This window comes from Crocodylus siamensis, chromosome 4 (genome assembly GCF_052110815.1).
Source record: "Crocodylus siamensis isolate JL-2025a chromosome 4, ASM5211081v1, whole genome shotgun sequence".
Classification (NCBI taxonomy): Eukaryota; Metazoa; Chordata; order Crocodylia; family Crocodylidae; genus Crocodylus; species Crocodylus siamensis.
This window is the reverse complement of record NC_143398.1, coordinates 96,404,691-96,536,139: the sequence shown is the minus strand read 5'-3', so window position 1 is coordinate 96,536,139 and position 131,449 is coordinate 96,404,691. Positions and strand designations below refer to the sequence as shown.

General features: G+C 48.3%; 4 protein-coding genes across 12 annotated transcripts; 1 reads left to right on the top strand and 3 right to left on the bottom strand.

Annotated features, from left to right (window-relative positions):
* Nucleotides 1–22,359: 22,359 nt before the first annotated feature.
* On the bottom strand, nucleotides 22,360–38,737 carry BAIAP2L2 (BAR/IMD domain containing adaptor protein 2 like 2). 2 transcript variants are annotated; one of them, XM_090043047.1, is made up of 14 exons: nucleotides 38,530–38,737; nucleotides 36,586–36,661; nucleotides 36,275–36,361; nucleotides 33,774–33,835; nucleotides 33,078–33,149; nucleotides 31,845–31,961; nucleotides 31,256–31,402; nucleotides 30,501–30,653; nucleotides 30,013–30,154; nucleotides 28,794–29,016; nucleotides 27,119–27,190; nucleotides 26,596–26,758; nucleotides 24,520–24,560; nucleotides 22,360–23,109 (listed from the first exon to the last, which is right to left on the bottom strand). In XM_090043047.1, the coding sequence occupies exons 1-14, from the start codon at nucleotides 38,566–38,568 to the stop codon at nucleotides 23,037–23,039; spliced, it is 1,467 nt and encodes a 488-aa protein (XP_089899173.1). In that variant the 5' UTR covers nucleotides 38,569–38,737; the 3' UTR covers nucleotides 22,360–23,036. The 2 variants fall into 2 exon arrangements, with proteins under 2 accessions (XP_089899173.1, XP_089899174.1); XM_090043048.1 differs by having other exon boundaries at nucleotides 30,013–30,151.
* Nucleotides 38,738–41,991: 3,254 nt separating this feature from the next.
* Nucleotides 41,992–68,237, bottom strand: PLA2G6 (phospholipase A2 group VI). Of its 5 annotated transcripts, none has more exons than XM_090043042.1 (17): nucleotides 68,121–68,237; nucleotides 62,920–63,159; nucleotides 62,300–62,515; nucleotides 60,645–60,825; nucleotides 57,008–57,195; nucleotides 55,540–55,636; nucleotides 53,831–54,013; nucleotides 53,346–53,454; nucleotides 52,694–52,864; nucleotides 50,245–50,335; nucleotides 47,879–48,042; nucleotides 47,307–47,457; nucleotides 46,974–47,110; nucleotides 46,054–46,208; nucleotides 45,296–45,463; nucleotides 43,591–43,664; nucleotides 41,992–43,374 (listed from the first exon to the last, which is right to left on the bottom strand). In XM_090043042.1, exons 2-17 carry the CDS (start codon nucleotides 63,126–63,128, stop codon nucleotides 43,230–43,232), a joined length of 2,439 nt encoding a protein of 812 aa, XP_089899168.1. In that variant the 5' UTR covers nucleotides 63,129–63,159; nucleotides 68,121–68,237; the 3' UTR covers nucleotides 41,992–43,229. The 5 variants fall into 5 exon arrangements, with proteins under 5 accessions (XP_089899168.1, XP_089899166.1, XP_089899167.1 ...); XM_090043040.1 differs by lacking the exon at nucleotides 68,121–68,237 and adding an exon at nucleotides 67,286–68,114; XM_090043041.1 differs by lacking the exon at nucleotides 68,121–68,237 and adding an exon at nucleotides 63,782–67,428.
* A 3,723-nt stretch (nucleotides 68,238–71,960) lies between these two features.
* On the top strand, nucleotides 71,961–81,854 carry MAFF (MAF bZIP transcription factor F). Of its 2 annotated transcripts, XM_090043045.1 has the most exons (3): nucleotides 71,962–72,192; nucleotides 77,880–77,949; nucleotides 78,725–81,854. In XM_090043045.1, exons 2-3 carry the CDS (start codon nucleotides 77,914–77,916, stop codon nucleotides 79,136–79,138), a joined length of 450 nt encoding a protein of 149 aa, XP_089899171.1. In that variant the 5' UTR covers nucleotides 71,962–72,192; nucleotides 77,880–77,913; the 3' UTR covers nucleotides 79,139–81,854. The 2 variants fall into 2 exon arrangements, with proteins under 2 accessions (XP_089899172.1, XP_089899171.1); XM_090043046.1 differs by lacking the exon at nucleotides 77,880–77,949 and having other exon boundaries at nucleotides 71,961–72,192.
* Nucleotides 81,855–86,142: 4,288 nt separating this feature from the next.
* Nucleotides 86,143–126,496, bottom strand: TMEM184B (transmembrane protein 184B). Of its 3 annotated transcripts, none has more exons than XM_090043036.1 (9): nucleotides 126,354–126,491; nucleotides 109,572–109,829; nucleotides 103,900–104,065; nucleotides 99,639–99,729; nucleotides 98,967–99,042; nucleotides 93,330–93,421; nucleotides 92,816–92,985; nucleotides 91,888–92,082; nucleotides 86,143–89,759 (listed from the first exon to the last, which is right to left on the bottom strand). In XM_090043036.1, exons 2-9 carry the CDS (start codon nucleotides 109,770–109,772, stop codon nucleotides 89,518–89,520), a joined length of 1,233 nt encoding a protein of 410 aa, XP_089899162.1. In that variant the 5' UTR covers nucleotides 109,773–109,829; nucleotides 126,354–126,491; the 3' UTR covers nucleotides 86,143–89,517. The 3 variants fall into 3 exon arrangements, with proteins under 3 accessions (XP_089899162.1, XP_089899163.1, XP_089899164.1); XM_090043037.1 differs by lacking the exon at nucleotides 126,354–126,491 and adding an exon at nucleotides 119,011–119,123; XM_090043038.1 differs by lacking the exon at nucleotides 109,572–109,829 and having other exon boundaries at nucleotides 126,354–126,496.
* Between the last annotated feature and the right edge of the window lie 4,953 nt (nucleotides 126,497–131,449).

The following is a 131,449-nucleotide window of genomic DNA, read 5'->3' as shown; positions in this document are numbered from 1 at the left end:
AGAAAGTTGAGAGGCGACCTTGTGGCTGCCTATAATTTCATCATGGGGGCACAGAAAGGAATCGGTGAGGCTCTACTCACCAAGGTGCCCCTGGGGTTCACAAGAAATAATGGCCATAAGCTAGCAGAGAGCAGATTTAGACTGGACATTAGGAGGGACTTCTTCACAGTTAGAGTGGCCAAGGTCTGGAATGGGCTCCCAAGGGAGGTGGTGCTCTCCCCTACCCTGGGGGTCTTCAAGGGGAGGTTGGATAGGCATCTGGCTGAGGTCATGTGAACCCAGCACTCTTTCCTGTCTATGCAGGGGGTCGGACTCGATGATCTATTGAGGTCCCCTCCGACCCTAACATCTATAAATCTATGAAAGCCCACGATGGCAGTGGCTGCCTGGGCCAGCTCAAGTGCTAGCCTTGAAGAATAGGGAAAATCTGAGGCTGTGTTGATGATTGAGGATAGAAAGGCTCATGGAGCCATGTTAAGGGTTCAGCTATGTCAGGTTCATGAGTACAGGGTTAGGCCAGGTGGATGCTAATGTCCTACAGCTAAGGAAAGAGTATGTGGAGCTGATATTGCCACCGCTGTCCTCAAGAGACCTGCCTACCTGTGCCCTGAACTAGACTGGAGCCCTGCCCTCACCAGCCATCCACTCAACCCATTACCTTCCTCATTCCCCTTCACTAACACTTAAACCGCCTCAGGCTCCTCCAGCAGCCTCAGGCATAGCCACTAACAGAAGGCTGCTCAGCCTTTGTGGATACGAGAGCCCAGAGCAGGGAGGAAGGGAAGACACAGGAACAGCGCACCGTGAGAAGGTGAAGTAGACGTGGTGACATCCAACCGAATGATAGAGCTGGAGGGGAAATACAACAGGGTAAGGCAATGCCAGTCAGCAGGGACACAAGGCAAGAGAAGGGAGCCTTGCTAAGTGGAGGATGGAAACTGAGCTGAAATACCAGCAGTGGAAGTAAAGCACCATAAGGCAAAGCTATGACACACCAAAGGGCAAGTAAACAAGAGGCAGGAAGAGAAACAAGCCAGGACCAGGTAACATATGCAGGGTATCAAACTTTCAGTAAGATAGACCAGATGCAGCATAAAGCAGGAGAAAGGGACAACTGAGAAGGGCAGGGCGGGGGGGCTGTGGGGGAGGAGAAAGGGACCACAAGGAGAAGGATTCCAGACCAAGGGAGAAGAGACCAAGTGAGGAAGTGCAGTCAGCCCCCAGGACAACACAGGAGGACAGGAAAGGCTGGAAAAGGGCAAGACAGATCAATGGGACAAGGTACCAGGTTGAGAAAGAATGCTGGACTGGGTGGTGGGGAGGTGGAGAGGTGAGATTAGTGTCTGGGACAACAGAACAAGTGGAAGATATAAGGTACAACTGAGAGAGCTAACAAGTAGAATTCTCCCACCTGCCCCATGCCCACCCAGCCACCAAGCTTATCTGGCTCCCTTATCTCAGGTGTCCAAAACCAGACCAGAGCACCCACTGCCTCAGGGCCTGAGCAGCACCCACACTTCCCAAGCTCCTAGCACCACAGCCAGCTGACCAAGCCACACATTCCTTCCAAAGTCCCTAAACTGCAGGCAGCTCCGCCACAGCACCGAACTCCCACTCACCCAGGAGGCTGCATCCAAACTATTAAGGGCCCTTAAGAAGACCAAGACCATAACGATCACAGTCAACAATCACCCAAGCTTCAAGGATGCTGCCAAACAACCAGAGGAGATCACCCACCCCACAACCCAGCACTAAATATCCTAGCATCTGGTAAAGATACTTGGGATCACAAAAACACATGCACTGCCTATTTAGCCTGTAAGATGCATCTCTCCCCTGCCTTCTGTCTGACTTGAGACTAGCACAGCTGCCTAACTCTCTCTATTAGAGATCCCACACACCCATTACCCCCACCCTTAGGCTACATCCCAACAACAACGCAGAACAGGTGCGTCCAGCCTAAACTCATAAAATGCACCCAAGTTATTTGCCCCACCCCAACCCTACATCCTACAAAAAATTAGAATTTTGCACTTGTTCAAAGCTCTGTGATGAACCCAACCCATCCTCACCCTCCCATGGCCACCCAAGCAAGCAGAAACCCCACAGGCAACTAGCTAAACCAACACAAGCCACTCCACATAATCATTTTTACCCACCAGCCACAACTTCCTTGCCTTCCTGAACACCACACCAAGTACTAGTTTGGGGATTGCCTGCACTCCAATGGTGCATCCCAGCAAGACATGACTACAATTCCCCACCTCAGACCCCAAGCTTCATCTCACCCAGACCCAACTGCTGCCCAGCCACCACCACCCAAGGCAGCCCTCACGCAATGTCATGCCGCAAAGCCAAAATCCAACCAGAGACACCTACACGCCTGCCCAAAACCCTGAAGAAGGAGAGTCATAGTCTGAAAACAGATTTCTTAAAAGACCTTGCTATTAACAGAACAATGCTCAAAGAGGGCTGGAAAGGCTAAACTATGCTTCTTTAAAAAGTGTGGGGCAAGTGGGGAAAAAATTATACAGCTATAAAGCAAAACAAAAGAGAAACCACCAAGCACCTGAGGCACCTAACTGACCAACTACACCTTAAAAGAAACCCTGAACAGTTCACAGCCACCATCACCACTAAACACACCCAGGGGAGTAACCAGCTAAGCCCAGTCAGTGGGGAAGCCATACTCACCCCAAATAGCCATGCAAAGGCCCATCCCAAACTTGCTGCCACACTGCTGCAAAGGAGCACTACTGAGATGCAATGCTGGGGACCACTTCTCTGGCTGCTGGGGACCACTGGAAAGCGCTGCTTCAGCTGACCACTGGGAAGCTCTGCTCCATGTGCTGCCACTCCTCTGCCAGTCCCCTGCAGGGGACTGCAAAGCCTCAGCTCTCAGATTCTCACCTGCTTCAGAGGAGTCACAGCCCAAACAATTAACTGCACCAAAACGCACTAGGGTTCCCCTCTCAAGCCCAAACCTCCACCCCTGCTAAGTCACCAGCCCCTAGCCCATCTGCCCAAGTATGAACTAGCCACCAAACTGATCAGCTGTCTCCCATACTGCCTGTCAAACATAACCCAATAAGCTAGCAGACATTCCAGTCAAATGCCACCTGACTCTCAAGCATCAAACCAGCCCCAGAACCAAGACTTCTCCCCCAGCCATGGCACAGGAGGCACCAGGTTCATTCCCATCCAAAGCTAGACCCAGTCATGGAACCAAACCGATTCCTTATAACCTCAGCCTGTGGCTGCTGTGCCACCACCCCTTCCAGGCAACCATCCAATCCCTGTCCCTTCCCCTTGCCACAGCACTAAGCTAAACACAAACCAGTCACCCCCAAATTTGGCAAAGTCTGAGGTTACAACAATGTGAAGCCAGGGCGGCAAACAACCCGCAAACTAAGCTGGATTTCTTACATGTCCTGAACACCGGGCTGAAACCGAACTATAGCAACCCCAGCCCCGAGCATCTGAACAACAACCACAAGCCTGAGCTGCCTCCACCCACCCCAAGCCACCAGACTTCTGCCAATAGATAGGGCCTCCAGTCCAACTTCACTGTGCAAATCCTCAGGCTGGGGGCAACTCTTCCACAGCACCAACCTCACACTCGGACTTACAAAGGCACCACACCCAGCTCCCAAGGAGCTCTCAGCTAACCAAGGCTGAAGAAAGATTTGACAAACCAAAAGAAGAAGAGACCAGGAAGCATAGGAAGGCATGACAAGGGGTGGAAGAAAGAAATTAGCTAGCAAGGAAAAGGGCAAAACTGACAAAAAGTGGGGAGTCAGGTTATGAAGCAAGGCAAAGGGGGATAAAACACCCCAAACTAGTCTGTATATCAGGTAACTGTGAGAGAGTGCTTATGCTAAGCAAGGCCTAGCATTAAAAAAAAATGCACTAAAACTCCCAGAATGCTTCAAGGAGGTTGAGGAGTCAGCGATTGACATTCTGGTAATCACTTTCTGACCCTTAGATGAAAATACTGAACTTCTGACCTTTAAACAAATGATAAAAATAGCAGACATGCCGCTTACATTGTTAAGAATAGGAAACTGCATGGCTAAACCGCAATGACAAAAAAACAACCGCATATTATGTCAGTTTTGACATTTTAACCCTGCAAAAACCAGCAAAACATATAGATGAATAATGTATTTAGGTTATAGAAAATTAGCATAAGAAATATAAAGGTCATTAAGAATTAACATAAGAAGCGTAACGATTATAATACAAAGCATATCACCTGATATTATAATATAGATAAGTTAACTAAATAACCAATAGAAGTAAGAACTAGAAATGCATATGTATAAGTGTTATCATATATAACTAATAGTAAAGTTATGTTAGATGCCTCACTTCCACCGTGGGGACAGTTTTGTATCTTTTGCCTAAAAAAAGATAAGGGACTCCTTTTAAACAAGCTGTTGACCAGTTCTGAGACTACTGAATCAGGCAGCCGCACCTAGCCTCCGGGTTAGAGAGCAAGGGCTTGATTTGGGAACCTTGTGAACCAACAGACCTCCTTTAGTTTATGACTTTGTGAAACAATAAAAGTTTTAAATTGAACAGGTCTGAGCCTGTGCTTAATTCAGTCCTATATAATTCAGCATCAAGCTCCCACAGTAACCAAGCCAGGGAGATGAGAAGCCATAAACTGCACCTAATCAAGTGACACCCAGCAAGATAGAGCCCTTCCCCTAATCTAGTCCTATAGAAAGGAGAAAGAGGATATGGGGATCACCAACACCAAGGAAGGAAATGAGTCAAGACAAAGGGATCAAGAGGGTCAAGTGATGCAGGAAGTATGGGAGGGGAAGCAGAGAAATGGGACCAGGCAACAGGGAAAGTGGGTTCATGAGGCAGGAGTGGTAAATAGTGCAACACCAAATAAGAGCTAAAAGGATAGAAAACCTCACTGATGGGGGAGCCTGCTCAGATGCATGGGCTCACATATCCAGGGCCCTTGGGTTTGGGAAGGTGGCAGGCTAAAAGCACTGGGCTGCAGCTGGAAGCACAAGCAGCAGAAGAGGAGACAGGCTGGAGTAGCCACTGGAAGAGAGACTGGATGAGTATCCTTGACACAAAGGAGAAGAGAAGGCAGATAGCAAAGCCCATGAGACCAAGAGGAGGGCAAAACAGAGGCTAAGGAAGCACCTACATCCAATTATGAGTGCTGCATTTTAACAAGGACGTGGTAAAGCTTGAGAGTCCATAAAAGGGCGACCCGTATGATGGTGGAGGCAGAGCACTGGTTGGCTTGGAGGCTGTGAGAGCTGGCTCCAGTGCTGGTGTTGAGGAACGGGCTCAGGCTATGTTAATAGCTGGGGTCAGAAGAGCTCCTCCATGCCAAATTAAGGGCACAGGTAGGTCAGGCTCTTGAAGCTAGTGGGAGGCCAGGTAGATGCTCATGTCCCAACAGCTAAGGGGAAGGGAGTCTAGGCTATCACTTCCACTGCCCTCAAGAGCCCAGCCTGCCTGCACCCTTCAATCAGCCTGGGGAGCCCTGCCCTTCCCTGCCAGCAGCACTGCCTGAAACATCCCTCAGTCTTCAACACTAAGTCTCAAGCCAGCTCAGGCCACTCCAGCCACCTCTAGCACAGCTGCAAGCTGGAGTCTCCCAACAGCCAGGCCATAGGCTCTGGCATGAAGACAATGATAGACCCCAGCTGGATAGCAGGTGGTGGGGGTGGGAAGAGGGTTTCTGACCAAGGAGGAAAACAGGTCAGAGATCCATCTGAATACCAAAAAGGAGTTAGAGAGGTGTAAAGCATGTTGAGGAAGGCCCTAAACATGATGAAGGGGACAGAATAGATAGAAAAGTATTTGCGAGCCAAAGGGAGAGAAATGAAAGGCAGCAGGATCACCTGAAAAACAAGCAGGATGAGTAGTAAGGACTGGAAATGCAGCGAGACACTAGGGGATAAAGAGAAGAGACTGGTAAAGACCCCGTTACATCAAAAGGCAAGACCAGCAACAGCTGCTGAAGCCTCTGTTATGACCAAGCAAAAGAAGAAAGGCTGGAAGAGGACTAAGTGTGCAAGGCCTAGAAATGAGAAATTAGAAAAGCATCTGAGCTACCAAGGCAGAGGGGAGAGAGGCTGAGGAGCACCACAAAGGGCAGCAGAAACTATGGGACCAGCACCTGAAACAAGGTGGAGAAAAGAAGCTGCAGAAGTGGCAGCAACACCACTGGTGAGGGAAGAAAGGTAGAGAAGCAGGGGAGACATCCTGAGGGCAAGAAGAAAGGCCAAAGAAGCATCCGAGGCTTCAAGTTCACCTAACATTTTCCAGCTTCCACACAGTAGGGTTTATGGTAGTTATCCCTCCCAGCACTGTTTACTGAAATTTCAAGGCCTAAATTAACAAGGTTCTCATTTTTTTTTCCCCTGCTCATACCAATACATCTCAACTTTGAAAGGCTTAAAGGCAGCACATTACACTCAAGCCATGCCTCCAAAAACTTACCTGGCATCATCAGCTCTTCTTCAGTACAGAAAAAAAACCCAATTATTATAGTGAAAAGCACTCAGACAGACCAACACCAACATTTCCCTCACCTGGTTCAAGCTGCCACACAAAACCTGGCAAACACATGGGAAGTGGATGTTTCAATGTGCCCAGTGATCCCTGCTTGTAAGCACATGTTCAACTGAAATAGGGTTACAGCAAGAAATTAAAACATTAAAAGACAGACAACCTTAACCCTTACACCCCAAAAGAAACCTGAAACAGTTAACAGTCATCATCACCAGCAAGCACACCCGGGGGAGAGACCACCTAAGCCCAGTTAGTGGGGAAGCAAAACTCACCCCGGGGCTACCATCCAAAAGTCTGTCTCGAATTTGCTGCCGCAATGTTGGGGACCACTAGGAAACTCTGCTCCATGTGCTGCCACTCCTCTGCCAGTCCCCTGTGAAGGACTGTGAAGTATCAGCTCTCAGATCCTGACCTACAAGGGCAATAAGGGTATTCACTTTACTGCCCTTGTAACCTCATGTTCAACCTACCTGAGCAGTAGTGCTGAGCAGAGGGGGCTAATGTCTGAAGAATTCTAGTTGCCTTTCCAGTCCTGAATAACTAAAAGACCACATTTATTTTTCATTATCATGGGTTGTAGTAAAGGCTGGTGAATGGATTTGCAGACACTTTTTTCCCAAATGTGTTCAGCAATTTTGGCAGTAAGGTTAGTGGAGCCTGGACTTGGTAGCTGTCCTGACAGTTTTGCACATCAGCCTTAAAGGACTTCCTTTGACAAAGTTCACCCTATCTTCTGGAACAGCCTCCTTCTACCAGTGCTCCTCAGCAACTTGTTCGGTTTCATACGTAGTTTCCTAACTAGGGCCTGAATCTCTCATCCTTTATTTTTAACTTGCCAAAAATCTGTTGGCAGCAGCTACAAAAGGGTGTAATTGTTGGGCCAGCTCAAGCAGCTGAATAGTACGATGGCAACTAGAGGGCACCACTCATTGTGGAAAGACAGACATGAACTGTAGTGGTTTTAAGACTGCTATAACAATCCCTGCTTTCCTACTGTTTTTATTTTAAATCTTAACTACAAGATTTTTGCTGTCTTACAGAGAACTGCCAAGCTCTGTCTAAAACAGATGATCAATATATGTTTAATTATTCTGTGAAGCTAGTGGGCGTATGGTATTTAGGGAAGATATTATGTAGTACATAAAGCATCTTGTCCTGTAACAGCCCTGATAGTAGGCCAAAGCAACATGATGTTTTTCTTTGGACGAGAGCATTCCTGGGCTTATATTGGTCCCTCTGCAGTTTTCTTTTATATCCACTCAATACTTACATAGGTTTACCCACACTTTCTAAACAATGCACCTCAGATAGTGAATAAGGTAGGTATTACTAAAAAGTAATTGCTTTCCGGTTAAATGTTCAAGGTCTCTGACGCTTGACTGAATAAATCAAGTACCTACCCTTTCCTTTACTGAAGGCCATACACACATGCTTAGGCAATGAATTACTCACACACACCCCCCCATAAATATAATCATGTGCCCGGACGCACTCAGGTAGTAGAACAGCAGTGAGAAGCAGTGTAGTGGTTTTAAGAAAAGCCTCTTTCAGTGCTGGTGTGCATCTCCATTGCATCATTTTGTCAGGAGATGGCATGCTGTTTAGGATGCTTCAGAAAAATCACACTCCTCTAGCAACTGAATGAATGGCATGTGGCTCTTGGATTTTGTTTTTGCATTTGCTTCATTTGGCATATCTGGCCTTTGGCCCTTGTTTCTGGCTAAACACAAGATGCTCTCTACACATGTCTTGCTTTTTATCTCACCCAAGTAGTTTTCTACCTTTCCCTCTTGCGTGTCTGAAGAGCCCTAGTTTAGCATTGCCAGAATTGTTGAGCATCGTTCAGTTAATAGCTAGCTACTGTGAAAACCCCATCTTTTTGGCCTGTAGGGTTACTGCTGTGTTACCCTGTGGTGGCCATGCAACTCCTGCCCCACCCGGGCCCCTAGGTATAGCCTCCCTTCTTGCCTGGCAAGCCTTGATGGAACAATGGTGCAAGGGAAGCTGTCCCAGAGGGAGCCGTGGTCTGTGCTGGCCAGCAGGTCCTTCCCATACTCAGCTAAAACTCACTCCTACCCCTCAAACAGCAAGTTGAGGCCCTCCCAACCCTGTCAGTACCTCAGGGCACCAGTTGCCTTGGGGGCTGTTGTTGGTAGTCTCCTGCCTCTGTAGCTACACCCATGACTCACAAGTATTATTTGAACTTGTCCACTGAGCCCTCTGGTCACACTACAGCTGGCCTGCCATTCCCCTGCCCTTGGCAAGGCTTTCCCTTTTCTCTAAGCCCCTAATCCTAGTACTCAGCAGCTTGCCAAGCCCCTGGTTTGGACAAGACTTTCTTTCCTGGGACCCTTGGCCCCAGTTCAGCTTCTGCCCCCTCTAACAGGCTTCTGCCCTGGCAGCTTTAAGCCTGCTATAGCTTCTGTCTCACTGCTGTAGCCTTAGTCCTCCTGGACTTGGCTTCAGGCCAGCACCCTGCTCCCAGTCTTCCAGGGTCCCTGACCTCAAGCCAGGCTCCTTCAGCTCACTCTCAGCCCTCTGGGTCCCCAGCCACAATCTGGGTGGCTCCCAGTCCTCAACCTGAGGGTCTCCCACCCTAGGCTGGGCGGCCTGACACTGGCATTAGCTTGCTCGGCTTCAACTCAACTCCTTGCACTAGCCTCAGCCTTAGCTTTTTGGGTCCCCAACTCCAAGCTAGGCTTCCTCCAGCAGCTGCCCCTCCACGCACCTCTCCATAGCTTCCACATCTTCCCCATAACCACTGCCCTATGCTCCCATTGACCGGATCAGAACACAGATATAAGAACAACAGCTGTACACCAAAAATCCTCCCCACACTGGCTCATTACATCTCTAAGTCCCCCACCCCTCTCTTCTTGTAGCTTTTGAGGACAGCTGAAGTGCTGGGCAGTCCCTCTCCTGAAATCACTTTGCTGAGAGGCTCCTCTCCCTGGTGCCTACAGGACAAGGCTGGTTGGCTGGTCTCTGGCACTGGCCTTATGTGCCCCAAAGCCCCAACTTCTCCTGTCAGGTGGCTCTCCAGCCATTCACTGAGGTTTCCATTCAGGTCTGACAGCAAGCCTGTCTTCCTCAGTGGGAACTCAGCTCAGCTGCCCACAGTTGTTATGGCTGTGCTGCCTAGAGGTTTGCTCTTGGGGTGCTGATTGCAGTGCAGCTGCCTCTGGTCATAGTGCCTCCCTCAGAGGTGGCTTCTATCCCAGCTGTTACTAGCCTGCATGCCTCCTAGCAGCTAGCCCTTGCTTGGCTGATGGTCCCACTCAGCAAGGTTTGCCTCCTATAGCCTCCTCTTAAACAGTTTCCCTGTTACAGCCTCCCAAAGGATCTTAGTCAGTAACCATTTTACTTCCGTAGCTGTTTCACTGTAAACATTTCCCCCCCCCACCCCAGGATGTAATATCCACAGGCCTAGCACAGGTCCCTGGAATACCCGCTCTCTTAAATGGTGTAATTGGCACTTTAGGAGTGGGAGTCTTAGTCAGTTAGCTGTGGTGTGGAGCTTGAGATGGGTAAGAGACCCTATGCTGTACAGGGTGAAGCCTACAGAGTCGTTGCATGGACCGCCTGGTCTCTGACAGCTTGGGGACTGAGATGCAGGCCAGGTTCAGCATGGGTGGGCAAGAATGGAAAAGAAAGCATGTCAGGAAGGCAGGAAGACAATCAGAGAGCAGGATATAGGAGAAAGCCACATCAAGAAGCTGAAATATTAACCAGAGAGTGTGGTGGAGGAGCAGGCTGGAAGATCAAGCAGGGAGCCCAACTCAGAAACAAGCCAGGTCAGGAAGCCAGGTCTCCTGGCTGGGGCTGGTTTGGGGTTTGTGTGTCAAGGGGAAGTATCAGTGGATATTTATGACCCTTCAGGTCTAGAAGGCTTTGGGTTTTGGAGAGCCTGGAGTTAAGCTACTTTCAAGTGGGGCTACATGTGTACATGGTTTTGGTGTGCTTCACAGATGGTTTGCCTGAAGGGTTGGAGGTATCCAGCCTGGGGATGGTTTCAGGCTTGTGTATCAAGGGGAAGTGTCAGCATTCAGAAGATGGACGGTGTGGAACTTGGTTTATTACGGCAGGCATGGCCTCTGTGTCAAGTATAGGGGTAGGTAGCTGGCCCTGGTGCTACTATGGCCAGGTGAATGCTTACGTCCCTTTAGTTCAAGAAGGGTTTTGGTTTGGGAGTTGGGGGGTGGGGGGAGGTGTTATGCTATCTTGGAGCAGGGCTACGTGAGGAGATGGTTGCGGGGTGCTTCACAGAAGGCTTTGGCTGAGTGGTTGGAGGTGTATTCTAGAAGGCCATTAGGGCCTCTGTGCCACATACAGAGCCTAGCTATCCCTGGTGGTACTAAGGCCATGTGGACGCTTACGTTCCTTCAGTTCTAGACGTTTGTTTTATTTGGGCTAGGATTAAGCTATTTTGGAGTGGGGCTAGGTCAGCAGATGGTTGTGGGGTGCTTCACAGAAGGCTTTGGCTGAGGGGTTGGAGGTGTGTCCCTCCTGAGGTTAGTTTTGGGCTTGTGTGTCAAGGGGAGACATCAGTGTTTAGAAGATGGACTTTGTTGTATTTGGATTATTGGGGCAGGTAGGACATTTGTGCTATGTACAGGGTATAGCTGTTGCTGGTGGTACTAAGGCAAGGTGGATGCTTATGTCCCTTTTAGTTCTAGAAGGGTTTGTATTTCAGGGTGGCTAGAGCCTCCAGTGCGCAGAAGATGGACTGTGGAGGACTTTGGTTACTGGGGGCAGGCAGGTCCTCTGTGTTTCATACTGTGACTGCCTGTAGGTGTGCTGATCATTTTTTGTGGGGGTAGAAAGGTGGCTCTGGCTGAAGGAGTTGGAGGTGTGTTCCTCCTTAGGTTGGTTTCAGGCTTGTGCATCCTGGGGAGGGTCCTGTGAACAGAAAATGGACTGTGGTTACTGGGGTGGGAAGATCCTCTGTCCTACCTGCAGTGGCTGCCTGTTATTGGGGGTTGGTTTTTCCAATCATTTTGGGGGCTTGAAAGCCAGCTTTGTCTGAGGGGTTGGAGGTGTGTCCAGCCTGGGGTTGTTTTGGGGCCTGTGCATCATAGGGAGGGTCCAGCCTGCAGAAGATTGACTATGGGGGACTTTGGTTGCCAGGGGCAGGCAGGTTCTCTGTGCTACCTCTGGTGGCTGCCTGTGACCGGGGGTACGTGTGCCTATCATTTTGGGGGCTTGAAGGTGGCTTTGGCTGAGGGGTTGGAGGTGTCCTGCCTGGGGCTATTTTGTTGCATGTGTCTCATGAGGAGGATCCTGTGAAAGAAATCCGTTCCAGCCTCCTCCTTTTGGTTTGTTTTTTTTCCTTTCTCTTTGTCCTTTCACCTGTCTGTCAACCAGGTTGCTCCAGGTTAGTGCGTACATGACTGACTGCAGGTACGAGGGAGGGAATTTGACCTCCCTATGATTTGAACTTTGACTTCATGACCTGGGGGCAGGGGCTTGAGTCCTGGTCAATGTGTGATGCTTTTCAGATTGGTTGGTTGGCATAAAACAACACCCAGCCTTGATTGGAGCTAGCAGGTGAGGTCAGGAGGCCTATTTAAGAGGTCCGCTCCAGGAAGAAGGGGGCGGACATTTTAAAGACATGCTGAGAAGCATGGACTTGAGAAGCCCTCTTTCATATTCAGGATCCAGAAGTGACTAACTTACCAGAAACCCAACTAGGAATTTAGTTGACTGTAATCTAGTTACATGGCCAAAGACAGACAAGCCACTCAGATTTGCTCAAGCTGGTTTTCTTTCTATATTTTTCTATTGGTATTCCTTCCCCTCCCCATCCCTTGTTGATCAATAAATCTATCTGTTTTAGCAGATCTCACTGTGTGGGCTTAAGAGGGAAGGGACCCACTAAGGTGGGCTCTGCTATTTTACTCTCCTCCCACACGGGATGCTGATGGTGAATGCTTCTGGCTAATAGAAGCTCCCCAATATCACAAGGTCTACAAGACCTGTGTATTCCAGGTGGCACCGGGCCCTGATGGAGACCTGAGTCTGGCATGGCGGGGGGGCAGTGGTTACCCCCAGGCTTGCAGGTGTGCTCCAGAAAGGTGGTCAGCCAGACGTGAGGTGCCCCAAGGGAGGCACTTGGAGCTTGGTAGGCAGTCCAGCACAGAGGCAGGTGGCTCAGCACAGGAGCACCCCCTACTGGCCAGCCACAGATCCAGTGTGCGGAATGTGGACTCTGGGGGCCTTTGGTTACTGGAGACAAGTGGTTGCTCTGTGCCACGTACAGTGGCTGTCTGACTAGGTGTAGGTGTGTCAGTTGTTTTGTGGGGGCTTGAAAGGAGGCTTTGGTAGAGGGGGATTGGAGGTGTGTCCAACCTGGGGTTGATTTGGGGCTTGTACCTCATGGTGAGGGTCCAGTGAGCAGAAGATGGACTGTGGGGTACTTCGGTTACTGGGGGCGGGTGTGCTGAACATTTTGGGGGCTTGAAAGACAGCTTTGGCTGAGGGGTTGGAGGTGCATCTCACCTGGAGCTGTATTATTTCTTGTGTGTCTTGGGGAGGGTCTGGTGCAAAGATGGTCCATGGGTCCTGGGGGCAGCAGGTCTTGCATGCTGGTGACAAAAAGGCTGTTCGTTCAAGCCTAGGTGTGGGCAAGTAATCTTAAGTCTCAATTTGTGGCTCTGTTTGGGTTAAGCTGTTTTTTTTCTCCCCCAAGACATGCCAAGCTAAGATGGGTTCTAGAGCTTATCTGGCCAGTTGCCAGGGCTCCAGCTTGCAAAAATGCAGAGCATGGCATGGCATGCCAAAGGGGTTTCAGCATGCCACAGCAAGTCCTGCATCCTAGGCAGGGCTTCAGTGGGAACCCTTAGAATGTCTGAGGATGGGTGAGTCGGTGAAACCAAAATGCATTATTTTAATTTTTTTGTTTAGCCTTTGATCATGCCACCCACATGATCAAAGGCCAAGAGAGCAAGCCTTATGAGGAGAGGCTGAGGGACATGGGAGCCTGGAGAAGAGAAGGCCTGGGGGAACTTTGTGGCAGCCTATAGGTATATAAGGGGTGTGCACCAGGATTTGGGAAAACAGTTGTTCACCAGGACTTCCCAAGGGATAACAAGGTCTAATGGCCACATGCTTCTGGAAGGCCTACTTAGACTGGACATAAGGGAAAACTTCTTTACAGTCCGAGTGTCCAGGGTCTGAAACAGATTCCCCCCAGAGGTGGTGCAAGCATCTATTCTGGATTCATTCAAAAAACATTTGGAAGCTTATAGTGCTGGGATCATTTGACTCCAGCAGACCTCCTGCCTATGGCAGAGGGGCTGGACTCTATGATCTCGTGAGGTCCCTTCCAGCCCCTAATGTCTATAAAATCTATGCAGTTTTTAGTTCTGGGGCAGCTGAGAGCATTCAGGCCCTAGCAGGTAAGAAGGTGCTGCCTGTGGCCTTGTGAAGCATATCTGAGGTTGAGCATCAGCGTACCCAATTATGCCGAAAAAAGAGGCGCCTCGCCTTGTTATTTGAGATCAAGTTGTTCTTGCCTGGCACCCTTCCTTGCTCTGTTGTCAGGGTATGTTGAGCAACCCACCCATGGGAAGTCTCCCTATAGTTAGCCTCACTCAGACATTATAAAGGCTATCGTTTTATTAATTCAGTCCGTCAAGGGTCTGCTGGAATCCTGGACCTCATGAGACTCTCAATTAATGTATTCGGAGAGAGAGATAAATTAATCAATCAAATAGATAATCTACTAAATGAAATGCTTAATTAATTCATCATATTTCTCATTCAAACAATTTAATTTTGTCAATTCATTACAAGTGTTTACCCATCATCATTCCCACAATCCATTTGGAGCTATTCCACTTTCCTGGCTTCACTTTTGTCACTTAAATCCAGTATAGAGAATCCTACTCTTGCTCAGAGTTAGGAGTCCTTATCCTTATTGCTGAATTTTCCATCTTGTACATAACCCTTGACAGGTCAGTCTTGTGGTGCCATGATCCTGTAGGAGGGGCATCAGTTCACCGAGCTCTGGCCTGAGGCTCCACCAATGATATTGACTGGGGTTTTGTCTTCTGGCATCAGGGTGTTGGAGCTGCCCTGCACTGCCTGATGTCTGGAGATCGCTCCGGGTCTCCAGGCTGGGGAACCGGTGTGGCTGCATACCATGATTCTGCCAGGAACGTGAAAAACATGCATGCTTCTCTCCTTCCCTTCACTTGCCTTTTTATATCTGGTGATGGGCACAGATAGTGATGTCATAAGCCATGCACCCTGAGGCCTCAGCGTGCATGTGCTTATAAACCATGGTGTTCGTGCCACACATCACTCCATCCTCACCAACTGCCCACCTGTCAGTAAGAACCAGCTGTTTCCTGCCATGCTGCGCACTTTATCATACTGTGTTCTTGCCAAGCATCCTGAGTCCACACCCACTACGGGGGTGGCACGTGTAGCAGGCCGCTCGGTGACAATCAGGCTGGCAGATGGACTGGGAGAGTTTGTGGCTGCTCATGGCCTGTTTTTGCTGGGCAAATAGGGCTTTTACATGGCCTATTGATTTCTTTTTTTTTGGAGGGGCAGCAGAGTGCATGGGGGTTGGGAAGGGGGGGTATGTTTCTGGCCCTTGGCAGTTTGAGAGTGAGGAAGGCCATCCTCCCTTTTTCTTGGGCATGAACCTGAGGGCTGAGCTACTAATAAAAAGGCTGGCAGTTTAAGCCTGGGCATGTGCAAGAGATATTAAGTCTCAAATTCTGGCTCTGGCTGGGTTAACCTTTTTTATTTTTGCCCTGAGAGATGTCAAGCTGAGATGTGCTTCAGAGCCCATCTGACCAGTCCCAGGGGTCTGACTTGCAAAGATGCAGGGCTTGGGTTGGCATGGTACGCTGAAACCTTTGAGGGTTTCAGCATGCCACACCCAGCCCAAGGTTTTAAGCCAGGCTTCAGTGGGAGCCAGGGGAATGTCTGAGGATGGGTGAGTGGGTGTGGCCAAAATGCGTTTTTTGAATTATTTAGTTTGGGATCAAATTAGTTCAAGCCCTTTCCGGTAAGAAGGCAGCAGGCCTGTGGGCTTGCAAAGCATCTCTGAGGCTGAGCATCAGGCTGGCAGATGAAATGGCAGAGTTTGTGGCTGATTGTGGCCTCTTTTTTGTGGGTAGATGGCCTCTTCACCTGACCTGTTTTTTGTTTTGTTGTGTTTTGTTTTTATGAAGGGTTTCTTGGGGCACCCAAGGGCTATGAGTTGTTTGTGCAGATTTCTGGCAGGTAGTAATTTGAGACCTCAGTCTGTAGGGAAGCTAGTTAGCAGGTTTGTTCTGTGAGTGAAGGGCCTGAATGTTTGGCTGGTCATATAGGCTAGAGACAGACATTCAAAAAATCCTGAGCCTGAACTGATTCAATATTTGCAGATTAGTCTAACCTCCAAAGCTTGAACCAATTTGGAGATGGATAGAGATTCCCTTTTCATTACAGAAATACAGGCACATGCCTGCAGTGGCTTAGGCTAGAAGCCAGCGGGTGCTACAGCAGCCCTCCCTTCCCTTCTACAGTGCTAAACTGGGGGGTGGTGGGGACACAACATAGCCAGGCCCTGGCAGGATGCTCTGATTATGGAGGGGTTTAAACTCCCATCTTGCCTGCACAGTCCAAGGCTCTTATCCACTCATTGCTCAAGGAGTGGGAATGCTGTCGGACCCCAGCCCTGGGCTAGCACTCTGAGACAAAGGTGGGGGGTGGAGTGCAATGCATGCATCTGTTGGTAATAGTGAGCTTTTCAGTCTCCCTCTCCCTGTCTGCAAACATGACAAGGTGCAAACACCACATTATCATCAGCCCATTAGCAAACCATTGTGTTAATCAGTCCATCAGCAAAACAAAAGCCTCTCATTAGTTCAAGCTCTTCTTAAACAGCTTTTTCCAAGGAAGGAACAGAGAGACATTACCAGTTGCCCTATTGATTAGCTCTGAAAAGTCCTAAGTGGACACTGTTCTGTCTACCTTTGTCCTGTCTTCCTTACACAGACATCTCTTAGCATTAGTTAGCATACTGCACACCCATGTGGGAGATAGGAGGGAGTGGGGAATCCCTGCTTGATCAGGGAGGAAAGCTCCGCAGACCTTGCTGTGCCTGCAGTCTCCCCTGAAGTTCTGGCTATGGGGGAGAGGGGTGGAGCCAGCCTATTCTTTGGAGCAGAGAGCACAGCCTAGGCTAGCCCAGCTGCAAAGCATCTGGGATGCTGGGGGACTCTGGTTTAACTTAAACCAGGAAGGGGTCTGGGACAGACATTGCATAAACCAGTTTGACCCAAAACAGTTAAGTCTGATACTACTTTCAACCAGATTTATCTTAAACCAGTTTCAGCCAGTACACTGAGCTTATTTTCTGTTACAAGTTTAAACCAGTTTCTGGTCACTTAAACCAGTTTGTGTGTAATTGCCTGTCCCTAGGTTGGGAGTTCAAGTCTAGATCTGGGCAAATGGTTTCCAGTTTGATCTTGTGGTCCTCCTTGTGTTTGGAATTTTATCTTTCCTGCCCAAGACATGCCAATTTGAGATGTGCTCCGTGTGGATATCTTTAATAGTGTCAGTTATAAGTTGTTACGTTGTCCCAGCAGATCAGAAGGCTATGAGGGTTTTGTTTCTCTATTAGCTTAATTCCTTGGTCTTTTGAGAACAACGCATGGTACCAGAAGTGAGGTGCAAAGAAAATAAAAATGGAGCATCTCAGAATTCCAGAGGAGTTAAATCTGCCTAGCAATGCAGCAGACTAGTGGAATAAATGTAAACAGAACTTCATATATACGATGGCCCGTGGAGTTACAGAGAAGGAAGATCCACTCAAGATAGCTACTTTTTTTAAATATACGGGGCCCAGAAGCTCAGTCTTATTATACAATTGTCAGAAGCAGAACAGAAAAGCTATGACACAGTAATAAAAAAAGTGAGGACCACTGTATCCTAAACAGAACAAAACCTGTGAATGGTATAATTTCCACATGAGGAAGCAGAAAGAATGTGAGACAATAGAGGAGTTAGTCAAAGACCTCAGACTGCTGAGCCATACATGCATTTTTGGAGAACAGAGTCCATGATCAGAGACCAAATAGTATTAGGTATAAGGAATACAAGCCTCAGGATCAGACTGCTAGAGGATCCTGAACTTAATCTGGAAAAGGCAGTTAGAATGTGGCAAACAGCTGAGATAACAAATGCCAGGCTGCAGAAACTGGAGGAAAACACAGAAGAAGCTGAATTAGACAGGGATTACAAGACTGCAAAAACCTAATGCAACACAAACAATATAGAAAGGTGGACCTCACTATGAAGCTGGCAAGTGGAGGCCAAAGAGAATTGCTTGAAGAAACAATGGTCAGCTGCAGATGCTGTGGGGGTTGCCACAAACCTACGCAATGCCCTGCATTTGGTAAGCACTGCAACAGATGCAAAAGATTCAATCACTTTGCAAGAGTTTATAGAAAGGAGCAGGATGCACCACACAAGAAACAGCAGGTGCATGCTCTATGCAATGAGGAAGACATCCTCATTGGCACAATGCTAGAAGAAATTCATTTTTCTGAGGATTGGGCAGTCACCCTGGACAACAATGGGCTATTGGTAACTTTTAAATTAGATGCATAGACACAGGTCAGTGTAATACCAGAATACATTATTCAAAAAATGAAAACTAAACCTGTGTACTATGAAAATAACAAAGTTAAACTTAGAGCATATAATGGGAACATGACTGCAACCAGAGATGTTTGTGCACTGCATGTTAGACACAAGGGTAACATAGTAAACGTTCAGTTTGTAACAGTCCCAGGAAAGCTAGTGTTATCTATTGGATTGTGACCATGTAAAACTCTAGGTTTGACTAAGAGAATGGACACCACTGAGGGACTAGAAAGCAAGAACATAGAAGAAAAGTTTTATGTGTTTCAAGGCATAGGGAAACTGTCAACTTGAGTACAAGATAGAATTAAGATGACCAAATACTCCCACCATACAGGCTCCAAGAAATGTTCCCCTTGTACTAAGGGAGAAGCTGAGAAAGGTATTAAATAGGTTGGTTAACACAGACATAATAAGAAAAGTAGAGCAACTGCTTGGGTTCATTCACTGGTTGTAATAGAAAAAAAGATGGATCCTTGAAATTGTGTCCAGATCCTAAGCAAATGAACAGGTACATCAAAGTGGAGCATTTTTCCATCCCAACCAGGGAAGAGGTTTTTGGCAATGTGGCAGAAGATAAATATTTCTTCACTTTGGATGCATCTTCTGGGTTTTGGCAAGTTCCCCTAGAAAAGAATAGCACTAGATTATGTACCTTCAGCATGCCCTTTGGAAGTTACTGCTTTTGCTGGCTTTCTTTTGGACTCTGTTCTGCATCTGAAGTATTTTATAGAAAGGTGCAACAAATTTTTGAACATCTTGATGGAACTATGGTTTATATTGATGATGTATTAGTTTGAGGAAATACTATAGACGAACATGACTTGAGGCTAAGAAAGGTATTGGAAAAAGCTCACAGAGCAGGTTAGAAACTGAACAAACAAAAACACAAGTGCAGAGACAGAAAAACAATGTATCTGGGAGAAACGCTGTCTGAGAAAGGGGTGCAAATTGATTCTGCAAGTTTTAAAGCCATTATAAACATGCCAGCCCGTTCAGATAAGGAAGGAGTGCAAAGATTACTGAGAATGATCAAATTTGTAGGGAAATGGCTACCTACAAATTTGATCATTCCCAGTAATCTTTGCAAAAGGAAGCCTCCAAGGCAATATCTTCCAAAGGATGTATTGAAGGTACATAATCTAGCGCTATTCTTTTCTACTATTCTAATTTAGTAGTCTAATCATACCAAACACCTTAGATCACTACAAAAGAATGACCAGTAGATATAGGAACGTGAATATGACGCTGAATTTAAAAGCTTGAAGAAAAAAAAAGAATGAAAGCTCCAGTATTAAAATACAATGATTCCAAAAGATGCATTACATTTCTCAACAGAGGCTTCTAGAAAAGGAATCAGAACAGCTTTGCTTAAAAAACATGGAGATAGCTGGAGACCAGTATCCTATGCATCTAAGTCACAGTGTGTATATGCACAAATTGAGGGAGACAGTTTGGCTCTGGTATATGGCTATAAGAAATTTCATGTATTTATCTATGGGAAGCCTGGAATAGCTGAGCCTGATCATAAACCTCTGGTAACTATAGCAAAGAAAGGGTTTCCAGACATGCCACCCAGATTACAGAGAATTCTCTTTCAATTGCAAATGTATGATCCAGACATACAATACATGCCAGGAAAACATCTACTTATTGCAAATTTGTTGTCCAGAGCATGACACGATGGAAAATGACAGAATTCCAGACTCAGACATAGGAATCAATCTAATTAAATTAACATGTACTATCACAGGTAAAATGTGGGCACTAATTGCAGAAGCTACTGCTCTCATTGCAAAAAGTGATAACAACTATTTGTGCTGGTTGGCCTGGAAAACATATACCTAGCCCCTACTCTCAGTCCAGGGAAGAGCTGTCAGTACTGGATGACATTTTGTTCAAAGGCTCATGACTCATTGTTCCAGCAATGCTAAGGAAAGACATGTTAAACAGAATACATAAGGTTCATCTAGGCATTGAAAAATGCAAAAGGAAAGCAAGGGGTGCTCTATATCGGCCCAATATAAATAATGACATTGTACAAGCCTCCACAGCATCTTCTATGTGCCTAAAGTACAGATCAGTGTAAAGAAAATAGCCCACGATGGTCATTGAGGAGCCCGTAGCTCTGTGCTATAAGTGGGCATTGACTTATACATAATTATTTCCTGCATGAATTAGCGCTGGATTATTCTTCTTACTATCCTGAATTGCATTCAAAAACACAACAGAAAGCCATGTCGTAACTCGCATCAAATCAATTTTTGCTAGACATGGAATTCCACAAATTGTGAGAACAGACACCAGACCTCAATTCAACCATCTTGAGTTTAAGGAGTTTGCAAACTACTGTGGATTCCATCACAACACTTCAAGTCCTGCATATCCACAAGCCAATGGTCTGCTGGAAAATGAAGTACAAATAGTGAAGAAATTGTCGAAAAAACGCTATAGATTCACACACCAATGTTTACCTATCACACTTAAATGATAGCGCAACACCCATGAAATGTGGGTTGTCCCCAGCAAAAATGTTGTTTTACAGGAAACTCAAAACCAGGCTGCCAAATCTTGTAGATGGTGCTCACCAGAATAAAAAGCAAAACATGAAAACTTAAAAAAAAAAAAAAATTAACTGAAACAAAAATGGTACTATGACAGGGATTCTGGGGAGTTACGAAGGGTATACAAAGCAGGCCCTATTTGATTCAGATTCGGCCCGAAACAGGGACAGTGATTTGATTAATTGATTTGGATCACTGTCCCTGATTCAACTTGGCCAAATCCGAAGATTCAATGTCGATTTGGACAATCAGTGATTCGGATGCAGACACAGCTTTAAAAGTTTTTTCTACATACCTTAAGATTGCTTGCTGACCACAAGGGGGCAGAGCCTGGCCTATATAAACAGGAGGCTGAGGCCAAAGTCAGTTCCCCTTTGGCAGCTGAAGCTCTGCGAGCAAGCAGGGCAGGGCAGAGAAGCCGGATGGTCTGAGCTGTGTCTGCCCAATGATACTGGGTGGAGGAAAACCCTGGCAGGGATATGAATGGAGCTATGGATAGCCAGTTGGCTTGGAATTTATAACACAGGAGTGTGAGGTTTTTGTTTTGTGGTTGTTGTATAACACCGGAGGACTGGGCGAAGCTGTAGGGGTTGGAGGAGGCCTCATAGGAGCTCCCCGGTGGGGGAGGGGGGGGGTGGACGGTCCTAGCGGAGAGTGGCGCTGCGTTTTGGGGTGTCCCGGCCCCAGTGTGGGCAGCAATTGGGAGGAGCTCAGTGTGGGCGCACGCAAGAAGCCCCAGTGTGGCATAAGACCCGAGAAGGTGGGTCTGGGGCCAGGTAAGTCTGGGGCCGCCTGGGCCCCGTTGCGAGGAGCCCAGTGGGCGTAAGACCCAGGAAAGGGGGTCTGGGGGCCAGGTAAGGCCAAGGCCGCCTGAGCCCCAATTTGCGGGGAGTGTGAGCAAGGCCCCAGTGCGGGCGGGGAGCACGAGGCACAGGCCCCGGCGCGGGCGACAGTATAAGAGACAGGCCCTGGCGCGGGCTACGAGAGCAGGGAGACAGACCCCAGCAAGGGCTGCGAGGGCCGCGCGGTGAGACAGGCCCTGGTGTGGACAGCGTGAGCCGCAAGGCCCGGTGCAGGGCAACGGTACAGAGGCAAGGCCCCGGTGTGGGTGAGAGCACACGCGACAGGCCCCGTGCGGCAAGGGCCACAAGGGAAGCGAGGGGACACCTGTGAGGGCGAGACAGGCGGGCACGGGGACGAGTCTGAGGACCCGTAAGGGCACGGGCGACGGTGGGACTCACGTGCAGCCCCGAAGGCCAGAGTGCACCGGGTAATTAGACCGAGCCAGGATACATCCAGGCCCCATGCCAAAGAGGTTAGAAAGGCGGCCTCCCTTGAACATATTAACATCAAAGACGTGGCGGGCGAGATAAAGAGGGTGCATTTAAACCGGATTTGGTACAGTAGGTAGGGGCGCTGGGGGGGTCACAGCACCCCTAGAGGTCGTCCTGCCACACCATACCAAAGAGAACTAATTTTAAGCTAGCACAGGTCTGTCTCCATAACATACATCCTGAGAGTCGCATCATCTCACACCTCCTAGAGACAACTGGGAAAGAGAGAAATACAGATTTCCATTTTGTTTTAAAAATGTGTCTTTATTTGCAGCATCAAACCACAGAGCACAGCAGCCCAGCTGGGCTTCCCCTGCCTCCTCTCACTTGAAGCATGGGTCTGCTGAGCCAAATGGTGGTTAAGAAGGGGACAGGGACTATCAGCAAGATGCCCTCTTTAAATACAGCTTGACTGAGGAGGAGGAGCTGAGAGGAGACCAGTACAGTGTGTGTGTTAGGGGGAAGGGAGTGGTAATCACACCTTTCCTGGACTTTCTTGATCAAAATCCATCTCTTCAGTGGCCACACAGCTTTCACTGATGCTCCTTCCAAGTGCAAAAGGTTCTTTTTCATGCCTTGCTCACACTGCCCCCATGCAGAGAAGGCACTCTGAGCTGTGAGAGGCATCCCCCTCCTCCGAGACCCAGGGTTCAAGCACTGATAAACCTCTCCCCCTATACCTCCAGCCCCAGTATCACAGGCTGCTTTCCACTCAACAACAGTGCAACCACCATCACACACAGGTCAACCCAAAAAGAACTCCAACCCCCCCACCAGGGAATCATATTCATTGCTATATTGAAACAGGTGCAGAGGATGGGATAAGGGAGAAGCCCCACGTTTAGAGGTTGGCCTTGCCAAGAGAAACCACGCTCAGTTAGTGCCAGCCTTCTTTCCATCTGCCCCCTTAGAACCTGCTGCTCTCCATGATCCTGCTTCACTAGATGACTGGGGCCGAGCGGTCGTTGGTGACGGTGGGACGCAACTTGACTGTGGCAAATGGGTTGGTGCCTCTGAAAGAAGAAAGGAAGCAGGAAGAATAAAGGCTCTGGAAATATTATCCAGCCACCACAGTGGCAGAGAGCAGGCCCTTTTAGGACTGCTGGATAGCAGTACCCTTTTCCACGGGACTTGCAGTGTCCCTCACGACTAAGAGTGGGACATGCTTCTGGGATGGAGGTGTGTGTTCTCTTCCCAGTGGTATTCAGTGGATGAATCCCAAGTTAATACATCTCTTCCACAAGGCTATTTTGCTATCTCTCCAAGGGAGATTGGAGAGATAGCACCTCCCTCCCCATTAGCCTCTGTATAATTCATAAGAAGAGCAATTGGTCAGTGATGAAGGAGCTGTGCACCTCCAGGGACAGCGGCAAGTGCTTAAGTCAGAGAGGAAGGGAGCACAGCTCCCCTTCCTCTCCCAGGCCTGGGTTGCTAGGGCTTCTCTTTCAATTTGCTTCAGTCACTGGGAAGCAGGATTGAAGGTGCAAGATGCATAACACCAGAGTAACTTGTATCAGGTTTGTAAGCCAACATCCAGTTGAGAGCCACAGTTCTCCTGTAATAGTTGCCCACAATATGGGCTATCCCAGTACTTTGCCACTAGGAGGCAGGGTAGCCAATAATAGTCTGTTTGCAGCCAGCCAGGGAATCCGCTGGGATGAATTTGACTAGGGCTGAGGACACACTACTTGTACACCAGGGTAATTTACACCAGAATACAGTTACTCTTGATTTTGGTTTACATGGGATGGATACATGGAAGAGTCACCCCTCAGACTGGGCTCCTGTAACTGTGCTCTGTGCCCTGAAAAATCTCCAATTGTTCTGCTGCATCCCATCCCTCTGGCTTCTCCCAAAAAGTCTCACCCTATTTCACATTCTCCGAATCAGGTATTAGAGACAGAGAAGATGTAGCAAATCCTCTGGTCAAGCTCCGGGGAACAATGTAGTTTGCTCTCTGTTGTTTGGTCTAATATTAAAAATGCTGCCACCACTTCTTTTGGAGAACAAAAATTGACTGACCAATCATTCTCTTGGTCAGGAGATACTTCAACTTTCCCCTTTCTTTTTTTTTTAAATCCCATCACTCCTTATTGCACTTTCATTTTAACTCATTATACCTTCCCCAACAGGCAGCCATGAACAACTAAACATGTCACCTCCTCAGCCTGAGAGATGTTACTTCCATTCTTCCAAGAGAGAATAGATATGGCTCCAGGGGTCTTGCTAGATCTGTTTCCCCATCTCTCACTCTTTGTTCTGTTATTTTACTTGGGACATGAGTTACAGGAATGATCACGATCACCCTTATTTCTTTGTTTTGAGACACTGGCATCACATTTCCTTTTCTTTATACATGTCCCTAGACCTTTTCAAAGAATAGCATAGCACCCGCACAGCACCAAGCCCTCAGACCAACTCACCGAGGAAAGAGTTCTGGGGGTTGTTCCAATGCAGAGGACTTCTGCAATGAAGAGAGACAACAAAGAGAAAACTAAGAGCAAGTGCATTTTACAAGTTAGACTCACAAAGAGAAGGGGACATGCATGCACACACAAACACACACAGGGTGGAACTGTCAAAAGTGCCTATAAATGGGACTTAAGCTCTTCCAGCAGTGCTTTTGAACCCCTGCACCAATACAGAACTGCATATAACAAATACCTGGGAGTGGAAGGGGGAGGTGAAAAGGGGAAGAGGGCATTGTCACCACACAGGCTTTTCCAGATCTGCCCAAATATCCCCTCTTTTTGTCAGGGGAGAAGGGAATGTTTCTAACTATTGGAGTTTGGTATCTGCAAATCAGTCAGTAATGTTCTCCCTGAGATGAAGGCCCATTGGTCAGTGCAGTAAAGCACCCCGGTTCCTGCAGTCAACAGCACACAAGGCAGTGATGTGGCCTGCAGAAATGTCCAGCCACCTCAGACTCCCCACCCTGAAAGCGTCTGGGTCACCTAGGGTGGCCTTCAGCCTGAGTCCAGAGCAAGGCTCAAGCCCATAGCCAGTTACTGCCTCAACACTCTGCCATCATGCCTCAGGCACCTGTAGAGCACAGCCAAAAAGAAAATACATGGACTCCAAAATCAAATTCAAAAGCCAACACAGACAGAGATGCCCCCTGTGGGGACACCCATGTGATAATGCCAACTCTTAGCGCACAGAACGGTGAAGTCCCTATGTGCGTTAGTTAGGTTCCCATGCACATTGTCCCAAACCAGGCCTCAGTTCACCCCAAGAGGGATCAAGTCCAGGGAGGTGAAAAAAGTTGAGTGGCTACCACACATTTAATCCCCAGCTGAGGCTCCTTGCGGGACCAATGGGCAAAGTGGGATTTGTAGCAGCCGTGCCCCACTAAGATCCCAGCTGTTTTCACACCAGGCATTCTACAGCCAGGAGATGGGAGCCATGCTCCACTTCTGCTGATCCAGGCTGGGTCAGAATTAGAAGCGAGAGGCTCTATACCTCCCAGTCTTCAATTCCAGGAGCTGTCCCATTCCCCCTGCCTGGGGCTGGACTGGAACCCACAGGTGACCTAGAGGAGACAAGCTAAGTTCCCTGATCCCTGAACTAGGCAGGCCTGGAACTTCTCAGGGTGAAATGCTGCAGATTTCTCAGTCCCTGGGACCATCCAATTCCCTCCAGCCTGAGAATGGATTGGCACCAGTGACCTAAAGAGGTGGACTCCATACCCCAATCCCTAGAGACAGATCTGCCTTTGCCCTAACCTCAGGTACTCAAGGGATATGTTTCTCCACTCCCTTCCTTCAGCCTCCTGAGATCACAAGATTGGCGCTGTATTTTTATTTAACTTGGCCTGGCCCACCCCACCCTTCAGAAGAGGGCCCCCAAAAGCACTAGCCACCATGCTTCAATGGAAAAGAAGGATGGCATCTCTGTTAGCTGGTCCCCAGCCCAGCCCAACTCCATCACTCCTGGTCCTACTGTTAGCAGAAAGAGCTGCTGCCCTGGAGCCACCAGAAGTCAGGCTGGGAGGTCATGGAGAAGAGAAGTAGGCTGAAGGGTCCCTGGTGAGTGAGAAAGAGAAGTGAGGGGGACACAGGGCTACTTCTGGCCCGAGGGAGCCTGGGATTGGAGAGAGGAGCTACTGTTAAAGAGAGCAGGGAGGACCTGGAGGAGTACAGCTATGCAAACAGCAGACAATGCCAACCCACAGCAGACAGGACCAGGGGGGGAATTTGTGCCCTGGAGAACTAGAATTAGACCAGGTGGGAGGGGGGTAGTCAGAAGCAGCACTATTAAGCTCCCACCCTGCTGAGTTCCCATGACTTAAACCTGGCCTGCTCATTCCCACTCCACACATCACTAGTCAAACAGTTAGACAGCATTGGTGATGCTGCCCCTTCCCAATAAGCTTCAGCAGAAGAAATGCATCCCTGAAAAGAAGGTCAGCATTTCCTGACAGGCACACCCTAACCCCAAAGGTCACCTCTCATGATCCCAGCTAAGGGGGATGCTGGATTGTCACCATATACACTCACCTTCGAGTCAGAGGAATTGGTTGTCACATTGCTTCGGCAACTGCCTGAGTCTCGAGAAGAGCTTGGTGATTGGGGCTGGGCAGCATTGTGCCAATAATTGCTTGCTGATGGGATGCTGGGCCGGTCCAGGAGATCATCCATGCTGTGGCTGCTTCGTAGTGATCTGAGCAGGAGTGGAAGGTTGACGGGTGAGAGTCCAAGAGGAGGAAGAATGTGGAAAGGGCAGAGCAGAGACCTGGGGAGTACTGCCTTGAGGTCTCTCCAGGGGGAATGTAGAATTGGGAATTCACCTAACCAGAATTGCAGAGGCCTCCAAAAAGGTTTTGCCCATATTTGAGAGCCATCCTGGAAATCTGTGCCCATGGGCACCAGTGGCCTTAGACAGCTTGTTGAGCTTGCACAAGGGCCTGATCCTGACCCCGCAGCTCCCCCCAGGACATGGCGTCAGATGGACATTCACTTGCTTTCACAATTTACAGACATGCACTTCAACAACTGCACAAGTGTGCCGAGCTCCCATTACCTAGTGGTTGGCTCCTCCGAGTGTCTTATTTCCTCCATGGGCTTTACATATGCTTCAGGGAACCAGCCGCACCTAGGACCACACAGACAGAGGGGCTAATGAGCCCTTGCATAAAAAAGGTAAGAAGTGCCATACGGGGTCAGACTAATGGTCCATCTAGCTTAGTACCCCATCTCCAACAGTGGCAGCAGTGAATGCTTTAGAGGGAGAGCATTAACCCAGGTATATCTAAAGCAGCGGTTCTCAACCTCCAGAACTTTTGTGAATTGAGCAGCGCCCCCTTTCAAAAGCTTCTTGCAGAGGGGCCAGGCAAGTACAGCCTTAGCCTGTTCTTATCTGCTTATCTCCACACACTTCCTGCAGCATTTTTCAAAGAATCGCTCAGCACCCCAATATGTCCCAGCACCCTAGTTGAGAATCACTGATCTATCCCCTATTCATTACCCAATAGTGGTATCGACCACTATTGGTTTAGAGATGCCAAAGGGAAAATATCTTCAAACATTTTGTTCAAGAGCTATTAATAGACCTAGCATCCTTGAATTTGTCTAGTCCCTTTTTGAACCTGGCTATTCTCTCTGCCTATAACCCTTCCTGTGGCAAGGAATGCCACAAGATAACAATGTACTACATAAAAAAGTACTTTCTTTTGTTAGGGTTAAACCTGTCTTCCACTAATGTCAGTGGTTGGGTAGCAACACTTTATGCTTCTGAGTTCAATTATGTCCCATGGGACTTACATGGTCAGGATGCTTACTGCAAGAAAGTTAATTTGGCCTCTAACAGACACCACTCACCAAGATCTTGGTCCCACATCTCCAAAAGAGAGCATTTTCTGCCTGGAGATGTTGCTAGCCCCTTGATTCAGCAATGTCTGAGGGAAGGAGACCTTCTATTGACCCACCAGAACCCAGCTTCCTACAGCAGCTGAGTTTTCTTTGGAGTGCTTCTACCCAGAGTAGGAGAGGGCTTGCTTAGCTTTTGGGATCTGCAAGGCTTTGACTCCCAGGAATGCCACAGGTACAATCAGGATAAACACAAAGAGAGAAGGCCCATTCCAGAAAGCAGAGACAGACAGTTATGGGGATTCTGCCAAAGAAAGTCCCTTTGCCAAAGAGACCAAGAAATCTCAAAGAAGTGTCCAAGCAAGAGCTATAAGGCAACCTGGCAGTGTTGGAATTACACTTTGACTCTTAGGGAGGTCTGCGGTGGTGGCAATCAGAAGGAGCTGCCACCACCGCCACCACCATCTGGGCTGCTTAGAAAGGCACGGGGTGGGCCAGGGGCTGACCACCTGCAGGGTGGCTCTCATCTCTTATAGAGGGGCTCAGCCCCCACAAGCTCCACTCTAATTCGAACCCTACCAGGCACCCACATGCACCACCAAACACCCTGCAAATCTTGCCGCACTTTGTCAGTGACCTAGGCACTGTATTCAATACCAAGCCAGTGTTTTATATAGTGGTTTCTATGCATTGCGAAGCTCTGGGCCACAGCAGCTCTTGCTGCCAGCAGGAGTAAGGACCTGGCTAGGTTGAGATTAATGCCTCTCCTTTAGGCTGGGGAGAAGGGGGGGCATTTAATATGTTAAGCACCATTCCTCAGAGCTGGCATGCTCTCTCTGCTAAGGCCCCATTCTAGTACAGCACTGTGTAGAGGTACAGAGCAGACTTACATGGACAATCCCTCCAGCTTGCCATAGAGCCAGCCATTCTGTGCGTCCGGCATCAGCACAGTGATAACATCACCCTTGTTAAACTGTAGTAGGGTCCGGTTGGTGCCAGTAGAGTGGGGCACAATAGCTTGGACTCTCAATCTATTGCCTCCACCTCCGCCTTCCCCTCCAATGGACTCCCCAAAGGAGCTGCAACGAGAGCGCTGCCCTGTGGAAAGCGAGCCTGGCAGAAGCAGACATAGCATGAGAACGAGCAGGGCTGGGAAGCGGGGTCAGCTCTAGGCTTCCTCAATGACAGAGGCCTCATACCATCTGAAGCAGTGGTTCTCAAGGTTTTTGTACCAGGACCCATTTGTAAGCATCAATGGCCAGTCTCGAGCCAGTGTCCCTCACTCCCAACCCACTGCCCCCCTATCCCAGGCCCGCAGTGTATGGGGCAGGGAGGGGGACCCCAAGCACCCCCTTGTAGGCTGGAGCTCTGCCAGTCTGCAAGGGAAAAGCCACAGTTTCCCACATTTCTCTCCTTTAAAGGAGAATCCAGTTTTAAAGTGTGTTGATCCCCCAAGGGATGACAGGTTTGAACGGTTATAAACTCCTGCAAGACTGTTTCAGGCTGGACATAAGGAAGAATTTCTTCACTGTCTGAGCCCCCAAGGTCTGGAATAGCCTGCCACTGGAGGTGGTTCAAGCACCTACATTGAACACCTTCAAGAGAAATCTGGATGCTTATCTTGCTGGGATCCTATGACCCCAGCTGACTTCTTGCCCCTCAGGCAAGGGGCTGGACTCGATGATCTTCCAAGATCCCTTCCAGCCCTAATGTCTACAAAGTCTATATCCATTTGTAAAGTTTGTTCATGCCCCTTTCATATATTTTTGCAACCCACTTTTGGGTTGCAACCCACAGGTTGAGAAATGCTGGCCTACAGTGAGAAGCCTCTATGTCCATTCAGCCCTGCATTTCATTCTCTCCCACATAGGGTTTCTTTAATAGTGCCCTGACCCAGCACTGGATGGTCTGTCCACTCCAGACAGGCTGAGTGAAGAATACAGACTCCATGTTCACTCAGTCCAGGCTCTACTCACACCCCGTCCAAGCCCACTCTCCTTCCCTGGACCATCCGCCCCCTCCCTCATATACAGTGGGTGCCCACGCGCATGTTGGAACAGATGCATGAAGTTCCATGTCCTTCCTAAATCCATCTTGTAGCTGACTTACCAGCAGAAGGACTCCTCTGCAGGGTTCGCTGAGTGAACTCTGGCTGAGGAGAGGATATCATTTCAGAGGACTCCTGGGAGAAAGTGCTTGAATTTTGTCCTGCCAAGGCAGAGCCATAATCTCCTAGAGGTCTCTGGGACTGCTGGGGGGAAACAAGAGTGAGCACAAGTAGTTTACACAGAGGATCTAACACCCAGAGATGCTGATCTCCCCTGAATGAATATATCTGCTCCCACCTCCAACACCTCCATCCACCATATACCATATCTCCTTTCAGCTTGGCTAGCAAGTGTCACTGAGAAAGAGCAATTAGGTATATAAATAGGTAAAAATGAACAGGAGATTCCCACCCCCCCTTCCCCCACAAAAAAAAAAAAAATCTTGCAGAAGGCCTGGGTCTGCCCTTTGTCCTACGATCTCACCCCCAGGATGTGTCATTCCAATCACCCCCTACCACTGCAGCTAATGGTTCTTTGCATTCTCCTCACCATCTCCAGGTGGCTTGGAGTTAGGCGGCCTGACAGGTACCCTGAGCTTGATAAAGCACTGAGGCGACTCTGGGAGTGGCTGCTGACCAGGTTGTGGCTGGCCTCCAGCTGCTCCTTCCACAGAGGCACCTTGTTTTGGATGATGCCCCGAGCCTTAAGAAGAGAAAGTAAGGGGGAGATCAGAGGGGGGGAATCAAGTCTTGGAGCAGAGCAGCAATTAAAGAGAGAGGAGACCAAAACAAGCTACAACCTGTAGCCAACACAGCCCCTATTCTCTCCATCTGGGTGAGGCAGTCCCAGATGGGCTCTCCAGATCCTCTTGCTTCTTCCATGGAGAGGACACCCCAAGGAGAGTCCTGTGGTTCATGGTTGTCTTTGTCAAGGTGTGGACCCTTCTTTCGTGGCTCCCAGTGAAAAGCACCTCCTAGCTATGTGTATTTATGTGTTTCTAAGTGTACCAGTCACCATGGTGTCTACATGCTAGAGGTGATCCACTAGACCCTAACCAAACAGATCCTCACTATTTCCTTGAAGCCACAAACTTAACCAAGATCACTTGTAGACTTTAGTAGGAGACAACCCCCAACAGAGACCCACCGCCCCTCTCTCTAGCTATCAATGGGTGTTTTGAATACCAGGGAAATGTCTATCGTGCCTTGCTCCCCTCCCTCAAGTCCTTGTCTGAATGCCCCAAGCCAAAGTGCTTCTAGGAGGATTCATCCTGCCCCCAACTGCAGGTCATGACCACACCATGCCTTGTTGTAGAACTGGAGGAAGGTGTTGGACAGCAGCTGGTGCTTTTCAGCCAGGAACCGATAGCGGCGCTTCTCCTCCAGCTCAGCAGCCTTTTGGCTCTCAGAGATGAATGCCTGCATCTCCGAGTGCAAGCGCCTCACATTCTCCTGAGGGGCAAAGAAGAAAGAGAGGAAGAAGAGGTATAAAACCAACTCTGCACTTAGCACATTGGAGGGAATGTGTCCAGGCTTTCTCAGCTGGCTTTATGGGCTTGGGCAGGACAGAAAGATTAAAAGAAAGCAAGATCTGGTCCCTAACCTTTATGCCATCTAGCTAAGCCATCTGCCTCAAGCATCTAGCACTAGTGAACTTCACAGGTTAATGATACCTTCTGTGGAAAGGTATTGCCTTCTCCCTGATGTCACCTTGTTGCCTGTTGAATCCCAGGGAGCGCCCCCTTAGTTGAATCCCAGGGAGCACCCCCAAGGAAGGCAGAGGCCATTCAAAAGCCATGTGAAGCTCCAGAGGAGTCACCAGCCTTAGTCTGTGAAGGCCCCACTCCTCTTCCCAGACCCTCACAATTCTCAGTGCCTTCTCTGTCTTCCCCACCTTCATATCCCAGGCACTCTTGTCTCGGGTCCTCTCCAGCTTCCACAGCTCTGACATGCACTTATCCAGGTTGGCTGCCCTGCGCCGGTACTCCAGCTCATACCGCTGACGGCTGTCCTGCAGGAAGCAGAGCACAGAGACAATAAGAAATATTTTCAAATTTGGTCACCTAAGTAGATAATACCTTGACTAATTCTCTGCCACCACCACAGCAGGGCATTGATGGTGCTCTCCTGTCTCCTGCTCTTCTCCTGTGGAACATTGCAGAGGGTTTCAGTAGGCCGTTTTGTGGCTAGGGTCTAACTAGGGCCTTCTGCATCCTTTGCAGGAATGGTTGCCTATAACCACAGGGAACTGAACTCAACTCTATGGGAAGCCTCTTTTAATTCTCTGCTCCTAACGTACTTTGGGGTATAAATCTCACGCAAGTTCAGTGGGGCTAATTCTTAAAAAATATGTAGGTCCATCAGTCCCATTGAAATCAGTGGTAGGCAAGTGCCTAAACACCTCTAAATGTCTGGGGCCAAGTTCCTACTGAAGAATGGGACTGAGGGTCCTAAACCATTTAGAATTATTCAACAACTCTCAGCACACGGGGGACTTGGCCATGTCCACCCACCATATTACTGACAATGTGAGCAGGAAAGCAAAGAGAAATTCCTTCAGTTCCCTTTATCCGGACAGTGACAGAATCCTCTGAGCTTCTCCTTTTGGTTAAGCAACACTATAAACTACTGAGGCTATGAAAGCTGGAGCTGCCTTGAGGGACTCCAAGGAAGGAGAGGGCACAGCGAGGTGGAGGCAGTGAGCAGCCATCTTAAATCTTCTAAGTCCAGAATGTCAGGGCTATGTCCCAAAGAGTCCCTGAACTGGAACTTTTGACCCATATTTGAACATTGGCTGAGTCCTTTGTCTCTACATCTTCCCACGGCACCAGCTGCATCCTCTGAGAGGACATAGAGCGATACTGCCTGGTTCCACGTGAACACAGTTATACTGGTTCTGATTTGGGAGGTAGCTATGGGCAGAGCTTATTAGCTGCCCATAGCACCACATTATAAACTATTTCCAGTTGTGGAGGTCTGCGGAGCCTCAAGGACCATGTCCTGGAATTTGCTCCCCTAATACATGGTTGCTTTAGGTGGGGATGAAGATCAGCCTAGCACTCTTCTTGGGAAGAACAGAAAAACCTGCAAGAGGGTTCAGGAGGGACATGGAAGTGTTGTTACTCACATTGATGAATTGCATATCCAATTTGGTGTTTTTCTCCATGTGCTGCAGCAGGTCTACATGGAACTTCTGGGCCTAGAAAAAGTGCAAAAATCATTAGACACCACTCTGCTTCCCCACATGCCTGGCATTAGCAGCTGGCATTGCCTGGCACTGGCAACTGCTAGTGTGACCTAACAGAGGAGAGTTAGGGAATGCCAGGGAGAAAATTGCAGAGTCTATACTTCATCTAGTTCATGTAATTGTATATGGTTTGGGCAAGGACCATCTCTTGCTATGGGTATGTTCAGCACCAAGCACTGCTAGGTTTTAGTGTTTCATAGTTAGTAAGGTCGGAAGGGACCTGAGTAGATCATCGAGTCCTGTTAGTTTGGATGTTTAGGCACTTCTGTAATACAAGTAGCTAGCAACAGTACAGCTAGGAGCAACAGTCTCCCAGTCACATACCATGGGTAGTATGAAGGCATTACTTACACTTCACAACTGGATGCAGCTTAGATCCCACATGTGCGCACTCGTGCACACAATTCTGCATGGTTCTGTTCAACAGAAACTGGGAAGTACTGAAACAATGGGAGGCCTCTTGCACTCCTCTGGTCCTCTGTTCCTAACAGATTTAGGAGCCATTACAGCCCCATAAAACAAATTCACGTGGTGTAGTTATGTGCCAGTAGATCAGTATAGTAGGAAGCTACTCACCACAACTTCCAAATCGGAGTTCAAGAGCCTCTGGGTGTCAGACATCTGCATCAGAATTTGACCTTCAAAGAAATAGATCAAAGTCTCAGAGCCAGACCTGCCTCCTCCTGTTTATCAAGCTCCATTAACGTTTGAGCAGTGTGGCCATTATTACTGTTACAAACAGTCAACATTATGTCACCCAGCACACTGTTATCTTGGTACAAGAGTTCAGCGGATATTGCTATGCATTATTTTAAGTTCTACCAACTTGTGGGGCAGGGTCCAGGGAGAGGAGAGAAAGATCCAGCCAATCAGCATCATCCCACTGCTTAGAGATGTTTAATTTCTTTCTAGAATTTAAGTGACTGTGGTGAAAAGGCACAAATTATAGACCATGCCAGAAAGCTACTGGGTTAACACTTTATGGGAAACCAAAGTGCCCGTGACCTGCGTAGCAGATTGCAATGACTGGAAAACTAAGAGCTGTGATCCTGGGCAAGCCATTCTGTACTTCCACTGAGCCACAACTCAATGAAACAGAATAGACTCCAAATTCTGCTCAGCCCAAAGACAGCCATCTAGTAACTTGGTGTCATGTTCATCTACATTACACACCATATTTGCAGTGATTCCAGTAGAAAATACATGCCCAGTTCAGAGCATGTCTTGTGTTCTTAGTTTGATATTAAATTTAGTGTAGTTTATGCCTCCCCTGTGTTTTTAGTTTGGGTTGTGCTACCAGTATCAGTATTCAGGAGCTATGAAGGCGGCAGCAAAAGGATTAGGCTGCTACATACAGCAGCAGGACATTTACGTGATACGTTTACTGTTGCCTAATTAGCTCTGCAGTAAACAACTTCACAACTACATGTGCAGCCCTGTTAGGCCACATGAAACTAATAAACTCCACCAAGTTAGTACTTGTAAATACAGGTACTAGCCTGCAGTGGAGTTTTTTTTATGCACAAGAGTGCTTCCATGTTGGGCTGCTTGCTGGCTAGCCCTGTACTAGAGCACCCTTGTGCCCCAGCCAGCCCCTCCACAGCACATTAAGCTGGGTCAGAGCAGCCCTGGGTGGCAGGGATCTGGGGGGGGGGCGGGGTGCAGCCTGGCAGCCCAGGGCTGCTCCAACCCAGCTCAATGTGCTGCACTCCCAGGTTCATGTGCAGATGCACACCCAGGAGCAATAAACTCCAGAGTTTTCCCACTTGCATATGTAGATGTGCGTGGGGTTTGGGAATTTGAGACCTAATGGCTAAGGTAGCTGGGGGGGGAGGGGAGGGGAGATGGGCATGTAAGCAGGAGGCTTTTGCTAAAATGACAAGCACTGAAATAATATTATTTTCAGTGCTCATAATATCAGAGTTAACCCACAGAAGTGAATGGGCCTGCCTGCCTGCTCTCAGAGTGGAAACAGACATTGCTTTTGTGCCATCATAAAAAAAGATTATGGTGGTACAAAGGCTAAGAAACCAGATGGCCATTCCCCTTGCCATGCAACAAATGCCCAGAATTTGTGACCGTGACAAAAGTGGCAATAGTTCTTGCTGCTTTATTGCAGTGGACATGTGTTGTTTTATGACACAAGCATGTGGGCAGCCTGGAGCTGCCCGTCCTCTCCAGCCACTCCAGGCAGGTGCTCTAGCAACTTGAGGGGCCTGATTCTGCACAATATCAGGCGCTGTAAGCCCCAGGAGCAGCTGCTCAGCTTTCTCCTCTTCTGAAGATGTGCCCCAGATTACCTGGGGTGCATCTTTGCAAGCAAGCAAGCCAGCCCCAGCTTTCACCTCTGACAGAAACATGCCCCAAAGAATCTCCTAAAGAACACTTATATAAGCAAGGAACACATAGTTCATTGTGCCACAAGATTGGGCCGTGCCTGATGCAGGACAACAGGCAGTGTCTGTTTTGCACAAGGAAGTGGATCAGCCATGGCAGGACATGCTTGTCACAGCTGATCTGCTTTACTTGGTGACATCTTTTCAGAGGCTTAGAGTGATATTCAAGCTGGCTGCAGACCCAGAAAGATAGCACTGCATGAGTGACCACCAGGTCATGCTTCCAAGGTTTTCTCTACAGCTGTAAGGGCTGGTTTGGAATGAGGGCATAGACCCTTGCGGCAAAATTCTGCAGCTGACACTATAAACTGTGGGGCCTGCTACAGGGCCTTGGTCAGCACTGTGTCTTGCTCAGGGCATAAGGGATAAATTCTGTATCCAAGATAGCAGAGGAAGAGGCGAGTGCTTCGCCAGTGCAGGTTAAGGGCCAAGGGGGTTAGTGTTTTAAGGTCATATGAGAAACCTGCCTCATCCCTTGGGATGAGCAAAAGCTGAGAGTGCCAAATGAACCCACTGTGTAGGGACTGGTGCTCAGTGCTATCATCCAAGATATCCAGGGCCCTTCCCCTGTGCAGTCCTTTATGCCTCTTGCTATTAAGGTAGCACTGGAACAGGCAGGGATCACTTGGAGGGGAAGTCAGAGTTTAAACCAGGCCAGTCAATGAGAAGAGCAACTCTTACCCAAGATCTGTGAAGTGGAGCTCTGGAGGGCCTGCTCCCCAATCTTCTGTATGGCCTTGAAATAGATCTCAGCAGCTTCAGACAATGCTGCAAAAATACAGAAGGATTGTAGGCTACCCTGGTCCTCTCCACCACTCTTCTCTAGCTCTTGCATCTTTACCACCTCCCTTCCTTATCACTTACTCTCCCACTTCCCTCCCCACCTCTTCTTGGGACAGGTGGACCAAATGGGCCTCCCTAGCCAACAGAGGAAGCAGCATGTGGGTACAGACAGGTGGGGGAAAAAAGGGGAGGTGAAAGATGGCACTCACCATGGAAGGCACGTAAGTAGTTGTTGCCAAGGTACACCAGGTTCACCAGAGCAGGATTAAACTGCTCCAGGATGCTCTGCAAGCCATCCAGATGAGGAGAGGCAAGAGAACAGAACAGGTTAATGGCAACCTCCTCCATGCACCAAGGGCCTTGGGCTTGAAAAGGCCAGCACCCTCCTGATAGGGCTCATCTAATAGAGTTGACTGCCACCATTTGGACAGACACAGGAGAAGAAAAACAGCTTCCCCTCATCCAGAATTTTGTGGGTTTTCTTCAGCCACCAGAGGTGAACATCACTTCTCAGCAACCATTTCATAGGCACTCCAGCTCTGTAGTTTAGTAGGAGCCCAGAGGGAAAGAGGTCTTAAGCTAGTTACATGGCAGCTCTAGCTGGTGTACTTATCGAAATGTTTGTTAAACAAAGTACCTTTGTGGCATATGGAAATGCTGCAAAAACCTAAAGAGAAGTGAAGCCCTGAAATGAAAGCAAAGTCCTCCCCAGTCTTCTAGCCATAGGTAGGTATGGCTCTTCTCTACAAAAGGGAGCCCATTTCAGGAAGTGCCTATCTAAAAGATGTGTTTTACTGTCTGATACTGAGCCCACCAGCCAGAAGCAGCACAATTGCTAATCCATCCCATGCTGTTGAGCATAAAACACTAAAGCAGTAGAGACAGGCCACCATGCCGGACAATCCTCTTCAAATTTATCAAGCTCCAGCTTAAAACTAGATAGTCTCCTTGTCCTTTCTCCCCTCCAAAACAGTGCTGGAGCAGCCTCCTAGCAAGAGCGAAGTCTCCATAAAAAGATTGCCTAAGAACACTTGATTCAGTAGAGATTTTTAAACGCTTGTCTAAATTCACTGCAACCCTCTTTCAGGGACATGTATTGCCCCCCTGCCATCCCTTAAAAGAAGCTTTCACTATCAGAAGTTGTTTAGGTATAAACAGGTTCTTGTCTAAGTGCACACATACAGGCAGATGGACATATAAATAATGGGTATGCATGCAGACAGAGTGCGTATGTCAGGCACTCTAAAGCTTGGCAGTGATCAAGGCACAAAGAAAAGGCAGTGGCACATGCAGCCCCAGGCCTTTGGTTATCGTCCTTTGACAACTTCATTTCAGGGCTCCCACTGCCCACCTGACCATAGACATCAGAAAGAAAGAGGGCAGGTCCGTTTGGTAACATTTAACCCACCCTTTCCCAACTCAAGGCAGAGTCTCTCATGCCACCTATTTGCCAGGGCTTCAGTCAGTCCAGTTCTACATACCCCAAAGCAAAGACTTACCACCACCCCCTTGGACACTACTCTGCATTCAGCAGAGCCCCATCATCAGGAAGCAATTTTCAAAATCAGTCAGAGCATTCCTTAGTTTCAGCTTGGCGCTCACCTGCACTGCTTTCCTGAACCAGACAGGTCTTGTGTCACCTTAGCATTTATAATACCATTTAAAATGCTAGTGAGACTGGAAAGACTAAATCTCTCTTGCCTAAACTTTGCAGCCCCCTCAACTATTATAGTTGCTAGTCACCTAATGCCTTCCCTGGTGTCAGTATCTTTCTGGAACTAAGGTGCCCACAGGATATCCTGTCTAGGTTTTCCATAGAAGGAATTAACTGGAAAAGGTCTTGACATAAATATGCCACAATCACAGTACTGATGGGACCTGTATGGAACTAGACCACATTTCCATCAGTCTGCTTTCAAACCAGGTCAGGATTCACAGGGCCTGGCAGCAATGCTGGTTTATACCAGCTGAAGATCCGGTCTATGGACTTTCCACCCACAATTCAATCACGCCATTTCTTTAGTCCCCTGAAGCATGGCATTTCTATGGGCCTTTGACAACCCTTCCCATGGGATGATCCCATTACCTTGTGCTCTCCTAGCGAGCCCCTCCCCCCTCTGTTCCACAGTAAAAACAGGGGTAACAGGGCTCACCTTGTAGATGGAAATTGTAGCTCTGTAAGACTCTTCCATCTCACAAAGCTTCTGTGGGGAGGAGGGGGCTCCCTGGAAATAGAGAGGTTGAGGCAAGGCAATGTTGTCCTCAAACCCTCTTGTGAATCCAATTGCAAGCGTTCAGCTGGCTTGAGCTTGCCTCCCTCCCTGGCAAGGCAGGCGACCAGGAAGATGCATACCCTGTTTAAAAAAGAACAACGTTGCAAGAAGGTTTAATAATTCACCAGTCAGGATGTTAGAACTTGATCCTTGAATGAAACCAGATACTCAGGAGAGAGGAATCCTGTGGCAGCCAGGACAAGCACGTGACCCTCTTCTTTAAATATTAATTGCAGGTTTCATTATTCAGTTCCCTCCAGACTAAGGGTGGGCACTGGGCACTTATTTGGGCTGCAGAGCCACTTGAGGGGTTTGGTGAGTTGTTGAGGGCCGACTGGGCCTCAGCCCTATCCGTCCTTCTCCCCCACCCCATCATGGCTGTATAACACCAGCCTACGCAGCAGGGCAGGGCAGTGGGCTGGGTGGATGCCAATTGATCCTATCCAGCTGGTCCAAGGACTTATGGGGACTGGATCATGGCTCTGCCCTGGGCCCCAGCCCCAGCCAACCAACCCGCTCCTAGATGCCAATTCCTGCCTGCAGCCCTATCCCATCCACCCGACCAAGTGCACCTTGCCCATGGGGGTCTCAGGCCAGTCTCCATGGAGACCCCACCTGCCTTCTCCATCTGGTGCCCCTGGCAGTGGGTGCAGGGTGGATGGACCAGGGCTCCTGGGAAGTGTGGCCTGGTCCAGCAGCAGGAGCAGAGACTGGCAGCAACAGCCAGAGGGCAAAAGCAAGCTGCCACCATGGGGGCTGCGGAGAAGCCAAGTCCAGCCACCGCACTGCCCCCACCCCACTGCCGTGCCATCTGGCCCCACAGGCTACAGCTCACAGCCTGCCAAAGAGCCACATGTGGGGATAAGGCACACGGGGATAGTGCAGCCGTGCCTGGCAGTGCCAAGGAACCTGCTGCAGGCAGACAGAGTTACTTGCCCAACTGGGTTCTGACCACAGTCAGTATTTGCCTACTCCTGCCCCAAATATCACATGCTGGTTGTACCAGCTGATGCCATCTCTGGCAGGACAATCTCACTACAGCTCACCACTACCACCACCACCTGGACGAGCACCTGGCTGGGGTCATCTGACCCCAGCACACTTTCCCCCCCAGGGCAGGGGGTTGGACTCGATGACCTACTGAGGTCCCTTTGGACCCTAACATCTAAGAATTTATGAACCTCATCCACTCCCATTCCTTAGATGAGATAACTTGGTTAATTTGCAGCTCCAGGCACCACTAATAATGGACTTCCTCTACTTCCACTATCCACGCAGGTTAGGATTTGGCCAGTAACCTCTCCACTCCATTCAGGAGGGGGCAAGGCTCCCCTGGAATATTGTGACCAGTTTTGGACACCGCACTTCAAGGACAATATAGACCCACAAGAAATAGCCTGCTGGAGAGCACCAAAAAGATTAGAAGTCTGGGGAACACAATTTATGAGGAAAGGTTGGAAAAACTAGGATTACATTGTCTGGCAAAGAAAAGATGGCCCCACCCCTCAGTCTTCAAATATGTGAAGGGTAGCTATGAAGAGGATGGTGATAAATTCTCTGTGGGCAGGATGGGAAGTAATGATCTTAAATTGCAACAAGGGAAATTTAGTCTGGATGGTAGGAAGAACTTTCTAGCTCAGCAGGTAGCTCAACAGTTCAGCAGGTTACCTAGAGAGGTGGTGGGGTCTCCATTACTGGAAGTTTTTAAGAACAAGTCAAACACAGACTTGAATGAGATGATTTAGGGATGATCCTGCCTTGAGCTAGGGGTTGGATTAGATCAGGGGTGTCCAACCTTTCTGAATGTGGGGCCGGATCATGAACTTTTTACCACCTAGTGGGCTGGTGAGCCATATTCAAAGACCTCACAGGAAGCAGTAGCGCATCAGGAAGTGATGTCATGTGACCTTTGATACCAATGAAGTTGCAGGAAGCGACAATGAAATGGGTCTGGAAGCATGGCTTAAAACCCAAAATAAAAACAATATAAAAGCCACAATGAAATAATACCAAAACACTTGACTAAAATAAACACTTTCACTTCTACTCACTTCTCAGTGAATGAAAGAAGCAGAACGCAGGCTTGCCCTGGGACACCAGGGCGTACAGCACCAGGTAGAGGAAGCCGCGGAGGAGCAGCCAGCTGTTAGAGGAGAAGAAGCAACGCCTCAGGACACTGCCCGGCTCCATTGGAGATGAGGAGCCCAGTCTTCACACGCGGCCACGCACGCGTAGCCCGTCTCCCTCCTCGCCCCCAGCTCCCATGGAAGAGGGGGAAGGCATGAGTGTGACTTTGTGCTTCCTCCTCACGAGCACACGCATGTGTGGCACCCCCACACGGGCTCCTCAGCATCCTACCTGAGGACATAGCCCCGTTAACAGCCAGGCAGCCACATTTCATGTTCATGCACCCGTCCCCACACCGGACCGCGCTGCCCCTTCCCCACCGATGCAGTGCAGCCCACCCCACGACACGGGGCTTAAAAGGAACCGCATGATTGGCACAGAGGGGGCGAGGGGGCACCTCAGCCCAGGCCCAGGGACCCGCCTGGAGCAAGCTCACCCACCCTGGCCTCCATGGCTGCGGTCGGGGGAGCTGAGAGAGGGGGCCCTGCTCCCCCCGGGGAGAGGGGCAGCAATCACCAGGCAGCCAACTGCTTCGTAGTCTGTGTTCGCCAGACACCTGGGCTGGGGGAGGGACGAGGGGTGGGAACAAAAGCAAAGTGTTTACTTTCATTTCCCATTGCAGTACCTCGGGCCTCAGAAAATGGCTTGGCAGGCGCATGATGGCCTGCGGGCCATTTGTTGGACAAGCCAGAATTAGATGGCCTTCTGAGGTCCCTTGCAGCCCTGCTTTTTCTGTGATACTCTCTCCAACAGCTGGGTTTTCCTCCATCTCCAAGGTACTAAAACAGATCTCAGGGTCAACCATGACCTAAAGAGAGGGGAGCTTCTCTTCTCATAACTGTCTTTCGGGTGAAGTATGAAACCAAGGCATGAACCACTCCAAGCCATTTAGATTCTAAAACATTTTGGCAAAACCCTCCATGTACCTGACCCACTTCCAACTAGGTCATTATGCAGCACACGCCCAAATGTTGGATAATATTGTTCAGCAATGCCTGCAAAGTTACAATCATTGCCTTCAACCCCAGAGATGGCTGCACATCAACAGTGAGTGACAGATTGTCCTGGTACCTATAAAGACAAATTCTACTTCACATTTATGCTGGTGTAAACTGGAAAACAGAGGAGTGATGCTCAGTTTCAGTGAGATCTGGCCAAAGCCCTTTGGCATCTTGTGGGAGAGAAGACATCCGAAAAAACACAAAAAACTTATATGAGGATCACACCTCCCTTTATTTCACAATGTCAGGTTTACATAGAAGCCTGTGCTTGCACCAACATTATAACCTGCTGGTTAGTTGTGCAAGGCAGGCAATAAGTGAGACACTTGCATTCCAGAAAGAAAAGTCACAGTTCACAGTTTATCAGGTCATCTCCCACCCGTTCTTACACGTGAATAAATTAAAGTGCTAGCACAAGCTAAAATACAGGCAGATACAGTCATTGCCCTTTAAAAGCAGCCTTGAATTTTCCAACACGGAAAAGCAGCAGCAGCAGCACTGGAATGGAGGAGAAGCCATCTTTTCCCAGGGACCAGACTCCTCAGTATGAAATGATCACTGGAAACAAGGGCATTTTAAATCAGTGAGTCAAAGTAATTGGCCAGTAAATGGTCCCCTTATTTCAACCTTTGTTCTATAGCTCATACAAGTGTCTCGGTCCTTTTCAAGTAACCTTGGAAGAAGGAGAGGGACTTTCCACATCACCTGAAAGCAAAGACCATTGTGGCTGGCCCACTGGCAGGAAAGCACGAATTTGGAAAGCCCTGAAGTCTTACCCCTTCCTGCCTCCCAGGGTGATTCACACCACCTGAGCAGCAACAAGCTAATCTTCCCTGCCCTACTCAGACAGGGCAAGGCAAACCAGCTACACCACATCAAACGATGCCCCCTTCCTGAAAGCTGATGGCCAATTAGAAAAGAAGAGAGTCACAATACTCTGAGTCCAAGTCTATTGCAACGTCTTTGCCCCCCTCCTTCATGTGGACCATGGGGATAGCAACTCTTCTTCCCTCCACAAAATACACTCAGGAGCACACAGACTAGAGTGGAATCCTTGCAGGTCTGTCTTTGCCCTGGTCGTTGCATATTATCTAGAAGGGGCACCAGCAAGGGTGTTTTGAGGCACTGCAGGTAAGGGAGTTCTCAGTGCTACAGTATAAGTCTGCTCAGGCTTTGGGAGATAGGAAGCAGAGCAAGGACAGCAAGGTCTGTCCTTGCTCTGAGACATCAGGGTCAAAGGATCCAGGGAATTCTCGAACCAGGAAGATGCTGACGAGATACCAGAAACTGAAGGGAACCGTGCCTAGCATGGGTGATTCTGATCCCTGAATTCTCAGGGATGTCTCAGGCTGAGGGCCAAAGCCAAACTCCAATCCACCCTTTTGACAGTGTTGGTTGTTTCATAGCCACTTCTGTGGTCACTGTTGCTGGGACTGGGCACTCTCCAGAGAGTCATCGGCTGAGAAGATGCTGGATCAGCTGTTGGAACTGCTCCCACTGCTGGTAGATGTACAGCTGGGTGTCCCAGAGTGCATTCACCAGGATAGCATCATTCACCTCATCCAGCATCACATCCGACTGCAGCTGTGGGTTGAACCTGTGGACACCGAGATGTTACCACCAGGTAGGGACAGCAGCAGAGACACAGTGAGGGGGCAGGCAAGGACAGGGGCACAGATGCAGTGCCGCATGACAAAGTGAGGCATGCCACATTAGGGCCTTGAGGGAGGACAGAGGACCAAACAGATGGTGCTGTGTAAAAAGCGGGGGGGAGGGGATTTGAGGGGGGCAATGAGCCAAGGAAAGCTCTTACCGGAAATAATGGACGTCAGTCATCTCACACCAGGCCCTGGCCCGATCCACGGCTGGCCCATCTGCGTCAGTACACTGTCAGGGAAACAAGCCAGCTGTTAGGTCATGAAAGGCAATCTGCCCATCCACCAATACAGTCAGGCTCCCTTTGTTCCGAGTCCAACCATAAAAGGCCTCAGGGACAGAAAAACCACCACAAACCCATATTAGAAACCTATCAAAATGGTTTAAAAGGGCTTCTCTACAAGCCATGTCACAGATCCCCCGTGGCAGAGCCCAGGCTTCTAATCCACCGTGGGGTGGCAGGCATAAGGACCTGGACTTAGAGTCATAGAATAGTAGGTCTGGAAGGGTCCTCAGGAGGCCATCTAATCCATACCCGTGCTTACAGCAGGATCACTTCTACTCATGTTTGTCCATACATACAGCCATGCTTGACTAACCTATTCCTAAAATACCATAAAGAACCCTGTTGCACAACTACAAGGCACATTGATTCAAAACACCAAGAACACCCTAACCTGCCATGGATAAAGCAGGAGTATGAGGGCAATCAGATGCCCCACTGCTGTGAGCACTGTTAAAATATATCCAAGAGATTCAAAGAGGATTATGGCTCCTCCACCCCACTACAGAAGGTAAAACTTCCTACAGTGCATGTCAATTTGGGGTCAGAGATAAGGTTATTGGTGGAGTTTTAACTCTGAACTTTCTACCTTTTTTATTTTGTTCACAAAACACGTTCTAATGAGCTGCTTTTTGTTAAATGAGCAAGAGAGTGAGCGAGCAAGCAAAAGAGCATCCCCATGACTGTTATGGATATCCATTCTTAGTGAGATTTTTGGTTAGAAATATCCTTAGATGTTAATGCTAATGCCATTGTCATAATTCAATACATGACATTTTTTCAGAAAGCAAACTAACTTCAGTTTCTCCAGGCTTGATGTGTTCAAACCAGACTCCAGTTCTAAAGTGAGAATTTTGCACCTACTACAAATTGAGCTCACAAATTTTATCAATGCAAAAAGTTGAGCCTTGCTTTGAAACTTACAACCAATTACTCAAATATGCCTATCTGATAAAGCACAGGTTTTCCACACTCATGCACAAAATACACACACACACACAATCTCCGCCATGAAACAGTATGTATAAAAATCCTAGGTAGAAAGTACCTTGATAAGAATGTGTTGAGAGAGGCCAGAGATTCCTAGCTGTAGTTTTGCAGAGGCAGATCATAATACAACCATCTAAAAAATGTGTATGTCCAATTCAAGAGGAATTCTTTAGGATGGACCACCTCAACCTTTTCCCCACCACTAACATCTTTTTATTCCTATGTTACTAACTCAGCCCATTGTCTAGAGCATGGGAAAACCTTTTTTTTGTACTCAACTGCTATGGACTTTTTAAAGTTTAAGGGGGTGGGGGGCTGAAACAGGAGATGGTGGCATCCAAGATGGGGAATGATTGAAAACACCTTGATAGGGAAGAGGATCATCCTTATTCAGTTGGTATGTTTGGACAGGGACTCATCCAGGGAGTGCTCTCTCATGCAATCCTCATATCCTTGATTGAATTTAAATTGAAGATTTTTCCTTTTAAAATAGTGAGGCTTAACAAGAGATGCTGCCTCAGGTGCATCTGTTATACAGAGACCATCACTGCCTCATTTCTTCCTACCTACCCCATCCCCCAATACTTACACAGTCCACCACCATCTTGCCCAGCTCTCGGGCCCCAAAGACAGTCTTGGCTAGCTCCCAGGGGTTGGAGGGGCGGAAGACATCCACCGAGCTCACTGGGACCTGTGGAGGCTTCCCCGTCCCAAGAGAAACAACCACTCCCGGTTTCTTCACCTTCTGGCTCTGCCCCTATAGGAGATGGAGAAACAGAGTTTCATTACACAGCTCAAGGGGTTGAAGAGAAGAGAAGGCCCTACCCTGCTTCCACCACAACTCTTCTCCTCCTCCCACCAAAGCATCTCATACTCCATCACAGCCCTCCCCATTTCAGTTCTAAACTGCCCTGGCAGCAAGTGCCTGTTGGATGTCTCATGGCCACCACCGTCCAGTAAACTCTGAAGCAGTATTCCCAGAATGCAGCTGCCAGCGCACCACACAAGACGTGGTGACAAATTAGCACTAATTGACCCTGCTATCTCCTCAGAGAGCAAACAGCCAGAGCCCAAGAAGCAGAAGTCTGGTTTTGCCTCAAGACTTCAGCCTCCAACCACAGCTAGGTTGGAACACCCTGGTAGGGAAGTGCTGGGAAGGGGCAGCTTACTAACTGACTGTGGTGTGGATAAGACACAGGACTCTGGTGTCAGGGAGCTGCCAGTGACAGCACCTTTGACCCACATGGAGTCATTTATGACCCCCACCCTGCTGTAGCATCATGCTGGAGAGGGCTCAAGGTAGAGATGCAGGCTCAGGACTCCAGCCACTCTCTAATTCACTCCCACCTTTCGAATTAATGACTTATTGTACTCATGGATCTCGGTCAAGGCATCCAGGGTGGGATTGTTGGCTAGCAGGCCACCATCTAGAAAACGCCCAATGGGTCGGAAGTATGTCGGAGCAGCACCACTGCAGCGGGCAGCCCGCCACACCAGCTGGTCTGTGAGAACAGGAGAGAGCAAGCTGAACTGAGATGCAGGCTTCCTGCATATACAGGGGTACAAAACACTAAAACACCAAACGGGGAACAGGGAGGTTTGGGACTCCTAGAACTACTCCACTAGTTAGCTCCACCCCCCTTCCTCACCACATCGTGGTCCTTACCAAGATTTACTGAAGAATCTATTTTTTTTTATTTTTTTTTTTAAACAAAAGGTATTGCCCCCCCCATTCAACCTCCTTAGCCAAAATCATCCCCGTTTTAATTCTTTTGCTGTCAGTGGAGTTACTCTAGGGATGAACCTAGAGTATGGCACAGATTCATTCATTAGACAGAGAGGATGGAGATGATTTCCACTAGAACCTATCCACATGGCTAGATGAGAATGTACTTTCCAACTGTCTAGTGGCTCTTCTGCACTACTCTTTGCCTGATGTTGCAAAGAAAGCAACAGAATTTGGGCATCCCCATTTCCTCTGCAAAGCAGCAGAGCACATCCCCAGTTGACTGAGGTACCCTGCTATGGTTTATTAAGGCAGCAGATCAGGAACAGTCATAGAAGGATGGGAGAGAAAGAGCAAACTGAATGAGAAACTCTCTCTCAGACCAAGCTCTGGAGTGCTAATGGGAAATAACCCACTGTCAGGAGGTATTGTTTTGCACAGAAAAAGAGGGAAGGAGGCAAAAGACTTCTGTTCTTTGAGGCAAAGCCCTCTCTTCTGCCAGTCACCTGGACTAATGAAATCTGGTGCTGACACCGTTTACCTTCTGGCTTGGTCAGTGGTTTGAAGGAAGCTGTTGTCTTGTAATTGGGCCCTATTCTAGTCTCTGGGGCCTGGTAGTTCCGGAAGAGGTGGAGCTCAGCTGGCTGCCGGTCACATAGGGTCCCCGTTACCATGACCCTGTCAAAGGTGAAGGGAGGAACCAAGGTGAGTGCTGAAACCAATGCAATTATATGCTGCCAACCTGTGCATCCTTCTCCAAGTCAGGCCCATGACAAGGTTTAACTCTTCACTACAGAGGCTGCCAATGGGAGCAGAGCAAGGTCAAGCAGCCCTCATAAAAATCCCAACCAGCACAGCCCCAGGTAAAACTCACTTGGGTTTCTGGACTTCTGTCATCTTGGTGTGCTCTCCAAACTCCCTCTTCAGGAACTCATTCAGGGGCTCTGACTCATAAGGCCGTGACCCTCGGAACACTTCATCCTTCATGCGGAAGTACAGGCACCGCAGGTAATCCATGGACTTCCCTGGAACACAGCACAGCACCACCAGTCACCACGAGAGTGCCAGGCAGAAGTGCAGATCTGGCCACACTCAGGGGATCAGAGTGCAGATGACCCAAGCCAGCAACAGAGGTGGAAGAACCCCTCCCAGCAGCCTCTGAAGCCAGGCTTGGAGTTACCAAGAAGCCTTGAAGGGAGGGGATCCGTTCAGCACCAACTCCAAAGGCAAGAAGAAAGTGCTGATGGACTAAATTCTAGTACTCGATTGGTGAGACCTGCTGACTGCTTGCCAAATGACTTCCCACACCTCTTCCTAGGAGGCAAACCCCTCTCAGCTAGAAGCAATAAGCCACAGCCAATGGCTCCCATTCACTTTGCTACCTCTTCCATTTCTCCACATGCCAAAGCAGGGTGCTTCAGCCCCGCCAACCAAACCACCACTTACCATGTACGATAGCCAGTGCAAGGATCCCTCCTGTGCTTGTCCCTGCAATCCAGTCAAAGAGGTCCCTGATGGGACGGCCTGTAGCTTTCTCAATAGCAATGAGAAGCTGGATAAGCACCAGGCCTCGGATGCCCCCTCCATCCAGACACAGGACACGGTCGAGACTAGAAGGGAGCAAGGAGACAGGAGCTGGGTTACAAAGCAGAAGATGTTGTATATCAGATGGCAATACTGCTCTCTACTAGTCTGTGGTCAAGCCCCTAACCAAATACCCAACCCTCCCTTAGCCGTCAGAGATTTCCTGCAACCCTCCACAAGTGTCCCAGCTCTCACTCCACTTGCTAAATCCTCCTGTGTCCTAGAATCACCTATCTGGTCTCTCAAACACCTTCAGTTTCTTTTCCATTACTGCCTCTACCATGATCAAATCCCAGACACATGCCGAGCAGTTTTCTGAGCATCTCACCTGGAAATTAGGAGGACACTGCAGGGCCTAAGCAGGATGTAGTAATATTAAGTCAGAAGTCACCAGCTTTCTCCAGACAAAAGACTGCACTGCAGAAAGCCATCTTCCCACCACAGCCACAGCCGCACATTCCTCCCACCATGGGAATACACTGTTGCCACATTAAGTCTATTATCTATTTGAATACTGATCGTTTTAGGAGCAACATCCAGCTAGTGTGTTTGAGACTATGGGGTAGACACATCTCCCAGACTTTTGCAGGCACCAAATTCACAACTTCCCACCCCTTGCCAGGTGCCAAAACATTTGCCTCTCCCTATGACATATCTTCAACATGATGAAACATGTGATGAAACATCTTCACATGATGAAACAAGTGATGACTGCAATGGATGGATCTTCACCTTGTACAAACAGGAGTAGCTCCACCTGTTGTCAACAGTCAGCAACAAAGTACCTGGCAGCATTGTCAGCAACAACCATGCATTCTTATGGGGTACCATGGATCAGACTTGGACAGAGCTGCACTGATGTACATTTAGTGTTGTCATTTAATGTACTAATCCCTCTCCCCTCCACCCCGCATTGCCAGCAGCCCCTTCCCACTTCTTCCCCACATCAATTTCTAATCTGCAGTCCCAGAGGATTACAGAAATGAGAGACCCCACTGCAGAGTTTAAGACCTACATACCAGAGTACTCAGAGCCTTTTTTATGCTCCCCGCACAACACAGAACCTCAAGGAGGCAGAGAACCACAGCTCCTCATGGCTGGCAGGCAGGTACCCCTTCCTCCCCTGTGCCGCTAAGATAGCAGGGGATGCAGTATAACCCCCCACCATGCTAGAAGTCAGGGTCCTCATACTGTGTGGAGCTCTGCTACAAGAAGTCCTCCTGCTGGGAGCCATTTCCTTGGAGGAGGGCTGCAATTCACTACTCCCAGCCTCCCTGAAGCATGTGTTAGCATGGTTAATGAGGCAGGCTAGTTCTCACTATGGATGCAAACCCTCGTATAGGAAGGATGTGGAGTGATGCACACAGCAAGGAGTTACCTAGCTCTGTACCCCAAACTATACTCCCTTCCGACCCCCTGCAAATCACCACCAGTTCCACCGCCCATCCTGCTCTCTGCTGCCCCCACCAGTGTCCTTCACCAGATTCTCAAACTCTGTCCACCTCCCCCTTCTCTCCTCCCTCTGTGGGAGCAACCCTTCATCAGAATCTTTCTACCCAATACTTGCATAGAACCTAGTTTAACACCAAATTTCCCTTTTGAACAGCAAAACACAGACAGCTTTTTGTTTTGCTGTGAAGGATTTTTCAATTGCCTTTCCTAGCCCAGCACCCTGCTGCCTGCCCTCCAGTTGCAGCATCATCTCCCCATCACTTACAGGGAGTCTGCCTACCAGCACCTCCTCCTCCCCTCCATGGCACTTCATGTCATCACCCATGGGCTGGCCCCCCTTCTCCAGCCATTACATGTATGCTGCTGCTAATCAGTGTAGAACTTGGCATGGAGCCGCGCAGACATCAGGGCCAGGGGTAGAACAAGGGAGGAGGTAACTGCAAGGCCCGAGCTGATTTTTCAGCAGCAAGGAGCAGCAGATGCCAGGGGTAGAGCTGGCAGATGTTTAGTTTCACTGAACTAAAGGCAGAGCTAGAGAGGCCAGCAGGTGAAGAAGGAGCAGTCGTGGGAATACAGCTTTCATAGCAAAAGATCTATGTACTGCAAAGGGATGAGAAGTTTGACTCCAGCACCTCAGCAAGGGCAGCACAACAATGCACAGCACAGCACTCTGCCTAGCTCCAAGACTGAGAGTGCTTTGCATTATGAGGGAGGCAAAATGCACTCCCCCTCACTCCTCCCCGATTTGTGTCTCATTAACACAGTTCCTCACTCACTTGCTCTTCCCATCGCTGACTGAGTCCACGACATCCGGCGTTTTCAGCATGTAGCCAAGTGCCGTGGAAATATGGATAACATCTTCAAACCCTGGAGAGGCACAGAGGTGCGTGCATAGAGGAAGAGAGGGTTAGCCCAGTAATGGAAGGAGAGGAGCTTTTGCCCTATTTGGAATACCAGGACTGGAAATATTTCCAGCTGGGGTTTCCTCTTCCCCACTTTCTGCCCTCTCCCCCTACGTCCTCTACATTCTATTGGGCAGAAATCAGAGAGGGGTAGCACCTTAAATACTAACTTGTTTAGAAAGGGGTACATTTTAATAGAGGATGTCCTTTGTCAGATGTCACCCCGCCATGCCTTCTGCCTAATTTCAGATTCACATGGCTAACTGCCTTCCTTCATTCTACCAGTAGCAGGAAAAGGCTTATTGGAGCACAGTTATGTTCCAATGCACAGCTGCTCCCAGAATAACCATCTTCAGTACCTCCATAGCCTGTGCAACAGAGCTTCCATTATCTGCCTTGGAAAACTGCTGCAATGAACCAGGTCCTGCCAGCAGGAAATATTTTATAACAGCCAGCCAAAAATTTGCTCAGTTCTACCTTAGTGATATCTTCTGGCTATTCAAATTGAAATGCTCTGAGACAGAAACTTGAAAAATAGAGTTGGAAGGGATGCCAGGAGGTCATCTAGTCCAACCAGCTGCTCAGAGCAGAATCACCACCATCTTTTCTAAGCTGTCCTGGAGATGTGTTTGTCTAAAGGAGATTCCACACCCTCTTCAAGCCATCTGCTCCAGTGGTCGACCACCCTCTGTGTTATTAAAAATACATCTAATATAGCTAATCCCCAAAAGAGAAGCAGAACATGGCAGAAGGCACAAGGTGAGATGCCTGCAAATGCTTATTCCATTCCCTGCTAGTCCTTACTTAGCCAAATTATATCTAGTTAACAGGTTTTCTTTCAAAAAGCCAGGCCATTAATCATCCTCTCCACCATCTCACTCCCCCAGAGAGCTGGTTAATAAACACCAAAGCCTTCACTGGGAGGACCCAGTGAATGCTTTATTACATCAGCACCAAGATCAAAAGGTCCCTATCCCTCCACCCCCCAAACAAGTCCCCTCAGTAGCCCCAAGGCAACACACCCAGAAGCACTAGTTCTACCCTTCTTTGGGCAGAAGAAATCAAACCCCTGAGAGAAGGGAGCCCGAGAGTTTTCAGATAGATCCAGAGGAGCAGGTTGACAAGCAGAGGAGGAGGAGAAGAAAGAGAAAAAAAGGCAGGTTTCAACAACTACTGCAAGTGTGGGAATGAGGGAAAAACCTAGGTCTAATTTTAAGACTATATACTCTAAGCATGGAGCTGTGGGGGTCAGTGTCTAGCCATTACCCCTCTGTGCAGAGTTCCAGGCCCCACCCTAGGAGCATGAAGCCAAATTTGGCCGAGATGAGGTGCCAGCCTGTGAAACCAAAATAAAAACAGGGGAGGAAGAAAATACATATTACTGCTAGTGTTTGGGAAGAGCCTGAGGATCCTCAGAGGAGTCTGGTAACTGATCTAGTCTCATTGCACAGACTCTGCTGCCTGAGAAAAATAACAGCCCCATCTCAGCAGTATGTCAGAAGCCTAATCCTGGAAAGACTCCCATACACCTATAAAGCACTCATTAGGGAAGAGGGGCACTTAGTCCTGGGCTGTGGGACTCCAGGGTATACAGACATATGCTGCTGTGGACGTAAAAGAGGAATCCATATTTTCAGACGATACCCCAGAGGAATGGTGCCCTGGCACAAAAGGGCTGTTACCCTTCACAGGAAAACCCTGGCAGGCAGTCACTTCCTCCAAGAAGGTGAACAAGAGATAAGCCATTTCTCCTCCAATGCTCTGCCCTTATGCACCACTTCACCCACCACTGAGACCCTAATGCTGGAGCTGGAAAAAAAAAAAATCTATGTCCAGGTTTCCATACATCCTTATGCTTCATCCTTGCACTTTGGAAGCTTTCTGGATCCAGAATTCACATCCACCCAGATCTCCCTCCTTAGCTCACCTGTTCCCCTCCTGCCAGTCACTGAGAGTAATGAGAATGGAGAACTCATAAAACAAAACAAGCTGCGCCCTTCCCTCTCTGCCTCTCCCCTGGGTGGAGAGGGGTATCGTCACATGTGGGAGTATACTCCCAAGTTTTCTCCCAGAGCAATGGGACCAGTCACACCAAGACACCTCTTTCCTGCTTGACACACTGCAGTTGCACCAGTGAAAATTCAAACAAGGACAGATAGACCTGATTCTAGGAAGGTTGAGTTAAAGGCAATGAGAGCTGAAAGAGGACAGGGTCTACCTCACCCTCCAACCACCCTCAACAGACCAGCCTGGGTAGAAGACCTCAGAGAAGACTGAGGATAAAGAAGGGAAGAGCAAGAGGCAGGACTGGGGAGGGCGTTACCTAAGCCGCGGCTCTTGTTCCGTGGGGGAGGTGGTCTTGCCGGGGGGGTGGAAGAGAATGGTGGTGGTGGCAGCTCTGAGGACACCAAGCTGGGGGATTCGGGTTTGGGTGGGTGGCAGCGTTCAGCCCCTACAGTTTGTAGCAGGTCTAAGAGCACCTTCCGGTTAGTACCTTGGGTGGGAGGGGAGTCACACGTACAAGAAAGAGAATCAATCCACAAATCAAGGGGTTGTTCCAAACAGCACCACTGCCTGGGCTGTCAAAGCAGTGTTTGTTTGTGTCTAATAATGACCTACTGGGAAGAGGATGGGGGGGTGGGGGGGAAAAGAGGGCAAGGCAGGGATCACACTTTCGGCCTCCCTCCACAACCAGCCATTAGTCAGGGCGTTGCTGGTGTCCCTGATCCTATATGTCCCAGCCACCTTATGTCACAAGTGCCATCTTCCAAAGCCAACATTTAAAGGGCCAGGTGTGACTGCACCTTGACAAGTCCAGAGGAGCTGCCCTGCCTCACCATGTGTGGGCAGCATCTGACAACCCAGCCTGGAAAAGAGGCATGTGCACCTGTCTTTCCTTAAGGTACATCCCATTCCCTACTTCCCCTCTCCTTCTCAGGGCTTTCTTCCCCTTGCCCCCCTACTGTCTCTCTCACCTTTGCTGGTCCTGGCTGCCACTAGTCCTGGTGTCTCCCCAAAGTCATTGGGGATGTCCACATCTGCTCCGAACACAATAAGGGCCTTGATCATATCCAGCTGGTCATGCTGTAAGATAGGAGGTTCTAGCCATCAGCAACTTTCCCCTTCCCCTCTTGCCACCACTGATGTGCCTGAGCCTCATCACCCTCCTCTTTACTAGCTCCCTTGGGTGCCCCAGCTACCCAAGGGTGCCTCGCTGAATTCAACTCTTTCCCAACACCTGGAACTCCAAGGGTGAGGGCTTATGGTGTAATCATTACCACAGCTGGACACAAAACCCAGCTGGAGGCACGGAAGAGATGAGAAGCACATGCTAACCCCCTTTCACCAAAAGGAGGGGTGGAGCCTCCTCTCTGGTATTTTCATGCCAGGATCCTGCAGAAAATACTCCCTCTAACCCTCATGGATGTGCAGAGCCATCAGCAACTCATGAGAAACTCACCTTCATGGCCAGGTGCAGTGGGGTGTTGCCATCCTGCCCCTTGGTATTTGTGAGGGCCCCATGTGTCACCAGCACCATGGCACAGTCAAAGCGTCCCCGTTTGACCATGATGTGCAAAGCTGTGTCAGCTGTGTTGCTGACGGCATTCACTTCACAGCCACACATCAGCAGCAGTCGGGTCATCTGTACCCCAAAGGTGCAAGCAGGAAGGGAAAACAAGAAAAGGGGAAAGCTTCAGTGTAACAGCCAGGAAGGGCAAAGTACTCCCAGAGGCAGGATACACCAGAAAAAAAATCAGCAATGGAACCATGCTGGAGGTTGCAATGGTGGGAAGAAGTGAGTGGAGACAATCCCCAGCAGTTCAAACTCAGTTACAAATCCCTGAATGGCCATGCTGGGACTTGTGGACTTTTGCAAGATTTCTCTCACATTTGGTACAGAAGCAGCTGTTCACTTTAATGACTAACTGATGCTGGTGAGCATCTCTGTCTCACAATGCTACACTGCCTACAAGCACAGAGCCAGAGCTGAATGAAAAAAAAAAAACAAAAAAAAACCCAGCAACCCAAAAACAAACTCTTGAGAGGACTAGTCTCTGGCAAGAAACTGCCAAGTGGGAGGGAGGAAGGGACAGAGGGGGAAGGAGATTCTATGTGGATATTGCCAAAATCCTCATGCACTCCTCCTGTTCCTCTTCACAATCCAAGCAGATTTAAATCTCAGTAGTTGCATGAGATAACTCCACGGAGGATGCAGAGAGATGTCAGTAAATCAGTAGAAGGCACTCTCCATCTAAAAACAGCTCCAAATCCATGTCCTCACACTGCATCAGGGGACAACGTGCCCTTGCAAAAGCCACATTTTGGTGTGAGGTATAAAATCTACGCCAGGGTAACAGTATCCACCCCAGCCATGGGGCCACTTCCCATTATGGATGATTACAAGGTATCTACCAAAGTTCCCCTATCACTGCCATTAAAGAAGTTGCTCTTCAATTCCCCTTAGGCACTGTTGTGCATTTATGATGGCACAAAAAGTTCTACCCTAGAGGGGGCCTCAGACCAAAAGCAGTACTTTCCACTACTCAGCAAAAGAGGAAAGAAGAACAATCTGGAAACCTAGCAGCCATGGATAAACTAGGGCAGAGGTTCCCAACCACCGGGCTGCAGTCTGCTACTGGGCCACGAAGGGTTGGGTGCCAGGTCATGGCACAAACTTTAACCAGCTCCCAGTGGCGGTGGCTCAGCCCTCACTAGCTTGCTCCTCGGGCACGCGCTGCCCCCAGCCACATCTCTCCTCCTGGCCTGGCTCCGCTGCCAGCCCATGGTATAAGAAAGGTTGGGAAACTCTGAACTAGGATCAGCCCACATGGTCATCTCATGGTTGGGCTTTGGAGCTCTTTTTCCAGAGTGTATGGGTCTGATCTTCAGCTGGCACCATTGGAAGAGAGACTGTTCTACTTGGGAGTCCAAACGTCCAAGGCTTGTATATGCCATTTGCGGCCTGCCTTTCTGGAGCCTTACTAGACGCTGTACTCTAAATGGCTTCCCAGAGACACAGAACCTTGCTGGAAGGGGAACGTTTCTGGCTGGAGGAATTATGAGACAGAACACAAACAAGCAAACGCAGTGCAGTGGGGCTGCTATGCATCTTAATATGCCACCTACCCACTACCAACATGTCCTCCACCTGCTGGAGGACATGCCTACCTCAGCATTTTTGGCCCAGTGGAGTGGAGTTCCTCCATAGCGTGGATCCCTGGACTGCACCTGACTGACATCAGTGTTGAGGATGGCTTGTGCACAACTGTGGGAAGAAACAAAGCTAAAGCACAGACGAAGACAAAGGTCCCACAGCCTGTCAACAATCTGCAATGTTTCTACCACAGTAGCACATGGGGAAACTGGGAGCAAAACAGCCCCCTCACCCATGGAGTTGTGCCACTGAGTAGCACCCAGCAGGCCAGAAGCTGGCCTGTGGGATCAGCATCAGCTGGTGGTGCCCTGCCAGGGACCGTTCAAGGAGGCAGGTGAGCCCTAAACAGAGACAGGCTGGGCCGTGTCTAGCAAGCCACTAACAACCACCCAATAGGCTCCACTCCAAGGAAGGCCACCAAGAGGCACCTGAGCCAGTCCACAACCTCCTGGTATTTGTTCTATCCCAGTGAGACTCATAGGCACTGGGAAGAAAGCCAATGAGTCCATGCCAGTAAACAGTGCTCTGGACACTGATCCATTCTCAGCCAGCCCTGACAAGCTACGTGCCAGGGTACTCAAGGAGCTGGCGAGCATCATAGCCCAGCCCCTGGCACAGATCTTTGAAAACTCCTGGCGCTTTGGTGTAGTACCCAAAGACTGGAAGAAGGCCAATGTGGTGCCCATCTTCAAGAAAGGGAGGAAAGTGGATCCGGCTAACTACAGGCCCATCAGCCTGACTTCTATCCCAGGGAAGAAGTTAGAAAAGTTTATTAAAGAGGCTATCCTTAATGGACTGGCTGATGCCAACAGCCTAAGGGATAGCCAGCACAGGTTTGTTGTGGGTAGGTCTTGCTTGACCAATCTCATTTCCTTCTACAATCAGGTGACCTATCACCTGGACAAGGGAGAAGAGATCGATGTCATATATCTTGACTTCAAAAAAGCCTTCGATCTGGCATCCCATGATAACCTCTTGGTGAAACTGGCCAACTGTGGCCTTGGGTCCACCACAATCTGCTGGCTGGGATATTGGCTCTGTGGTCGGACCCAGAGGGTAGTAACTGATGGAAGTCAATCATCATGGTGTCCTGTGACCAGTGGGGATGATGAGGTTGAACGGTCATAAACTACCATAAGACCGTTTCAGGCTGGACATAAGGAAGTATTTCTTTACTGTCCGAGCCCCCAAGGTCTGGAACAGCCTGCCATCAGGGGTGGTTCAAGCACCTACATTGAACACCTTCAAGAGTAAACTGGATGCTTATCTTGCTGGGATCCTATGACCCCAGCTGACTTCCTGCCCTTTGGGCAGGGTCCTGGACTCTATGATCTTCCAAGGTTCCTTCCTTCCAGCCCTAATGTCTATGAAATCTATGAAAAGACAAGAGGCAGGAGAAAGGACTTACCCCTCACTCCCCACTTCCCCCCCGACGATGGCCTTCCAGTGCTTCTTTCCCCAACAAGATTAATAGACACTCACCCCTTCTGGGAGTACTTCAGAGCAGTGTGAATAGGGAAGCCCAGAGCCCCAGTGATGTTGCAGCTGGCCCGACATTTCAGCAGAGACACAGCCACATCCTCTTTGCCCAGCTGGCAGGCTAGGTGCAGAGGGGACTGCCCTTGGTTGCTCAGGTAGTTCAAGGAAACAGATGACGTTTTGCCCAAGAGCTGAAAAAGACAGAACAATGTGATCTCCTTGTCGGAGTTCCAAAGATGGCTGCTGGGTACAGTACCTAGCTCCTCATGCACGAAATTGCCCAACCCTTCCCCACGCTCCACCCGACAGGGAAGACTAACCCATGGCATGCTCTCCGTTTTCGCCCAGATACTACCATGAGTCAACCAGCTTTGGGTGAGGAGCAAAATATAGGTTCTACTTGGAACAAAAACAGAAACACTTTCAAGATTTTATTTTCCCCTATGATTTCACGCCAAACGGCACTGTCAGTTGGCTGGTTTACCCCTGCAGGAAACCCACCAGCTCTGGGTTTATGCAGAAGCAGCAGGAAGTGAATCTGCCCACTCTTGTAGCAGATTCCCAGAGGGAATAAGATATGGGGGAATTCAAATTTAAAAACTTCTCTTGGTGTAAGCTAGCTCAGTGATTCTCCTACAGCAACCCAGGGACAGGCCTTCTTGTTAAGTTAGCACTACTTTCAGACCTCACTTCTTACAAGCTCTGAGCCTTATTCTCAACACACCCTGTCACAAAGTCAAACCCACTACACTCTGTCCCAGAACACTCCTGGAGCCTTCCCAAGTGCAACATTACTTTTGGAAAACTACCAAGCCCCAAGTTCAAAGAGTAAAAAAGAACTGGTGATGGGCTGAAAAGCTCCCTGCCTGCTGCCCTAGAAATACCAACCCAGGGCACCCTCAGCCACACCACCACTCTCACAGACTACCAGGGACCTGACAGCAACTTTGGGGAAGATGACAAACTAAACCCCAGAACAAGCAATTTGAACCCTAAGAATTCCTACAAACATGTGAAGGAGGCAAAGAAATCCTAGCCTCCCCTCTGCAGAGACCCAGCCTGTTGTGCTGTAAGCCCCACATGCAGGGGCCTCCCAGTCCAAGAGGCCAGATCAAGAATACCTCTCTTCCTTCCATGGATTTGGCCACAAGCTCTAACCCCTGCCCAGACACTAATAAAAGAATAGGGACCAGCTGGCAAAAATAGGGAGTGTCCAGTGCCACCTGTCAGCTGCTAGATTCCTCAGCAGGCTTCAGGTCAGAGCATGGCCCAGAGATGGCATTGCCCATGGACAGCAGATGGTCATCCAGACCAACATGCGAAGTACTACCATCTCCACCCCACTAGGTTGCTCTGGAGATTATAGTGTTTAGCATCAAATACTCCCACACTGTACCCAGAAGAGGACTGGAAACACCTTGAAATAGCTTAGGTCTCTCCTCAGACCAGAGGTAAAAACAGCAGCAGGCTGCTGCCCTTCTACCTTCAGTCTCAGGGCCCTGATTCTTAATATCAGCTTGGGCAAACATACAGCATTCAAAATGTTACTGATCAGCAGGAAGGAATCATGTGAGGAGGGCTCCCCAAGTCAGTGTGGCCAACCCATCACAGGCATCCCAACACAAGGACTTAGAGGACTCATCTATGCCACACTAAGGCTCCTATCACCCAACTTCTGTAGGTAGGCTTAAGGGGGAATTCTGCCAACTCAAACCACCAGCATCATGCACTAGCTGTGGATCCACAGACATGAGAAAACAGGTGTGGCCTAAAACAAGGGAAGAACACATGGAGCCAGAAAGGGAATACCTGGCCCAAGACCAGGCACAGATTTCATAGACATCAGGGCTGGAAGGGACCTTGGGAGATCGAGTCCAGCCCCAAAGGGCAGGAAGTCAGCTGGGGTCATAGGATCCCAGCAAGATAAGCATCCAGTTTACTCCTGAAGGTGTTCAATGCAGGTGCCTGAACCACCTCCAATGGCAGGCTGTTCCAAACCTTGGGGGCTCGGACAGTAAAGAAATTCTTCCTTATGTCCAGCCTGAAACGGTCTTGCAGGAGTTTATGACCATTCGACCTCGTCATCACTTGGGGCGCTCTGGTGAACAAACGTTCCCCTAGATCCTGGTGGTCACCCCTGATAAACTTATAGGTGGCCATCAGATCACCCCTATGCTTTTCCAGGCTAAAGAGTCCCTTGTCTCTCAGCCTATCATCGTACGATCTGTTTTCCTGACCTCTGATCATGCGCGTGGCTCTCCTCTGGATTCTCTCAAGCTTCTCCACATCCTTTTTGAATTGTGGAGCCCAAAACTGGACGCAGTACTCCAGCTGCAGCTTCACCAAGGCCGAGTACAAGGGGAGAATGACGTCCCGGGATTTGCTCGAGAAGCATCTATGGATGCACGCCAGCGTTTTGGTTGCTTTATTAGCCACAGCGTCGCATTGCAGGCTCACGTTCATCTTGTGGTCAATGATGACCCCGAAGTCTCTTTCTTCTGTAGTGCTATCCAATGTAGCACTGCCAAGCCTATAAGGATGCTGCAAGTTTTTCCTCCCAAGGTGGAGAACCTTGCATTTTTCGGTGTTAAACACCATCAGGTTCTCGTCTGCCCATTTGCTGAGCTTGTCCAGGTCAGCCTGGATCACCCGCCTATCTTCTGGCGTGGATGTTTTGCCCCAAAGTTTGGTGTCATCGGCGAACTTGGCCAGTCCACTCCTGACTCCAATGTCCACATCATTAATGAAGATGTTGAACAGTATGGGTCCAAGGACAGAGCCTTGAGGGACCCCATTGGTCACAGGGCACCACGATGAGTGACTGCCATCAATTACAACCCTCTGGGTCCGACCACGAAGCCAATTTCCCAGCCAGCGGATCGTGGTGGACCCAAGGCCACAACTGGCCAGTTTGGCCAAGAGGTGATCATGGGATACCAGATCAAAAGCTTTTTTGAAGTCAAGATATATGACATTGATCTCTTCTCCCTTGTCCAGGTGATAGGTCACCTGGTCATAGAAAGAAATGAGATTGGTCAAACAAGACCTACCCGCAACAAACCCGTGCTGGCTATCCCTTAGGATGTTAGCCTGGGCCAGTCCCTCAAGGATGGCCTCCTTAATAAACTTTTCTAAGATCTTCCCCAGGATAGAAGTCAGGCTAATGGGTCTGTAGTTAGCCGGATCCACTCTCCTCCCTTTCCTGAAGATCGGCACCACATTGGCCTTCTTCCAGTCTTTGGGCAGCCAATAATAAGTTCTACTGTCTTGGTGAGACTATTTAATCAGGCCCATTTATTTTCACGCTGGTGGTACAAAGCATGCTGGACTTCAGAGTCCAAACCAAGAGCTCTGGCTTCACCTAGGAAACAAAATCCTTAAAAATGTAGGGAACACTGGGGCTGAGATCAATCCACAGGATCCACACTATTCCCTCTCTACCCCACCCCTTTCATGTAGCAGTAGAACCAGCTGGCTCACTCTCCTCCAGAAGTGGAAAGCCCTGGTCCTACCTCCTCCAGCACTGGCCTTTCTTCTTTCATCCTGCCCCTCCCCCACCCCACCCCCTCCAAATAAGGGGCTCCTTAGCACTCCCCTCCTCAACCAGCCCCTCTCCCAGGCTGCTTCTCCTCCCACTCACCTCTATTATCTCAGGGCTACCGCCTCGGACAGCATAATGGAAGACCGTCTCCCCATTTTTGTCAGTGATATCCAGCCGGGCATGGCAATCCATCAGCTCCCGTAGGCACTCAATATCTCCCTTCCGGCAGGCCAGATGCAGCGGGGTGCAGTCATCCTCACACTGGGTGCTGTTCAAACAGCTGCAGCACAAGAGGCATAAAACACAGCATGAGCCCAAGGTAGGGGCCCTCTTTCCTGGAATACAGGGACCCTCAATGTACAGTTGCCTCACAGACACCTGCTTCAAAGCCTCGTTAAACAATCGAGTTAGACCCAAGCACTTTGTGAAGGCAAGGCAATAGCAGCAGCAGCGCAAGCGCTGTACAAGACTTTTCTGTCCTTAGCCATCCATGCCCGTGTCCCTCAGACCAGCCTCTTAGCATCTCTGCTATGCCAGCTATGGAGCCACCCATATAGCTCTGCTGACACGCCTCATCACTGACTTGCAGCATCCTCATAGAGAATTGTACCCAGACCCTTCCTACCTCCCTCATGTCTAAGCACCTGTTCAACTCCTTTCAAGTTTTTCTTCTCCTCAAAACAGACATCTCCCCAGATCCTGCTAAAGGGGAATGCAGCATCTCAAACAAAGAGCTTTCCAGCACTTGTGATCCAGGGAGAACATCCCTCCTCCCTTCTAGTTATTTGCATAAGACGCTTGCACAAACTGTGTCACAACCCCATCTGAATGAGTGGACCATCTAGATCAGGGTTGCTCAAACCCCAGCCCTCAGGCCAAATCTGGCTCACAGTGCCAGGCCAAATAGCCCATGGGGATCCCCATAGGTAGCAAAATTTGGTGGCAGGAGAGTGGTGGAAGCTCCATATGGTCAGATCAGACCCTGGCTGGACCACTGCTGTACAACGGGATCAGGGCTGGGCTTGCCCTCCATGCATCTGTACCAAGCTAGGCTGCTCCCCATCCGCATCCCACTATGTGTCTGGATCAGGGCTGGGCCGCTCGGCCTCCACCCACATACTGCACAACCACATCAGGGCCAGGTTGCTCCCCATCCCCACATATACAGATCAGGGCCACTCTACCCTGTGCCCCCACATGCATCAGGATTGGGGCCAGACTGCTGCACCCCCCATCAGAGCTAGGCCACTCCCCGTCTCCCTGGGTGGCTAGATCAGGGTCAGGCTGCACACCCCTCTGTAGCCAGTTCTGGCCTCTGCCGTGCAAATCCTATGCACCAGATTGAGCCCACTGGCCAGATCCAGCCTGTGGACAAACCCAGGTACACCAATTCAGCCCACAGGGTGAAGTGGTTGGGCACCACTAATCTGGGCAGTAACATCCTTACTACAACTACTAGCTAATTGATTTGTTCCTCGAGCTCAAAAGGTGTGGGTTTGGACCTTGATAAATCACATGGGGTATAGTAGGTATACATTCTTCCAGAATGGGCAGGCAGCCATCCCCTTCGCCATTTGACTAAGCAAGATACCTAGGGTACTACCTGCAGATTGATTTAGGGGAGGCTGCCAAAGCAGCCCAACTTTTATTCAGGGCCTGCTTTACAGAGTGAGGCACCTCCTTTTGAACGTGCTGGCCTGGGCTCCCTCTCTTCTCTGGGGAATTAACTCAGAGGAGAGCTCCTCAGCTCTTGCCTTTGGATGTGGTTGTGTTGGAAGCTTTCCCGAAGTCCCATCTCCACTGCCACATGGGCCAGGGACCAGCTGGGGTGGCTGCGGAAACAGTCACTCAGCTGCTGGAGGACCTCCAGCTGCAGAGGCTGCTGGGAGCTCTCATAGAAGGGGCGCAGCTGCCGTGCATACTGCTCAAAGTGCCTGGCAGCTTCCACCTCGTTGTCCAGCTGGAAGATCCTGGAGAAAAGGAAAAGGGAGTAAGAATGCTGCTCATCTCCTTTCCAAGTAGGCCAGGAGACACCACTGCTAGCACCAGGGAGACAGTGATTTCCTACACGCCCCAGTCCCAGAATCTCTCTGCTTGCTCCCTGGGTGAATGAATATTCATGCCAAGGTGTGGAGGAAGTCTCCTACTGATACAAAGGAACTATGTCCATTCCTGCATCAATGACTGTCAGGGCACTTCTCCCCTCTTAGAACAGACCCTCCTATCCACAGTGGCTACCATTTACAGCCAGGCAAGCATTTCTATCCCCTGTTCTCACAGACCTGGGGAATCGGGAGAGGTGGCCATCCACAGGAAATCACCACTCTCTCACCAAGAAAGCAACCCAAAGAGGAATGGCTGCTCTGCCACTCACCGGAAGGCAACCAGCTGATTCTGGGGGTTCACCAGCAGGCAGTCCCAGGAGCGAGCTGCATTGTTCTTGTACAGGGTGACCCTGCCCTCCTCCCTCAGGCGTGTATGAGATGCAAACTCTGCCAAGGGCACCTCCTTTACTCGGTATGGGTTTGAAAACAGGTTGGTGACACTGTTAATAGTACTGACAATTCGACCGAAGAACTGCATCTTTGAGATGAGCTGTCCTGTCCCACTCACCCTGAAAGAAATGACACCACCAAGTTCAACTTGCATCAGCCCCTGCCCTGGTGCCCCCATCATTCAGTGACCTTCAGCCCAGCTTCTCCCTCCCCTAACCCCAACAGGCTGCCCACTGATGCTTCAGAAGCTCCAGCAGATGGGGCTCTTGAGACAAGCAGTACTGTCCTCAGCTTCCCCCCAGACCAGCGTAAAGTGGACAGAAGACCTAAGGGCTATGCATCATGAATCAATAGAACAGACTTCCAGCAGGCCAGATTGCCTGATCCTGAGACTGATGGACACAGTAATTTCCAGAGGCCTCAGTCAGGATCAAGGCCCTACTCCGAGTTGCGCCACACTAAGAAATGATCCCTGTAAGGGACAGTCTAAATATACAGGACAGTTAAAGGGAGACAGGCTGGACTCTTATGCTCATTTTAGAGATGGAAAATTGAGCCTCAAAGAGATTAAGTGATTTGGCCTTGGTCACACAGGATTCCTGGCGCAGGGTGAGAGGTTGGGTCCAGGTCTCAAGTGCCAGCCCAGTGCTTTACACCCAACATGAATTATACAAGGGAGGGAAGCCCTTAGCTACCCCCTCAGCTACCCCATGCTAACCGCAACTATGATTTTTGTCTTACCATCACTTTCTAGCTCACTACCACAGTTAGATAAGTAAAGTACTGTAACACAGGGCTGCTCAACCTGCAGCTACTCCAGGTGCCAGATTTGTGGCCTGGATCCCAATGGACTGGGCACTGTCCATCTAGCCCACCAGGCAAAAAAGGTTGAGCACCATTGCTGTAACAGATGTCTTAAAGGAGGTGGTGGATGCTCCATCACTGGAGGCATTTCAGAGCAAGAGAAACAAACATTTGTTAGGAATCGGTCAGGTAGGGTCAACTTCACCTAAAGCAGGGGTGGGCAATTATTTTGGGTGGAGGGCCACTTACTGAGTTTTGGCAACCCATTGAGGGCCGCACGATAGGCAGCCAGGGGCAGATTAATATTAATTTTCTAAGTTTTTAGGGGCCCTGCAGGCTGCATAGAATGGCCTGGCAGGCCGCATCTGGCCCCCAGGTTGCATTTTGCCAACCCTGAAGTAAAGGCAGAGAGATGGATTAGGTGACAACCCTTACATCCCTGTTTTCCCATGACTCTCACCCTCAACCTCCACACTGAGGCGAAGTCTTGCACAGGTATGCATTTGACCTCACTACCTCAAGCAAAAATCCAAGTATACCTCCCGGGGGAGCAGAGGGGATTTCTCATAACAGCAAAGCATTTGCTGGATCAGGGCCTGACTGTACACACTTTAACATGGATACAGAAACAATTAAGAAGTAGTTTGTTTGCTGTATGCAATGTCAGCCTGGGCTGTGTTGAAGGAAATGGCTTGTGTGGGTGGTGCAGGTTAAGCAGATGATTCTGTCAGTCCAGGTTCTGCTCTGGGATTGCTAAACAAGGGGAAACTGTTTGGGCGTATTAATGCTGTTTAAACTACATGCACTATCATCAAGGAAAGTTATGGCTGTAACAACCATAGCCAAGTTAATTCCAGCGACGAAGGAGGATGTACGCCTGCTGACGTGCTTCACCAACTGTTTGCAGAGAATGTTAAAAGCTGCATGCTGTGCACAGAGAAGGAAGTAAAAGGAAACGGATAAAGTGAAGGTGAAATCATAAATACAGGCTGCATGCAATGTCTGATAAATTAACTAGGGTGTTCCTGGCCTTTTTATAGCAATATCAGAAAAGTATTCTCTCAAGCAGCTGTAACTGGCTTTTAACAAAACTAGGTTTGGGAAGCTAGTCAACTGACTGGTCAAATATGCAGTCCATTGACTGATCAATATTTTTTTGACCAAAGATTATGGCAATTTTACAAAAAACTATATTTTTTGTAGTTTTACTGACAGAAATATGAATTTCTGTTGTTTTTGACAAATTTCTTAATGGAAAATTTATGATCGTGTGTGTTTTATTTGGATCCATTGACAGGTTTTTGCCAATATTTGACCGGTCAAATACCCAACCCTTAACAAGACTCCTTTTTGTTTGGGGGAAATTTAAAGAAGTCTGTATGATGCTGGCCATCAGCTAGAAAGCCAGGCATCCCAAAACATCCCAGAGTCCTGAGGCACGCACAACAGTGCTGTTGACACCATTTACCACCTCTTTCTTGCAGGTCTCCATTCCCTCCACAAACGGCCCAGCTCTTCTCCATACTCCCCTCACACATAGCCCTGCTTCCCCCCACCACGCACCTACAAAGCCGGTTTTGCAGACATCCTTGATCTCCACTACATTCAGCATTGAGTTCTTTCATGGATGAACTAAGCTTCAAGTCCTTCATCTCCCTGAAGCAAAGAGGAGGAAGGAGGGTCTGTGCAGCACTGCAGAGGCCACACATTATCTGGCACATTTCTTTTCTATAGAACTTATTCTTCTCCTTCATAATACTGCTTCCACCCATCTCAGCAGCACCCCTCAGCACTCCTATGGCGCAAACTTCCCCACCATCACACTCTTGCGGCATTCATAACAGTAACTGAAACCCTCCCTGCCCATATGCAACATCCAGCCTAATCACAGATCAGTCTTGAGAAGAGAAAGTTTAGCAATAAAAGGTATGAATCAAGCTCTAGGTAACAGACTTCTTCATCAACAGCCTGCACATGAAGAACAACAGCTGCTACAGAAGCTGCTAGTGCCCAGTAGAGAGCGGTTTTAAGTCTTTCTGGAAACAGAAGAAATTCAGCAAGCACATGGTGTCTAAACACAGGATCAGGTCTATGTAAGTCACTTCTAGCCTGAAGTGAAAGATCTTTAGCCATGACATCCAAAGCAGCAAACAACCCCGAAGGTCTCTACGACAAAGAATTAACCTATAGACCTATCACTATTTGCAACCAACCTTTCCACAGTTTGCAAGCCTTGGGAAAAAATGCTTTTGTTAAAAGATACCCAAGACAAAAATGAGACTGCCCTGCCCCAGAATCTGGGACAGCAGCTTTGGACTACTCCGTTTATAGGGCAGTCTGCACATGGATGCCATCAAAGCCTGTCATTTTGAAAATTTTGCTGGCAGATGTTACATCTGTAAGGGAAGCAACTATCAGTGACAGGCACAAGGAGACTCCAAAAGGACCTTAGAACTAAGATTCCAATCCCATTAAACATATAAACAGAGCATACAGGCTCCTATTGCTTTTGAGTCATTGAAAGACCTGAAATTGGGGCTCCTTGCACTGGAACCTGAAACGAGGAGGGAGCAGCTGAGCAGTTTTGCACATACCCAGTAGGCGCATCTATGTTGCTTCCACAGTGGTCTAGGGAAAGCCATGAAGAAAAGCACCTGCCCACAGACTCCTGCTCCACACCTGCCAAGCCCAGAAGCTGCTGTGCAAGGACTCTCAACAGGCTGAAGACAGAAGTCAAGCGCCGTGAGAGCTCCATCAGAACAGCCTCCCTGCCTCATTTCTGGGTTTGGGGGGTATGGAGCAAGAGCAAGTCAGTAGCTCAGCAGCCCTCTCAAACGCCCTGGAAGTGATACAGACAACAACACCCTGAGCTCCTCAAAAAGGGAGACAGGTCCAGCATAGAGGAAGAGGACAGAGTTTCACAGGCCTCTTTTGTTCACACAAAAGCCACCTGGACCTGAGGAAGCCCTTTTCTCTTGGATTATAGGATCCCATAAAAAGCAAAAAGTGGCTGCTCACAGGCTCCATTTGTCAAACAAGGGATTCTCCAACCCTGAACCCTCCTCAAAGCAGGGAAAACTGAATGCTCATATAAAGAAGTTAAAAACTCAGAAGAAGTGGGAAAAGGCTGCATTTGCTGTTACTCAAACAAGGTGGAGTAAAACATATCAAGAACACCCCAACCCCAATATTAACCCCAGCCCAAAAGGTGACTGAATTCCATGACCACCCCAAGTTGGTGGAAAGCAACATGTGAAGGGATTCAACAAACAGTGGAGGGCTTCTTATCTTTGGTTCTACAACAGCCAATGAACATTGCTTCCGACACCACGCTTTTCACGGGGGGGGCTCCTACTGCTGGTGACACTAGGGGAGCTCAACTGGTGTTTGCCATCACAAGACAGATTAAACATTGTTCCTTGTGCAGACAGGGTCCCAGACCTGCATTTCCTCCAGAGAGAGAGTTCACCAAAGGATTTAGGATCTTGGACAGCTCCATTGTTTTCTCTGCAAAACAAAATGGTCAAAGGGCCCAAAACAGACACTACAGGAACAGAAGCTGGAACAAGGATGAGGTCAGGCATCCTCATCCCCAGTTGGTCAGTCTTTATAAATGGGAGGGAAGCATTATAAACATGTAAGGCAGGTCTTTATAAATGGCAGCAAGCATAACGCTAAGGGAAGGGGAGGGAAAGATCTTTCTTTTATTCCAGATCCACATCACGGAAGAAGAAAAACGCTGAATGTGTCAAAGGGGAGGAGGGGGAGAGCACAAAGGAGAAAATGACCGAAAAAAACCTGGCTTTATAAGCAGCCCTTTATCCCCACCCCTGCAACAGAAATTCAGGAGAAATAAAAAATACCCAGGGAAAGGGGAACAGAAAGCTGGTGTGGCCAAAAAAAGTCCCCATGGAGACACAAAGTCAATGAGGACGCACTGGTGCCTGCAGCCAGCGACTTCCTTCTCCCCAAAGCTGTTCCTGGAACAGCTGGCAGGATTTCCGCACCTCCCCACAGGCCCTCGCTGACCCTTCGCTCAGGTGGCTCCTTCCTCCCTGATGCCCGCATGGACACCCCCTTCGAGCCAGGGTGCCAGGCTGGGGCGGGGGAAGCAGTCCATGCCCAGGGGCAAACACCCACCCACGCCCTACAGGTACCCCCCAGCACGTGCGCGCGGGGCGGGGCGTCAAGCCCGGGCTGCCACGTGGTGGGGCAGGATGACCGAGGGGAGGCGGAGGACACAGACCGCGCAGAGCCCCGCCCCCGCCGCACTCACCTCCTGAGTCACTGACCCAGCACCCGACTTCCGCCAACAAAAGTCCTCCCCAGCCACGTGACCAGCGCCCGCAAGTCACAGCACCCGCTCTTTCACCCCCGCACCACCCTCCCTTTGCGACCAATCACAGGCTCTTTTTTAAGACGCCGAGCCTCCTTCCGCCCCCGCCCTCTCGCTGCGTGTTGCAATTCCGGAGACGTCTGCTAGATCGAGGCGGAAGTTGAGGCTGGACAGTAGGGCGGTAGCCATCTTTGTGAGGGGAGGATGGCTTCCTCCCCCACCCCTTAAAGGGACAGTCACGTGATAACCTTCCCCGGCCAGTCTCAGCCCCTGCTTTGTACCTCGCAGCAACCAAGGGGACCCGGACTGGGCCTGAGCAGCTTACCTGGGTGCAGGGAGTTAAGGCTACTAGGGCCTTTCCTCCAGCCTCCTGTGGGTCCCAGGCCAAGCAATCATGGTTACCCCAGGCAGATGCCAAGGCCTGGGGCAGTGACCCTCAAACGGGGCCCACAGTGCCCTGGAGCCCCACAGCATCCTTTCACAGGTGCCTCTGGCCTCTTTCCATCCGGAGCAGATGCAAGGAGATCAGTGGTGTAATAAATAAGGTGGGTTTTGCAATGGAGCATTGCCTAATTCAAAGAAAGTGCTAGCTGGACCTGGGGTCTAAAGGAACTGATAACCCTTGACTGAGAGCAGTGATTTGCAGCTGGGGAGCCCTGGGATGTTAGCACCACTAGGTGGGCAACCCCAGTTCACAAGGTCCACCCAGACATCCCTGACAGGACCCGGCGTGTCCAGAATGCTCTCCTCGCTGCTGTCTTCCTCATTCAGGGAATCCTAGAAAATGAGAGTTGGAAGGGACCTCGGGGGTAGGTAGTCCAACCACCTGCTCCAAGCAGGACCAGCCCCAACTAGATCATCCCAGCTGAGGCTTTGTCTACCTGGGTCTTAACAACCTCCAAGGCTGAAGCTTCCACCACCACTCTGGGTAACCTGTGCCAGTGCTTTACCACCCTCCTCATGAACAAGTTCTTCCTGCTATCTAACCTGCACTTCCCTTGCTGCATCTTGAGACTGTGGCTGCTTGTTCTGTCATCTGCCACCACTGAGAACAGTCCAGCTCCATCCTCTTTCAAACCCCCCTCAGGTAGCTGAAGGCTGCTATTAAATCCCCTCTCTGTTCTCTCTTATCCAGACTAAATAAGCCCAGTTCCCTCAACCTCTCCTCATAAGACATGCGCCCCAGCCCCCGAACCATTTTCATTGCCCTCCACTGGACTCTTTCCAATTTGTCCACATCCTTTCTGTAGTGGGGGGCCCAAAACTGGACACAGTACTCCAGATGTGGCCTCAGCAGTGCTGAATAGAGTGGAATAATTACTTCCTTTGATCAGCTGGCAACACACCTACTAATGTAGCCCAGGATACCATTAGCCTTCTTGGCAACAAGGGCACACTTGTTGCCTCATATTCAGCTTATTGCCCACTGTAACCCCCAGGTCGTTTTCTGCGGAGTTCTTTGCAACAAAAATAATTCCTCTAGTACTTTTCTGTAGTCAAAAAAAAGAGTGAAAACCAAGAATTGGCATTTTTCAAGGGGGTCTTGAGTTTATCAAGGGGTGCTTTAAATCTAAAAATGTTGAGAACCACTGGCCTAGAGCACATCCTCCACAGGCCTGGCATTTCTAATGTGAAGACCTTGAGAGATGGGGAGCCATCATCACCACACAATAACATGGTGTTCCAAGCAAAGCTTGATGAGCATATGGCAGGGATGCAGGAAAAGCAGAAGGTCCATACCGGGAATTCTCCTCCCTTCCCTGCTCCCCAAGACTGATCCACATGGGACCCCAAAGGAGGCTTGGGTAGTGCATTATCTTGAGGCACAGATACCCCTACTTTGCAGAAGGGCAGCCCTGGAGAGGCCTGGGAAAAGCAAAACAAATTATTCCTCTGCTCTTCAGCAATGGCCTGCCTTTAGAGTTGCTAATGATGTGGTTTTGAACCATTACTGGAGGAGAATTTCCAAAAGATGCAGAGAACCAAAGCAGGATGTTCTGAGGGCTGAAACCAGCTAGCAATACAACGTCTTCTTTTCTGCATTTCCATTTAGAGTTGCAACATAGATGTCCTCCCAGCAAAACATCACAAGACTTCAAATCAATGCACGCCTTCGCTGTCCTCTAAGCTGGGGTTTTTTACAACGGCATCAAGGAGGAAAAATGCTCAGTAAAATTCAGAAGGGGTCATAGGACCTTCTAATCTCACTGCCCCATGACTGACACCCCCTTGAGAGCCCATTAAGAGATTGTCCTCTGGCTGAGGCAGATAGGAACTGCTTTCCATAGACCAGCGGGGGGGCCAACCTTTTTGTACCACAAATAAATCCCCATGCCCCCTTGAGTGGCTTCCATTCCCCTTCCCCTGCCCGATCTGCTGCTCTGCATTCTGCTCCCTACCCCTTCTGCTGCTGTGCTGCCACCCCGCCCCGATCTGCCATATGCCACATGTAGCTGCCCGTGCCACCTGTAACATGTGCCACAGCTTGGCCACCCCTCTTATAGATAATTTGGGGCACAACGCAAGATTTGTTGGGTAATGTTGTTTGTCAAACCAACTCTATAACTCAGGGAAATGCTAGACAAACTCTCAGGTGTAAGATGCCCCTCCCTCCAGTCACAACACATGTTCCCTGGCCCATCACTGCTACACCACCAGAACAATTCCACTACAGTCTAGGGCATGTCATCTCCCCATAGCTGCACACTAGGCCCATACACCCACTCACTTTTTTTGCCACAGCTTATGACTAACCTGCATTAAAAATACTTTCTTTAAAACAGAAGCAGTTCCCCCCCCCCGCTAAGCCACAGCAGTTATTTAAACAAACTGTTCCACAATCACCAGAGGCTTTAGCAATCCTCAGATGCAAGAGGCTACAAAAACCCTCTCCGGGGCCACAACCCATGGATCTCAAAGCACTTCACAGCTGTTCATTCAGGCAGTTTTACAGCGAAAAGCAGCATTGGTGCCATTATTGAGTAGCCAAGACTGGGGGTGGATAGGTAGCCACACAGCAAAGACCAAGCCAGAAGCAGAGCCTTGTCCTCTGTCCTGTCCATCTGTCCGTTCCATGCTTGCTTCTAGGCTAAAACTAAGAACAAAATATCCCCCCCCCCCGAAGGATGCAAAGTAGGATTCATTCTAGGGGTGCCAGGACCTCCTAATGATCTTAGGATCAGCAAATGAGAGTTGGAAGGGATCTCAAGAGGTCATCTAGCCCACTGGTTCTCAACCCTTGTTGTACCAGGACCCATTTGTAAGCACTGATGGCCAGATCTGACCCAGTCAATAGTTTAAGTAGCCCCCTGGCCCTCCTGGTGCCCCTCACTCCCCACCCTGACTCCTGGGGGCATGATGGGGGGGAAGGGGGCCCCAAGCAGCCGCTGGCAGGCTGCAAGGGAAAAGCCACGCTAAGGAGAAAAAAGGTTTTAAGGTTGATCGATGCATTTTTTAAACTTTGCTTGCCACCCTTTCATATATTCTTGCCACGCCCAGGTTGAGAAATGCTGATCTAGCCCCCTTGCTCAAAGCAGGACCATCCCCAACTGGGTCACCGCAGCCAGGGCTTTTGTCTAGCCAGGTCTTAAAAACCTCCCAAACCACAACCTCCCTGGGTCGCCTGTCCCGGTGCTGCACTCCCCTGGTGGGTCCTCCCTACCAGCCAACCTAAGCTTCCCTGCCCGCAGCTCGAGCCCCTTGCACCTGCCCGGTGCCGAGCCGGCCACACGTGCCGGGGAACGACGCAGCTGGCCCTTTAAGATGTATGCCCAGCCCTAAGATGGCAGCTTTTCCCCTCCCTCCCCCCAGCCTGTGCCCTTGGCCGCGATGGGGAGGGGAAAGTATGATGTCACCGCATGACTGCGTTTTTATGAATGAAAAGAATCCTGCGAGTGAGTAATTCCAGGAAACTCGCCTTACAACTCGGCGGCGCAGGCAGCGCCCGGCGTCCCGCGACACCACCCGAGACCCCCGGGCAGCGCGGAGCGGGCGGACCGGCGGCGGCGGCGCGGTAGGCAGCGCGGGCCCGAGGCGGGAGGGCAGCGGGGGCCGCGGGGCGCGTGTGCCCGCCTGGCCCCGGCTCCGGCGGCCTGGTGGCACTGGGGGTGATCTGGGGGACCGGCGCGCGCTCAAAATAGCCCCGAGCGCGTGTGCGCACTGCACCCGCTCGCGCCCCGAGCGGGGGCAGCTGTGACGCCAGGAAATCTCTCAATAACATACAAATTACTCATGGAGCAAATTAACTGTGTGTGTGAAGGGCCGAGCCATAGGCAGAGCCGTGGAAGATTCCCCCCACCCCGGCACACAGTGGAGGGGTAAAAGGTTAGCCCCTATGCTGGCACCCCAGCCTGGCTTTCTTCTGCTTCACCCCCTCGCCTCCCCCCCGGTATTTTGGCTGTGCCGGGACTGCCGGATCCGACCCCCTCCCGTAAGGCAGTGGTTCTCAACCTTTTCTGTACCGGGACCCATTTGTAAACATCAATGGCGGGTGCCCCCAGGGCTGGACACAGGCATGGGCGAACCGGGTGGCTACCCAGGGCCCAGACAGAAAGGGGGCCTGAAAATGGTGATTATTGTTATTGTTATCATCATCCTGATCATTATCTCTGACAAAGTGGGGGAGCAATACTAAAAGTTTGCCCGGGGCCACCAGGAGTCTAGGTGTGGTGCTGAGTGCCCCTCACTCCTGCCCCACTGCCTCCTGCCCGACACACTGGTGTGGGCCCCTCACTCCTGCCCCACCTGCCAGCCTGCAAGGGAAAACCCCCAGTTCCCCACGTTTTTCTCCTTTTAAAGGAGAATCCATTTTCAAAGGTTGTTCACAACCCTTCCATATATTCTTGCAGCCCACTTTTGGGTCATGACCCACAGGTTGAGAAATGCTGCCCTACGGGGTCCTTGGTTTTTCCGTTCTTTTTCTTTACCGCCGGTCACAAAAGGGCTGCCTGGTTTTCTGAAGCACCGGGACAGCTGTAGGGTTTCTGCCCCGAAGTGGCTGTGTTTCTGTGACAAGTGAAAGGATCTTTCTATAAACAGCCAAGGCCTGGGAGCCAGTTTGCAGGAGACTTTGCGATAGGTTGATAAAAGTTGCTAGCTGCAGCGGGAAACATTTGTCAACAGAGGCCATAGAGCTCTCAAGCTTGTTTCCTCTTCTAAGGGAGAACAAAGCAGGGGGGCGGAAGAATGACAATACCAGTATAACACTAGGCGAGCATACGTGCTGCATTTTTAACAGCCACCACAATACCTCCAGTGAAGTGTCAGTCAGAAGTGTGAAGACCTGCGGGCTGTCCCCTTAAATCTGTATCAGGAAGTCCGCAGGGAAAGGTTCTCAGGGGGCAGAAGCACAATGCCAAAGCAAAGAAAGTCACTTTGGGGTTAATAAAGTGCTTTCTTTCATGTTCCCAGTGAGAAGACAGCGACTCAGTGTCACATGACAATTGTTGTATCTTGTCCCACACAAACACTGGCAGGGAGGGTTGCTAGGCTCTGAATCCCGCTTACACAAGCCGTGAAAAACAAGGAAATAGGAGCACTTCAGGCTTTGGATGCCTCCCACCCACACTCCACTCATCAGTTCCCCTTAGCTTGGATACCCCCAGCCACCACCCACGGCGCATACGCTGGCAGCTGCCCTCCTCCACTGTGTCCATTATCCAAGGAGCTCAGACCCACTTCTGCAGTGGGGGAGTGTTTCCCTTTGATATTCCCTTATCACAAATGGAGATTCCTTCTTGAACTGAAAGGAGTTTGTCTTGAGGCCCGGCTTTGCTTACAGCAAAGGTCACTGCCCTACTGTAGAGATGCGACTAGAAGTAGATGCTACTAGCAGTGTTTTTACTGGTGCATGTGGCACCTTCCACCGCAACCCACCCCCTCTTAGAGATGCTTCCAACGGAGGTGGGTAGTGTTTAGCATCAGGTGTTAGAACTGGTTCAAGTCTCTGAAGTCCTCTGTTGGACCACGGCTTACACCATCTCATTAGACACAGAGGGGACAGGCTCTTTGCTGGTATAAAACAGGCATCCTTCTTTTACAGTCCAGCATGCTGAGCTGATTCACACAAGCAGAGAGTCCAGCTGACAGGCATGATATTCAGAGGTGTTGATGGCTGGCAACAACAGGTGAAATTGGTGGGAAGTACAAGTGATGATTGCATTTGAATATAAGGCCCCAGAGCCCTTCCTGGTAGCTATGCCAGAAGGGAAAGGACACCTGCACTAGCCCAGTTCCTTGTTCTAGATCTTAAGCAGGGTTGGAGCTGAGCACTGATCAAACCAGTGCTTCCTGCTGAGTGTCCTGTTTACCAGTCTTACATGGCGAATGGCAGACCATTACTATGATATCTATGTGCCTTTAGCTACCAGGACATCTCTGTTCTCTCCCCATAAAATCATAGAAAATGACATCTGAATTATAACATCTCCACACACCTCCCCAGTGGGAAAGCCAAGTGAGGTTTCTGTCAGATCTGCAGTAATTGAAATCTCAGCCCTTTGTGTGGGTTAAAAATCACATCCCTAATAGCTGCCCTGACTGGAGATAGCTCATATTTATTTTAAACTACAGGGAATGGCAGGGACTGAATGTGCAGCAAGGTGAACATAGTAATGCGTTGACTACACATGTGAGCACCGTGTCAGGGAGTCTAATGCCCATGATGCACCAGATCTCTGGTTCCTTTCCTGAGGGATCTCAGCTTTCATATCAAACCCCTGTTTCTCAAAGGCCTGAAGAGCAGTTCTTTCCCTATCCTCAACAGTAGCTCTAAGAGGGGGCCTTCTTTCTGGTTGGGACATTGGAACAGAGCTTCCTCCCTCTAGCAAACGAGGTAGCCCAGGTGACTGTTCTAGTGAATTTGAAGTGAAGAGGCCTTTCACGTGGGACAGAGGCAGAGAGATCCTAGCCAAGTGTTCCTGTGCTGAGCTGAAATGGCCTTAAGCTAGTGGAAGATCTATTTTTTCCATACAGCAACCATTTTGGTTTTTGTCTTGCTTACTGGCCTCCTGCCCCTGGTCTCTCCCCACATCCAGGTAGTCAGTTATTCCACTTTGTGAGCTCCTGGCTTCACCCACTGCTGTGCCCAAGTCACCCTTTCCATGGTCTCCATCCATTTGCTTCCTGCCACTTGTTGCATCAGATTCCCATTCCTTGCTCTCGTGTCCAAGGCCTGGCACACCCTACCCCATTTCCAAGTCTGCTGTAATTTTCCCTACTCCATTTTTGTTCGGTATTCTTTTCCCCAAACCTCTTACCCTGGAAGCTTGTTGCTATAGCACTAGAACCAGGCTGTTTGATTATAATCATGGTTGCATCCTTTCCTGCCCAGTAATAGTGGGAGAGTTACCAGCCAGGTGGTGTGTGCAGCCTTGGTGACCTGTCCTCTACTTGTGCCAAGTCACGGTGAAATGGCTTTTCTTCCTCCCACACACCTCTTTCCTCTAGCCCCTTGTTTCTGTTCTGTCCCCTATTCCCCACATATTTGATTAATTTGACAATAGGCCCTGGAGCCTTTGCCACTTGGTATTTCCACACCTGTCCTTGGGGCAGAGGTAAGGAAAGGGTGGTGGGTTAGGGAATGAGATAGTTCTCATATAGCCCCCTCAGCTTGAGGTCCTATCACCTTTGGGTACTGAGAATAAGCTTTGTCCAAGCTGGTGGCTCCATGGTTCCACAGTGGTCACACTGTCCCTGGCAGGGGACATAGAGATATATAGGCATGTATGACGGGTACAGGCGTATCTGGGCACACACTAGCTGCAGTCATCTCCGAGGTGGAAGGTGCCTGCTGTTTAACAGAGCACAGGAATGCTTTGTGGGCATTTAGGCTAGGTAGTGAGACTACCACTGCATGTCCCATTGGAAAGCTGACTGGCACTTCTGTCTGAAGGATGGCACGAGCATGTTGGCATGAGGGATCTGTGGCTTAATTTCCAGGGAGTTATTCCCAGCTCAAACCTGCCTTCTCTCATCCCCTGTTACATCAGTGGGAACCACTGGGGCAGTGTCCTACTACTGTACTGCCAGGGCTCTGGCTGTCTGGGTTTTGGAGGTTCAGGGCTAGTGCCTTATGCCCCTCCACCTCTGTGGGGTTGGGCTTCATAAGCTTTGGGCTTCCTTCTAAGCCCCCAGCCCTTAGGCTGGTGCCCAGCTTAGTTGTTCTTGTTGCTAACATCATGCCCAGGCATGTTTCAGCAAAGAAACAGGAGCAAGCAGCTCTTTCTCTTCCTTGCTTCCCTTGCCTAATCCCTGGCTCCCATTCTGAGGGGAGCAGGCAGCATCCACCCACAACTCCTTAAGGGCATATGGCTTAGAAAGAAACTGGATGGGGTTTAGAGGACACGAGGAGTCAGAAAGGGCCATTGGTGGGTGGTGACTGTTCTTTGGCAACATGGCAAATTCTGGATGTATTTGAGTCAAAGCTTATAGGGTTTCATTGTCCAGATGCCTTCGCCCTTTGCCTTCCCCATGCATACACATCTCTTAGGACCCTGGAGCCCCTGTGCCTACAAGTGCATACTGGCTGGGGCAGCCTGTTTTAGACTGTCCCAGTTCTGAAGTGCCACCAAACTCCATTCTCAGCCCCCTGGTGCCTTGGCTTTCAGTGGATCCAGGGCCCCTGCTGACATTTGCAAAATTGCCCTTCCACACCCTCTCAGCCACAAGGAGAATCTTGTAGTGCAGGTCTGTAGTTTCCATCCTCGCTGTGGCTTTGGCTGAAGGAAAGGAAATGCAGCCAGTGTGCACAGTGGATGCCCAGAGGAGAGCAGCATGCAAGGTGGCCTTGTTCTCTTGCCCCACTCCTCCATCCTAGGCAAAGCAACACACATGGTTTTACCACCAGACCCTTCCACGTACAGTAAGGGCTCCTAGCACCAATCTGCCTGGCCCAGAGACCCCAGCTCTTCCCCTCCCGCTTGTCAGCAGGGATTCTGCTGTGTTGACAAAGGTCCAGATCCCAGCCCAGGACCCAGGTTAAGGGGGGCTAAAATCTGTCCCAAGCCTACAGGACGCTGAGTCAGGCAGCACCACAGACAGGAAAGGATCTCTGGCCTGGCATAAGAGATGATCTGGGGAGGATGGAGGGGGGAGTTCGGTCCCTAAAGAGCAGAGACTCCTGTGCTTTCTAGTTTGCCACTCCCTGGTATCCAAACAGCTCTTCCGCACCCTCCCTGCTGAGCTGTGTCCTGTTTGTCTGTGCTGGTTTTACTTTCCCTTTTGCGTCCTTTCCAGGCCCTGCTGTTTCAGGGGCACACCCTCCCGCTGCTGCCCTCCCCTTGATGTTTCCTCTCTGTTAGCAAAGCTTGGCTCTGCTGTGTTTTCCCAGAGCAGCCCAGTCTGGGAAGACCTCAGGGGAGACCCACAGGGATAGGAGAGGTGTGAACTTGCAGTGGGGGCCCAGTTAGGGCTCCAGCTGCCACTGGCCATTTGGAGGGGATGAAGGATGGGAAGGAAATCTGCATTTTGGAGGTGTGTGTGTGGGACCAGTAATTTGGAGCTATGTCCCTGACATCCACATAGCCATGATGATGGGACCAAGAGGTTTGTGCTCCCACCGTGGCAGGCTGAGGTGAGGGATGGTGAGGAGGGATATGGGGAGAACGCTGTCTGCCCCTCACCACCACCGAGGGGCTCTGTAGCATGAAATGAACAAGGGGGGCTCAGAATGACCATGATGTCTCTCTGACCTGGTTGCAGGGTCCACATTTTAGGAGTGTGACTGCCAAAGAACATGGCGGCAGACAGCTTATCAAGCAAAGCCCTGAAGGTAAGAGTGGGTCAGCAAGTGTCTCTGCCTCCCTCCTTTGCCTTATCCCTCCCTTGCTTCCATCTTACTCTGTTGTTTTCCTCTCTCCTCCCTCTGTCCCTCTCCCACTCCTAAAGCTCCAGGCTTGGACAGGACCATCCAAGTCATTAAGTGTTGTCCCCTCCAGTCACAGGTAACCACATAATAGACATTAAGTCCCTAAGGGTCGACAGAAACGCCCACTATGGCCCTGCCTAACAAAGCACCGCCTAATGAATTTAAAATCTCAAGTACAAAATCGAGGCAGCATGCTAGAGAAAGAGAGCAGGGGAGATAAGGGTAACCCTAATGCCTGGGTGCAGTGCAATGGCAGGGAACTGGTACGGTGAAATAGGCCTAGATGATCCTAGGAAATGGACTGTGCTTCATCTGAAAAAAGAAGGCTGAGACCCCCGACAGTCTCTGCTGATCTGACCTAGGGGGAAATTGCCTTCCCAACCCCAGTTCTAGCACTTGACCTTGACCTTAAGTGTGTGAGCTTAAGTGTGTGAGCAAAACCCACCAGGCCCCTGAGGTTCCTTAGTACCACTAGGAGCACAAGTACACAGCTGGCAGGATGCCTTCTGTGACTTGGGCCAACGCTCAGTGCTAGCAGGAAAGGCAAATGCATCCTATTCTGTCACCTGCTCCTCTTCCCCGTCCTGTCTCCATCCTTTCCTGCTCCCTTCTTGACCCTCTGCCTCTGTCCTGTTTTCCCCTCTGCCTCACCACACCACTGCTGTCTTCTCCTGGCCAGATCAAGCGCGAGATGGGCGAGAACACACCCCTGTTGTCGGATGAGGAGCTGATGGGGTTGTCAGTGCGGGAGCTGAACCACCACCTACGGGGCCTCTCCAAGGAAGAGGTGGCACGCCTAAAGCAGCGCCGGCGTACTCTGAAGAACCGTGGCTATGCAGCCAGCTGCCGAGTTAAGCGTGTCTGCCAGAAGGAGGAGCTGCAGAAGCAGAAGATGGAGCTGGAGTGGGAGGTGGACAAGTTGGCCCGTGAAAATGCTGCCATGCGCCTTGAGCTGGACACCCTGCGAGGCAAGTACGAGGCCCTGCAGGGCTTTGCTCGCACCGTCGCTGCTCATGGCCCAGCTGCCAAGGTGGCCCCTGCAAGCGTCATCACCATCGTCAAATCCAGTACCAACCAGGCCACATGCTCCTAGTGCCTGCCTGCCCTGCCGTGAATTGAGTCCTCTCTCCATGGCTGGGCCCAGCTCTCTACCTAGAATGGACTGCAGCTGCACTGGCTCCTCCCCCAGCCCCTCCCAGGGCCAGAATCAACTTGAAGACCCCCAGAACCCTCAGCCCTCACTTCTCCTCTTCCCCGTCCCCTCCTTCAGCTGCCTTAGACCATGTGGTGGCTCAGGCCTGTCCCCCACAGGTGAATTGTCGAGTTCCCCCTGCACCCCCACCCCCCCAAAAACCCACACACACTTGTCTTATGTTCAAAAGTCCCCTCTTTCCTTTCCCTGCCCTTGTCCCTCCTGGCTTTAGAAGTGGGGAAAATCCTCTCACTTCTCCCTGTTAGTGGCACAGCATCTTTGGATGCTTGGCACCAAGGCTTGTGTAGGAAGAAAGAGAGGGAGAACCGGGAGCCATCTTAATGGCCTGTTCTGCTTAATAGAGCATGGTGCAGGGATTGAAACATCCGTCCAGAGACTTACCAAGAGCTGCTGTGACCTCCCAGTCTAATAGTCCACAGCCCTCCCTGCCCTTTCCCACATCAACTACATTTCAGCTCTCCCCAGTGGCCCTGGGCAGCAGTGTAATGCCCAGGACGGTGCCAGCTGCCATGATGCTGATTGTCACAATGCAGTCAACCATCATTGTGACTCTGATTATTTTTGCACCCCCTAACAGAGGCAGCACCCAGTCATCTCCCCCTGACTCCTGTTTAGTTACCCTACTGCTCTCTCCGTGCCTTTCCAGGAAGAGCTTGAAATACCCTGTACCAGAAGAGGAAAGAACAGAGGCTCCCCCATGGGGGTAAGCAGATGTTCCAGGGAGTGGGAAGTAATCAGAGGAACTAGGCAGTGCGTGGGCGAAAGAGGGTCATGTTCAATAGAGAGAGGAAGGTGAATGTAGGGTGGTGTGTGAAAGGGAGAACAGGTCTCTGTGGCAGCTGTTTAGATCAGGTCAGCATGTGGCACCCAACTTCAACATGTACTAGACACCATGGGAATTACCACACTCAAGCCATTGATTCAGCTGCAGGGGTGAGTATAACATGGGATGGAGCCAATAACATCTCCCTCCAGTGCTATCACAGTGAAGTTAAATTTCTAAGATCTCCTGTCTGGAAGGGAACTACCGGCAGCTTTAGAATGAGAAAGACCTGGGTACTGGAAGAGGGTGGGAGGAAGAGAGAAAGGGAATGTAGAGCAATAGGAGGAGAACAAAATATGCGAGACTGATGGACAGAGGAAGAGAGGCAGGAATGCATCTGAACAAGGGGAATTGGGGCCGGAGAAAGTTTTGGTTGCATTTTGTGACGACAGAAATCAAAAGATGCAAAAATGTAGAGAGAGGAATTTGAGGCAAGTGGAAGGTGGGGCGCAGCACACATGGTACCTTCTGGAATTCAAGTAGGGAACTAGGGAGCCAGACGAAATCCCAAACCTACCACCGAGATGTGCCAATCAGAAGGAAGCTGTTATCTATCTGTCATTTGCCGAGCTAGATAAATAATACAGAAACTGTAACTTCCCGAGCAGGCAGGTGGGTCCCGTAAGCAGTTAATACGTTGAAATATCCCCTTTGATTCTCTAACTTGAAAGACAGGTTTCATTTTGGGGAAAGGGAGGAGAGGGGCTTGTTTTTATCTCCCTAAACACACATATCCCTCGCCTTTTCCTGGCTGCAGTATCGTTCCAGCCATGGCATAGTGAGTCTCATTGAAAAAATAGAAAAAGCACCTGGCTGGAAGTAAACACAGCTGTCGTGGAGATAAGGCTATTACTGACGTTACGTTGCACTTGAACGTCCCTGTGAAGACTGGCACCACCTTGTTCCAGGCACTGTACAAACCCATATTGCGATGGTTCCTGCCCCAGAGAGCTTGCCATTTAAACTGGCAGTGGTAGGGAAGGGAAAGGGAGGCATGGGGAGGTGACATGACTTGCTCATGATCACAAAACATGGGAGTGGCAGAGCCAAGCCTTCTGCCTCCACACCCAGCACCCTTTTCATGAGCTAAGGAAAGCACAAAGGCTGAGAGCCCAGCTCATGGCTTGAGAGCAAGGACTTTCTTCAGTCATAGGCACCTTTTCCAATCCCTCCCCTGATGGCCACTGTCTCATGGAAGCCACTTGAAGGTGCAATACTCTTCAAAAAGTTTGGGCATGGGGGAAGAGGTACAGCTCCCTCAATAGGGAATATGTGGCAGGGTCAGTGAGGGTAATGCTAGCCAGTCATTTTGAGGCACTTGACACAATATATGATTATCCCCTTCATTTCTCAGACCCACTTAAGCACAACCCCTCCCTGGAGCCTGCGTGCCACCCACTGCAGTGCTGCAGCCACCTCCAGATAGGTAGGCCCAACCTGTCTCCTCCCCTCAACTCACCTAGTAGAAGGTCCCACATTTGGCATTTCCCCCTCCCACCCTCTCCTCTCCCCCCTCTCCAACTCCTCAATGGTTAATTTATTGCACGAACATAAGTTATTTTCACATCCTCTTTGCCATTCCGCCTCTTGGCACAGCCAGGATGTTGGTACAGAGCCGTACTTTATATTTTATATATGCAAATCACATTTTATCGTATACTTATATAGAACAAAAACAAAAAACATATTTATTTTCTGACTTACAGTAAATGTCCTGTCTGACTCCTCTGTATTTTGTAGACTTTATAAATAAAGTACCTTTTTTTTTTGGTTTTTGTTTTTCCATATGGAGTGCGGGTTTTCATTAAGCTGTAAAACAGAAATCTGGCTTCATCACATGGAAGCCACGTTGCAGGTTCTTGCAGTGTTCTTATGATTGTCCTGATAACCAGCAGTTTTCCATCCAAACTAGGCTCACTGAAGTCAAGGGCCTCTGTAAGAATCTCATTTTTTCATTAAAAAAAAGAAAAGGGGGGGTGGGGGGAAGGAAGGGAGGGGGAAAAAGGGTTTCCAGCCATCATTGTTGGAGAGAAAAAGTTCGCAACGTGAAGCAAGTGCACACTCAATGTTCAAACTGGAAGGCAAACAAAGTGATCCATTTTTGTATAAAAAATAAATCAAAAATCATGATTTTTCAATACAGTCTCACAATTTCTCACTGGTAAGAAATGACAGAGCAGCTGAATGCTTGCTCATCCCAGTGGAAGAGCCAAAGGTCAGAGCTCAATGTCAGACATCTTGTATGCGCACACAGATACAGCAAGAGCAGTGACCATTCCCCTAGATCAGTGATTCCTAACCAGGGTACCATGAGATCCCTTCAAGGATGCCATGGGGTGCCACACCATGTTAGCATTGTTAGGTGTATGAACATGAAACACAATATAAGCCCAGAGATTACCCATAGGAATCCACAGTTTAAAACTTTCTGACCTGTAGTGGTGTCTCTGAGTTGTTTGCAGCAGCAGACTTGCTATATTATTTTTCCATAGTCAAAAAAAAGAAGTGAAAACAAAGAGCTGGCATTTTCCAAGGGTTGCGTGGAGTCTAAAACATTTGAAAACCACTGCCCTACCTACATACTGTGCTTCAGCTATCTCTAAATAGCTGGGGGCTGAACGCTTTGGGGCTGGACTCAATGATCTTCTGAGGTCCCTTCTGGCCCTAATGCCTATGAAAGGCAAAACCATCCAGTCTTCCTGTCACCCCACTGCCTTCCTAAGGTGATGGACACCAGCACCGGTAATTAGCACCAGCCATGACTAGGTTTCTCCTGCTAGGACAGAGTGGTCAACCACAAGTGGCACAGGCAGCCTCTGTGGCATGTGGCAGACCAGAGAGGGTACAGGCAACTGTGGCAGATAGGGCAGGGAGCAGAAAAGAGAAGCAAATAAAGGCAGGGAGCACAGGGCAGGGAACAGAAAGCAGAGAGCTGATCAGGCAGAGAAAGTGGCATTCAGCAGAGGGTATGAGGCTAATTTGTAGCATAGTTGCCAAAAGAGTTGGCCCCCACTGTGCTAGGAAATGAATGGCAACTGAATGCACTTTGGAGAGGTTGCCTATCAGCCATCATGTGGTACCAACCATCAGGCACTGGTGAGCTGAGGGTCAGAATTTGAGCTGGGTGGAGAAAGTTTTCCCAGCCCATAAAAATGTTGCTGAGTGCAAACATTCCCATTTCACACTGAGCCAAAACAGAAATAAAGGTAGTGCACCCACCAGCACATAGCCAATAGTCCATGGGTGGTTTAAGCCCCAGCTTCAAGCATTTGCCCAGTCCGATTCAGCTCAGGAGGATATGGGAGCTCAGTCTCTCATATCCCAGCTTATGTGAGTGCTTGGAGCTATGCAATCACTCCTCTCTGACCCAAGTGGAACAGCTCCAACAGGAGAGAGATCCACCCCATAGTAGCCAACTGGTTGGGATAGTCACTTGGGATGTGAGAGACTCAGGTTTCAAGGCCCTGATTTAAATGAGGCAGAACAGGGCTTTAAAACAAGTTCTCCCACATCCCAGCTGAGTGCCCTCATTACTTTGCCTGCTGGCTGCTCTAGAGTGGGTGGGTCTCTTACCAGAAGCTGCAGGAGCTGAGAAACAGTTCCCACAAAAGTTTCATCACGCCCAGCCAGTTCTCATGAAGGGTATGTAGGTTTCTACAAATCATTGCTATCTGCCAAACCCCCCCAAAAAAAATTTGGTCAGAAAAACACTCCTCCCCAGCTGTCATCTGAGCCAATCACCATGAGGACAGAAGGCTTCAGTCACTAAGACCATGGCTGGGTAGATAGAAGGTTTTTCCCTGCAGCATCCATGAAATTCCCAGTGCCTGTGCTATCTGCGGGAGAGCGCAAGTGACCACAGACATAGGTATTGACTAAAGAAGGGAAGCCCTTTCTGGGGAGGAAACCAGGAAAGCTGAAGGCCTCTTGTGGCAGGCATGCACAGCGCAGGCAGAGAAGTTGGCACAAGATACAACAGGGCCCAGGAATGTTACCCAGAGGTCAGAGATAGCTTGGCAGATGGCCTCGCCTAGCCTGCATTCCACAGAGCTGCCATCACCCCAGGAAAACAGGGCTCTGCTTAGCATACATGAGCAAAACAACCAACTGACTGCTCCAGAGCCCAGGTGGAGGGGATTAACACATGCCATTGAAAGCACACAGCCACAGGTACAGGTACAGGCTCTAAGCCTTTACTACTCCATCCAGGAAGAGCACAGACCATCTGCAAATGCTTCCTCAGCCTGATGAAGGGTATTTGTACCTGAAAGGTTGTAAAGAAGAGTTTTTCCAACTATTTGAGTTGGTCTAATAGAAGATATCAGATTTACCCAAAAAAACTTGGTCTTGTTCTCCATTTTTCCTGCAGTCCCCCATCATCCCATTGCAGCAGCCTCTGTACTAGCTCCAGTGTTCACAGCAGGATCCAGCACTTGGGGCAACAGCTTTCCCCAAAATGTCCAGGAATGCAAAAGCACAGAGTTAGTTTGGTGAAGACCTGTTTCACCACATACCCTCTTTTCTCCAGGAGCAAGTCCATAGAACATGGAGAAAGACCCCAGCGTAACACCTTTACCATCTTTATCACCCATTTCATTCTGGCTAAAAAGTACATGGCCAGGCTGTAACAATAAATCTATGATCGGGGGGCACTCACTTTTCCTTAGTCACTTGTTCAGGAACAAATGATCTCACAGCCCTTAGCTTTGCCAGCTCAGAGAAACCCAGAGAGGCTGAAGCCTTAAACTTCCCAATGTCTGTCAATCTGTGGTGTTGGACCCATAGCATTTCATTCAGAGGTGCTGACCACCTGCAGCCCTCAGTATCTTTGGCTGGAGCCGCGAGTGCTCATTATCCTCTACAATTAGATTCCAGGCACCGAAAGTTCCCAACTCAAAATAAGCATCCATTTTTGATCCAAATGATTAGCCCAGAATAAAAGCCCAAATCTCCTGGGACCAGCACTGTTATAATTCAACATCTGTGTCCTAACACATTGGGTACGAGCACGTGTAACACTTAGAACAGTTTAAATGAAGTTCAAAGCTGAAGGCTGTTAAATCAATCTAAAGCTATTTTGAAAGCTTCAACAGTGTACCTGGAGAATCGAGTGCTATTCTGACCCATCCCCCGGTGCGAGAGCCCAGCACTTCAGTTGTGAACACTGTCACTAAATCAGTGGCGCTTGGGAATGGTTCTGTGTCTGAACCCTGTGCTGCAACAACTGAGAGCTGGTTTCAAATAAGTGACATTTTGGAACAGTTCAATTGTTATGGGTGTCCACACCTATCAACAGACCTAAGTGCTGCCATAAGGAGCCTGGACTGACAAGGACAGCAGCAAAGAGCTTTCACTCGGTGGAGGGACTAAGCGTACAGCTGTACAGGCTCTGCAGTCATCCTGAGACTGCTGTAGAGAAACAAGCCCTTCCCACTTGTTCCTGTTTAGCACACACAACCCACTGGCTGGTCACATGGATACATTTTGAAGCATGTCCTGGCATACTCTCAGAATCAGTCACAGGCAGGCTCCTGGTCATAAGTGGTAGGGGGAAATATTTGTGGGGGAGCTGAGCCCACCTGACCCCTGCCCCCTCCTTTCCACAGGGTTGTTGCAGGGCCAGCACACACTGGTGCTGTACACGGCAGCAGAGAAATGGATGTATGCCAAGCTATGCCAGGCACTGTGGGATGGCGGTGCCATGATGATGATGCTGTTGCTGGCCGCTGCAAAAAGTTTTGGGGGGGCTAAGCCCCGTTAGCCCCGGCCTTCCACCGCCTATGCTCTCGAGTGTGGGACAGGGAGCCTCTGGTATCTCTAACAGTGATGAAATGACATTTTTTCAGTATGCACAGTAGGAGTGAGTGGACAGGGCTGGTTGCTTGGTGGGCAGCGGTCTCTAGAGAGACCAAGAGACAGTACAGACAACCCTCACGAAATAAGACTTACTGCATGGCTTTGGCCCCTGGGGAGAGTCAAGAACAAAGATGAGCATAACGCAAGGAACAAAAGGGGGAAAGGAGATAAAATTCCAGATACCACCACACAGAGGCAGTTGAAGTACAATCTATATTATCTATATATTTTTATTTGTCATTGTATTTGCTTGTTTCTGCAGAGTATAACGTCACAAAGACCAAAATAGAGAGAGCGGCTTGTCGCTGAGCTCACATCAGTTATACACGATAGGTACAAAACTAGGTGACTCTGTCTTATTTATCATACATTTTTTCAGTCATTTATATACAAAGAACTACTCTACATGGAAAAATAATAAACAAATTCCACAGGTATGTTACATGATATAAAGGAGAGGGGAAGAGAACTACCAAGGGTCTATTAGTGGGACTGACTTTTGTTTACAGCCCTGGGCTACTGTGAGTTGGATATGCATGATCAAAGGGCCCAGAGGCCAAAATCTCAAGCTCTGAGTTTTATCATATGTGCACTTTTAATAGCCAAAGTGGCTACTGCACCAGTCATTGTTCTGGCACTTGCCCATCTTGAGAGACAGCAGAAAGCTTAGCAGAGATGTTTTCATATGGCGCTAAAAAAAGGTATATGGCAGCTGGCTGCGGTAGGTAGGACTCTACTTTCTACCAGGTTCCTTTGAAGGTAACTAGTGCAAAAGGGTTATGCTTTAAATGCCTACATACAGGAAGCTTCAAGAATATCCAGATCCTATGCACAGTATATGCAGCATACATTTTAAAATAATAATAATTAAAACAAAAAAATCCTTCCCCAGAGCTGGGATATCTTAGGGTCAACGGGGAAACCCCAGGGACTCCAAACTTCAGCCCATCCCTCCTACACAATGGAGGAACATTAGGGAGGCTTGCCACAAATAAATTAAACAGGAGGAAAGGTGTTGTGGGGGAGTGCTGCAGCTGGAAGTACAGGGGATGGACACCCCCAATTTAACAGAGGTGAATCTATACTGCCGCCGCGTCTGCTTCCAAAAAAAGAGTGAATATAAAATAAATAATCTGAGCACCATGGGGTGCTTGTGGATCAAAAGTGAAAGTCACTGGAAGGGAGACCCATTTGAACTTCATCTCTGTTTTTCAAATGGCTTGGAGGTGGGGAAAGGTAATTTTGCACCAAGCCTGTGAAAGGTCTGCTTATTGTTTTTTGTTTCAGTTATGTAGTAACTGATTTAAAAAAAAGAAAATCATAACCTGTTGCCTGGGACTGCAGGGCAGACAGTCCTGGTAGCCAAAGACATTTGCTTTTAGACCTTCTGCCCCCCAGGGAGTTCCCCACACCACTCCCAGACCCCTGGACTGCTGTGTTCCAGAAACCTATTCACCTTCCCTCCAGCTTATTCTCAAAAGTATAATATGGAAGGCAAACCACATCAGCACTGATATCTCCAAGAGAAACACACTCTGTTCTCAATAAGCCTGCCCCCCTCTTGGCCCGTATCCATTCGCCGCCAGTCAAACTGGACTTTGGATTGAGGTCAATTATAGGGGCATAGCTGCTGCTGTTAGGATCATACGTATCTATGTGAAAATTAAGGCACAGAAGAGAAAGGTAAGCCACATGCAACAGTCAGGCCCCAGCTTTTCCCCTCAAGCCTCCCCAACAGAGGGGCTGGGTGCACTGACAGCATGTGTTTGCTAACCACAACTAGCCAAGGGGCCCGAAACCATAATGGCTGCTTCAAATGCAGTGGCAGTCGTAGAAAGGAATGAGGAGAGGCCCACAGCCTGGAGGAAAGCAGCAGCTTCACATTCACCTCCCTGTTTTGGTTCCTTTTTTGTGGGCAGTTTTAATATGAGCACAAATAGTCACAACAGTAGCAGAAATCCAACCAATCTATGGCACTTTGTTCCCCCCACATCCCAACTTTAAACCATTAAGAGGCATTTTTTGGTGCCTGGCAAGATTTTCAGCTCTTCTGGGGGGTCCTTTTTGTCTTCATTCTGCTGAACATCAGATTCAAATTCCACTGAAACCAAAGGGAAAAACTCTCATAGACTTCAATGGGTTTTGGCTCCAGTCTCTATTGTGTCAGTTGCTGTGGGGGCTATATCACATATTATGGCAACTCTACTCTGGAAGATCATGGAGGAACCACAAAGGAGTAAAACAAATTGGCCAGAACATGTAAACATTTCAGACTGGTCCAGCTGGGTCCCAAACAACAGAAAGGAGGGCAAGCAGGGAGCAGAACGTTCCTGTCAGGAAACCCCCTCCTTATAGCAATGCTCCTTCAGTTTCCAAAGCAAATCAATGGATGGCAAGGCTGAAAGAGGGATTTCTATAAGAAATGGGGAAGAGAAAATGGTGCATGTGCTGGAACTGAATCAGACGGTGCACATGTGTTTGTACTAAAACATCTAGGGCTGAAGTGTTCCGATACCCCATCTCCCCCAACTGAGAGAAGAGGAAGAGGAGTAGGAAACAAAGAACCAGTGGCCTACCAATCATATTTAAACACTTCTAACCATAACTATTGTACTTTAATTATTGGTCATGGCTAGTCCTATGTCTCATTAGTAGCAGGAGCTGGACATACTATGGAGGAATTCTGCCTCTACAATGTAGGAGACATGGGAATCCTAAGGAGCTGGTAACCATAAAAACCCCTTGCCCACAAAGAGAAAATATGCTTCGTATCTGCCCATCCTGCAGGCCTTTACCTGATCATCAGCTGGAGCCAGAAGGAAAATCTCCCGCTCCCCCACACCTCCCCACAAGTATCAAACTGTATAAATCAGTGCACAAGGGGGTGATGGACAGGTGTTTCCTTCTGAAGCATCTGGCAATGGCCTCGGGCAGACAGAGAACATGGTAGCAGAGAGACCAAGGGTTTGGTCTGGTTCTCAGGAATTCTTACAGGTGTCTCTTGACTGCCTTTCCCAAAGGGTTCAGAGAGGTTAGCACAGCAGTACTGATAAAGAAAAGAAAAAGGAACTAGCAGCTACATTCATGTCAACTGCTATGGAGAAAGGAGCGTAAGTAATTTAGCTGCCCAGTTGGTAAGAAAACTTTTTTGGCTATTTCTGTGTTCCATAGCGCTTAGTGGGCATGGGAGGATATGACCTCGCTTCCTGCACCCCCACACATAAAAGGGAAAAAAAAGAAAAATGGAAAACATGGTCCACTCTTTCCTAGGGCTTTGCTCCCCATTGCTATACATGTCTGTTGGTTTGAATCAGTCATTTGTGAAACAAAACCTGCTCCGGTTGATTTTTGCTTTAGAAAAATGGTTTGTGACAATGAAGTCCCAGCCACCCGTTCCCCCTGCTCGTGAAGTTTAGACCCACAAAAAGCTAATGGGAAGTGCTTGCTTCTGCATTGAGCACCATCCAGGAAGTGATATGACTAGTGTTGTTTGTTCAATAAATAAAAAGAAAGATTCCAGACCGGACTGGGCCATCATCCCTCATCAGCCTCAGGGGGCAACTGGGGATGGTGGTCCCTATTAGAACTCATCGTCAGAGCTCAGCAGCAGTGTCTTCTCATTGTCACGGCCACCCGAGACACTGTGGGAGCGTGAGATGACCTGGCCACCATTGCGCCATGGTGGTCCATGCTCCAGTGTCGACTGCTGGGTGTACTGCTGGTAGGCAGGGGAGAAGTTGTGAATGGCGTCCTGGACAATGTCATGAGGGTTCATGGTCTCCTTGAGGCTGCTGGAGATGCTCTTCATTGGGGCACAGCGACCTGAAGGGCAAAATGGAAAAGACCAATGAGAAACACCAAAGTCTTACAGAACTGGGTGCAAGGAGGAAGGGGAGAAGGGAAAAGCGAATGTTCATGCAGTGACCACCCCCTCCGACCCTAGACACTCCAGAACCTCCCAGCATAGGCTCCCATAAGTAAGTTTCAAAAGAAGTGACATAAAAATGGAGTGGGGTTTCTGAGACAGGAGGCTCCCACCCACTGGAAAAGGACTAGTCACAACTATCTGAGCAATTTCACCTCAGCAGCAGACTGGAGACATATAGTGAAAATGGGATATGAACACAAACTGCTGACTACTCTTCCCTGCATCCTCATTCTACTGGTGAGCAAAAGGAAGGATCCAGGAATGCAGGGTGGCTTACAGTTTTGCATTCATTTGAAAGGCAATTGTCTGCAAGACTGAGGGCCTCAGTTCTGAAGGGAATTCAGAGGAGACGGGGGGCAAGAGGGCTGGAGACACAAGTCTAGGAGGCAGAGGCAAAAGGAAGCATTCCAGATAAGACAGAGGCATGTGCCTCACACACAAGGCAGAGGGAAGCACAGGCAGATCAGGGGGATGTGGGGAAATTGCAGGATACAGAACACAGGCACAAGGGGAGGGTGCCTGCTTCCCATCCTAGAACTTTACTAAACCCATCCTCCCAGCTGCCAGGGGACCACTCCCAGCAGGAGTTTCCAGATTCTCTCCCACCTCCAAAGGACAAGCTCCTTGAACTGCCTGGAAAGGCTGCTAGCATTTGGCAATGGCAGGGGGACACTGTCTCACATAGAAGGGTTGACTGCTTTCAGCTCTCTGGCTCCAGTTACCATGCTCTGCAGTTTTAGCTAGCCCTAAAACTTAAGTGCATCAGTACTACAGGCCAAAGTCTCAGCCTGCTAGCCAGCCTGCCAGAGGCATCCCATGACATCATGCCACTGCCCACCAATGAAGATTTGCTCAAGCCACCGCAACCTACAATACAGGGGTCCTCAGGCATCTGCACTAAGGACGGGCAGCTGTTTACACACAAAGAAGGACAGTGAGAATCTGCCTGGTAGCTCTCTGTAGGGAAGGGGCAGGATATTGGCGAGGGGAAGGATGGGAAACAAAACTGAAGGACATTCCAGTTTGGAGCAGATGGAAAGATCACACAGACAGCTCTACACCTACCGTACGGCCCGTATGATGGAACAGCTGCACCAGAAACCAGTGGCCAAAGCAAGGGAGAGAAAGAGAGAGAGGGAGGGGAAAAAAGGGAGAGAGAGATAGAAAGACGGGAAATAATAGGCTGAGCAAGCAAGTTATTCTCAGCCCCACCACAACATCCCCCAGGGCTGGTTAACAATTTATCCATCCATTTAACCCCTGCAGCCTCTACAGCAACAGCGTATCATGCAAGAGGGCAGGAATCCATTAATTGATTTCCACCCCAACACCTCTCCTCATGTTGAAACGTCTTGGCCCCTCTAGAGCTGTGAGGCTGGCTGGGATGGAGTAGTTGCTTTGTGACCTTCAAGAACACCTGAGCCTACTGTCTGCATGTGACACAAACCCCCAACCCTAGCAGGCAAGAAACCTCATCCCATTATCTGGAAAAAAAAGGGAAATACACAGGCTGAACACAAGGCAACACGCTCCATCTAAGCCAGCTCTCACAACTCTCTGCCGATTCCTTCTCCTCTGGCCAGAGGCTGGTTCTCTGGCCTTCTCTGCCTTCACAGTGCCACTACTTGAAGATCCCCCTCCCTCACACCCAGTGCACTGACAAAGCCCTGCACTGTCATCCCTGAGTGTTAAACAGGAGCTGGCTCAGGCCTGTCTCTTGTACCAGTTACACAACCTGACCTGGCGGAGTTTCCCTGCAGTTACACAGGAAGGAAGACAATACACTGTCCTCCAGTAGGAGGCTGGTCTCACAGCTCTGAAGTCTGCAATGAGCTGTCATGGGTTGAGAACTGGGAAACTGAAAAGGGAACACTAGAAATGAGACAAGATTCTGTTCTGTGGGGCCTTCGCACATTAGGTCTGTGTAAACATCACTGAGGAAAGAACATGTTAGGAATACTGATGCCCACCCCTCTCGCTGCCAAGCAAACATGCACCCTGCTGGGCCACGGTCTACTTTACCTTGTGCATCAAGGCGTTTGTCTGCATAGACCTTGTAAGTGAAGGCATGGCGCAGAGCAAGGGCTGCAAAGAACATCTCCACACAGATGATGAAGTCCTGGTAACCGGCAGCTACAGTGCCCTCACCCACAGACACGTTGGCTGAGTGGATCTTGGGGATGGCGCCGCACTTCTCCAGAATAGCCAGCAGCATGCCTGAGCGAGGTGACAAGGCCAAGCAAACAAAGAAAATTAAAGGCTGACCTCATACTGCCCTACAGAGCAGCGGAGGCCAGCTGTCTGTGCCAGCGCACTGGCAGGAAACTCACTTAACTTAGGGACTTGTGCCAAGGAAGCCAGCAAGATGCTCCCCCTCACCCTGTCTTGGTAGCACAAGAGCAAGAGACGTGTTGGGAATTTATAAAACAACAAATGTAAGCACCAGCAGCATTTCAATGTGGACCTTTCTCCTAAACATTACTCATAAATGAACTGTGGAACTTGCTGCTGTAGAATATTCCTAAATTCAGAAAGGGTGAAAAGGGATTAGACATTTCTTAAGAAATGCTCACTAGCTAGATTATATTAAAAGGAAAAATAAATCTGCCTGTTTCAGAGTATGAGTTGGTGACCAGCTGGAGCCAGGAAGGAATTTCTTTCCATGTTGGGGGTAGGTGAATTATGACTTTTCAAGCTTTCTCTGGATACTGTGCCCAATGCTGAATCAAGATAAAGAACTAAGTAAACCATTAGCCTGTTCTGAAACAGTATTTCCTTATGTATATATGTGCTAACCCTGGACCTATAGGAGTTTGGTGGCTGTACAAAGTGTTCTAAGTTGATGAGCCCCAGAACCAACAGAGAAACAAGATAATGATACAAGACCCCCCAAAAAGGAGATCTAGTGGTTACTCAACCTCTTATCCAGGGAAAGGGGAAAGCACCTCACCTTGCCAAAAGGACAGAAAGATGACAGACTTGACCATGAAGAACTTGAGGACTGGGCTGTAGGGGCTGAGCAACTCGCGTGTGGCAAAGTAGAAGAGAAAGAGGGCATATAGTGCCAGGCTGACTGAGATGTTGTAGATGATGGTCACATAGAGGTAGCCACTGGTGACACTAAAGCAAAAGCAAATATGAACTCTCAGAAGCTCAGACATCTCCTTTAGTACTTTACCCGGGACAAGGTTCCTCTCCCCTCCTATATCCCTACCTGTCCACCCACCAACTAGCTCTGCTCTCCTGGAGCTCCTTTCCACTCCATCCATTCTTCCCTGCTTCCCTCCCTTTTCATACACCCTCTCTGATCCCAAAAGCCCTTTCTCCCCATGCATGCCCTCTCACCCTGTCCCATGGCCTTAAATAATTAAATAGACCCTAGTGAAGCCAGACTTTCCTTCACAGAAGCATAGAACATCAGGCACGTGCAAGAGAGACATCTCATAATGATCTAGTTTGCTTACTCAAAGTCACCATCCCGGTACTTGCCAAAGACCTGGAGGATGACAGTGCTGATTGCCATGAGGGGCTTCACCACACAGAACTGCAGAGTGGCCTAGGGGAATGAGAGGGAGGAGGTGAGAGGGAGTGTATGTGAAAGCATCCACATGGTACACGACATGCATAATACACACGTTGGCTTAAATCCATAAACAACCAATACTGCCCATTTCAGTTGCCCTCAGGGCAGTTTAGCTGGGAGGGGAGGGGTATTCCAGGCCTAACCACAACACAGCTCCCGCCATTCATTAATCATCTGCTCTTGGGACTTGCAGAGCTCAGAGCATAAGGCGAAAGAGTCAGAGAGTGCATATGTACACACTTCGCTGCCCATCAGAGCAATGAAGCCTGTGACGTCTGGGTTGTTGCAAGAGGTTGCTCACTTACAAAGTTAGCTCACAGGCTGGGTTGTAACAGAGATAAAGTGACCCACTCTGTGTTTTAAATCCTGGCCTTTATTTGCAGTCAAACACTCTATGGGTGAATCCAATAGAAAACACCACAAAACACTTGATCAGATAAAACACACATCTATGAGCTGCACAGAAGACCCTTAACACTATGACTCAATCTGAACACATGACTTTAAATTACAAACAAAACAAAAATATTGAGCAGCATCTTGGGGAAGGGTGGGATGGGAACAGGACTCATGTCATTTGCTAGCATGTGGTCAATCCCCTTAGAGGAAAGAAATGTGGGAACAGCTGTGCAATTTAGAGAGTATGTCAGCAAATAGAAACATCTGATGGCAACATCATTTGTCACTAGAACTGTCAAAATGCCTAAACAGGTTAGATCAATTCTGCTTTCACCTACATGAACATTACACTCAGTCTGGAGGGAGAATCATCATCAAGGCACCAAGGGATTTGATATCAGTTCTGTCTGCTCTGGCAGTAGATATAGAGCAATGCTCCTTAGCACCTCCACACCAAGAGTGACATCTCTAAGAATGATTTGTTTCCAGAGACAAAGGAGAAGGAGGTGAAGTTCCAGTTCAGCAGTGGGAGAAGGTAAAGACCCTAGACATGCCACTGGAGTTTCCCTTAAGCAGAAAGGTTCTACTTGACACTGACCTGTGGTCACTTAAGAAGGGCTACATGGAGGGAAAGGAAGCCAAGATAAAGAGGAATACTGTTTCTGATAAGATGCAATTTGCTGGTGGTCATAAGACTTCACAAGGAGATTAAAAACCCCCAACACAAGCCAGTTGGTGAGTCACTGCAAAGATGCAAACAGAAAAAGGTCAAGCAAATTGGTAAACAACGCCTCTGAGCTTCCTCTCCTTCCCATTCAGGGACTGTTTAACCATTTCCCTGCAACTCAAGCCACAAACTTTTATTTTTAGGCATTTCCTGAGAAGCAAAGCGTTAAGAAATATGGGAAGTGCACCAGTGGCACATGACCCAGACAGAAGGGTCACCAGACACAATTCAGGGGAAAGAACCTCTGAGCAATGCCATCCCAGGGAAGACAACTCTCCAGCCGGCAGTGGGGTTCTGCAGGGCTCGGTCCTCAGGCCCACACTGTTCAACATCTTTGTCAGTGACTTGGATGCGGGGGTAAATAGCACCCTGTTCAAATTTGCTGATGACAGTAAGATGTGGGGAGGGATGTGGGCATGCTAGGCAGGAGGAATAGGCTACAGTCAGACCTAGACAGGTTACAGGGGTGGGCAGATGAGAACAGGATGGGTTTCAACACTGACAAGTGCAAGGTGATGCACCTGGGGAAGAAGAACCAGCAGCATACCTACAGGCTGGGGAACTCCTTCTCATCAGTGCAGAGGCAAAAAAGGATCTTGGAGTCATCACTGATACCAAGATGAACAAGGGCCAGCAGTGTGGGGATGCTGTCAGGAAGGCCAACCACACCTTATGCATCCACAGATGCATCTCGAGCAGGTCCAAGGAGGTGACCCTCCCCCTCTATGCGACACTGGTCAGGCCGCAGCTGGAGTACTGTGTCTAGTTCTGGGCACTGCACTTCAGGAGGGATGTGGACAACATGGAGAGGGTCCAGAGGAGGGCCACCCGCATGATCAGGGGTCAGCACAGCAAGCCCTACGAGGAAAGGCTACGGGACCTGAACCTGTTCAGCCTCCACAAGAGAAGGCTGAGGGGGAATCTAGTGACTGTTTACAAATTAGTCAGGGGGCATCAGCGGCACTGGGGGAGTCCCTGTTCCCCCGAGCACTACCAGGAGTGACTAGAAATAATGGTCACAAGCTGGCAGAGGGTAGATTCAGGCTAGACATCAGAAGGTGCTACTTCACTGTCAGGGCGGCTAGGATCTGGAACCAACTTCCAAGAGAAGTGGTGCTGGCTCCTACCCTGGGCATCTTTAAGAGGCTAGATGAATACCTTGCCGGGGTCGTTTAACCCCAGTTCTCTTTCCTGCCATGGCAGGGGGTCGGACTTGATGATATGCTCAGGTCTCTTCCGACCCTACCAACTATGAAACTATCATGTCAAAAGGGCTATATAAGCCAACACTGCCCAGGAGGAAGGGCAGCAGCCATGATAAAGATACACACAGCAGCTCAACATCTGCAGCTCTCTCTCAAGATGCTGAAGTGAGTAAACTACTGAAACCTATCTAGATATATAGCTTGCTGTAAAGTAAATGCTTGATCAAAGACTACTAGCCATACTGTTTGCTCTATGGCTATTCTGTAATATTTCTTTATCCTGCAGCCTTCCCCAAGCCTTCCTTCTGTAACCAATAAAGTCCTTCACTACCAAGTATGGTAGACTTGTTGGAAGAGGCATGCCTTTATGCCCCCTTGGTCCAGCTGACTAAGGGAGGCTACTTTTTGTGCTTCAAGCTAAAGGAAGCACCCCGAGTTTTTGCAGTGGGTTAAACACCCTAAAGGTCTACAAGGCCTGTATAACCCAGAGGGCACAGGGCCAGAGACAGACCAGATCCCCTGGGTGGTGGCAGTTGTACCCCGAGGCTTGACAGTGTCGGGGGGGTCGGCCTAACGTGAGGCACCCCAGGGAGGCATTTGGATCCTGGTAGGTGGTCGGCTGCAGTGTGGTGGGTGGCTCAGAGCAGGAGTGCTCCCTACTGGCCCACCACACCGCCCACCTTGTAAGCTTGTCGAGGTCAGCCTGGATCGCCAGCCTATCCTCTAGGGTGACCACACTCCCCCATAGCTTGGTGTCATCAACGAACTTAGCCAGTCTGCTTCTGACACCAGAGTTCAGATTTGTTTATAAATACACTGAAGAGTACAGGTCTGAGAACAGAGCTCTGGAGAACGTCACTGGTCACTATGTGCCATGTTGATTCTGTTTCATTGACTATCGCTCTCTGGGTCCATCCACAGAGCCAGTTTCCCAGCCATTGGACCGTGAGATTGTCGAGACCACAGTTCCCTAATTTTTTCATGAGGATATCATAGGACACCAGGTCAAAGGCTTTCCTGAAATCCAGAAATATGATGTCCACCTCTTCTCCTTTGTCCAGGTGATGCATCACCTGGTCATAGAAGGAAATGAGATTGGTAAGGCAAGACCTACCCACAACAAAGCCATGTTAGCTATATCTCAAGATGTTGCCTTCTGTTAGCCTGCTGTTAATGGTTTCCTTGATGATTTTTTCCAAGATCTTTCCAGGGATTGAGGTCAAACTGATTAGCCTGTAGTTTCCCGGATCTTCCTTCCTCCCTTTCTTGAAGAGAGACACCACTGGCCCTCTTCCAATTATCAGGCACCTTGCTAGAGTGCCATGAGTTCTCTAATATCCTTGCCATTGGCTGCACTATGATGTCAGACAGTTCCTTTAGCACTCTTGGGTGCATTCCACCTGGGCTGGCTGATCTGTGGATGTCCAGCCTCTCAAGGTGTTCCCTCATGAGATCTACACCAATGATGGGTGTGTGTTCGCTCTTTCCCTGGTGATCCTGCATCTTATCAGGTAAGGTGATCCCTTTGGGCTGATGGAAAATTGATGCAAAGTAATCGTTAAGGAGACTGTCCAAGCTAAACATGACTGATTTGCAGAAAGCAGAAGCCTATCTGAGAACAACTCAGTATTACGGGGATAAGATGGCAATAGCTATAGTGCTGAAGACACCTTCAGCACAGATACGACTGAGAACAGATGAGAGGCCTGGAGTGGGAACAAGGCCAGGCAAAGTGCTTCCTTCAATAGGGTTTTCCTCTGCTGATTATCACAGCAATAAATACCACTTAGTTTAAAATATGGGAAATTTTCCTGCTCACCAGGGCTGGAGGCCATGGAGGGTGGGCTCTACGTATAAGCTCCCACCTGAGCTGCTCTCAGCCTGAATTCCATGGAGCAGGCAGGAAGTGATCATATTCCTCTGCAACACTCACAGTTTAAGAAATTAGAGAGCAGTGTAGGGAGCTGGAAGGGGCAGTCTCATCTGGACAAGCTGCTTACCGTGATGCAAGAAAGTGAGAGAACATAGGAAAGCATCCATCTACACTAGAATTCTCAAGTAGTGGGGATGGGCTGCATATTTATGGAGACTGCATAGTGTATATAGCATGTCCAGACTCCTTGCTTTCATTTAAGCTTCTTGTCCTCATCACTATACAAAGCCATTCCCAATAAAAAATAAGCACAACTTACACAGTGATGTCTGTCTGACACTGCTGAGAGCCTGAAAAAACAGTTGTAAGAGGAGAGAATCCTCTTTCCCCCATTTAATCTCATTGGGCTGTTACCTCAACTACACTTTAAATGCCAACATTAGCTGTTCCATTCCTCACAACTCTAACAGATGGAGCCGAAAATGGGGCAGAAGTAAGCCCAGATCAAGAAGGAAATACATGGGGAAAGAAAGGAAGAGATCCACAAAGGCAGGAGAGACAAGTAAAAGAGGATAGGGAAGGAAGACACATTTAAGAAACACAGACAGTAACTAAAAATAGAATTCAGCCCTCTCTGGGAAACACCTACAATAGCCCAATCTGACCATACCAGTTCTATGGTGTCTACAAAGAATTACATCACATTAAATTTCAGCAGCTCAGCAATACCCTTCAACTTTACTGCTACCTTGTGGTGGCCTCATAGACCCCAAGCCTGACTATGATGGGTACATCATCATTTCACTCTCTTTCTTCCTGACTCCCATTCCAGCCTACAGACCAGAAATGATGAGCAATATTCTGGAGGAAAGTTCCTTTACAAGTGCTCTGTCATGACAATCCCTCTCCTAATCACAGCAGCATAGCTGGGAACTCAAGGGATGCTTATGCAACTCAGGATGTCTGCAACCCAAGCAGACACTACATTCTTGTAGAGGAACTGGGACCTCTTCATTCCAGGAGCAAGGAGGAAACAAGCATCAATTCCTAGCATTGAGATCATATCCTGTAGAGAGGACAGGCCTCTTCTCTTACTGGGCCTTTCCAGTTTTGGCTGGGTAGAGAAATGTAATCTTTAAATGTTACTACAACAGACTGATTTATTCCCGCTACCCATGTGATTCTCCCAGAGGCACCTTACAAGCCCCTTAAAAGAGGAAGGTCTAGAGGAGTGCTCATCTCAGCAGCTCTATGGGGGAGGTGGTGTTCCCTCTGGGTTGTGTACAGAGAATCTGAGTTTCCTAGGACTTTTACCTGTTTGCAGAATCTCAGGAACCCAATGGAATACGTCTTTCCCCACAGGCAGCAAGTCCCATACACGCAGCTGGATCTGGAAGAACAAAACAGCAGCATTATTTAGGATAAGATGAAGGATGCAGGACCTTGCTTCTCCACTCTACTACCAAGAATCTACGATTCTTGTTTTTCACAGGCCAAGTAAATCATGGCTATACTGACAGCCAGCACGGTCTCCTTCAGAGAGGCATGTTTTGCATTTGAAGTGACACTGACCCCACCCTCCAAACCCAGTTTGTGGGAGAGCAGTTGTTGACTAGAAAGAAGAGGAAAAATGTCACTAGAAAATGTGAAAAGGCAGCTGCAGTTAGCATTGGCTGAGGAAGAGAAAGATTTAAGGATGATCTGGGGTGAGGGGGGCTGGGAGGGGAGTGGGGCCATGGAGAGAAGAAACTCCAGGGAAGCTAGCTGAATAGACACAATAATTAAATTCTGTTAACGTGTGATGATGCAGGTGCACATTTTCACCTGTGTGCTTAATGATCAAGATAGCATCAGCCTGTTCACCATACATTTGCCCCACCACAAAGTTCTCAGTGGCAGGTGTAAGATGAAGCCTGTGATACACGGGCTGCCTGCATAGAAAGGTGAGAAAGAGATGCATGCTGTAGGTAGACTCCAGGTACTCACTCAATTGATTTCCCTCTGATCTCAGACATGATGGAGCTCTCCCCACCAAGGTACTCATAGCAGAGACTGAGGAAGTTGTAGATCACAAAGGCTGTGAAGACATTGAAGTTTATCATGATTCTGATCTGGTTAAACAGAGGCAAGAAGCTGCTGTGCAGGCTATGAGCAAAACATCAGAAACCACTGTCTATGCAGCATCTGTCATCCTGAAGCATCCCAGATTGTTTTCTTACAGTTCACTCATCCTCCTACCTCAGCAGTTACGTGACGAACCAACTCAGCATTTGGCTAGGGCACTAGAACTAATGGTTCTACTTCTGCAAAAAGCATCATGGGACTTTAACGAAAACCACTCTGACCACAGTCTCCACTTCACATCATATCCATCAGATACCACTTCCAGAGACACAGAGCTCCTGAGTCTCACTGTGGGGCAATAGACTAGAACAAGCACAGATGAAAAAGCCTCACTGATGAATCATCCACCTGACATCTTTGTGCACCCTGCATTTACTTTAAGGTCTTCAATACAAGCAAAACTCAAACTCAACACTACTTAGCTTAAGACCTGATGAGTGCAGTCTCACCAGTGCAGACACATTGCCTCTACAGCGAGACTGAGAAAAAAGAAAGGGTAACCTGCAGAGGGAAGCTTTGTTCCTGTGCTTTATGGGGATTGTTACATTTTGCAGTCTGTTTTATTATTCTCCAAAAAGCTGTAGCATTTTTCACTAACTGGGTGCCTGAAGAAGTACCCCATATCACCTTCCAGTGTGCCTTCCCTAAGGAATGCATTTGTTTTCTCTTCTGTAACATCCTGTATGAGCAATGCCCTCCACAAAGCAGCGAACACCTAGTCCTCCTTCAGGTCTCTCTCTTCATGACCCATTCTGCTGAAGCACCCAGTAAATGGGCAACTGATAATAGCCAGATGAAAGGTTGGTAGGAACTTTCATTCTATTTATAAAGTTTCCCAAGGGTTCAAAACCCTTTAGCTAAGCACATGGCTAGCCTATACTCCCCACAGGTTCTCATGACCATTTTTCTGGTCAACATGATGCCTCTTGCTGCATCCTGAAGTAAGCTGGACTATGAGCTCTTTTGAGGAGAGAATTTCCCTGTTTATTCAATAACTGGTGTGAACAAACCACACCAGTTATCTTGTGATCCCCAATTGGATTGAAGTGTGTTGGTACGTCCATAATACAATGAAGAAACATTATTAAATTCAACAGAGACATACCAGGGAAACTTCCTGATGAAAAAAAAAAAACAATATCCAGCACACAAGGCTGAGAACCCAACCCTCTGAAAGAAGCTGAATACTGGACCACAAGGAAGTTAATCCTCCTTAGGAAAGTGTCCAAAGACTGAAACAAACAAGCTATGAGCTTACAAAAAAAGCTGCTTGACATACACCCAATATACTTGCACATGAAGTTAATTCTACTGTCTAACCACTGCCAGATAGATATCTTTAATAGAAGAGAATGGTACAGCATTTGAAGTGTCAACATCTATCCACTTCCATTTATGTAATCAAGACAAATGTTATTCTACATATAGCCCTTGTTTTTGGACCCTAATGGATTCTGGGAAAACATCAATTTAAACCAACAAAGCAGAATGCAGAATATACTTTCTAATATTTTTGTCTGTTTTATTTTTGTATTTTAATAAATACCTGGTCTGCAGTTACCCGAGCTGTAACTTAGGGCTAGGTTCTATTCCACCTATAAAGGTGTCTAAGTAGACTGAGGTACCTAAGCATGATTTATTCCATCTGTTCATCCATTTATATATGTCCCAAAAATCCATTAAAGCATCTACTTTTGTAAAACATGGCCATCTCACCCTTACAATTCACCTACCTTTTGCATGAACTGTTTTTTCAGGAACTTGAGCAAGGTAAAATAAAACTACACTTAAGACAGCTAAGTCTACTGATGGATCTAATAGGTGGACTAAGATTTGGCCCTTTGAGTCAAAAGAGACAGCTTCCAACCCCTACAGGGTAAGAAGCTACACTTGCTCTCCAGCAGCTCCTCCACTGCCCTCTAATGTGTTCCTTGCAATGCCAGTTGCCCATCCAAAAGTGATGAGAAAGAGACAAAATCAGCACAAGAAAGAATGAGGACCTCTACACCCGCTCAACCCCAAAAGAAACCAAGCGATGTTATCAAAGACAGCTGCGCTAGACCAGATCTTCCCCTACCAGCCCAGATTCATCCAAGGTATTTTTGACATCATCACAAAGGACAAAAAGAAAGAAACCACTTGTGTCATTCACTTTGGCATCAGGTGTTTTTAGCTGTAGCATCAAGGTAGAGAGCAGAACCAAAAAATGTATTCACTACTACTGCCCAAAAATGTTCACCACAAAGAGAAGTCCATGACTGTTACAACACGGATTTCAATTTGTATGACAGCAACGAATAATAAAAAATATGCTTCCCTCCCAGTAGAGCCTTCTATCAAGAGTAAAAATTCTTCCTTGAAGGAGAAGAAAAGGATGGGGAGGAGGGGGAAGAGAAGGGAGATGTCTGTTTATTGCCTGTTTGTCATTAGGATAGTTTTGAAGCTGTTCATAGAGGATTTTTTTCCTCCCACTTGTTCTCTATTCATTGCAAAAGTGAACAAGCTGGTGAACTTCAGGAAAGCGGGTTGCCTCCTGAGCAGATGCTGTGATGTTTGCAAACTCCCTAGGCAAGGTAGAGGGGATAATAGCTGTTGCTAGGCAATGAGTTTCACAGAGCAGCAGGCTTCCTGCTAGGCACGTGTGCGCGTGCACATACATACACATGCATGCATATACGCGCGCACACACAGAGAAGCGAGAGAAAACAAACAAACAAAATCCTGAATAAAGATGGCCTCTGCATTGCATGCGTGCGTGCATCTGCCATCTGTTATTGTGTCTCAACGCAGTGTCTTAGGCTTGAGGAGGCCTGCTGGTCCCTCAGGCAGATTGATTTGTCCACACACCCAGGGCTTCCCTCTGCAATGCAGATCTCACTAATAACCAACCCTCTAAACAAGGTGCAGTTTAGTTGGGATGCACACACAATACCAGCAGCAAAATAAAACCACTCCAAAAAGACACAGACTGCCACAGCTTGGGTAAAAGGCTCCTTTTCTGAATGAGATCAGAAGGGAGGCTTAACTAAGGCATTTATTTTGGAGACTAGCTGTTTCTCTCTCGGGTAACCCCAAGACTGTTGTCATCTTTTGATGGGCAAGTCACATCCTTAGGAAAGTGCAATAAATAGTATTGCAAGGCATTTTACAGAGATGACAGGCACTTCGCAGTTACACGGCACTGAAGCACAGTGAGCACATGGCAGCCTTCTTCAGTAATTTGGACATAGACACCGTTTGAAAAGTTTTTTCTCCATACTCGAGGTACCAGTGTGGCTTGTGATCGCTGCGATGCTGGGGTGCATGAAGCATCCCACTAGACCCAGGGGGGACCCTTCACATGCTCGGTGGTGAACCTGGAAGTGGACCAGAAATATTTCTAGTCCAATTCCAGGTCCGCCAAGAAATGTGCAGGGGAGGCCCCCCCAGCTCAGCAATCAGCCAGAGATGTTCCCCCAGACCCAGCAGGCACCAGCTGCTAAGCTGGAGGGCATGGGGGAGGAGCCTCCAGTACGTTCCCCAGTGGACCTGGAAGTAGACCACTTTCAGATCCACTGCCAAGCGCGCTGGGGAGCCCCCCACACTTCTGCGGGACACTCCACGTGCCCCAGCATCACAGCATTCATGAGCCACCTGCTACCTAAAGGTATGTAGAAAAAACATTTAAATCTGTCTCTATGTCCAAATCGATTCAGAGAGATTAAAGGGTCCTCTGATTCGATTCGGAGATTCGGTCACCAAATCGGACTAAATCTCTGCCAAATCTAATCAGGGACCGAAGCTTCACACAGCCCTAGTCAGACCCTTGTATGCCTCCTCTGAAATGATGGATCCAGGGCTGATACAGGAGAATACATCTTCCTAAGCTTTGTCTCTAAGCAGCATCCTTAGAGGAGTCACAATATGTCCTGCCACTCTTAGGAAGCCAGTTATGAGGGAAGATGTTTCCTCATACTGAAATCCGTCATCCTGTACAGTTTGGGGCCATCACTGCCAATCCTAGCCCTCTGATGAAGCCACTGTCCTTTGTACTTCCTGTCCTCTTGTAGTACCAGCCCTTGCCTTCCAGCTTGTAAATAGCAAAACCCACATGAGGCCAACTTCCCGGGTCACCTCTCCTTACCTTCATAGCAGTCCCGCACAGTACCAAAGTAAACATAGTATTGGTCATTGGTGAAGAACAGGAGGCTGAGCCAGGAGTCGAAGGCATAAATGGGCACAATGAAAAGGATCCGGACAATATAGCGCTGCTCATTAGGGCAGCTGTAGCAGCGCAGATGCATATAGATCTGAAGAGAAGAAGACAATGAGTGGGATCAGTGATGCATCAAACCCAGAGGATAAAGTAAAGCCAGGTAGCCAGTGGGGACTGGGAATGGGAAACAGAACTCCTCCCTAGATCACCTGTTTCAATGCAGCCTCAAGTTGACAGGGATCAAAAATGTTACTGTCATCTTCTGACCACCCACAGTGGCCTGTGCACAGCAAGTCAGGAATCCCAGTCCAGCTTCCAGAGATGGGATTACCATATTTACTTAATCATAAAATGACCTCCCCATTAATTCAATTCTATATGTTGAAAATTTTTAAATTTGTTATCAAGTTCCAGGTGTAGAATCTAATTATTGGAGTTTTGCCTTTAATTCTGTCCTCCTACTGCTACAACAGGAAAAATATGTCTGGGGGGGTCAGGTAGCCCTTTGCTTTGTGCTTCCCCCCAACCTTTCTCTGGCAGCCCCTTCACCCTCTCCTTACTGTCAGAACCTCCTCTCCCTGAGCACATGGAAGCAAGGAGCAAATTTGAAAACAATAACCTTGAAATTAGGCATGGCTGTAGCAATTTGCATATAGTACCCTTGCACTTAGTTCATCCAAAATTGATACATTACCCTTTTTTGAAACTGCAGTTTTAGCACAGGTACTTCACAAACACAATTTTGCACAGCATTTTGACAACTTTTTTATTTTTAATAGAAAATGTTTCATGTCCCAAGCCAAACCAGCCAAATCAATTCCAAATCCATGTGAATCATTCAAGAACCACATGTGGCCCTGCTACCAGCAAGCATCCTACACCCCCACCCGGGGCTTCAGATACTCCCAAATCCTCTGACAGGCATCCTACATACAGGACCAAGCCCAGACTTGGGGTTTGGATGCCCCCAAGTTTTGCTTGCCCTCAGCCACATGGCTGCAGGAGCAAGCTAGGGAGGAGTCTACTTACATACATCCAAAGCCAAAGGCTTACAATTTATCACATACTTCATGTATCACATAGCCCTCACCAGAATCAACAGCATTTCAAGCCATGGTGACCCCATAGCTCAGCACTTCTCAGTATATGTGTGTACTCCAAAAAACCCCACAAAAAGGATCCATGTGCTAATTAGTCCCCAGTCATGACTGGAAATGAGTGTTCTTGTCACAAGTCCTGGGATGCTTCAAAAATTAATATACAGATAAGGCAAAGGGCAACCTGGTCCAGCTTCATCCCATGGGGGGCAGGACCACACTAATCATATGTGATAGGCTGACAGAGGGGGCAACAGAGATTCTGGGTGAATTGTACGCAATGTCACAATCACCATGACTTGAGTCGGTGGTAAGGGAGACTGTGCTTAACGGGCAGTACCATATGCCTTATCCAGATGGGCTACACTAACTTATTCTATAGTAGATCCCCATCAGCATTTTTTGCCAATTAAATGAACTTCATAGTTGGTTTCCATTGCTGAGTACATGCTGCTTCTGGCAGCAGCTTAATGAGAAACAATGTATTTAGTGAGATTTCTTTGTATGTGATTATAAGAGGAGGGGCTTTTTCCCCATGCTACTTGTCTTGTATTCAAGTAAACACGGTAACTGCTTTTTTTTATACGTTTTGCTTTCCTTACCTCATTTCCTCTCATTCACACTTAACTCCCCCTATAATCTATCCAAAATCATTGTTATTCCCTTCCCTTTCTACCCATCTAGCAGAACTAACAAGGATGTCAAAATCCTATTCACCCTCTCCAACAATTAGGGGTTTATCAGCCATCGCAAAATCACCCTAAGTCACACTCCTAAAAAGCTCTCCCTAGAACAGCCATCTTTTAACAGACTTAACAGTTATCAAAAATAGTCCCAGGATGGAAAGGAACATTGTACTTATTTGTCAACGTATAAAGCCCGCTACCGAAGGTACACAAATCAGCCTTCCATACAGGCCTGTTGGCAACAAAAGGATTCCAATGCCACCTCTCAAAGACCTACCTTTGGCAAACACCCTGATGGTCAAGAAGCCTGCTACTGAAACAGTAGGGAACATGTTCCCCACAAATAAGGTCTTCTGAATGCAATTTTAGAAAAAAACCCCCAAACAACCAGAGTGGTATTTTTTTCCCTCATCCCAAGTACACCTAACCCTCCTTCAAGTACACCTAACACAGCTTGGGGATAGCAGGCACCACAGTTCTCATAGCTCCAAGCTTCACTTTTAGGATGTCAGTAGGACCCTTTAATGTGTACACCCCTCAGGGAGGATCTGCCACAGAGGAGCCCACTGCCACAATGAATCTAACACTCTGTCTCTGACACTGGATTCTTCAAAGAAACACCGCACGTGCCTAACCGTGCAGAGCTATACCACAAGGAAGGGATTCCTCCCTGCTCACGACAAGTGATCCATCTGTGCTCTGAATCAGTAGTATCGATACCAGTTTAATTGTTCCCCCTGTAGCTGTTGCTCTTAGTCACCAGCAATACCTGCAGGGTGAATAATCTGTTTTTGCACCTCACCAGACTGTCCTGCTCTGCAATGGGCTGCAACGGACAGCTTAAAGTCACCACTCTGGAATTCATTAACCCCTAGGTACAAAACACAGGTTGATAAATAATAGGGCTTATGCTTCCCACCACGTATTCCAATGCACTTGATGGCTTTGTACAGAACAGGATGTTGGATTTGACTTGTACTGGCACCCAGAGCACCTGCTCTAGGAAAAGGGGCAAAGGGGGAAGAGAAGCAGACATTTCCTGCTACTCCTTTCCACAGTGGAATTCAGTTTATTACTGGCAGCAGAGATCAAAGCAAGCACCACACACTGGATTTAAAACAAGACATGGCTGATCATCTGATGAACTAATAGATGACGCAGCTATAAAACAGCATGATACAGCAAGAGTAATTAAGCGTCATAAATTAAGGCACAATATCAGCACCTTCATGGCTCCTTCCGCCTCCCTGCCCACACCTCAATTTACAGCAGCACTCAAATGATCAAATGCTTTGCTGTAGGGAAGGGGTACTCATATTCCTCTAAAGATCAGGTGTGATGAATCTGGAGCTGCCCTAAAGCAAAGTACGTTGGCCTGGTTATAGGACTGTTTGCTGTGACTATATTGGTTCAATACAACTGTGGGGTGCTGGGAAAACCAGGTTAGATGGGGGAGAATGGATCACGATATTCTAACTGTCCACAAACACTTGACAGTTGTTGAGGGACCATACTAGGACTATAAACCTTAAGATACTGCTTCCTCTCTGGTTGACCTGAAGAATCAAACACAGGTAACAAAGTAACCAAAAGTCTGGCAGGCTATAAAAGCATATTTATCTCAAGGGAAGAGAGTAACTGCTAAGAACCACCCACCATCCTCCTAGGAAATGCCAGAAGTTGGGCCTTCCTAGGTTACTACAAGGGAAAAGTAAGACTTAGGTGAGATAGACGTGAGTGTAGGCTATTTTAAACTTGCCTCCCTAAATGCTGTTTTCTTGCTGTTGGCAACTACTTCTGGTTTCAGAAGACCATCTGGTCACTGCACATCACTAACCATACCCCACCAAAGGGAAGAATGACTGGTTCCTGAACTCTGTTCTACCTGCTGGATAAGCAAGTTTAAACCACAGGGTGCTGGAGCTCATGGCCTGGCCCAGAAATGGGAGAACTGTAGAACTGCACTCTGGAAGAGGTCAGGACACGAGGCCTGACAGCCAAAGGAATGCATCCAAAGACACAAGGAAAATAACAGAGATGCGTCTAGCCCAGGAACTGCAACAACAGGCCTTGATCACTGCTGAAGACATGCTACTGGAATAAGCAGACCTAAGCACAGCAATTCCCATGTGCCTCTGCTAATGAGACTTTTTGAGTAGATGTGATATCTTTTATTAGACCAACTGAGTAATTGGAAAAAAGTTCTTAGCTAGCTTTTGGGTGCAGTCACCCTTCTTCAGGCAAGCAGAAGGAAAAGTGCTCAAGTCTTCCACATCCTTAACAATGATCTCCCTTTCTTTACATATCCCTCCCCCGGGGCTCACTGCAAGTCAGGCTTGCTCCTTATAGTCTTGAAGACTGGAGGGAAGATGAGACATGACATATGCAGCTACCCAACTACTGGAACATTTTGCACACAATGGTACTATCTGCCAATCATAGAAAATTAGGGCTGGAAGGGACCTCAGGAGGTCATCTAGTAGGACCAACCCCAACTAGATCATCCCAGTCAAAGCTCTGTTTAGCCAGGTTTTGAAAACCTCCAAGGATGGAGCTTCCACTACCTCTCTGGGTAACCTGTTCCAGGGTTTTACTACCCTTTCTAGTAAGAAAGTTCTTCCTAATACCTAACCTAAAAATGAGCTTAAACTTCCCTTGCTGCAACTTGAGACTGTTGCTCCTTGTTCTGTAACCTGCCACCACCTAGAACAGTCTAGCTTCATGCTCTTCCCAAAATTTGAACCCAGCCAGGGCCAGAAATTGAGACTTAACATTACTTGCCCATAGACAGGTTTGAACCACCAGCCTTTTGGTTAGCAGCTTAGGACTCAGGCCTCTCCACCACAGAAGATCCATGATAACCTAGACCTAAAACATATACCTTTCTCTTCCCCATGCACAGAAAGAGTGCCTCCTCCAGAGCAGCAGAGTTCTCAAGTATCCACTAGTAATCCAGAAGCCTTGTCGCCCCAGCGCTTCATATCATCATATCCTGTAGGAGCAGAGCTGATCTTCAAGTAGCCTGATGAGGCTTACATACTTTCCTTCTGCCAAACCCCTTACTGCAGAACTCATGCAGCACTAAGCATCAGTTGCCTTCTCTGAGTCACAGGCTAATGCTTCCTCCACCACCTTCCCCACTCTTATTAGGCTATACCTAAATCTATCTGCTTCTGACACCATAGCTTCCACCAACAGAGCTGCTGCTGTTGCCAAGTCGCCAGAGCACATTCATTCCCTGGAGACTCAACAGCTGGGCTGCCCAAGTGTGAACTATACCCTGAGAAGGCACTGGCTGCTGAAGTGACTGCAGCAGCTGTTTGGAGATTCTGGAGCATTTACTGGTGTCTTCTGCTGGCTGACAGGTAGTTGCAGAAATTTTGCTCCACCAGCAAACATGGTGCAACTCTCTGGGTTCTGCTACCACAGATGGGCTTTCAGCATGTAGCTCCGCAAGTTTTGCTAGTGGCACAACAGTTTTGCAGGCAAAACCCTGAAGAGTGGACTGGTCTTTAATCTTCACAAAACAGGTAAGAAGCTATTTTAGTTCCATCAATGACTCCTCAAAGAGAAGGGGTTAAAACACCTTAAGGTAAGCCCATTACTCAACTAGAAGGAATGATTTAACTCTAAAAAAATGCAGCTCTCTGGCACCACTCCAGCACCAGAGTACCTTCATCCCCCTCCTCCCACTGCAGACAGAGATACCCAAAACTGGAACTGTACATCATGCCACATGCACTCATCTGGTTTACGAAACCATGAATGAGAGGAAGGAGGAGGGAATAACAGGGGCCAAATGCCATAGGATTTTTACCTGATGGCAGGTGATGAGCAAAGCTGTCCACACAAAGAAACCTGAGATGGCCTGAGCAGCTGTAGTCATTAGAAATATCGGTTGCTCCACTGCTGTGGGGCTGCCATCATTGGGCATCCAAGAGAAGTTGGGAGCCGCAGCTGGAGTGGTGGCACTGGACCCCAGTTCAGGGGCTGACATAACTCCAGTCACCACTATCATCGTGCCTTCTCAGAAGAATTTCCACCTGGAGTTTCTATAAAGCCACCTCTAAGAGACCTGTTAAAGCCAAAGGAGAAACAGAAGGGATTATGTTTAGCTGAATGGACTCAGAATATCATGGTAACTTTTTGCATTTCTAACATGTGATCCTGCAGTGCTGCACAAAAAAGGCTGAGTGAAACCTCATGGTAGGAAATATGGTAGGTAGGGACTATGTAGGGATCACTTGCCTATCTGTGAAATACAGACACCCTAGGATGAAATGCAGCACCCATTTGGTGATAGTAAAATAACCACTTCCACCCCACAACCCCATGCTTTTCCTCCAGTAACATACTTCAGGACAGGAAATGAAGAACACTGCATCCAATTGAAATGCCAAGGGAATTTAGGTAGGCTGAACTTAAATTAGTCCTGGCTGTGTTTCAACCTGTCACCAGAATTGGCAATTCTACTCTTTGGAGAAGCTTCTCCTACTCCTCTATATTCTAAACAGTCAGAGCATTAGTTTTGCATCTCATCTCATCTGAACAACAGCATTACAAGCAGCCCAACACCTTTTAGTACCATATGGGGGAAAACTGCTTTGGTACCACCTCCATGGAGTAAACATTTTTCCTTAGTTACCATCACCAGTTCTTGCACTGACAAAGTCACAGTGTGAAACTGGGACACACAGCATGGTGAGGCACATGTAGGGAGAAAGGCAAGAGAGTCTTCTCCTTCTTCCAGCAGGCAGTCCCTTCTCCCCACACAGTACTCTCCACCAAGAGAGCTCAAAGTTGAACTGCAAAAGGAGATGATCATTATCACTCCCATTTCAGAGATGTGGAAATGGAGGCATGGAAAAGTGAAGCAATATAGCCAATATCACCCAACCAGTCAGTGGCCAGGTCAGGGCTAGAATCCACTTCTCCAGAATGAAAACCCAGGGGTTCCAACCAGCAAGTTACAGAAACAGAAATCAGCCAATTACCCACATAAGCTAAGTAAATGCAGACTCTTGTGAGCTTAACATTTATGCACCTGCACATGCTCTAAAACATATGCCCCACGTCCAGATCATCACTTTGTATAAGTGACCCATAAATTGCCTACAGAAATTCTTTTATCTCCTTTCTTCTTATGTTACAAAGAAGAAGAAAAACAAAGGTAAGTTGGGGGAAGCAGCTGGGTTCATTTTAGCAGGTTCATTCTTTTATTTTACAGGGAGCAACAGAGACGCTTACAGTTAAGAGCTGTTATCATGATTTCCTAGCCTTCACTTCTTTTCTAGGCCATCTATTTTTTCTGAAATATTTCCCCTTTGGGCTGAAATTTTCCAAGCATGGCCTCTGATCAGATATGACTTTTCCTCCAAATGTTTGAGGAACAGAGTCATGTATGTTAGGCAAAATATTCACAAAGAAACATTTCTGTTTCTTGGGAACGGGGAAAAATAAGTAACCATCACACCCCAAAAGACAACCTTCTGTAGGAAATAGCCAAGAGCTGAAAGCTAAAAAAAATGGATGGAAACTATCCTCACTGAATAACAAGACCTTTGCTGGCTGTGGAAGAAACTAGTTTCTATCTGACAGGGTTCTAAGCCTCTGAAAAGCCAACAGTGACAAATAGCAAACACTCCCAATAAACTTAGAAAGCACACATCTAACATACTTCACAGCAGGTATAGCCATGGTTCACCTTGTGCTAGAGTGAAAAAGCCAGTAGTCAGGTCATGATACTGCATGCTGTACATGCAGACACCTTGGGAGCTCTGCAGATGAGCTTTCCAAGCTATAGGTTAGAAACAGATGCTATCTGATGTTGCATTTCTGCCAGCATAAGATGTTTTATGGATGTTGATACCCTTTGTTGTGCAATGTGAATGGAAAATCAGTGGTACAACAAAAGGTGGTCATAGACTCTGCCACTTTATTGCAGTGGACATCTGTTACTTCTCTGGTGGAAGAGTACAGGAAGCCTGAGCTGCTTGCCCTTCTATGAAACACTGAGCAAGTGCTCTGGGGACTTGGGGGCCCTCAAGGTCCCTGAGGACCTGTTCACTTTCCCCACTTAGAGAGACGCACCCTGGGGAATCTCAGGAAGTTGGGTTTCCATGTTCAGCCATAACCATCCCCATGATCATGGAGAAGCAAGGTAGGGCTTTTCCCCACTCAGCCACACCCATGGCCCAGGTCTGGCTGGGCAGGGAAAGTAGGGAGATCATATTCCCCCCCTTGTTCTGCACTATGAAGAGCGAGACAAGGGGAAATATGTGTTTTGCCCAATGAAGCGGATCAGCTGTGTGCCACAAGACACATCACGGCACAACTGATCCATTTCATTTGGTGATACCTATTTCTGGTTTGAGTGCCTAAGATTCATATGCAGGTGGCTCTCTTCCAGGGCCCTCAACTGGCAGGCTAGAATAGGACAGGGAGTTTCACCATTACCTCACCAAACTTTGTAGACTCCACAACAATTTGCAAGTCAGCCAAGACTCAAAAGGCTTTCAAAGTGAAATGCCTATGATTGTTTTTCTTTTTTTTCTTTTGGTAAAAGAAAAAAAAACCCCCACATCTAGTCAATTCAGTGGTGAGAAAAAAACCTACTAACATAATATAAAGGTTGTATAGTTAAACACCCAAAAAGTCAGGACAATACTAAAGTTGAGGTTGTACAAATACTGCCCCCTTGTGATTATATAAGATCTAGAATTACATGATTATACACTATTTCTCAACTATAACATTTATTATGCCTACATTTATTATGCCTACAACCTTAAAAACACCAGTACCATTTTAGAGTACTGAGCATGGGAAAGCCATTTGTATGAGAGCACACATTGTATTTTTAGCCACAAACAGATTGCAGGTTACGTAGTAACAAAATGTTGATAGATTTAAGTCAACAAAAGCTACAGGTATTAGCTTCATAGTAACTTCCTCTCTACTGAAAACCACTGAAAGAAGGCTATACGACTAGCTGAGAAGGAAAATACAGAATGTATGGATCCTGCAAAATTATTCTTACCTTTGGGGAAAGTTATCCTGTCCATTTTTATATAGGACCATTTTGGGAAATAGAAGGAATGAAAAAAAATGTAAAAAGCAGGTGCTCTTGTGTTCTGACAAAAATGTGTATTATGCTATATTATAAAGAAATAGGAGGCAATAGTGTAATTGGTGTCTCTTCTCCATCATCTCAGAGGTAAACTACTCATCTTTGGCATCAAGGTCCTTTATGAGCTACCTCCTTCTCACCTATAATTTCTTATACACTGCTGAGAGATTGACTCCCCCTCTCCCATCAGCCTGTGATGCCAATCATCATTTCCCACTTGTTACGTTTTCAAACAGGCACCTTCAAGTTTTCTTTGCTGTTGCTCCTCCTCCTAAGGAGGAATTCTTGTATCTGCAAAGTCATCATCTAAGTCAGGGACAGGCAATTACTTTGGGCGGAGGGCCACTTACTGAGTTTTGGCAAGCCATGGAGGGCCACATGACAGGCAGCCCCGGGCATATTAATATTAATTTTCTAAATTTTTTTAGGGGCCCCGTGGACCGGATAGAATGCCTTGGCAGGCCGCATTTTGCCCACCCCTGATCTAAGTGCTCTCCTCCAAATCTTCTTTCATAGAATCATAGAGAAGCAGAGCTGCAAGGGACCTCCGGAAGTCAGCTAGTCCAACGATCATCCCATCCCATACAAATTATAATCTAAACTTTACATAAGACTACTCTCAACCCTGACACAACAAAGACCTAATACCCTAACCTGCCACAGGTAAACCGGGGAAGCACAGCAGCCAATGTCCTGCTTCCTTCTATCATGATGTGAGAGTGGTTGGGTTGCTGGTACACTGAGACCACTGTGTCATCCTGAGCAATAATATCTCCTCACTTCTTCCTTTCCCCCCCTAACTGTAGTCCCATCTTGTCTGTAAGCTCTTTAAGGCAGGGACCACCCTTTTGTTTGGCGTTTTCACAACATCTAGCAGAGCAGGGAACTATTCCACTACTATGATGCTGAGCCATTAAGGTAATGCAAATAATAATTCAAAAACTCCAATGAAATATAATGGCATCTTATGGAATGACTCCCTGAGCCTGCTTGCTTATTCTGCTCTTCCACTCTCGTCTTCTCCTTTCCACCCATCTCTCCAACTACACCACTTTGGAATCAATCACAGGGGTGAGGAAGGGCAAAGGTGATCCTGTCTCACCTTTCTGGAATTCTTTCCTAATTTTTTTCCTCTTCAGTATTTCTACTCCTGAAATTCCCCTTTAAAATTCTTCCTTGACCTCAATACACAACTACAGTCCCATAAAAGAGGGGGAGGAGAAAATGCATGGCTCGGGACAAGGCAAAATCCCATTTCTTTAGCTGAAATTCATCTGGGCAGGTAGACCAGATTGGGCACACAAACAAGTGTGCTCACAGATAAATACATTCTTACCAGATCCCAGCCTGGGATTATCAAAAGTAAAACAAGAATAAAATAAAATAAGGACGGGGGGTGGGGGCAGGTTGGAAGTTAGTGTTTCTTTCTAAATACAATTGCAAGTGCTGTTTACTACAGGTCAGGAATCACTTTACCTCCATGGCATGGGTTTAAATGCAAATCAAGTTTGTTGAGGCTTGAAATTATCCTGCAACAGATCTGTGGGAAATCACTATGGGAGGTTATCAGGCTATGCCATCTGCAAAAAACAAGAAGGTGCTATTTACGCTGAGACATCTGCCTTGACGTAAAATCATGACAGAGACCAGGCACTGTAGTTTTTACCCCAGTCACACCTAGTTAAGTGCAACCCCCGCTGGGGGAGTAGTGTTGAACCCCTCTAGCTAAAGATAGACAAAAAATTACAATGCCTTATGTCCATTACGATTTTACATCAGGATAGCTATCCTTATCTAAATATCACCTTTTTTTCCAATGCCATACTACTGGCACTAAAAAGCCCTCCTAGTGACACACTAAGCACAGACCAGAGGCCAAATGGCTCAATGCCCTTCTCATTTACAGGGTTTGTCCATTCAGGTCAGGCTGGGGACACACTGGGCATACAGAAAACCCTCACTATTCGTGGGTTCGGCATTTGCGGTTTCAAATATTTGCAAATGCCGAATCCACATTTTAAATACGCTTACAGGAGCTCCTTGGGAGCTCTGTGCTTGCTGCCACCAGGCTCCCATTGCCGCCGCTGGGCTCCCACCACCGCCAATGCAGCCGTGGTCCCCCCTCAGCCACCGGTGGCACTGCGTTCATGATGGTCATGAATTAAGTGCTATATTCACAGATTTCCCCGTTTGCAGAGATCTCCAGAATGGATCCCCCACAAATGACAAGGATCACCTGTATGTCTACAGGAGTCACTGCAGTGTAGATATGCCCAAGCACGGGTGCTGCTATCATTATACCTGTCACTTCACAGAGTTCAGTGTGGGCTTATCATGTGAAGATTCACTTAGGTTTCATAACCTGTACCAAGTTTCCATGCTACTGTGGCTATACTACTAGCCATATCCAAACTACCTATTTTAAAACAAAATGGAGTATGTCTACCCAGGCTGTATTTGCAGCAGCAACAGCAGCATAGATATATGCCACTTCCTGACAGTGGGTACACTCTGCCATCATTCTTGCAACTCTTTTGCAAGCAGAGATCTTTGGTCTTCAAAACTGTCAAGCCAACATCTTTCATCAAAACAAATTCAGAATCCAAAATACATAACTGGAAGGGATTTGGGGCAAGCTTAACAAAATAGCCTTCATTTTTTGCCAGAGTCGACATATGGAAAGAGTCACTACCACAGGAGAGACACTTTTATAAATGGTGAACATTGTGTGCATACCCTGCATTCATTACATAAAGCCTGCCTCTCATGCAACAGTCTAGCAAAACCAGTGGAAAAGGAAGAGGCATTGATTCTCAGACCATTTCTGCCTACAGGTCAGCAGAAGCTCACAGGCATGGATTATTAGCCTCAGTGCCCTACACATGAAATTTGTACGTTTAAAATGGATGAAATCACTATGGGAGGTTATCAGGCTATCAGTTTCATCCCCCACTGCAGTTAAAGCATTTCATCACCAAACTGCTTCAGAGAGGCAGGAATTATATGCAAAGGTATCATGTGAAAGGTGATCAAAACCTGCATCTCTTTCTGCCAAAAGGGGTATGACACCCCCACCTTACTGATCTTATTTTGGAAGTCCCATGAGGAAAGAGATTCCCAGGTGTGGACATGGGTAATAAGCTGCAGCCCTTCTGCACTTTTGTAGAGAAGTGAGGCTGGAAGGAACCTCTTGTCCAACCAGGGATGAAACCTGCAACCCTGGTATTGTTAGCACCACATTCTAATCAACTGAGCTAAATGGCTACACTACAGGAAGCTTCTGGCTCACCGGCTCTCTGCTACCAATTCATTCCTCCAAACCTTCCTTTTACAGGCTAGACCAATGGTGCCCAAAACTCTTCACCCCACAGGCCAGACAGGCGGCTAGATCTGGCTGATGCGCTCAATGTGGTATGTAGGCCAGTGCAGCAGGTGTCCAATGCAGCTACAGGGGAGGGGTAAGGTGCACAGCTGCCAGGGATGGAAGTGGGGAGCAGCCTGGTCCCTATCCAGAAACACTGGGGGGCAGGGGAAGGGCCAGAGCAGCCCAGATCAAGACACATGGGAGGAGGGGAGGAGCAGCCCAGCCCAAATCAGATGTATGGGGGCGGGCCCAGCCCTTGTCCTGCTGTCTGGCAATGGCCTCAGCAAGGCTGGATCCACCTGCACTGAGCTTCCACCATTCCACCAGCGCCAAATTTCCAACCTGTGGAGATTCCCATGGGCCAGATGCCATGGCTGTACAGATTGGAGGTTAAGTACCCTTGTACAAGACTCATGAGCAACTTCAAATCACCATTGTATTTAATTTTCTTTCAACTGACCCAGAAATGTTTCTTTCCTTCTCATCCTTCATTCCCTCCATGGGGAATTTCTCCCTAAATTTATAATGGTCAAATGCCAAAGAGAAAAAAATCCATCCTCCATAAGAAGCCAGCTTCAGGTCTAAATTTTTCCCATCTGTTAAAATAAAATTAAAAAAAAAAAAAAAAAAGAGAGACCTGTCTCCCACTAGAAACCAGTTTTATAGCTTTCTGGAGGGTCACACAAATCCACTTCCATTTCTGAAAAAGTCTTCAATGTTTGAACTTAAAAAATTTTACATTAAAAAAACCCTACAAAACTATCAAGAGAGACAACCTTATAGTCCAATGGCTAGGGAATTGGCTTCGTGGTCAGACCCAGAGCGCTTATCAATGAACATGGAGCATGGTGACCAGTGGCATCCCCCAGGGTTTAGTTCTCAGACCAGTACTCTTTAATATATTCATAAATGATCTGAATTCAGGTGTCAGAAGCAAACTAGGTAAGTTCGCAGATGACACCAAATTGTGGGAAAGCACAGTCACTCTAGACGATAGGATGGGGATTCAGGCCAACCTGGACAGGTTTGCAAGGTGGGTGGATCAAAACCTGATGACATTCAACATAGAGAAATGCAAGGTGCTCCACCTCGGGAGAAAGAACCCACATCATACCTATAGGCTTGGCAGTGCTACACTCACTTGCACCACGACCAAAAGAAACTAGGGGATCATGACTGACCACAAGATGAATATGAATATGCGGCACCAATGCGATGCTGCTGCTGGCAAAGCAAACCAAACTCTGGTGTGCGTCTACCGATGCATCTCAAGCAAAACCAGGGACGTCATCCTCCCACTTTACTCAGCATTGGTGAGGCCACAGCTGGAGTACTGCATCCAGTTTTGGGACCCCAACTTCAGAAGGGATGTGGAAAAGCATGAGAGAATCTAGAGGAGAGCCATTCATATGATTCAATGCCTGGAGAGCAGGCTGTACAAGGAGAGACTAAGGGACTTAGGACTCTTCAGTCTGGAAAAAAGAATGCTCAGGGGTGACTTGGTTACAGTCTACAATTACATAAGAGGGGTACATCAGGACTCAGAAGAACAGCTGTTCACCAGAACTCCCCAAGGCATAATAAGTTCTAACAGCCATAAACTCCAGGAAGGCTGATTTAGACTAGACATAAGAAAAAAGTTCTTTACAGTGTGAATGTCCAGGGTCTAGAACAGACTCCCCCAGAGGTGGTGCAAGCACCTACTCTGGACTCTTTTAAAAAACATCTGGATATTTTTCTTGCTGGGATCACTTGATCCCAACTGACTTCCTGCCTATGGCGGGGGGGCTGGACTTGATGATCTCACAAAGTCCCTTCCAGCCCCTAATGTCTATGAAATCTAACGTCTATGAAATCTATGAAGTCACCATAATAGTGATTAGGGTCACCAACTGTGATCAGAGCTCCATCATACACACAGTAAATAATAGTTCCCAAACCAAAGAGCTTACAATCTGAAACAGTGATCATAGCTGCTCAATCAGACAGACAAACTGGGAGAGAGGAAGGCAGGGAAAACAAAGTTAATAGCAACAGGATGCTTTAGTACAGACAAGTTGCACACATGCTTCTAATGAAGACAGCCTATTGACGGCAGCAACCTCGAAAAAAGTTTCAAACTTATTACTAATTTTAATTATTCTCTGCCAGGCCTGGCTAACCGGACACACAAGAATGCCTAGCTAAATATGAAAAAGGTGCATGCATGCATGCACACATACTTTAAGACCCTCCAAAACATTTCTAAAGTAGTTTTTGAGAAAAAACATAACACATGAAGACTACATGATAGCATAGCATAAAAGCTGTATTGGAATGATGACCTATTAATGTGTTTATTGTTTCAATACTTAGAGAGATAAATTTATCTTAAACTTAAGGCCAATCAAACAGTCACATCACATCATCACACTTCACATATGCATACCTAAACACCTTCGAAATATAAATACCTACACATCGCCCTCAGCCTAAACATGTGCTTAACTACATAATTTACATAAACACGTAAGAGCTATGTAATTAGTTGAGAGGAGCTACATAACTATTGGCATAGCAAGCTGAGATCCAAATGTGGCTCCTCACACGGTAATCACTCTAAAGGAGTGAAGAAACTGAGTACTCAAGAGATGCTGTCCAATCATGATTTCTTTTCTAAGCAGCAGTCAGTATGAGGGGTAAAATGCAAGACAGAAAAATGTTAATCTGTCAGAACAATGATTGGAATACAAATACTTTCTCTGTAAAAGGAAAAACACTAACCTCAGCAGAGAGGATAGAGGACTGAACAACAGCTGCATCATTGCTTAACTTTAGGCAGTTTCATATTCCCTCCAAGTGTATATTCAAAGGATGATCCTGCAACTTTTCAAATAAATAGAAGGCAACCTATGTGAACTATTTAACCTTCAGTACAGCACCACAATTCCCTTCCCCGACTGCAATTAAACTCTGAAGACACAAAGGAATCCTCCCTCCCCCACTGCACACTGTGGAGTCCCCTCTTCTGCACATCCAGTTGGTCACATCCCAACTATCCCTTCTGCTATTAATCTCCCCCATGCCTTTAATAATGAATACAAAATCACCCTGATAAAAGAGCTGCCACTAATGCCATCCTCCCAACTTCAGAAACCCAGGATGAACAATAAAACCCTTTTACTCCAAACTGCCCCATCCTCCTCCCACAGAGGGTTTTTTTTCTGCTCTATTAATTTCTGTTGTCTTTCTCTCTCTCTCCCTCCTCGCCTTTTTTTGGTGGACTGACCCATATTAGAATAGGTCAGCATCCCAGAGCCAGCCCATTTTGCAGAAGGTAGGAAACAAGGAAGGGTGTCCCTAGGGCTCCCAGACCTTCCTTTGAAAACAGGATCAAACATGCTTTTGTCATGGGGTGTGTCCATTCCCATATTCCAGTCGGTCCCAGCCCATATACGCACTCCGGTCTGGTGCCAAGCCTCTCCCTGCAAAGGGAAGGGGCCCCAAGAGATAACAAAGCCAAGGCTCCATGACAGTGAGTGAGGACGCTACACTCAAGGAAAGCGGCACTTCGGAAATGCTTCTTTCAAACGTGACAGAGGAAGCTTGCATGCAGTTTTCCAAAAGTCTCAGAAGCAAAGATGTGTCACAAACCTATTCCCAATCACTTGCATTTTTACTCCACTGCACAAAGCTTGCTTTTGTGTCTGAAAGGGAAGGATATGAAGGCATTTGGATAGGGAGGGAGGTTACAAAAAATGATCAAATTACACAGCATGCCCTATGAGCTATCAAAAGTGAAATGGCTCATCAGGATGCCACTCACTGGTGTTAACATGCATTTTCCCCAACCACTGCACAGGATCTGTCAAATCTCACGTAATCATAAGTTTACCAAACAGACCAAGCTTCTCAGATTTCAGAATAAGCCAAGCACATCTGTTATACTACCAGTCAAACATGCACCACTGCAGCCTGAGGGGAGCATGAGCAAGGGACTGACTTCCACAGCATGAGATTCCCAGGTGTATAAGTACTACAGTAATAGGCACTACAGAAACACCTAGACATAAATTCAACCACCCTTATGTTAGCACACATAACAAGAAATGTTATTGTGGATCTCACAGCTTTCTTCTTGTTGCTATTCGGCATTTCAGTTATTTGTTCTCAGAGACAGCAAGAAGCAAGGCATATTCTTCCAGGAACAACAATACTGTCACATTTCTTAGCTCTCACTTTTACTTCACCAAGAACGATACACAAATCCTACTGCATAACAAACAGGCTCAAATTTCTAACAGCGGAAATGGACATTTCAAGTGCCAGGACTCCTGAAGAGGCGGTCTTTCCATTTCAAATGAAATAAGCCTATGAGGTGCCACGTCACATAGAATTACTCAGTCACCCAGCTCATCTCTCATTTTAGGATGTCATGTTTTAAATAAAAACAAAATTTGGAAGTTCAAAAGTAGAAAGCAGCTCTTGAAGGAAGAACCTATTCTCACAGCTCAGCCAACCAGAGGGAAACATTCAGATAAAACCCCCAATCCAACCCCTCCCTTCCAGGACTACCTGCACCATCCAAGTGGCTAGGAGCGGTTTAAATCTTCCCTGATACACAGCGCACAAGCAGACCATGAGAGGCTGCAGGTCTCTGGAAAGTCACACACACTGCTTTTTAAGCTGGCAGACACCCATCCAAACCATGACATATTCCACAGGGATTCTAACACCTCCTCCGCAGCAGACTTCAGCGGCATTAATGCATCCTATACCCAGAGGATGTGTATGCTGGTGAGGGAACATTTGGGAAAGAAAGAGCAGTAAGTCTAACATTTGCAAGTGCTGGCACCTAACTGTAGTACTCTGACACACCTGCCAAAACAGAAATTTAAGTGAATAGACGTATGCAGCCAAATTTGAAAATCCCTGTCTCAAATTCCACTGCCAAGCCACTGCTGTTGGATGGCCAGCTGAATTCCCCGAGTGAAACCAAGTGTGTAGGAGGGAAAGGTGCTCCATCTAGTTTCTAGTAGGGCAAGTGGCTACAAAAGCACCAACTATCCAGATTAGCTATGGAAACTGAAACCTCCTACCTCCTGTCATAATAAAGAGTATTTCCAAGGCCATCTAAGGTGCGCTGGCTAGCAGGCAGGGTGTATAGGGCTTCTGCTTCTGCTGTACCTGCTCTGGAGATAAAAAGAAAACAACTGCAGCCTCTGAAGCAGTTAACTCAATAGCTTCCTGTAGTTTGTTTTTTTTAAATCCCCCATGAGAAAAAAAAAATGGGCTGCTGGAAGTCAATCTCTAGGAAGCTGTTTATAGCCCCCACGTTCTGAAACCTTGGCTGCAGCTCTAAATAAACACACAGAAATGCTCTCTTCATTCCTAAGATGGGCACACTGCCCCTTTGCCACCAATCCCCCACAGGATATTCCAGGAACAGCATGGGAAGAGAGATCTCTTCAGCTTGGAAACAGGAAGGTGAGACATTGCTGTCATCAATTTGTGCTCTCGGATGCACCCCACCCCGTTGTACAGCACCTTCTGCCGACTGAGCTTTTAGGTGCTGCTAGGCTCCTTGCTGCTCCAGGAAGACAAATAAATAACAAAATTATTGCAGTCCCTACTCAATGACGGGCCTGAGTGGCCAGAGAGGTTAAGGCAATAGAAATCTAGCCATCATCTAGAGAACACTGGATGCTGCAGACAGAACATGTTAGTTGTTATCTCCCCTTCAAGTTTCCTGTAAATGATTCCTCTGAGGGGTTACAAAGGCATCATCACACCCAGCTGCAAAGAGGTTCCCAGCCTGATCACTACACAACGCGCACTGTCCCTGGACACAGGTTGCTCTGTTGTCTTCTCAGACATTTTATTTGCATGGTAACAAACAGAAAGCCCCAGTGGACAAAGCACTGGCTTTCAAATACAGGGACATAGCTAGAGAGAGGAGCTTGCTCTGAAATCACATCCCAGCAGATATAGACTGGGGTTCTGGTACCATTCACATCCCAAGTGATGCCCACCTTACTCCTCAAGTTGTCTGAGGTCTTGCTGCAATGACTTCCAGGACACAGAACATGCCCCAGATCAGGTATCTGAAACCCTCACACCCAGTTTTTAGACAATAACAAGAAAAGGTTTTTCTAAGTGGTATTTTCAGGCTCAACTGCTGTCACATTTTATGGCTCTTTAAGATAAATGATTTGTCTGACTGTCATAATAAAATGGATTAGTTCCAGATCCTTTTCACAGAGTCCCAAGTGCTCTGGAAGGGTTTATCCTCCAAAAAGGAAACTGCCTCTTCCAGTCCAAGAAAGAAGAGGCCCAGGAGTTCTGGGAGAAGACAAGAGGCTGAGATGTATGTAACACTTCAGACAAAAAAGACAGTGGGGCAAGACAGTATATTAAGCCACAAGCAGCAGAATACTGCTCCCCAGAATAGCCAGGCCTTCAGGACGCTGATGGAGTACAGTCAACACAGCCCTGAAAGGAGGTAAATAATGGAAATAAAGTGCTTACATTTTGCTTTCTGAATAAAAGTCACAGGCAGGTGAGCAAACATCTAGCACCAGTAGGTCACATGTTACCCACCTCCCCCTACACAAAACTGCTCCTACAGCACACTCTTCTGTCTCATCTTAAAGGCTTGAAAGATTTGACGCGCAGCCACACCAAATGACTTTGAGACTGACAAATATGCTGAAAGATGTGCAATGCCTGGACCATCAGACTTCACTGGGCAACCATGGCAAAGCTAGTCTGGTGGTTAAGGCACTGGATAGGGACTCGGGACGCCTGGATTCAATTCCCTACTCAGATTCCTCAGTGAGTCACTTTACTCTGTCTGCTCCTCATCCATAAAATGGGGGTATGCTCTGCTTTACAATAAACCAAAGCAGCAAAGTTTTCAGAGTGGGGCCCGTCTCTTCCTGCACTTGTTTATATAGTACTTAACCCACCAGGCTCAGCTGCTACCAAATAACAACGAAAAGCCCAAATACAATTTATTTCTCCTATGAGCCACTTCTGCTACTAGCAAAAAGGGCTGAACAGCTGAAAATAGAAATAAATGGTCCCCACTCCTGAGGGGAACACGTGGGTGAAGAAAGGGGCCTATTTCCATTTGTCGCAGCAAAGATAAACCAATTAAACAAGAGGATAAGTTCCCAAAAGAACCCCCCACTGTCCAGGAGAAAAGGGCAGAGAAAGGCAATTCTACTCAGCACAAGAATTTCAGTACTTTAAAACTTGGCTTCATTCCAATTAGGACCAAAAAATAACAGTGCTCAAATTTTCCAAGAATGGAATTCCAGCCCCAAGTGAGTTGACATTAGGAGCTGCCCTAAAGCTAGGGAGCCCAGAAACTCAGGCGCCCCAGTAGTGCGTTAGATACACCAAGGAACCAGGCAAGCTTCCAAAGTAAGTGTGGGTGGAACTTTGGCAAAGTTAAACCATCTCTGCAGGATATTATCATTGTGCCAAATCAGCAAATTCCAACAACCAGCACCACCCACCAGTGCCAAGAAACCACATTCACATAGCTTGTGGCGGCTCAAACAAGCTTATCAATAAAAAGCAAAGCGAGTTGTAATAGCAACACCCTTTTGGCTGCTCAAAAAAACAACCCCACAAAGCCTGCGATTTACTCAGGACTCAAAAAGCCATTCAGAGACCTGAGGAGAGAATGTAAAGTAAAATAACATCTTCTCCCCAACCTACCCAGTCGGAAACTCTGAATGAGGAAGCAGTACATCACTTAACTGTGATGGCAACTACTCACCTTTGCATCTGACAGAGACATTTCCCCAACAAACTTGCCAAATATCTGCTCAAGACTGATTACATGGTGTATCACACGCACGCACAAACTAAGTGGCCTCTGGAACTACCCCATGAGATCAGGCTAGCAATACATCCTGTCGCCCCTGCTTGAGAAGAAGGTGTAAGAAACCCTGTGGCAGGTTGTTATGGAATAGCCTCCACTCAGGGAAAGTCTCTACCCTCCTGTTGCTTAGCACTTGGCTTGTTCCCTGTGTATTCCTTCTGGAACTGTATTTACCTATTTTTTTTTTCATCTTTACTATATTAACTCTGGATACCTACAATACTAATATAAACCATCCAGTCCATTTTTAGGAACCCTGCTAAGCTCCTGGCCTCATTGCTAGATGTCATTAAATCCCATGAGCTAATAAAGTAGCGCATGAAAAGATATTTCCTTTTGAAAGGCAGCAAATTCCAGGCTAGCAATTGCATTGACTATGCTCTTGTTCTCATATGAGAACAGGTGCTTCTAGTCTCCTGAACTACCTTCTCTGTACTTCTATCAGGCATCCTTTCTTTCATCTTCCTGCCAAGGTAAACCACGCCACTCTTTTCACTCTCACTGTGGAAGTCCATACACACCTCTGATCATTTTCTTTATGCCTCTATGAGCCTCTTATTTTTGCCACATCCCCTTGTCACAGAACTGAAGATGACAGATGCATATAACAGTACTCCACGCCCACTACTTCCTCAAGCATCCTACCTCCTGCTCTCTTCTACTGCTGGGTGTTGAGAGGTTTGCATGGAGCTGTCCACAAAAAGGATCAGGTCCTTTCCCAGAGTTAGTTAGAACCTAGTAAGGGGCATGAGTTTTTCCAAATTATTTCTTCCACTGTGCATTACCTTGCATTTGCCAATACTAACTTTCAACTTACATAGTGACTGAAACCGAGCAACACCATAGACATCCAAGTCAGACTGGTTATGTTAGAAAGGCACACATACAATATAGATGACACTATTTCCCTGAGTGCCACTGATTGGACATTGCAGACATACAAAGGTTATATAACGTATACGCCAACATTATACAAGAATGCATGGTGCACTATACAGTGTACATGATAAGAGCCACAGACAGACACTTTACATGCATTCATGCACATTACACATATGCTACCTTGTTCCAGCTACACACCTCCTAGAACAGCTGTAACCCAAAACAGACACCTGACTAATAAACTTGGCTGCCTTGTTCTACTACCCCCTCAGCGCTGCCATGTTACATCAAACCATTCAGTAATTCTCCATAACACGCCATATCATCAGGTGCAATTCAGCACATCACTTGCATTGTGCTGCTCAGACCTTGATGCAGCGCAGCACCAAGCCATGATCTGCCACTCAGTGCCATGCAGCACCATGCCATGCCAGCCCACACAGCTTTCACTACCACTTGATGCCACATCACACCACCCTGCATGCAACATTGCTGTGCGCCGTGCCAACTGGCACAATGCTGCATGGCACGGTGTCCCTCCTGCATCTCACAGCGGTAATGCCAGTTTATACGGTCTGCATCAGAAAAAGCAGGGACAAGAGGCTGTCAAAGGATGATTATAAAAAACCTCAAAGTGAAGGAAGCTGGTCCATTTCAGGGTTGAGACAGTTCTCCACATTATTCCAAAGTCATCAGAGGGCAGCTAGAGATGCACCTTTACAGACTAACTACATAGGAGAGAGAGAGCACACAAGCGTTCATGAACCCAAGGTCTTTTCATCAGTGTCAGGGCTGCTGGTGCCACAGCACTGACAGTGCCAGGGTCTGAAGGAGACCATACTCCCCACTGAGACTGGACACGGGTAAGTCTCCGTACTATGCAGTTCAAGAGAAAATGCTGCACTGAAACACATGGCACACTGAATACTGGCACATGCCACAAATCTCACTGCCTTGTGGCACAAAGCAGCACCACGCCTGGCCCTGCTGCTTGGTGCCACAACACAGTATGCAACCCCCCCCCCCCACGCTATGCAGTATCTACAAGGGCCATGCAGTGCCCCACCACTGCTGGGGGCCACGTCACACCAGCCAGTGCCACATGCTACTGAGCGGCGCCAAGCCCAGAGCCACATTGCCCTGCTCAGCACACATGGGCTGGGGCCACCCCATGCCCAGTGGGTTCCAGGTCCACTGCACCCCGCTGGGCACACCCAGTATCAGGACCTCAGCCCATGCAGTGACACACTGACGTCACGCCCCGCTGACATCATGCCCGCGCTGACGTCACGCAAGCAGTGCCAGCCCCACCCCCAGCGCCCCCCGTGGGGGACCCCGGCCCCCGCCTCACCGCGCGGCTCCCCTGGGCGGGGAGGGGCGCTGGGCCGGGACGGGCGCGGCCCTCAGGGGCCCATAGCGCAGCCGGGCCTCGCCTCCCCGCCTCGCTCTCGGCGCCGGTGTCTGCGCCGCGGCCCGGCGAGGGGGAGGGGAAGAGGTGGGGGGGGGGGGGCAGAGATACCAAGCGCATGCGCCGAACCCCGCACAACCCGCCGAGGGGGCGGGGAAGAAAGGGAGCAATGTGCAAGCGCGGAGCCCGCCCAAGCCCGGGGCGGGGGGCGCGGCCTAGTTAAGAGAAGGCAGAGCGCATGCGCGGAGCCCTGCCTAAGCCCTCGAAGGGGCGGAAAGCGGGGACAGAGACGGCCTGGCGCATGCGCCGAGACCGCACCAGCCCGCGGAGAAGCTGGGGGTGACGTACCTAGCGGCGCCTAAAGGGGAAGTGCTGCGGCCCCGCCCCTCCCTTTACGTGGCCACTTCAGGAGAGCGGTCCCGTGCCCCCAGGCGGCAGCTGCAGCCCTCTCTGCCCCGCGGGAGGCAGGTATGCGGGGAGAGGCCCCTGCTTCTGGTAGTGCCCTGTGTGGGGCACTTTGGCAGGGCTCCTCCTCCATCATACCACAGGCAGGATCCTCAGCCGTGCCCTTTACCAGAAGCTTTTGAGTAAGACTTCCCTGAAGCGCCTCCCCTGCAAAGCCACAAGCCCCTGCTACCCCCAGCAGACCTGCAGTTGGCCCCTACAGTGACCTGCCAAGCCCCTGCTTCCCCACCCAGCCCACTGGCATGGACTCCGTCTTCAGGCCTGTAGGCACTGGCAGGCACAGACCCATTCCTTCGTTCTGCTTATGTGCTGCCCTGTGCCAAGGAAGGGCTCCGAGCTGGGCCAGACCGCTCCAAGAGCCCTGTGTGCTGATAACAGCACCAAAATGATAGATATTATCACAAGAAAAGCCTGAGAGCTCTTATGACATCACTTTGACACTACTTCATCCTGTGAAGCCCTCCAGTCTAACCAGGACCAGGAGTGTCAAGCATACACTTTACAGTGCTGTAGCTGTAAAGAAATCGTGCCCCCCCCACACCCCTGCAGCATCTTCCCAGGTGACTCTGGATCCAGTTGTCAGCAGCTGGCTCCCTGTTACTAGAGCATCACCCAGCCTCAGCTTGGCTAATACCCGACTACACCTCAGCATCTCTCTCCTTTTTTTTTTTTTTTTGAAAGAAGTCACTGCTGAAAGAGATGAGACAGCCTTTCTCATCCTGTAATATACCTGTGCCACTTTCTATTTTAGCATGTGCCCCACTTTGGTCCATTCTGCCATAAACAGGTGCCTCTTACTAAAAGGACGTCACCCCCTCCCTACCCCACAAGGCTGCAACACATGAACAGCCTGAGAAGTAAGTCTACCCAAACCCATCTAGATCTGTTCTCTATCACTCCACCTGGCTGAAGGCCTCTTTGGTCCCTGCTCCAAGACTGGTAGTCATAGCCCACCCTCCCCCTCCCCCCAACACACACACAGACGTACACACTTCTGTGGTTACTGCCATACAGTAATTCAAGATACTCCAGAAACAACGTTGTATAACATGCAGATACATCAGAAACAGCCGCTTCTCAAAAAATCGTATCTATTCCCCAGTAGCCAACCATTGTACACCAGCACTCCACGAAAGCTTCCCCACAGCCTGTGCATACATAAGCTGATTTAAAAGGCAATGTGTAGACCCCCGCACATGCACCAGCCAGAGATGGAAAGGACAAAATACCCAGAAGATAGCCTGGATATGAAAGCAAGAAAGTAGCAGGTCTCCTTAGTGCTAAAGCATCAAAGGCAGCAAGAACAGGCAGAGCACAAGCTGCAGGTTATGATGATGCTGGGGAGGAAACCTCTGTGACCAAGGCTGGAAGTCAGACAGCTGCTGGGCTGTGTGAAATTCAGGCATGTATCCTCCCCCCGCAACAATTTTGGATGTCTATATTTTTTGTTCCATTTTAGAATATATGGTAAAAAATGTTTTAGGTAATTCATTCTGGAAAAACTAGATTTCCAGTATCCCATACTCAATCTAATAGCATGCAGTTATTCCTTCTCAGCATCCTATGAGACTACAGTTCTTACAGTAAACAGAGACAGTTTACTGCCAGACTGCAACAGCAAACAGGTTTCATAGCATGCATGGTCCATCTGCATTACAGACTTGTTCTACATTAGTTGTCCAAGTCTCACATACCATCCAAATTTAAAAGCCCGTATATATATGCAATTACCCCACTAAGTAAGATGCTACCATAAACACAATTTCTATGCAGCTTTTACACGGCAAGCCTATAAAACTGCCCTCAGACGCTCTTTACAAAGACTATCAAATAAACCCAATTAGCAGATGAAACTCCTCAATAACCTATTGTAAACCTATGGAACTCACCACTGCATGAAGTTATTGAAGCAAACAGCTTGGGAGGATTCCAGAAAGGATTAGTTGTTTCCATGACTAAGAATAGCATCAGCAGTGAGGCAAGCCAGGATAGCAGTTACAAAGGCTATTAATCCACCTGTTTCATAGCATAAGCGGATGAGCAGCTGATGTCAGAAGAAAGTCACCTCCCCGTTTCAGCAGGGCAGCACTGCTCATTTAAGTGCATCAGGATTGGAAGCGTTCTTCATCTGACGTACACATCATTAGCCACTGGTAGAGACAAGATGGTGGGCAAGAAAGCCTATCACCCAGGTCAACGCGATATATACGCCACACTTCTAATAAATAGCACATGGAGAGCAGACAAAGAAATATCAGGCTGCCTCTCCATACCATAACCCTTTCTGCTCACCACCTTTTTTTTAAATCTTTTAACTTGCTTTTTTCTCTCTATTCCTTACAAAGTCTGCCCAGCTCCTCACCCAGCTAATGGGTAGAGTCTCATATTAGAAATATCAGCTTCACTTCATGTGCTGGGAAGATAGTAAAAGGCCTCACATGCTGTGCTGGAGGGTGAGCTACCGCTTTCCCCAGACTGCCTGGTGTCCACTCTCCCCTCATGGAGACGACAGACCAGAAGCACCACTACTGCTTATAGATTCCAACACCACCAGCAGTTGGGTCTTCAACAAGGCCTTCCAGCAAAGGGGAGATGGTACCAAGAACGCAACAAGCCTATAGGAAAAAAAGTGGTGGTGGGGGGGAGTGTTTAAAAACTGTTTTTCCCCTCAGGAATAAAGCAGGCGCAAGAGATAAATCAAGGACGTCACAGGTCTCCGGGCTTTCTTTGCCTTGCATGCTTTCCTTAAAGGCCTCTACCGGCAGAGGGAGCCAGAGATCCAAAACTATCCAAGGCACTGCCCTCCAGGCAAAAACGGAAGTGATTAACTATGCACTTTTATTGCTGGCAACAACCAGCCAGACCCACTTCTAATCTACTCATCTAGCCAGGGTGAGAGAGGCACAAGCAAATACTATAGCTGCTTTTATTTTTATTGGGAAGTATATGTGAATTGACATATGCAATTACATGCAGCAGCAGGGCCTTGGCAGCTGTCCCCCAGGCCCTTACAGCCCCTAGGGTTGCTGCTCATTTGTCCACAGTGGGTGAACAATATGGACACAGAATTCATTTAAATTAAACTCATCTCTAAAATTTTACTGGCATTCACACTGGACACAGCTGTGGCTCAGTAACACAAGAGATGCAGCTCCTGAAAAAGCAGGGATCCTCCAACTCTGATTCCGTTTTCAGGAGGGGGCTGCTCAAAGCACAGGTGCAGAGTGGGAAACACGTGAATCTTCTGCCAGGCCCAAATGGGGAGCTATAAAATGATCTCGGTCCAGCCTAATGCAAAACAGATTCAACAACATGCTCATTGTGGACCCCAATTAGCAGGACTGGAAATGAGGCAACTACACCTTCTCCCATCATTGCCATTGCTTATGCCAGCAACATACGTCTTCATCAGCAAGGCAGAGGTGAATGCTGCAGATATGCAAGAGTAAACAGGACTAAACTATCCAAATTTAGAAGTCTAGGTTTTGGGGAACACTGACAATCCAAGATGCAGGAATGATCTACAAACCATTCAGCTAAGATGCACACAATAGTTTACATGTTAAGAGTTCAGCCTTATTTTCAGTTTGTTTACATACAAGGATACAGAAAGTAGCAACAAGGAACAGCCCTGTCCAGTTTCCTGTAGGAAATATCAGATGTCAGAAGGAAAGAACTAAGTTTCACTTTGTTCCCTCAGAAAGTCAAAGCCTGAAATACATTCAGTGCCACCCAGGATCAGGGCAGGAGGCACTCTAGTCACTCTGGAGCTGCTGGTGTTGAAGACAAGGTAGTACTCAGCCCTGAAAATTAGAAGCCTCTGCATAGCTGAATTAAAGCAGCAACACATTTGCACAGCAAACAGACATATCCAGGTGTCGTGAATTCCCAAGATTTTGTTCTTACAGTATATCAATGTAAAAGTTTTACAGCTTACAGGAAGCTGAGCTGCCATCCTGCTTCTTCAGGAAGGGGGAGCAGAGATATTTCAAAATGAAATAATCAGTACTGATTTACTGCCAGATGGGAAGGGCAGGGACCAAAAGCAGACATGGCAGAAACAGGATCAACTTCAACAGACTTCAGAAGGGGGTTATTCCTACTCACAACACTGATCCAAGCTGACTGCAAGTACATTACATACTTCCCCCTTCTCTGTAGATGACACAAATGACATTTTTAGGCTGGAAGGCAAAAAAACCTGACAGACTTATTGACATAGGATTTGATTTTGATCTGTCAAAGCCTCAGTGTAGAGGAACTGTGCTCTCATGAGGGGCACCAGAGTGTATGTATAATTAGCACAGTGGAAACTCTCCTACTATTCTTTTCCCAGAGCGTAAAGCATCTCAAGTATAGGAAGCAGGAGACCCCGAATCATATTTCACATAGCTCTCCCCATATTACAGCCACAGTGCTGGTCATGCCATGACTCCAAAGACCAGATCATCTTTATTTTTAGGCACTTCAGACCATACGTGTGTGTGTGTGTGTGTGTGTGTGTGTGTGTGTGTGTGTGTGTGTGTGTGTGTGTGTGTGTGTGTGTGTGTGTGTGTGTGTGTGTGTGTGTGTGT

Bases quoted from the DNA above. Each gene is read 5' to 3' on its own strand.
- MAFF (XM_090043045.1), top strand. From the start codon at position 77,914: ATGGCGGCAGACAGCTTATCAAGCAAAGCCCTGAAG. The intron at 77,950-78,724 runs GTAAGAGTGGGT...TCTCCTGGCCAG, and splicing joins TATCAAGCAAAGCCCTGAAG to ATCAAGCGCGAGATGGGCGA.
- BAIAP2L2 (XM_090043047.1), bottom strand. From the start codon at position 38,568: ATGGAAGAGTCTTACAGAGCTACAATTTCCATCTACAAG. The intron at 33,836-36,274 runs GTAAGAGTTGCT...ATTTCTTTGAAG, and splicing joins CTCCACTTCACAGATCTTGG to GTCAAATTCTGATGCAGATG. The intron at 26,759-27,118 runs GTAATGGGAGCT...ACTCCTGCTCAG, and splicing joins TCGGAGGAGCCAACCACTAG to ATCACTACGAAGCAGCCACA.
- PLA2G6 (XM_090043039.1), bottom strand. From the start codon at position 65,679: ATGCCGCAAGAGTGTGATGGTGGGGAAGTTTGCGCCATAGGAGTGCTG. The intron at 55,637-57,007 runs GTGAGTGTCTAT...TTCTTCCCACAG, and splicing joins CTGAAGTACTCCCAGAAGGG to TTGTGCACAAGCCATCCTCA. The intron at 47,458-47,878 runs GTAAGTGGTGGT...GCTGTGTTCCAG, and splicing joins TGCACTGGCTATCGTACATG to GGAAGTCCATGGATTACCTG.
- TMEM184B (XM_090043036.1), bottom strand. From the start codon at position 109,772: ATGATAGTGGTGACTGGAGTTATGTCAGCCCCTGAACTGGGGTCCAGT. The intron at 93,422-98,966 runs GTAAAAGTCCTA...TCATTCCCCTAG, and splicing joins TCCTGAGATTCTGCAAACAG to GCCACTCTGCAGTTCTGTGT. The intron at 92,083-92,815 runs GTGAGGTGCTTT...CACCTCGCTCAG, and splicing joins CTTTCTGTCCTTTTGGCAAG to GCATGCTGCTGGCTATTCTG.